This window comes from Sinohyriopsis cumingii, chromosome 1 (assembly GCF_028554795.1).
Source record: "Sinohyriopsis cumingii isolate HCF-2022 chromosome 1, ASM2855479v2, whole genome shotgun sequence".
NCBI lineage: Eukaryota > Metazoa > Mollusca > Bivalvia > Unionida > Unionidae > Sinohyriopsis > Sinohyriopsis cumingii.
In genome coordinates, this window is record NC_142961.1 from 37,709,692 (window position 1) to 37,853,870 (window position 144,179).

The window sequence follows — 144,179 nt, forward strand, 5'->3', positions numbered from 1 at the left end:
TGGAATGCATTTCGTTATGTAAACATTAATTTCTTGCAGATTACAAAAAAACTAGAGCCAATTTTGCAATTTGACTGTCATATTCGTGTTCAGCACATAAAAATTGATAAGAATTGACTAATTTTATTTCAGTAACATGACTTTTGTAAAAATTTGTTGTCCAGTGTTATTGTAGCAAATCTGTTCCATGCTGTCAACCACTGATTGATCGAGAGTGGGGACTTCTTGGCCACGGGGACTAGGTTCAATTCAGATATGTTTGGTGTGACATTTAACTGCAATCTATGTATTGTACGTGGATGTCGAAAGGAGAATTTGAAAATCCATGTATGTCCCAGCCCAAATCTACTGCTTAGTTTTATCAATTATAGGCAGTTAAATAGATTGATGTGCTTACAAAGTTGGATTGACTGTGTGTATCTAAAGTAGTAATATGTGTTAAGAAATCACTCTGAGTACCTATACCTGTATGAGAGAGTCCAGTTAAGGCTCAGGTAGCCTGTACAATGCTTCCCCCGACTGACTGTTCAACATTGTTTTATGTTTGGGCGCTGGAGGAGGCACATGGCCCTTGCTCCGTTTCCTGCGACAACATGGCAGGTTCTTGCGGACGAGTGGTCCCATGCAGCATCTCCAAGATGTGGTCCAGCTTTCTGTCCACTTGAGCGGTGACAACATGTATAATCTGCTGTACCACCTGCTGTGTTATCCGTTCAACGGTAGTTTGGTCAACTGTACCTGCATGTGCTGTTTCAGCTCCATACTGCTGTTTTTGGTGATCAACTGACCTAATCCGTTAACCGGTGGACTGAACCCTCTTTGCAGCCCGTTTAACCCCTGTGATACACTTCAACAGCGGTTATTTCAGTTGCATAAAGAAAAGTTTTCAGATCTACGTGTACTATTGTGTTATAGACCAACACGACGACAGAATATCGACGTTGATATACCAGGACAGACTGAGAATCAGAATCTCGTATTAAATGATGTTGTCGTAGTTGATGTCAGTGTTGTTGAGGATGCGCCGAGTGCGAACAAGACTTCATGGATACTGGGATATGCAATGACAATTCATTCATCTCAGGGGTTAACTATTTCTGATACAGTTGTTTGGATTGTCGATGATCGTATCGAGTGGTCGAACTTAGTTTATCTCGCAGTGTCTCGAGTCAGAAGAATATATTAGCTGCGGAGAATTGTTATAAACGTTACAGAAACCATTGATGATGTTTTTGACAGCGATGTAGTAAAAGAAAAAATAGTTGATTATAAACAATGTAATACCAAAAAAAAAACCCTGAGACTTTGATCTTGTCATGGCACTGAGACAGCAGCAAAATAATCATTGTGCGAGCTGTAACACAGTAATGTTGTGGCAATACTCGAGTAATAATCCAAGACAATTTACTGTGAATAGAAAAGATAGTAGTCTTGGTCATACACGCAAAATGTGATGCTGACCTGTCTTTTGTGTAATCGACGTAGGGGTGCTAGTTAAGTGATCGCGGTGGTAATTGTGTGTCTTGAGGAATTACTTGTAATTGTTCACGTGTAAATCCACGTTGAGGAGCAGTTGAATCTTTTTTGTAGATTGCTGGTCTACCCGTGGATCTTACCAAGCTAGACATTTTATGCGTTGTAATACTCCAACTAGGATCGGTCGCTCTTTTTTTACCGCCTTCAAGTTCACCTGGTTCATATACCCAATAACGGTTGTTTTGAAAAGTCATGTCGTTGTACAGTTATATGTTTTTTTGTGATCACGCTAATAGGTTTCATGCTAGCTGTTCGAGTAATTTCATTATTTAATGCAGCTATGACACTTGGTTATCTTGTAACCCATTCGCGAGATCTCGTAGCTTGAATTATTTCCTTTGCACATTGATATCCAAATAACCGCTCAGCAAGTGTTCGATTAAATCGTTCAACAATAGCCTGATCACGTTGAATTGCAGTATGTCCTCGTCGTATTTTGACGTTATGTTGCTTTATCAGCGATAATACTGCACCCTGAAATTCTTTGCCAGGATCAACCTGTAATAGTTATGGCCATCGTAAGGTTCCTTGTTGATAAATTCGCTCAAAAGCAGATGCAACTTCAGCAGCTACTTTAGTTGATAATGGCTCTGTTTCTTTATACCTACTTGCAACATCAACGACAGTCAACGCGTATTTGTATGTTAACTGACGTCTTCCAATTTTAATACAGTTGAACCCGGTTATGTCGCCGGCCTAGGGGTTTGCCAAAAAGCGTCGAGATAACCGATGATCGAGATAAACGAAAACCAATATGGCGGCAATATATTAACATGTGCTTGAAATTTCTTTATGTACATGATGTGCGTTAATAAATGAGAATGTACATGCACGTGTTTTTGGAGGTTTTTTTACACAACAGCGTTGCCGCGATTTGTTTGATGAAGCGATCGGCATGCTATAAAAATGTACATACATGTTTGCTAACAACAAAAGGCATATGTGCACCAACTAACAGCAGAGATTTACCAGTATACAATACAAACCACCATCGATTCTCGATACAAACCTTTATTATATTCTCCAACATTGCAAACACAAAGATCGCTCACAAAATCACCAAAAACGTGCGGGGTGTAGTTCGTTTTTACAAAAAGCTAACCAGTGTCAAAATTAAATTCGCGAGTCATTTCACTCTGACACAGCCCTGAAAAGTATCGTACACGCGGTTACTATCAAAAGACCGTGTTCTTGCAAAATAGGATCTCCATTCCCACGAAAGAAACTTACACGAGTCAACACCTGGCAATATTGGACCGTATGTATTACTGTAGCATAAGTTAACACCCAATATAGGGATTCTTTCACTCCTGTATTTTGAGAAATAAATAATTATTTTTAATTATGCAAAACTTGTTTATTTGTTGTTTGCTATTTCTTCTTGCGGAGTTTAAGTCTCTGTAACCGTAACTTTTATCTGTTCTATTCGCGTCTTCAGAAGTCGGCCAGTTGTAGGTATAGTACGGTAGCATGATTGACTGTCACAGCATACAGTACTCGGCCCAGATGTCAGCATAAGCAGATTATGATGTAACAATGCACTGCTAAGATGGGGTTGTCGATACAAACAAAGCGATTGGTCATGGGGATCGAGATAACCGACGTTAAGTGGCAAATTTGGCCTTCTTTTGTGCTCGAGATATTAGGGTTCGGCGACATAAAAGAATCGACATAACCGATGAGAAAATGCTAAGACAAAGAGAGAATTTGGCGGTTCCACTTCAAAAACGTCGACTTAATAGGGTTGGCGAGTTAACCGAGGTCGCGATAAGTGGGTTCGACTGTAGTATCATGTGGTAAAAATAGAATATCTGCTAGATGAACTTCATTTGGCACGCTGATATCAAAATGTGCATGTTGAATTTTTTTAGGCGATGGTAAATTAATTTGCCATATTGCCTGTCGTGCTAACCATTTTTCAGCAGCAACAGGTGTAACATTTGCTGCTTCAGCGAGCTTGCTAACCGCTGCTCTACCTTTCCTATATCTCCTTGGACTAAAATAAATCGATTCCATTATAATAATAATCGGTTGATTAATTACCGACTCCTAATGATAGTTTACCTTTCATTGCAGATCTTACCAACCAATTGGCTAATGATTCTTTGAAAGATTTTTTTATGGAATTTAACGCATGAATTAATTTCACATCTGCAGTATGTCGCTGTTGAAGATGTTTATTTTTATAAGCTACATCATGAGCGTGACACGCTTTATCAATAGCGTTTACTCACTGGATACTGGATACTCACCAGGCCTTGGCTGATCTTGGTTATCGAGTCTGATATCAAGTCTGGTACCAGGACCGCATTAGTTATATTCTGGAAGATGTCTTTTCTCCTGGATATTTTCCCCACGGAGTTCTTGGTAATTTTCCTAACGAAGCAGCAATATCACCTCCTTTTTAACTTTGCCTGTTGATTTGTCAGCGGAAATAAACTTAAATTCTTTTGTACCACATCGTTCACACTCGCCCGTAAGTACTTGTCGTTTATTTTTCGTAGTTGTAATCGTTAGTCCACTTGTGGGGGCACGCGCCCTGCATTTCACACAATATAAATCCATATTATAAGTATAACATTTTTCGGCAAGAAAAAAGCGAGAACCGGTTAAACATCATCCAGCATTACCAAATTCTGTCCGAATAATTATCATAGGCCCATCTAGAAGTGGTTAAACACAACTGTTACTTAATCTAATAATGAGGTGGATCAAACGGGATAACTTGTATTTAGTTGCCCCGTCAGTTGATGATCAACGATGTTACGAAGTACTTAAAGATTTTAATGAAAATGCAAAGTAGTTAAACGAAGACGTTATTGAATTTATTACTGATATTGGTGAAGCACCATTAGTAGATGACCTGGATGGGTTTATTAATAATTTAGTTGTATACGACGATGTAATGCTAGACAAACAGTCAAATCCAGCTCAGATATTCTCGCGCGGAAGACATAAAACACAGATGTGATTTATGTTACTCAGTGCTACACACAAATACCTAAAGTGGTCAGGGATAACTGTAATATTTTAGTTGTGTTTAACGGAGTTGATACGCATACGTTACGAAATATTCATCAGACCTGGTGTAGCAGTGATATGGAATATAATCTTTTTTAAAAAAAAAATTTCACCGACACAGTCAACCCCGCATGGATTTATAACAATAAACTTACATGACCCCCGATCACGATATCGTATAGGCCTTGATACAATTTTTGGATGAGAGACTGCAGCAGAGAAGGTGCGACCTCAATGAGGTATCAACGCAGTAAAACGCACGCGCATACTTTGAAAAAACACTAACGCGAAAAAAGTAACAAAAAAAGCTAACCCGGTAGAGAAACTCTTGGAAAGTTAGAAGCTTCGGTTTCACGTTATCGGTGTAATTTTTTTTTTCCTTTTTGTAAAAGCCTTAGTTTTCCAAAATGGACCTTCTAAAAAAAGTGGTTTGTTCACCCTCTCTACTTCTCGGAATTAGTACAAGAGCTAACCTACCCTAGTTATCGTTGAAAGTTTATGCGCTATGCGATATTTTATAACATGCATTGAGAAGAGCTCCCCGAAGTGACTTATAAAGGTGCCACTGTTCTTTAGGGGACAAATGAATGCCATCTGAGCGAAATTTCTCCCTGACCTGAGGCCTATCGAAGGCAAATTTGCTATTATGGTCCCAAAATGTTAAATAAGGATAAGCAGGCACTTCAGATCGCACAATATAATTGACCTCCTTTGCTAAGTGACAGTACATATCCTTATAGTTTTTATCGGCTGCTTCATTGTTATGGTTTAGTATTCCCGCGACCACAACTTGGTGTAATGTTGCCGCGAATCTAGGCAAAAGCTGACAGAGAGCGGTTTGTTTAACCTCATATTTCTTATGTAAAAGTGTAGCCAATGCAGTTACGTCTGGTGATGTATCGGCGTTTACATCGTTATCCCCAATCAAGAGAATTACAATATCGGGGCTTCTTAAGCGCACTTTGTTCATGTCATGGCACAAAATCTTGTCGATTGTGCGCCCTCCGATACCCTTCATGTTTACATTACAAACCTCCGTTACGTTAAAGACGGAACTAGTCTAAGATCCGTCCCAAACCTCAAATACTGATCTAACCATTCACAAATGGAATGACCCATAATAAGTACTTTTGTCATTGTTTTTCCAAAAAGTAGACTATGGCCATGTAAAAAAAGACAATTCTACTAACCTTCTCCTTTCCAGAGTGCGAGCAAGAAAATGATCCTTACAATTATGAGGAATAATAGTGCAAAGAAACAGGAACAATTAAAAGGATCGGAAGGAAAAAGAAGAAAAATGTTAAAATTATGCTCGCTAAATATATTACCTGTATCTGTAAGAATTCTTTTGCAAGTGCCGCTAAGAATGGTGACCCATATATTCGTACACCTTAAAACTATCTTCCATTGGCTGAACGAGTCACGTGACCCCAATCCTGGGTTTGGATGGCCCCCGATGGTCGATATTGCTTTGTTTCCAGTGCCCAACAAGACCCATTCACCCCTCATCACAAATATCCTTGCGCTAGTGCAAATAGTTTTTTCTTGTTGTTCACAATCACATTTGCAAATTGATAAGTTGATTGTTTTCTTTTTAAGTTTTTGTTTTTATTGACATTAAGTCAATATAAAACACACTTATGACATGAGCACGAAAGATTGTTTTTATGAAGAAAGTATAGCACTTCAAACACATTAACTTCTCGTACACACTGAAGGCTTTACTTTCACATAACGGCGTATGGAAATAGTTGTGGAATAGAAACTGAGCGAAATGACAAACCAGCAAGTAGGTAATTAAAATATTTTAATATATTTACATTTGATCCAAGTCATTATACTGCTGTAATTAACATTACTACTGGCCATCAATTCTCTCTCTCTCTCTCTCTCTCTCTCTCTCTCTCTCTCTCTCTCTCTCTCTCTCTATATATATATATATATATATATATATATATATATATATATATATATATATATATATATATATATAGATATATATCATTACTTTGGACGGCTTGATTTAACGTTACCATCATTCATAGGTCCATAATATCGCCGTAGGAAACTAGAGAAAAACCCCAACGCTCGTATTTTCATGGATTTTCGTCCGTTGTTTTTGTTTGTTGCTCAGATGGTCTAGAGAGATCATTATAATTGGTTTAAGAAATAACAACAACAACAACAATAAAGCATTAAATACCTTACAGTAGGTGTGCCTCGTAACCGAAAAATTTAACTTATGGTGTCGACAGGCTATTGCAAGAATGTATCATTGATATTACGAACACTGTAGATAAATCGCAAGGAAAGTGTAAACATACCGTTACGACTAACCATATTCTTGTAGGTTACAAGGTGCAAGTTTAGTTTTAGGTTTTTCTCTCTCACTCCATATTTCTGCGTATGTTGTCCCTTATGCATGATGGGGTAGAGGGGAACGGAAAAGGAAAGGATTGCGATGAAATTTTGTACCATGTTAAATTCATTTATAAAACGGGGACATATATATATATATATATATATATATATATATATATATATATATATATATGCATGTACATGTATATATGTGTGTGTGTGTTGCCCTTTCTTTCACCGGTTCAGATCACCATGAAGATGTATATACCATGTTGACTAACGTCGAGGTATCAACACTCGTTTCTGGGATGTTATTTAACCAGGAATATCTCATGCATGTCAAATCATAATCATGGGATATTACTAGAATCACAGACAAATCAATATGGACGAGAAGAATCTATGTGGAGAGGAGACGAAAAGCTGTCTGAAGAGGGTCTTGTGTATGGACCCCACCCCACCACCGCCGTGCGAAGACGTTTAATGACGAGAAACCCAACCGTTTGCTATTTGTGTTTGCTTTGTCTGTATGGGTTTGTTTCTTGCCTATGTCTGTGTTAATAAGAAGAAGCTAAAACCTCAAACCCCTTACAATTATCATTCCTGATTCATGCCATAAACACTTCTGACCCCAAAGTCACTTGTGATCCTATACCATTCCCACCATTCCCATGTTAAACCTATGGGCGCCTATATAATACGATATGAGACCCAATCGATACATTCCTGTAAATGTATGGACTCCTATTCAATTAAGATTTGACATCCAATCGCCCCATACAACTACTGCTGTTGCTGCTGCTTTTAAAAAGATGGTGCGGAAGAAAAAGTTTATAAAAGTAAATGGTGTGCGCAAACCAAATTTTGATGTTTAGTATTTTATTTCTAAAACAATAATAATGCTGTAAAGTTTTACAATAGTTCAGATCTCATCTTTACAACAAAAAATGCATACATTTAACAAGCAACCGAAAGAGTCATATGGCTTGAGTTTCAATTGATCCCGAGTATAATAACTATTAAATAATGGTTAATACTGTATGTATATTGCATGTGGATTATTGACTACATAAGTGGATATGCTATGACGTATTTAAAAAATGTCAACATTGAATTTATTCGTGGGTCTTTTCACGTATGCTTGTTCAGTAAAATTAATCTTGATGAAAACAAATCCAATTTCTGTTTCAATAACACAATATGAACGAAACAAATGGAACAATCATTAAAATACAGGCGCATGAAAACATATAAACATGTCCAAAAGGTATTGCCGGAGATAATTTAGAAGCACCTTCTGTGAACAATGATGGGGGGTCCTGATTCACCGTATTCCTGTTTGCTGATCCACATCTGCTGGAAGATGGAGAGAGTGGCCTAAATGGACCCACCTCTCCATACGGAGTACTTCCTCTCTGGTGGAGCGATGACTTTGATATTCATGGTTTGTGGCGCCAAGGAGACTATTGCTGTCTGCATACGGTCAGAAATGCCCGGGTACATAGTGGAACCTCCAAATAATACGGTGTTGCAATAGAGGTCTTTACGTATGTCTACGTCACACTTCATGATACAGTTGTAGGTTGTCACGTGGATATCCGCAGACTTCATGCTCAGGAAAGATGGCTGGACAACGGAACCTCTCGTTACTAATTTACCAATGGTAATGACCTGGCCTTTAGGAAGTTAGAACTCTTCTCCAGAGAACTAGATGAAGCAGCAGTAGCCATTTCCTGTTCAAAGTCAAGAGCTAAATAGCACACTATTTCCTTAATGTCTCTGACAATTTCTCTCTCGGCAGTTGTGGTGAAAGAGTAACCATGTTTTGTGAGGATTTTCATCAGATAGTCTGTCAGATCTCTTCCTGCCAAGTCAAGGCGCATGATGGTGTGGGGAAGGGCGCAACCTTCATAGAGCTTCTGTCAACAGAACAGAACAGTGTTTTCTTCTGGAGTTCATTGTAGAAGGTATGATGACAATTCCGTGTTCAACGGGATACTTGAGGGTGAGGATACCTCTCTTACTCTGGGCTTCGTCTCCGACATAGCTGTCTTTCTGCCCCATATAACAACCATCACATGCTAAAAGAATAAAACATAAATATACTTGATTTTATTTTGTTCTATAACGAAATTCCATTTCCCCGCCATCCATGTAAATCTCTGTCCGTTTCATTACACACACACACACACATATATATATATGTGTGTGTGTGTGTGTGTGTGTGTGTGTGTGTGTGTGGTGCTGTGCTAAATAAAGTGAGAGAATACAACTAAGAAGCGAGGCAACGCATGTTGCTCAGATGCGGGGGTGGGGGTGGGGCGATCGCCAAAAACGGGTGGGAGGTGAATGCCGTTGCCAGAACACTATCCCCCTGCCCACTAGTTATGCTGTTAACCATGTATAGTCTATATTGCGCTGAAAGTGGCGTTAAATCCATAATCACGGCAACATCTGAATAAACGAATTGCTATGTTATCTGTTTATTAATGGAAAATATGAACCATAAAGAAGCCCAGGTTTTATGTAAACAATGCTGAGTTGTCAGTAGTTCAGACAGGATCAATTTTTTTTTTACTAAGGGGAAGTAACTGCTACAACAAGCGGGCTGTTTGTAAACAATCGTCTGCAAAGCCAATCATTTCCAGAAAGCGGCCTTTTCCTTATTCTTACAAGAAAGAATTTGATTATGGTAATCAAGTTTATACGGTAATAGCTGGATGGATGGAACGTTTTCACCACCCTGTATGCTGACAAGGGTGTATGTGGTTCAAAACGGTCATAGCCTTCCGTACACAAGCTAAGAGTCACATGTCGAGAAGGAGATTCGAATTAGAAAGTGGTCCTGGGTGCCCTAGTGGTCTAAGGCGCTCACGTATACAGATCACTCACATCCCACCCATGTTCGCGTGGGTTTGCTACTTGTTAGGTCAACGTGGGTATGTCAGAAAGCTTGACAGTTGCTTCCAGTGGACCGGTGGTTGTTGCCAGTATTATTCGGGGAAAATCTCACTTGCAAGGCAAGGAATAAGAAAGATATTTTTAAAAAATGAGTTCGAAGAAGAATCAATAACAACTCGTTGGAAATTAACATACAGTTTCTCCTATCATCTAAACACTCACACTTGATACAAAGATCTTTAAGTAGCCCTGTCATTCCTCAATAGCAGAATTAAGTAGTTGTGAAACCCTGTGAACCAAGTGACGCAAGAATGCGAGTAGCAGGGAGGGCGAACAGACCAATAGTCGAAAAGCGTCGAAAAACTAAAAATAACACTTCCTACGAATAAAAAATAGCGTCGACACAAATTAAACCAAAAGCGTCGACACAAATTGAAGCAAAAATAAATCTTCCAAAGATTTTTCAAATTGGTGTTACTTTATTGTCATTTTTTATTTATTTATTCGTAAAATGGTTTATTTTACCACGTGGACACTTTATTGAGGTCGCGCCCTCCCTGCTGCTATCAATTAAAAAATTGTTATATTAAAAATAATGGTACATCCAGAATCTCATACTGCAAAAATAGCACGAGAACGATTAGAAGCAATTAAAAAATTTCTTCCTGTACGAGACTCATTCAGAAAAAATCTACAAGCGCATCAAGAAGCACAAATTGAATACGAAGAAGACACTAAAAAACTGTTTAAACCCGTCACTGCAGCTACTGAAAAGTTACAACTGTCATGAAAGAAGATCTTCGTCCGGTATCAAAACAAACAGCAGAACAAACTGAAAAAATAGCAAGAAGAACTAAGCAAACAAAGAAGATTCTACGAGATCTTCCAACTGATATAGCTGCGGCTCAACCTCCACCTGTTGATGAAGAAATACTTGAGGGTATTGGTAAAATTCGTGCTGAAATAGGTGATATAAAAGATCGTGCACTAGAAACAGAAACAGAACAAACCAGGGAAAGGGTTGATATAAACGATAAATTTACTGAAGACAGCATCATTGAAATAAAAAAATTAATGATATAAATAAATTAGCTGAATTTATCGAAATATTTTACAATCAGCGAGAAAAACTTTTAAAATCCGAGTATGTTAATGATGCTATAAGTCGTGATACCTGGCGAAAATGGATATTTCGTATACATTATAATACTGATCAGGCTAGAAACAATGATCTTAGATATATTGCTTTATTAGACGCAATAGATAGATTTTATATACTAATGCAACAACAACAAATACAACCTCCTCCACAACAGAAAAAACAACCTCCTCCACAACAACAAAAACAACAACCTCCTCGACCGCAATCTCCAGAAGAAGAATTTCACGATGGACCGGGTGCTACTGGTAGTGGTCTGGGAAATAATTTTGTTTGTCCTGATAATATTCTCAATGATGTATCACGGTTAGAAGTTCTCATAGGAGGAAAACGAGCTGGAAATAATTCACCAGAAATAATTAATGAAGCATCTGATATTTGTCGGCGATTATTTCAAGGTGGTATCATGGATATCGGCGTTTACCGAGAACTTATCGATGAACTTGCTGATGATTATAGTGACTAATTGTTAGATAAATAACAAATAAAATAAGATGATCATACGTAATAATCATCGTAAATCTGTGCAGGTCAGAGCGGTAAACTCACGATTACCAATCTACAGAGCTATTTACGGAGATGGACTTGGTGATGTTATTCAGGGATTATTCACAAGGATAGCCCCAAAAGTAACACCCGTTGCAAAACAATTATCGATGAAAGCTATTGATATTGTTCGTAATAAAATTCATGAAGCAATTGTCAATGTTGCTGGTAAATCGTTCTCGGCGATCAAAGATAGACTAGCACGATTAATGCGACGAAAACAACAACCAGTAAAATTGCCAAGTACTGAGGTGATGCCCGCAGACGTAAGTAAAATAATAAACCAGGCTGCAAAACGACAACCATCAGTGAAATTGACAAGTACTGAAGTGATGGCCGCAGACGTAAGTAAAATAATAAACCAGGCTGCAAATCAAAAACTGGCAGCGTTAGCAGATCAAGGACTCGGTGAACCAGGGGATAATATTTCAAGTTTGATATCAGGAAGTGGAACTTCCCGAGGTGGAATTTTCCGAACGCGGTAATCAACACGTTAAATGAAAATAATTATAATAAAATGTTCAAACGCGTATCTGATGAAGCATTTGATATGGAGGCACCTGTCCTTAAAGATGAATCGGTACGTGATTATCAGTTTTATTCTTATGAGGCACGAATACCAGATCAACGTGGAAGAATTGAACTGCAAGTTCATGACACAAGTAGATACTTTTTACCCGCTGAGGCTTTTATTGAGGTAGAAGGTACAATTATAAGAACAACTAATGCTAATTACGCAAATGAGGTAAAAGTTGGTTTTGTCAACAACGGGATCATGGCACTGTTTCATAGCGCCACTTATATGATCGATGGAAAAAATATCGAATCGATTCAGAAAGATGTAGACGTTGCTACAACAATAATAGGATTAGCAAAATATTCTGATGATTATACAAGATCAACAGGTCCCACAATGATGTTTGTTAAAGATAATTCTGGTCACCCTGAAAGCGATCCGTATAATATAAGACGACCAAGAAATTTTGCCGATAACGCTGATGCTGATGTGTGGCCGGTGGTTCGTGGTGTTAACGTAGATTTCAACTTGGGATTTGCAATACGTAAAAATATGTTGTAGGATGCTAATAGAAGTTTTTCATGTGCAATTCCACTATCGCATATTTTTGGATTTTGCAGAAATGTTCGAAAGGTTATTTTTGGAGCTAGACACACGGTTGTTCTTGTAAGAAAGGGTAATGATAACGATGCCCTGTGGAGACCCGCTGATGATGCTGGTAAAGTAGCATTATCGAAACTTTCACTGTGGATGCCGGTAATGATCCAACGATCGCAGAAGAACAAAAATTGATTTCTTTCATGGACACAGGTGGTAAATCCTTGTTGTCATGGTTAACAAAAAGCACAGATAGTATACAAACTAACGTTAACGGAAAGTTTACATGGCATATAGCATCACAACAGGATGTTTCTGCCCCGCCTCATATATTTATTGCGTTTCAGAACATCGATCGTTTAGGTAATCAAGAACATACTCATATGATATTTGATAAGCTAGGTATCACAGATATTTCCTTACGGATAAACGGACAACAAGAACCAACAGAAAATTTACAATTAAATTATGAACAGAAGCATATACGACGTGCATATCATCGTTTAATGTCATTCATGGGACGTGATCAAAATGTAGATACTGGGTTGCAAATATCACAATATGATTTCAGAACTTTGTATCCGATTTATTATTTTTCACTGGAGCATCTTGATCTATCAAAACAATCTGTCGTTGATATACATCTTAAAGCAACATTGGATACAGGTGGTGCTAATTATAGAGCAATCGCGGTCATACTCAGCGATAAAGCGATGTTACTTGAAGGTGGTAGTGGTCGAATGAGGGTCGTTGATGCACCAGTGGAAAACCTTTAATCGTGTTATTTAGAAAAATATTATTTATAATAAAAATGTCGTATGGTCATGTTAATGTTACTCTGACTCCTGGTCAGGTCAAAAAACTTCAATCAAAAACCGCCAGCAAATGCGGAACTAAAATATCACTAAAACGAGATCAGATTGGTGTTGGTCCAAACAAATTATCGTTGACAAATAATCAGATTAAACATTTCAATAAAGCCCTAGAATCAAAAACCGGAGTTCAATTCCATCTTTCTCCGAGCGCCATCAAGGACATGGTTAAAACAGGTGGTATATTTCCACTTCTCGCGGCTATTCCAGCATTAATAGCTGCTGCTGTTCCAGCCGTAGCAAAAGCAGCCGCGTTAGGTGCTGTTGGAACAGCTGCTGGAATGGCTCTAAAGAAAGCAGTAGGAAATGGATACAAAAAAAGGGACGCGGCCTAAGGTTACCGGGATCTCGTTGGGGAAAAGGTTTGAGGTTTCCACGTTACATATTCCAGCATCAAATTTTGATTTACTTGATGCTGCTAAACGATTAAAAATAAAAGCCTTTAGAGGTGTTTTTATGCGAGATCAATTACCAAAACAACCGAACAAACTCGAAACGGGTATTATTAATCTCGACTCGAATTCAGGACCTGATACTCATTGGGTATCATACGCGATTGATCCACGTGAAATGGTTTATTTTGATTCATACGGGTTAGCTCCACCTGTTGAATTTATCAAGTATGTTGCACCACTTCACGCAAGAACTTCTGGTTCCAGAGTTTGGTATTCAACGCTACCCACACAAACAATGACAGATCCGCCAATATGTGGCCGTGAAGTAATTAATGTACTTAACGCTATATCAAAATCATCCAAACCACCACATAACGTTATGCATGATTATACAAGCAACCGATTCGTTTTAAACAGATCTTAGATCTTAGATCTTAGATCTTATATAATGGTTGATATTTACGGAAGAAGATCTTCTTCACGCGTTGAGAATAAATCCGGCGACGTTGATTTGTCAAAGTACGCGACTAAAGATGAACTTGCTGATATCATAAGCCTGGCTGGAGTTGACCCAGATGAGGTTGTTATTTTTCAAGATCGATACGGAAAACTAAAAACGAGCAACATCAGATGGAATGATATAGTTCGACGAGTACTCGGCGCGGTCACGGATAATATTCCTGTGTTTACTGACGGTGGTAGAATCAAGGATTCAAATGTATCGCTTGCAACCGTCAGAAATGAAAATGCAAAAAGTGTTGCTAATCGTGTAAAAAATACCGGTGACACAATGACAGGTGAACTCAGCATGAACGGGAATAAGATAGTAGTGTTAAGAGATCCAACATCCGACGAAGACGCAGCAACAAAAAAATACGTCGACGTCAACTACAACACCGTAGATGATAAATTATCCACGTTGCAGGCCGAGTATGACGTTCACGTGGGCGCTTTTGGAAGATTTCGAAGAAATTTTCAAATAAACAATGAATCTATAGATAAATTCTTCGGCACTTCGCACTCTGTTGACATAAATCTCGTTGATATCAAAACTAACCTAGACACGATTAAACAAACACAGCAAGACATCGTAGCGGAGATTCCTGAGATCATTAATAAAACCAATTTGATTAAAATTTCAGCCGGAATAACTTCCGGGCATATTACCAACATCGTATGCACAGTACATCGGGATTCGCAACATGGTCGCAGCAAAAGAAAACTATCAAATATACGGCAACAGTCACTGGCGTGTACAGATTGTCTGTGTTTAGCGCTGCAAAATTTGAAATATTTACAACGTATCCATGGCGCCATTCAACTGATAAGTTTTCCGGTGTTGTATCTGTTATATTAAATAACGGAACCAAAGAAATTTTTATTCTGGAAGCAGCTGATAAGAAATTAACTGCAACATCTTTCTGGTGGTGTTTGGAATTTGTAGCTGAAACACCTCAGTTGGTTACTGCATGAAAAATATAATGAGTACCTCAATCAGCGATCCATCCCAATACAGGTACAATCAAGCGCGTGAATGGCAGGTAGCATTAAAAGATCGGGTCGAACAGTATACGACAAAAGTAAAGAAATATCGACGACGATTAGTTATCGTTGACGTAATCGTTTATTCAGTATCCGCTGTTGTTGCTGGAACGGGTGTTATATTATCAGCGGTGACAATGATGGCACCAGTAGCTGTGACTATTTGTATTTCATCCAGCAACAACTATTGCAGGTGTGCTCAATATCATCGCAAAAAAAAAATATGTACTTGAACGAATGAACAATTATCCCATTACATAATACAATTACACACAGCGACGGTAGCATACTCGAAATTGTCCTCGTTGCTGTCAGCGAGTCTCAGTGATGGAATTATATCTGAGTTCGAGTTTTCAATGATGACTAAAATATATGACGAAGGTATCGGTATTAAAGATACAAGTACTAATAATGACAGAATTACTGCAGCAGATCGTGACCAATACAACTCCACCAAAGATAACGATGATCTCGGTAAGTTCATCTAATCCTGAATTTAGTATTAACTTTCCTACTGCAATTCCAGTAAAGGAAATAGCACTAGCGCAATTACGAGTATATTACAGCTGGCCAAATATCAGATCAAAATCATTTAATGGTACACCAGCAAATAATTTACTTGTATTTGCTAACAAGAACAAACCAGATGGTACTCCTGACTGGATTGCTGTTGGAATACCCACTGGTAGTTATGAGATTGAACAAATTAATGAAAAATTTCAGCCTAGAATAAAATCAATAACCGGAAAAGAATCGAAAATATCAATTAACGTTCATGAGTCGACGCTATTCTCGACGATTGAGATACATTCTCCTGATTACGTCGTTGATATTTATCAATCCACGATAAGATCCGTACTAGGTTGGCCTGAAATAGCACCACCGATAACACCGATACCACCAGAACCAACTCGGGCTGATTTTACATCATCGAAAAGTTTTCATCATAATATTAAAATGAATTATACAAGTTTCTGGTGGAACATAGAAAAACGGGTATGGGATAAACGGGATCAATTTCGTGTCGATAAAACTGGAGAGTACTACTGGCTCTTATACAACGCTGATGGCGGTAATAACCTGTATAATTCATTTTACGATATAGATATCAATAATGTCATTAGTATCATAAATTCAGATCACGAAGAACACTAGCTAATTTACGTATTCTTTTTTTATGAATATTTGTCTGATTTGACATCTACGCGTGAAGAAATTATTAAACGAGTAGAAATTTTAAATCATATAGCTGATACTATTGAATATTTTCATAATAGAATCATAAACTTAGTTTTTGAATCATCGGGTAGTTATAGAAGGTTTTTCGCAACCAAGTACAAAATATCCGAAGCTGACATTGTAACGTTTAAGTTTCCTGATTATAATCCGGATAGATTAAGAAAATCTGTCAATGATCTCATCAACGAATATTTTCCTAAAATACTCGATGCATGGAGAAAAATAGCACCACATCCAACTGTTCTTGGACATAATAATGATCCACACGGCGGCGGCAGACACGTATCTCCGGGAATCGTTAATATAACCAGCACGATCGTGGTCAATCTGGTTTGTGATGTAATTGATGGTAGCTATCAAATAGATTTCGGAAGATCAAATCAGGCTTAACAAGGATATCTTTTATATACATTTACACCACAAGTGCCCCCTGGAAGTTTAATCGTGCAAGAAGCAACTAATCCTGTGTATCTGCGGTGTCACAATAATGTGCTAACACGAATAAATTTTAAGCTCACAGACCACCTTAATCGCTTAATTGACCTACGTGGAGAAGAGTTTGTAATAAATCTGTATGTGAAATCTTAATTAATCAGCTAAATATTATATAATGTACCACCACGTGAGGGTTTTTATACATGACAAAGAAATACTTGAAAACGCCATCAGAACAGCGTTTTCACAAAACACAGAACAATTTACCGTTAATTTAGTTATTGATGAACACGGAAACGAGGATTTCTTATTAACACAAGAACAGTTAGATGAACTCCGTCGAGAACATATTATCGAGATCATTTGTGACAGAGATCAGATTCTAAATTATGCACATTCCTGTATTAACCTCGATCAACTTAAAAAAAAATATTTCTGAATAAATAAATATTATTGATGGAGTGATTATCTTTGATTTCAATATTTTATCAGAAATATTTCAACATTTTAGTCAAATTTGTTATTTTTTTCAGCTATTTAAGTCGATTTTGTCAAGAAAAATTTGTCAAATTGCAGTTTTTCGTCAGGTCAAGCCTCAAGCGGTTCTTTAATCGATTTATCGATAAATCGTCAAAACTCCTCATTTTTTTAGAAAATTACCAGAAAAAATAACAAAAATCACACGAAAAATCTCATTTTTTGAGCTAATTTGACTGATTTTTGACGATTTATTTAATTATCAATTAGAGAACCGCTTGAGGTTTGACCCTGATGATGTTGGAAAATGCATCAATTTTCACTGACAAATGCTGAAAGATTTTTTTTTCTGAAAATTTGATCATTTTCCATAGTTCTGTGTACCAAATAACCCATCAGTTTTAAAAAAAAATATTTCAGAAGAAATAAAATATTTCAAAATAATATTTTCGATCAAAGATCTACCCAGTTACCGAAATTTTGATTTTCATCAGAATTACTAGAGGTTACCTGCTGATATAATTTTTCTTAAGTATCTTATGCGGGTACTGATTGTTCTTTTCGTTTCGTACTCGTTGGATAATCCCGATCTGACCTTTTCTACGGCAATAGAAAGAGGAATAAATTCATTTACTTGATCGTCGTTCACCATACCTAGCGACTGAAACATAGCTGCCTGAATCCGCTTTATGAACTTATACTCAGATGATAGAACATACTTATTTTCATTTTTAAGTTCTTCTAACGTTTCAAAATCAGATATTATTTTTTCAGGATTTAGTTCATCAGATATATTAATTCCGTTTTCTTCTAATTTTTTAATAGCAGAAATAATTTCTTTGATATTTTCATTGTTCATTATATAATATATAAATCTCTAAAATAAAAAAATTATCCCTATAGAACCCCTATCGAGTTCGGCGAGATGTTTTAAGGAGGGCACAAACATATATGAACTTCTCTTTGAGTGTTTTAGCAAGTTCAGTAAATATACAATTTAACTGCAGTTATTTTTACTGTTTGTAAGTTAGAAACCATAAATATCTTTCTACGAGTATTAATTACAACGTACATGGTTAAAAATACAACACAAGTTTGAAATAGATGTATTCCAAAATTTTTCCAGTTACAATCGTGAACACGGTCAAGGGGAAGTAAATCAATTACATGAGTTGCTCAACGGAGTTCTCCCCTTCATAGTATAAGAGTGGGAATTTCTGACAAAAAAAATAAATAAATATAATTCAATGTAGTGATGATAGTTAACAATACTGAAAGGTGATTTTTTGCTTTTTTTTTTTTGATAAATCGGTTTTATATATATTTTCTGCAACTTTTTGTACAGAATACGGGTGAATATCAAAGTATTTCGCAGCAGCACATATCGAACGAAATATTATTTCTTCACCAGTTTCAATGTTTGTAGAATTTACCGCCCTTCTAGAAACTGTTTTACATGTTCCAGTATTACCACGTGCAGAGTTCTCGCTCTGCGTAACAACTCGAAGGTTGCATAAGCTATTATTTTGAGGATCTCCATCAATATGATCAATAACAAAACCATCTTTGATCACTCCGAAGAAACACTCGTACGTAAATCGATGACAGAGAAATGATTTCTTCCCAACAGTAAATCTAAGATAACCAGCATTACTAACAACACCAACTGGTTTTTTTAACCTGCAATTTCTAATAACACCATTACGATCTGATTCGTAATTCTTGATGACAGGATGTGGGACAAATTTATTTTGCTCCAATATAATAATATTATTTGTTTAAATCATTGTTTGTCTGAAATCTTGATATATATAATCCTCCACGGATTTTATGGCGTTTTCACTATTATTATATTTTAGTCATGATATCTTTTAAGTTCTCTGAATCGTTTTGCGCCGCAATTTGCACATAATTCTGTTTTTCCTCGCACTCCAATACCACATCGCAAGCACGGTATTGGTCCTAGACTCCCCCGTGGTATACTTTGTAAGTGCATCCAACAAAATTCACCTCTACAGGATTTGTTGCATCGATTTACTGAGCCAATCATGAGCCACTTACACTGAAACATTGTATACATAATATTTTTATTTAAATATTTGTTTTAATTATATGAACGAGTTTGAGAGATTATCCCAAACTAGGTCTTCTAAATATAAATTGAATCTCGACAGATTATCTTCTGACTTACCGGTACGAGATCTGGTTGATCCGAAAAATAAAAGTTTGATCAGTAAAATTCACGACGCCAAGAAGGAATTTTACGCAGATGGTGCATCTCATACATGGTCAACGTTCAAGATTATTCGCATCACTGTCAAAGACGCTATAATGAATGACAAAAGAGCGGCAACTATCATTAACTACATCGCCGAGTACGAGGGCGATCAAAAATATTTCTTCAGAGTAAAATTTATTGTACTAACAGAAACAGGTAGTTGGATTATTCGTGATAAATATGATCCTGTCCTTGGTAATAATAAAATTGCCATATTAAGTACAATTTCCAGACCAGGTCTATTGACTGGTATTGACAAACCGTATTATGAGCAAGCGTACCCTGTAACAGCAGTTATTTATGGAATCTATGAGATAAATAAAAAAAAACCAGCGTTGATAAACTGGCACCAATGAAATTTTCAAAAATAAACTGTGTAGCCGAACGAGTAATAGAACACTTTACAAACGCGATGCGTGGAAACGGATTAACTGATTTAAGACGTGAAAAAATAAGCTCGTGGGCTGATTCAGTTAAGGATACTGATGCTACAATAAAAGATGTTGCTGAACTAGGAAAAATATTAAAATTTCCAATAATAGCATTAATGATAACGGGAGAAGTACTGTACGAATCAAAATATAAATCGAAAGGAGCTCCAATAAATATTATTGATCGTAACGCGCATGCATGGACCAGGGCAGTAACAATATTTCCACGCGATCGAACTGTTAAATTTTACCCTTCGGGGGGAGGCATGTTTGATTTTATTACCGAAATAAGTAAAAACGATCCTCCTGTATCGGTATGGTTATTTAAAAGTGATGAAGAAGGTGAATTTGATCAGTTTGTTAGACCGAACCCTGAAATATATCGAACAGAATCTCTCCACGACGAGATGAAAAATCTCGCGAAGAAGTTTTTCAAGTACAAACACGCGGAAAATACTGACAAGTTACTAATTGTTTTACCGTTCCATCTGTTGCGGCTCACTTTGCTAGAGAAAAAAAATTCATGGAAACCAACACGATTTGATTTACTCGAGGACGTACGCGCAAGTTGCGTCGAATATGGACACGGTGGATTATGGAATACCAAATATAATTGAAATGATGTTATTTCCGTTGATATGGTTGCATGTTATCCGGGAAGTTTTCTAGGGTACGGAGATTGTTCTGTGTACTTTAAAAGATTTGGTCACCCTACAAACGAGATGACGCGAGTGGCAATTAATGGACCATTACCTGATTTTGATCTGACTGGATTCGCCTGTGTTGAATCATTCGAGTTTAATGAAAATCTTCACAGGATTTGTTATGTTTGGTTTGGCAGACATTTTTGTGAAAAACGTTGGGCACCTATAGTTTCATTACGATGTATGCTAGATTGCGCTGTACTGACATCGCTGGTTGTCAGTGAGGCAATTATATCATATCACGCGCAGACCGAAGTTTGGTTGCCCATGCCAGATTCTATCAGTCTCGATGATGTTATTAAGGAATTTAAGGAAAAATGTCCTGGTGTTTCCGAAGATGATATTATCAAAGAAGCTCCTAAAATTCTCGAGATTAAACTTAAAAATAACGAAAAAACCACAAAAGATCTCGGTAGAAGAATTATAGGTAAATTTACTCAGGATGGTGCATATGATCATAAAAGACATTGCACACGATTAATTCTAGATGATGCCGAGTACGATTTTATAATTGCTGATACAGCAGCGAGAAATATACTTGTAAATCGAGAAAATGTTTATTTATCCGACGGAACAAAATTGGGTACGATCGTTATTTACATAAATGATGTCTCCCCACAGTATACTCATCTAAGATCTTCTATGCTAGCTTATGTTTCCATAAATTTATTATCGATGATTAATAGATTTCCTGAAAGCGCAGTCAGAGTCGCAACAGATTCGTTTTATATTTCGAGTAAATATTTGGAGTCTGTTATGAAATTTACAAATAATGATGAACGATGGAGTTCGTGGAGAATAAAAAAAGAAATATTACATAATTATACAGAATCAGCAGATGTTCCAATGAGAGATTTTTATCGTAAGTGTGATAAAATATCAGAAATGTCGAAAGCGCCGTCAGTGAGTGATCCAATAACTAGATATAAGACAGTATATCTCAATGGACCTGGTAGATCGGCAAGACGACTCGAGCAATTAATGTTTTTAGAAATTCAGACATCATCGTGCTGACACCCACACATAGACTTGCTCGAGAGATGAAACAACGGCAAGTACAGTCGTGCACGTATCATAGTTTCTTTCGGTGGCGCGGGGATACATGGACTCCTGAACGAATGGGAGAAAAATATATACCTAAAATAATTATTTGGGACGAGATATGTACGGTGTCATTGAATACATTAAAAACGTTTCTTGATTGATTGTTGACGAAATATACCGCTATAATAATGTGTGGTGATCATGGTCAGCCGCCGCCTTTTGTTGGACCATCTCCACATGATTGGTTAAAAAAATTTTCATTGATTATTACGAAGAAATAGATGACAATCATAGAGCTCTCGATGCAAATTTAAAGGAGTTTAAAAAATTAATCAGAATACAATCAAACAAAATTCAGTGTGAAATAAAACGTGGAGTGATCTCAGAGAGCTCAATGAGTGATTTTTTGAATTTATGGAGACCCAACGATTTGATAGTAGCAAGCAGAAAAATAATCAGGGACGCTTTACAAGAGCAGTTATTTCAACTACATAAAGAAAAATATTCAGAATTACCCGTACCGTTATGTTATAGACCATCAGATACACGAAAACAAAATATTAATGTTGATATTCCAGGGCAGACTGAGAAACAGAATCTCGTATTAAATGATATTGTCGCTGTTGATATTGGTGTTGTCGAAGATGCATTACATGCTGACAAATCTCCATGGGTGTTGGGATATGCTATGACGATCCACTCGTCTCAGGGATTAACTATTTCTGATACACAAGTTTGGATCGTAGACGATCGTATCGAGTGGTCAAATTTAGTTTATTTAGCGGTATCGAGGGTCAGAAAAATATCTCAATTACGGAGAATTATAATTCCTGAAATCGTTAATAAAACCAACATCATCGATGATGATATAATAAGAAAAAAATTAATCGGATACAAACAATCTGATAAAAAAAATAAACGCGACTTTGATCTTGATGTTGAATTTATTATTGAGTTAAAACATCAGCAGAATGATCATTGCGCAAGTTGTAATTGTATAATGCTGTGGAGGTATTCGAATTATGATTCAAAACAATTTACCGTAGACAGAAAAGATAATAGTCGAGGTCATACACGAGAAAATGTGATGTCGACCTGTCTCGAGTGCAATCGGCGTCCCGGCGCTAGTTAAGTGATCGCGGTGGTAGTTGTGTATCCTCAGGAATTACTTGTAATTGTTCACGTACAAATCCACGTTGAGGAGCAGCCGAATCTAATCTGTAGATTGCAGGTCTACCTGGGGATCTTGTCACGGTGGATATTTTGTGTGTGCTAACACTCCAAATAGGATCAGTCGCACTCGCTTTACCACCCGGTTCATACAAATATCTAACTGTAACATCACCCACTATTTTTTGTTTTTCAATATCTTTTCGTTGTATTGGTATACTTTTTTTGTAATTGCATTAATGGGTTTCATGTTGGTTGTTCGAGTGATCTCGTTATTTAATGCAGTTATCACACCTGGTAATCTTGCAACCCATTCGCAAGATCTTCTATCCTGAATAAATTCCTTCGCATATTGATATCCAAATAACCGCTGAGCAAGTGTTCCATTAAATCGTTCAACAATTGCCTGATCACGATGAATTGCAGTATGTCCTCGTCGTATTTTGGTATTATGTTGTTTCATCAGCGATGATACTGGACCAAGAAATTCCTTACCAGGATCAACCTGTAATACATTAGGCCATCGTAGAGCACCTTGTGGTCCAGGTCCTCGCTGTTAAATTCGTTTAAACGCATCAGCTACTTCAGATGATGTTTTCGCTGATAGGGGTTCTGCCTCTTTATATCTCCTTGCAACGTGAACGACAGTTAACGCGTACTTGTACGTTTTTCCACGTACAGTATTATGTGGTAAAAACAGAATATCAGCTTGATGAACTTCATTAGGAACACTAACATCGAAATACGCGTATTGAATTCGTTTCGGTGGTGGTAGATAAATTTGCCATATTGCCTGTTTGGATAACCACGTTTTAGCAGTAGAATGTTTAACCGCTGCTGCATCAGCAAGTTTACTAATTGCTGCTTTGCCTCTCCAGTATCCAACTGGTGAATAATAAATCGATTCCATTATATATTACCAGACCCAAACGCTAATTTACCTTTCATTGCAGATCTCACTAACCAATTAGCTAATTTTTCTTTGTTATTTTTATTTTTAATAGAATCTAGCGCGTGAATTAATTTCACATCTGCAATATGCCTGTCTTGTAGATTTTTACTATTATACGCAACATCAAGAACATGACAAGCTTTATCAATAGCGTTTACTGGTTCCTCGCCTGTTTTTGGTTGATCCTGATTGTCAAGTCTGATATCAAGTCTAGTACCGGGACCGCAATAATTATATCCTGGTAGATGCTTTTCTCCTGAGTATTTAGCCCATGGAGTACCTGGAAACTTTGACATCAAATTAGCAATATCAGCACCGCATTTATTAGGTAAAAACGAAAATTTCTTTCTACCGCATACAGCACATTTTCCACCATAGGCTATTTTTTTATTTTTTGTGGTAACCGTAGCTAAATCAGTAGTTGGAGTTTTAACTCTACAACGTAAACAATATAGATTCATGATATAAACTATATGGATATAATTGATTTCTCAGCAACTCCGCGACGAGAGCCAGTTAAACACCACCCTGTGTTACCAAATTCCATCAGAATGATTATCATAGGACCATCTGGATCGGGTAAGACGCAATTACTACTTAATATGATAATGAGATGGTTGAAATGGGACAGATTATATTTGGTAGCACCATCCGTTGATGATCAGAGGTGTATGACGTATTAAAAGATTTTAACGAAAATGCAAGATTAATAAATAACGGTGAAAATATTATTAATTTTATAACAGATATCGAAGAAGCACTGTCCATAGATGATCTTGATGGGTTTATTAATAATTTAGTTGTATACGACGATGTGATGTTAGACAAACAATCAAATCCAGCCAGGATATTTTCTCGTGGTAGGCATAAAAATACAGATGTCATTTATGTTACTCAGCGGTATACACAAATTCCGAAAGTTATTAGAGATAATTGCAATATTTTAGTTGTGTTTAATGGCGTAGACACACACACACTTAGAAATATTCATCAAACCTGGTATGGTGGTGACATGGATTATAATAAATTTAGAAATTTCTTTTCACGAGCTCAAGTTGCACACGGATTTATAACGATAAATTTACATGATATAAGAACAATATATCGTGTGGGTCTTGATAAAATATTTGGATAGCAGCAGGGAGGGCGCGACCTCAATAAAGTGTCCACGTGGTAAAATAAACCATTCTACGAATAAATAAAAAAAAACAATGACAATAAAGTAACACCAATTTGAGAAATCTTTGGAAGATTTATTTTTGCTTTAATTTGTGTCGACGCTTTTGGTTTAATTTGTGTCGACGCTTTTTTTATTTATTCGTAGGAAGGGTTATTTTTAGTTTCTCGACGCTTTTCGACTATTGGTCTGTTCGCCCTCCCTGCTGCTATGCGGAAGATAATATTTCCAGGATACGCATATTAGGCAATCCTTATCCATATAAGGAAATTGACACATTGTATCCGAGTCCAGTGATATATTAGTAGCTAATGGGGCTGTTTATGGAAATCTCAGTCAAAAAGGTCGTGGGCACGATTAGGGACAACGGGAATTTAACCTGGGAAATACAGGACCGGCACTTTGGGGACAACGGGACTTTTACATGGGAATATTGGGCCTGTATCGGGACAAAAAATATTGGATTTGTATAGGGACAATATGAATGGAACAAAGAGAAACACAAACAACAGACAACATACAAACACAACCAACTATACAACTGACTAAAAACATTTTAGGCAAGAAAACTAATCTTTTCGAGGCATATCTACAACAGACAACATACCAACATAAACAACTATACAACTAACCAAAATGAATGTGGGCAAGAAAGCAAATATTTTCGAGGCATATGAGTGGGCATGAAAAATACCTTTGGGTACTTCTATTGTCTCCAGTTCTTCCACGATTTCCTTACTTTGTCAATCATTCCCTTCTTATTCTTTTTCTCTTTCTCTGGAATCCAGTCAGATTGGCCCATCCATCTAAATGTTTCCTGTACCTTCATCCAGTTTTGATTTAGTCTGTCAAACTCCTCTTTTTCTTTCTGTTTTCTTTGTCCTTCCATTCTTTAGACCACCTGTCTTTTAACTTCTTCACTTCTTATTCCCACACTTTCCAATTAGTTCTTCTGCTTTCTTTAGCTTCTCCAGTCCCCACTTCACAAAGGACCACTCTGTCCAATGCAATATCTCTTCAAAAAAACACATTACTTTCATCACATTATCAAGGGCCTACTTGAAGGTGTCCACTCTCATGTATGTTGGTTGAATGAAGGCTCGTAACTTTTCGAGTTCCTCTTCGATCTTGCCTTGGACCAGATCCCTGGCTACTTTCAGGCTGGTCACTTGACTAGTCACAAAGCCTTTGTTAACTGGATAACTCCATTCCTGTTGTAGCTTTTGCACCACATAGGCGATATCCACCATCCAGTACCAATTGTCCTTTAACTGGTTTCAACAACTCAATGGTATTCTTCTTTTATTCTGTGTAGAATAGTGCTAACGGCTATCTATTTATGTTGGATTAAAGAGGTTTGCGCTCTTTCGAGCACGTAGTTTCGTTTTATGCCTACACGGTAGGCTATTTAATTGCTCCTAGGGGAAGGAATTTGAGCCACTTCCCCATGGCATTTATTTGCTCAGGGAGCACTTTTTTTAATCAAAGCCGCCAGGCAGTGAACCTTGCAAGAGGTCCTAACTGTCTGAATGGAGGGCTTGAAGGCAAGTGGGAATAGACCCAGCACACACTCAACCTATTCAGTCGTCACTACTAAGATGTATTTAGGAATGTATGAGTGGGAATGGAACCATCACACACTGGTATGTTTGGTACTGGATTTTCAGTATTAGGGACACTCTGTTTCTTTTTATGTCTGGCCGTGGCAAGGAAGGAGAGGGTGGAAAGGCAGCTTCAAGGTCACAGGTCGGTGCTTCTAGACTTCAGGGTATCGGTTCTAAATTGTCGTCCTACACAATTTTGAAAAAACTGTGCTGTTTTGAGTTTGGAATTAGCCTAGGAGAGTTATCTTAGGTGACAGTTTTTAATAAAGTTTGCCACCTTGTGTGGCTGGTCCTGATGGTCTTGGAATTTTGAGAACACCTTATATTAACGATTGTGTTTTTAGGGTCTTAATTGTCTAATTTATCGTTGTTGTGTTTGCAGCCTTGTGCTGCTGGGCTTGATGGTCGTTGGTGTTTAGACCACCTTATAGATGTTAATTTGGGGTCCTTCTTTCCTAGAGTTGTATATAGATTTGCTACTTTGTGTAGCGGGCCCTGATGGTCTTGGGTGTTTGACCACCTTATATACTCTAATTTTGGGGACCTAGAATTTCTCGTGGTATAAATATTATTGTCACCTTCGGCTAGAGTGTTCTCAGAGGTATAAGTGGTGTTATGGGCATGCTAGAAAGTGGAAAGGATTGGTTAGATTGAAAAGGAGGAATAATAAAGAATATTAAAATTTAATTTACAATTTTTTTACAATAAAATAATCCCCTTCCTATTTCTGTGTCCTAGTTGCCTTATTTGTATTTTATCTGTTTGAATTTGTCTGGTGTTATTTTCATTTTCATGCTCAGTCTATTTAAGACAGATATCTTTGCCGAATTACTCTGGTTGCTAGGACGGGTCAAATACAGCTGATCTCCGCCCCCCCCCCCCCCCCCCAGAAAAGATTTGAATTTCTTAGCCTGAATACTAGTTATGTGATGTTTATTACCAGGCTATGACTATTTGAATAATACAGATATTCTTTGCCGATCAATCGGGTCGCTAAGACGAGTCAAGGACATCGGATCTTATTTGTTCACTATGGTTTGGGTTTGTTAGCCTGTACTAGTTGTGTGATGTTATTTTCTGGCTAAAATTATTTGGATAAGATATATTTCTTTGCCGAAGAACTCGGGTCACTTAAGGCAGGTCAAAGGCATCTGATCTTATTGGTCCTAACGTTTGGTTTATTAGCCAGTCTCCTAGTTGATAAATTTATTATATTTATTTATGTGAGATTGAGGTTAGGGTTGTTATTCATTAAAAAAATACTGGGTATGTTTCCGAGGATCCAATCTTATTTTGCTCCATTTTTTGTTTAGTTCTTTCTTTTATTTAGTTTGTGGCAGGTGTTGAATATATGTGATAGGTCTTCTGGAACCCGGCAGTGGTAGCAATTTGGATTGTGGGGTTGAGGTCCTATGTATTGCCTAAAGCTGCTGGCCAATTTGGTTTTTCCGGTATAGATCCTAGTTATGGGTTTTTGATAATTGTTGTTGATTTTAGGTGGTTTCTTATTCCTATTGATATCCCTTACACTCACTCCACATATTATCTACTATCCATACACACGGGAAGGAGAAAAACAAATCCTTATTGTACTATCCACAAACCACAAATATACTATCTACACACGGGAAGGAGAAAAAACAAAACCAAAATATACTATCCACACACGAGAAAGAGATAAACAAACCATTACTATAATATCCACATTACCATAATATGATATCCATACACACAGGAAGGAGAAAAAAACTAACCCCAAATTATACTATCAAAAACCCCAATATTACTATCCACGCACGGGAAGGAGAAAAAACAAACCCAAAATATACTATCAATAACCACAATATTACTATCCACACACGGAAAGGAGGTAAAACAAACCCAAATATACTACCCACATAAAAGGGAAGGGAAAAAACTACACACTTTACTATTCACAAACTCAACAAATCTACTATCCACACAAGGTTATACTCACTTATGCAAACACACACTCTACTATCCACACAATCGGACGTAAGCTTATACAAACACACATACACACACACAGACACAAAATCACATCAGTAAAGGAGTTAGTATTTATAATCTGATTACTCCTCACTCTCTCCAATTGGCAATTTGAATAGTCTCTTTTCTAGAATATTGGGGTAGCTGTGAGAAGGGCTGTTTTTCATAACTCCTAATGCACCTGGCAAATGGTTACATCTTCCGGGTCTGGCACCACAGACACATCTCCGGGTCCAATCCTGCTCCGTGTGGTTGGGAGCGCTGAGGGAGGTTGACTGGCTTCACTCTCCCAGTCTTCACTTTGAGGAATAGTGAAGACTTCCTTCTCTCTTCTCATATGCTACACGCGCGGATGATGTGGCCTACTTATTTCCTCTTCCCAGTCTGGTGAACCACTGGTTTTCTTACTGGTGAGAGAGGTTGTGGCTGTGGTTGAAGCGCTTATGGCACTGATACTGTCTGCGGACGCGTCAACGTCTCATGCTTCACCTCATCACACACAGGGCTCATGATAAGGTGCAGCAAAATTGTTTTCTTTTCCTCTACTTCTTTCTTCTTCTTTTCCTTTTACTCCTCTTCTATTCTGGCTTTATCCTCCATCGCCTTCATGGCCAGCTCATCTAATAAAGTCTGGCATACTCCAAGTTGATTTGGAGCTCCAGTACCTTTGCTGTTTTGTTATTAATCTTCAGTCTTGATCAATCAACGACGGGTAGCAAGACTGACGAGCGTTCCATTTACATGCGTCAAGCACGGACGTGAAGGAAAACATCCCCTGTTACCAAAACGTTCAATACCCATATCATTACCCAAACAAAACATGGATCGCGCGGACATAAAAGGAACAATCACTCACTTTTTACTTACAAACCCTAACTACTATTCAAAACTCACTCAGTATTTGACAAGCTACGGAAACGAAGTGCCTATAGACCCACTTCTAACAAAGTTAAAGAAACGAAGTGCTTATAGACACTTCTTTTTTTCTAACATCCTAACCATTGGCAATAGAATTTATATCTCTTTTCTAGAGTATTGGGTAGCCCTGAAAAGCGTTGTTTTTTTTTTGTGGACGAGGAGCTATGGCAATCTTTTATTGTGTAAGATTGTGTCACTGTCTGGCATCTTTTAATAAACAATCAAATAAACGAACAAACATTTTTCATTTAACAAACTATTTTGAACAAGGTTGACAATGTTGTGAAGTGAAGCTAGACTTCCACTTTTGGAAGTCATTGGGCCATTGATTTACACTACGTTTCCTAGCTAAAGACTTAAGATAACCATAATGGTCACCAAACCATCGATCTACTTTGTCATTATTTCTAGATGAGTGACGATCAAAATAAGTCACTAAATGTTCTAAAGAATATCCAGGACTAAACATTCAATAATTGCAAGAACAGTGCTGTAAAAAAAGGATAAACTCTACGTTAAACATTCAATACCATGATATATCATTATTGATTTTCAAACTTCCATTAATCAGCTTGTCGGCTTCCAATATGCAGATTTGATAAGTTTATAAACACTTTGTCAGCTGCTGACAAGATGCATCTACTTCTCTTTTTATATGTAGCATTAGAAAATGTACACACATCTTTACACTGCTTTGGTGTTTTGGTTTGCCTTGACGCTTAAGGATTCCAAACAGTATATATTCTTTCATGTTAAATACGTATTGGTTATTGACTTAGTATTGAAACATATTGGTCCGAGTCCATGTGGCGGAGGATGCCCGAGCTTACGAGGGCATCCTACGCCACATGAACGAGAGCCCAATAGTTTGGAATATTCAGTCAATAACCTTTTTATTTTATACTTAAAAACAACCATATTTTTTGTTCTGTTATATTAAAGAAGTAATGCAACTGAAACAACACAATTATTTTGTTTTACTTCATATTTTACATGTTCTTCAATTTATGACTGAAACCTTAGCACCGCGCAATAATGTACACTATTTTACTACCGTGAAGTGAATCGGCAGTGAACAAAAACCTTAGCTTCCTAAAGAGAATGGAAAATTTACGTTGCCAGGCCCGGCCCTAGGCTGTACGGGGCCCAAGACAGCATACTTGGCCGAAGGCAGCAAGCGATGAGCGCGGGGCCCCAAGCAAAACACTGCATTGCTTGAAAGCGCGTGGCCCAAGGCGGTTGCCTCGTTCGCTTTGCCCTAGGACCGGGCCTGTATGTGGCCTAAGAAAAACACCAAAACAACTTAATATTAATACGAGATAAAATGTTTTGCTGTCGTGTGATGTACACGATTTTAATGGGTGGAACCCCGGCTTTTGAGAATGTGGTAACCAGCAAGCTTCATCGTCACCAGTGTCCTATGTCCCATCGGTCTTGAGAAGAACTTTAAAACAAGGATCAAATTCATTTCAAGTCGCTGTGTTTCACGTGATTCCATGTACGGTATACAAAAGTGTTATACAGAGTGAATAAAAGTGCATCATTTACGTGAAACATAATATTATCATGCATCAGACGCTCTAACCACCTAGGCCACTTGAGCGGTCTCGACGTAGACAACATTAATTCTTCGAACGCGTTATAACCGTTTAAGGAAGCGGCCATATTTTTCTGAACTCCTTGTCCATACCGTTATTGACCCATAGCAACAATATTAAAGTAGTTGGGCTATTTATGAAGCATATAATAAACCAATATTGCAGCATCACTCATCTTTATATCAATTTTAATCACTGGATCTTGTTTATCAAATGTACTTTGCATGTTTTCTGGTAAATCTGATAATCAGGCGTATTTAGTTTATTCCGTTTGACTTGAATAATATAGTCAGTTTTTGTTTTGTGTTAATTCATCATATGCAATTCTGTGTGTTGTATGCAAAAGGTATTTGGCAAAAGAGGGGTAACTGTGTTTTTCATTTTTTAGTGCTAAGCCATACTTATTTTAGCAAATTTGCTTTCGATAGTGTTTGTAGATCAAATATGCGTTATAAGAATTACAGGCCATGTTTACCTTTATTATGCATACAACCATTCTGATCTCAGAAATGAAAATTTACTTCAAATGTCCTAAAATTAATTTTATAACAGCATTGAATGGGGGGGGGGGGAACCACTAATTAATAACTGAGCAGGCTGCCAGTCTCAAAAGAGGGTGGTTTTTGGGGAATTCGATACTGTACTTAATACTTCAAGATCAAGGTATTTACAGTAGAATCAACGTGAAATTTTCTTTTTTAATCTTCCAGGATTTTTAACAGTTATTCTAACTTGAAAATAGATCTGTTTGTATGCTAATACGATTTCAGAGATCTGACACTTGTAATTAAATTGTACTTTATTTGTCCTAAAATGAATTATTATAATAACGTTGATGGGGGGGGGGGTAGGACCACCAATTATTTATTGAGCAGGCTGCCAGTCTCAAAAGAGAGTGGGAATTGGGGAATTTGATACTCTGTCTGTGCGATAACAGGATTTCAATTTGTTTTGGCAGGTCAATATTATCCTTTGCCTATCTGACATAAGAATTTTGATTAATGTAGCTTTTACAGGTACATTTTGGAATATTTATCTCAGAAAGGTGCGATGAAGCTTCCCATTTTGATTGCTCAGGAAGTTGGCACTTGCTTCAGTCAGCCAGTACACATGTTGTGTCTTGTGCCAACTACGTAAGCAACACTATTTCATTTCATTAGACATGAACATTAATGTCAGTGGAAAATGAATTAGTGGTCTGAGCCCTTTAACAAGATGTACCAATATGTCATAACATATTTTGGCAGTTCTTTTTTTTCATGAAAAAGTTTCAATGACACTTTAATTATCAACATAACCTTTTTTAATATTGAATTGGCATAGTTATTTCAAAGCCCTGGCCAACTAATTTGATTGAGACTTCAGTTTTTTTCCCTTTAGTTGTATTTCTCAACACAATGGACCTTTCTGAAGATTTGCTTAATCATAGTGTACATATATATGTAATGTTATTTATACAAACTTTGCATATGAAGGAAAGAACGACACGTTGACACATAGTATCAACGTGAATAAATATAATTATTTTAGAGGTGTTATATTTTTCATAGGTTACTAGAAGCTTATTGCTTGGCTGCTATTGCATCATCATCAGTCAGGGAACTTGATTCATCATAAAGGTTGTACTGCTAAAATTGAAACGAGGAAACAGTAAAACCAATTTAGCTCCAGAAATATCAGATGTTTCTAATTAAACTCCATTGGACAGATATGATTGAGGATTTATGCCATATCGTGTTGTCACTTAGATTATACCCCCACATGACAAGTGCCAAAAAAGTGCCAAAAAAAGGGGCAGCATAGACATACATGTTGTAACTGAGGTATACAATTTATGCTATAAAGCAAAAGAATAATATTGCTGCCTTAGTGTATGTTGGTTTTTGTGAGTTGGTGTTTTGTTACTTTGATCTGTTATCACCTTCCTGTTGACATCCACACTGGATATTATCCAGTGCCGCCATAGTTTTTTTTTTTTTTAAATTTAATATTTGGATGTGATAAACAACATTTGAAAATATCTCAAAATAATAAAACAAAACAACGATTCAAATAAAATGGTAATGTCTACTAGAATCGGTTTCCCTCCTTATTCTGGCTTATGACATATACACATGACAGCTGTTTTACATGCATAGTGCATGTCAACAGGAAGGTGAAAATGTGCCAAAGCAACAAGTAGAAGTGTGCCAATGCGTTGTTGTTGTCAAAAAAAATATCTTTGAAGTTTTATTTTACTGATTTGTTTCTTGCATTTTATGGCACTATTTTCACTTTGATGATGTTAAAACACAGCGTGGCACAAATCAGCCACCATACACTTGCACCTTTGGTGAAAATATTTTAATCCCGCTGGTCAGATGCATGCAGTGTCGTCCAAATTTTTTATATAATAATTGGTCATAGTGACATCATTGAACGTTTTTTTGACAACGTATATATTATTTCCCTTAGCTCAGTGTCATTGTACCATGCAAAATTTCCAAGTATCTATTTTCTCGTTTAATTTTACACGACTATGATATCAGCTGAGGATGATTTTTAAGCAGGACTACACAGGGCCCTACATAGGACGTCACCTGTTTTGATGTCCATTTGAGAAGCATAAGCATGTGGTTCCATTGTATGAAACTGATATCTACTGGATTTGTTTATCATTAGGAATATTATCCACTTCCGTTCAAAGTAATGGTAATGTGAAAGACACGGACAGCTACTGAACAGCACATAGGCAGACAGATCACAACTCGTACCGTCTGACAACATTAGGTAGCACACAGTCGACAAAGAACGGACTTAGTCGCACAGTCTTTATCGAAAAGTTCACAAGAGTAATTTGCCGCAATTCCCTGAAAATAGCATCGTCTTATTTATTTCGGACCATAATAATATTTGTAAACTTTCGTGGCTCAATGTGCGATAGTTTGGATGCTGTGGTGCAAATGGTTTGGGTGTGACGTAAAAGCATAACTTATTCCACAAATCTATCACGATCAATTAAGATAACGACATGTAATTTTAGTTGACATATTATCTCAGTCCGCTCGAAGGAGAGACGACATGAAGCTATTTTATATATAGTCCCAGCACAAAATGAAATAACTTCAATATTTTATTTATATGGGGACTTTCAAAATATCAGGGTCGAAATTAAACGTAAACAGTATCACGAGGACCAAGGGAAGATCTAAAAAATATCAAATTTGCTTTAAGGAGGACTACCATTGGATTTCCGATAAAAGTGTGTGAGAGAGAGAGAGAGAGAGAACGATGATTCACAATAAAATTGTAAAGTTGTACGGGAGTATCTAATCGTGTAAGAAGATAATTTTGCTACAAAGGAAGAAAAAAACTTTTATGTTTGGTAATTTATTTCTAAAATAAAAATATATAGTTATACAAAAACTGAAATCTTATCTTTACAAAAAGACTATATATAATTATATAAATAACAAACAACCGTATACGTTTTATGGCTGGGGTTTATAATCGAGTCCGAGCTCCAAAAACAATTTAGAAGCACTTTCTGTGAACAATGCCAGGTCCTGATTCGTCGTATTCCTGTTTGCTGATCCACATCTGCTTGAAGGTGGAGAGAGAAGCCAAAATGGAACCACCGATCCATACGGAGTACTTCCTATCTGGTGGAGCTATGACTTTGACATTCGTTGTGTGTGGCGCCAAGGCGACTATTTCTTTCTGCATACGGTCAGCAATGCCCGGGTACATAGTGGAACCTCCAGATAATACCATATTGCCATAGAGGTCTTTATGTATTTTCTCGTCACACTTCATGATGCAGTTGTAGGTTGTCTCGTGGATACCCGCATAATCCATACCCAGTACAGATGGTTGGAAGAGAGCCTCTGGACAACGGAACCTCTCGTTACCAATGGTAACGACCTGTCCATCAGGAAGTTCATAGCTCTTCTCCAAAGAACTAGATGTAGCAGCAGTAGCCATTTCCTGTTCAAAGTCTAGAGCAACATAACACAATTTTTCCTTAATGTCTCTGACAATTTCTTTCTCGGCAGTTGTGGTGAAAGAATAACCACGTTCTGTGAGGATTCTCATCAGATAGTCTGTCAGATCTCTTCCTGCCATGTCAAGACGCATGATGGCGTGGGAAACTGCGTAACCTTCATAGACGGGGCCAGTGTGGATCACACCATCACCTGCATCCAACACAATTCCGGTGGTACGACCAGACGCATACAGAGATAATACAGCCTGGATGGCAGCATACATTGCTGGTGTTTTGAAGGTCTCAAACATGATCTGTGTCATCTTTTCTCTGTTGGCTTTTGGGTTGAGGGGAGCTTCTGTCAACAGAACGGGGTGCTCTTCTGGGGCTACACGGAGTTCATTGTAGAAGGTGTGATGCCAGATCTTCTCCATATCATCCCAGTTTGTTACAATTCCATGTTCAATAGGATACTTCAGGGTGAGGATACCTCTCTTGCTCTGGGCTTCGTCTCCGACATAGCTGTCCTTCTGTCCCATACCAACCATCACACCCTAAAACAATAAAACATAATACTCCCTTTGAGCATGTTCACGGATACCGATTTACGAATGGAAAATCTCGTGATATATATAAGAGTCATATAGAGGATGGAAAAATCTAGCAGTTAGATGATCTGGACAGGATGTTCTATCATAGATGGCGTGATTATGTGCGGTATGGTAAATAAGAAATTCCTTAATCCAGCTTTATAAATCTAACTTGTTTGGTGAAAACGTATTTCTTGAATTCAGAATTATATTTTGAGCAAAGATATTTGAAATTAGTTCCTTTTCAATGATTATTAGCTATATATTAACTTCCGAAACATATATTTGTAACAAGATTCGATAGCTCAATCGGTATCGTATTGGACTGTGACCCTCGCGGTCCAGGATCGAATCCCCATGGCTGACAACTGGTCGGTGGTGTACGCATAATTGCGATTTTTATAATAATTGGGGGGCAACAGCATAAAGCCCCTCCACTCAGCAAAACTGAACCACATATCAATCGGTGGTTGATGTATATTTTCGTATCACCCACGGGTTTGATTATTGTGGGTGGGGGTCTGCTGAGCGTATATGCTTGTACTGTCCTTTATTTATTATATATATTCATTTCATTCATTCATCGTATCTATCCATAATCTGAGCTCGCTAAGACACTCGATAGGGGCTCGTCATTCATCGTATATATCCATAATCTGAGCTCGCTAAGACACTCGATAGGGGCTCATTGTATATGTTGTGCTGTCCTTGAAATATCCCGACGAACTCGCTAAACTCTCGATAGGGGTTCTATAGGGATAATATTTTTTTATTTTAAAGATTTATATATTATATAATGAACCATGAAAATATCAAAGACATTATTTCTGCTATCAAAAAACTAGAAGAAAACGGAATTCATATATCTGATGAACTAAATCCTGAAAAAATAATATCTGATTTTGAAACGTTAGAAGAACATAAAAATGAAAATAAGTATGTTCTATATTCTATCATCTCAATATAAGTTCATAAAGCGGATTCAGGCAGCTATGTTTCAGTCACTGGCTATGGTGAACGATGATCAAGTAAATGAATTTATTCCTCTTTCTGTCGCAGTAGAAAAGATCAGATCGGGATTATCCAGCGAGTACGAAACGAAAAAAAACAATCAGTACCCGCATAAGATACTTAAGAAAAATTATTGCAGAGGGTAACGACCAAAGCAACCCTGAGTAGTAATATAAATTCTGATTAAGTTCCCTCACTGTATATCACATCAGAATTAATTTACATAAAAAATAAAATATTTCAGAATAATAATGAAATAGTGTTTTGGAAAACTGATTGATTTGTATACTTTTCAGTAGCAATGACCCCATCAGAATTAATAAATTAATTGATTTGCATAGCATAAATAATAAAATATTTCAGAATAATAATAAAATATTTTTTGTAGTATTTTTTGGAAAACTAATTGATTTGCATACTTTAAGTAGCAATCACCCCATCAGAATTAATAAACTGATTGATTTGTATACTTTTAAGTACCAGCCACCCCATCAGAATTAATAAACTGATTGATTTGTATACTTTTGAGTAGCAACCACCCCATCAGAATTAATAAACTGATTGATTTACATAATTTTCAGTACCAACCACTCCATCAGATTGATTGATAAAAAAATAAAATATTTCAGAATAATAATAAAAATATTTCAGAAGAATAATAAAATATTTTTTTGGGTAGTATTTTTTGGAAAACTGATTGATTTGTATAATTTTTAGTACCAACCACCCCACCAGAATTAATTAATTAATTAATTTGTATACTTTTAAGTACCAACCACCCCATCAGAATTAATAAACTGATTGATTTGTATAATTTTTAGTACCAACCACCCCATCAGAATTAATAAACTGATTGATTTGTATAATTTTTAGTACCAACAACCCCACCAGAATTAATAAATTAATTAATTTGTATACTTTTGAGTAGCAATCACCCCATCAGATTGATTCATAAAAAAAAAATATTTCAGAATAATGATAAATTATTTCAGAATAATAATAAAATATTATTTTTTGTGGTATTTTTTGGAAACTGATTGATTTATATAATTTTAAGTACCAATTACCCCATCAGAATTATCAAACTGATTGATTTGTATACTTTTAAGTACCAACCACCCCATCAGATTGATTCATAAAAAAACCAAAATATTTCAGAATAAAAATAAATTATTTTAGATTGTACAAAATTGATTAATTTGTGTAATTTATCCCATCAGTGATTATATTTATTTATTTATTCTGAAATATTATTTTTTTAAGTTGATCGAGTTTCATACAGGAGTGTGTATAATTTAGAATCTGATCTCTGTTACAAATGATCTCGATAATATGTTCTCGACGGAGTTCATCTAACTGTTCTTGTGTTAATAAGAAATCCTCGTTTCCGTATTCATCAATAACTAAACTAACGTTAAATTGCTCTGTGTTTTGTGAAAACGCTGTTCTGATGGCGTTTTCAAGTGCTTCTTTGTCATGTATAAAAACCATCACGTGCTGGTACATTATATAATATTTACTGGATTAATTAAGATTTCACATACAGATTTATTACAAGCTCTTCTCCACGTATGTCAATTAAGCGATTAAGGTGGTCTGTGAGCTTAAAATTTATTCGTGTTAACATATTATTGTGACACCGCAGATACACAGGATTAGTTGGTTCCTGCACGATTAAACTTCCAGGGGGAACTTGTGGTGTAAATGTATATAAAAGATATCCCTGTTGAGCCTGATTTGATCTTCCGAGATCTATTTGATAGCTGCCATAGACTACGTCACAAACCAGATTGACCACGATCGTACTGGTTACATTAACGATTCCCGGAGATACGTGCCTACCGCCTCCGTGTGGATCATTATCATGTCTGAGAACGGTTGGATGTGGTGCTAGTTTTCTCCATGCGTCCAGTATTTTAGGATAAAACTCATCAATGACATCATTGACAGATTTTCTTAATCCATCTGGATTATAATCAGGAAACTTAAACGTTACAATGTCAGCTTCGGGTATTTTGTATTTGGTTGCAATAAACCTTCTATGATCGCCCGATGATTCAAAAACCAGGTTTATGATTCTATTATGAAAATATTCAATAGTATCAGTTATATGATTTAAAATTTCTACTCGTTTAATAATTTCTTCACGCGTGGATGTCAAATGAGACAAATATTCCCGAAAACTATCACGTAAATTGTCTAGTTGTTCTTTATGGTCTGAATTTATGATACTAATGACATTTTTGATATTTATATCGTAAAATGAATTATACAGGTTATTACCACCATCAGCGTTGTGTAAGAGCCAGTAGTACTCACCAATATTATTGACACGAAATTGATCCCGTTTATCCCATACCCATTTTTCTATGTTCCACCAGAAACTTGTATAATTCATTTAATATTATGATGAAAACTTTTCGATGATGTAAAATCATCCCGAGTTGGTTCTGGTGGTCCTTCATACACTGGAGGAACATCCGGCCAACCTAGTACGGATCTTATCGTGGACTGGTAAATATCAACGGCATAATCAGGAGAATGTATCTCAACCGTCGAGGACAGCGTCGGCTCATAAACATTAATTAATATTTTTGCTTCTATTCCTGTTATTGATTTTATTCTACGTTGAAATTCCTCATTGATTTGTTCGATCTCATAACTACCAGTGGGTATTCCAACATCTATCCAGTCAGGAGTACTATCTGGTTTGTTCTTGTTAGCAAATACAAGCAAATTATTTGCTGGTGTACCATGAAATGATTTTGATCTGATATTTGGCCAGCTGTAATATACCCGTAATTGCGCTAGTGCTATTTCTTTTACTGGAATTGCAGTAGGAAAGTTAATACTAAATTCAGGATCAGATGAACTTACCGAGATCATCGTTATCTTTGGCGGAGTTGTATTAGTCACGATCTGCTGGAGTAATTATGTCATTATTAGTATTTATGTCTTTAATACCGATACCTTCGTCGTATATTTTAGTCATCATTGAAAACTCAAAATCAGATATAATTCCGTCACTGAGACTCGCTGATAACAACGAAGATAACTTCGAGTATGCGACCGTCGCTGTATGTAATCTTATCATGTAATCGGATAATTTTTCATTCGTGCAGGTGCATATTTTTTTTGCGATGATATTAAGCACACCTGCAATAGTTGTTGCTGCTGAAATACAAATAGTTACAGCTGCTGGTGCAATCATTGTCACCGCTGATAATATAACACCAGTTTCAGCAACAACAGCGGATACTGAATAAACAATCACATCAACGATAACTAATCGTCGTCGATATTTCTTTACTTTTACTGTATATTGTTCGACTCGATCTTTTAATGCTGCCTGCCATTCACGCGCTTGATTGTACCTGTATTGTGCACCATCCATATATTTTTATGCAGTAAATAATTGAGGTGTTTCAGCTACAAATTCCAAGCACCACCAGTAAGATGTTGCGTTTATCTTATCAGCTGCTTCCAGTATAAATTCCTCTTCGGTTCCGCTATTTAATATAACAGATACAACCCCAGAAAACTTATCAGTTGAATGACGCCAGGGATATTTTGTGAAAATCTCAAATTTTGCAGCACTGAACACAGACAGCCTGTACACGCCAGTGGCTGTTGCGGTGTATTTGATAGTTTTATTTTGCAGCGACCATGTTGCAAATCCAGATGATACCGTGTATACTATATTTTTAATCTGCTCAGGAGTAACTCCAGGTGGGAATTTAATCAAACTGGTTTTGATAACGATATCAGGAATCCCCGCTACGATGTCTTGCTGTGTTTGTTTGATCGTGTCGATGTTCGTCTTGATATCAGAAAGATTTATGTTAACGGTGAGCGGAGTACCGAAGAATTCTTCTATGATTCTTTGATGAATTCTAAAATTTCTACGAAAACTTGAAAACGCGTTTACGTGAACGTCGTATTCAGCCCGTAACGTGGATAATTTATTATCTACGGTACCATAGCTAATGTCAACATAATTTTTCGTTGCAGCATCTTCACCGGAGGTTGGATCTCTTAAAACTACTATTTTATTTCCGTTCATGCTGAGTTCACCCGTCATTGTGTCGCCGGTGTTTTTCACGCGATTAGCAACACTTTTTGTAATTTCATCTCTGATGGTTTTAAATGATATACTTGAATCCCTGATTTTGCCGCTGTCAGTAAATATAGGAATATTATCCGTAACTGCACCGAGTACTCGTCGAACTATATCATTCCATCTGATGTTGCTCGTTTTTAGTTATCCGTATCGATCCTGAAAAATAACAGCCTCATCTGGGTCAACTCCAGCCAGGCTCATAATATCAGCGAGTTCATCTTTAGTTGCGTACTTCGACAGATCAACGTCGCCGGACTTTTTCTTAACGCGTGAAGAAGATCTTCCGTAAATATCAACCATTATATTTTAAGATCTGTTTGAAACGAATCGGTTACTTGTATAATCATGCACGACTTTATGTGACGGTTTGGATGATTTTGATATAGCGTTAAGTATATTATATACTTCACGGCCACATATTGGTGGATCTGTCATTGTTTGTGTGGGTAGCGTTGAATACCAAACTTTGGAACCAGAGGTTCTTGCGTGGAGTGGTGCAACATACTTGATAAATTCAACGGGTGGAGCTAACCCGTATGAATCAAAATAAACAATTCCACGTGGATCAACCGCGTATGATACCCAATGAATACCGGGTCCTGAATTTGAGTCTAGATTAATAATACCTGTTTCGAGTTTGTTTGGTTGTTTTGGTAATTGATCTCGCATAAAAACACCTCTAAAGTTTTTTATTTTTAATTTTTTAGCAGCATTAAGTAAATCAAAATTTGATGCTGGAATATCTAACGTGGAAGCCTCAGACCTCTTCCCCAGCGAGATCCCGGTAATCTTAGGCCGCGTCCCTTTTTTGTATCCATTTCCTGTTGCTTTCTTTAGAGCCATTGCAGCGGCTGTTCCAGCAGCACCTAACGCGGCTGCTTTTGCTACGGCTGGAGCGGCAGCAGCTATTAACGCTGGAATAGCCGCAAGAAGTGGAAACATACCACCCGTTTTAACCATGTCTTTGATGGCGCTCGGAGAAAGATGGAGTTGAACTCCGGTTTTTGATTCTAGGGCTTTATTGAAATGTTTAATCTGATTATTTGTCAACGATAATTTGTTTGGACCACCACCCATCTCATCTCGTTTTAGTGATATTTTAGTTCCGCATTTGCTGGTGGTTTTTGATTGAAGCTTTTTGACCTGACCAGGAGTCAGAGTAACATTAACATGACTATACGACATTTTTATATAAATAATATTTTTCTGAATAATTAAAGATTTTCCACTGGTGCATCAACGACTCTCATTCGACCACTACCACCTTCAAGTAACATGGCTTTATCGCTGAGTATGACCGCGATTGCTCTGTAATTAGCACCACCTGTATCTAATGTTGCTTTAAGATGTATATCAACGACAGATTGTTTTGACAGATCAAGATGTTCCAGTGAAAAATAATAAATCGAATATAGTTTTGAAAAATCTAATTGTGATATTTGCAACCCAGTATCCACGTTTTGATCACGTCCCATGAATGACATTAAACGATGATATACACGTCCTATACGATTCTGTTCATAATTTAGTTGTATATTCTCTGTTGGTTCTGGTTGTCCGTTTATCCGTAAAGAAATATATGTGATACCTAGTTTGTCAAATATCATATGAGAGTGGTTTTGTGAGCCTAATCGATTGATGTTCTGAAACGCAATAAAAATATGCCGCGGTGCAGAAACACCTTGTTGTGATGCTATATGCCATGTAAACTGACCGTTAACGTCAGTTTGCATACTATCTGTACTTGTTGTTAACCATGACAACAAGGATTTAGCACCAGTGTCCATGAAAGAAATTAATTTTTGTTCTACTGCGATCGTTGGAGTCATTACCGGCATCCATAGTGAAAGTTTTGATAGTACTACTTTACCAGCATCACCAACAGGTCTCCACAGAGCATCGTTATCATCACCCTTTCTTACAAGAACAACCGTGTGTCTAGCTCCAAAAAAAACCTTTCTAAAATTTCTGCAAAATCCAAAAATATGCGATAGTGGAATTGCACATGAGAATTTTCTATTGTCTCTTATCAACATATTTCTACGCGCTGCAAATCCCAAGTTGAAATTTTCGCTATAACCATGAACCACTGGCCACACATCAGCATTAGCATCATTGGCAAAATTTCTTGGTCGTCTTATATTATACGGATCGCTTTCAGGGTGATTGGAATTATCTTTCACAAACATCATTGTAGGACCTGCTGATCTTGTATAATCATCATAATATCTTGCTAATCCTATTATTGTTGTAGCAACGTCTACATCTTTCTGAATCGATTCGATATTTTTTCCATCGATCATGTAAGTAGCGCTATCAAACAGTGCCATGATCCCGTTGTTGACAAAACCAACTTTTACTTCATCTCCGTAATCAGTATTATCCGTTTTCACAATTGTACCTTCTACCTCAAGAAAAGCCTTAGCGGGTAAAAAGTATCTACTTGTGTCATGAACTTGTAGTTCAATTCTTCCACGTTGATCTGGTATTCGTGCTTCATAAGAATAAAACTGATAATCACGTACCGATTCATCTTTAAGGACAGGTGCCTCCATATCAAATGCTTCGTCGGATACGCGCTTGAACATTTTATTAAAATTATTTCCTTTTAACACGTTGATTACCGCGTTCGGGAAGTTCCACTCCCTGATATCAAACTTGAAATATTATTTCCCGATTCACCGAGTCCTTGATCTACTAACGCCGCTAGTTTTTGATTTGCAGCCTGATTTATTATTCTACTGACATCTGCTGGCATAATTTCAGTACTTGGTAATTTTACTGGTGATTGTTGTTTTCGTCGCATTAATCGTGCTAGTCTATCTTTGATCGCCGAGAACGCCTTACCAGCAACATTGACAATTTCTCCAGGAACTTTATCACGAACAATATCAATAGCTTTCATCGATAATTGTTTTGCAACAGGTGCTACTTTTGGAGCTATCCTTGTAAATAATCCCTGTACAACATCACCAAGTCCATCTCCGTAAATAGCTCTGTAGATTGGTAATCGTGAGTTTACCGCTCTGACCTGCACGGGTTTACGATGATTATTATGTATGATCATCTTATTTTATTTGCTATTTATCTAACAACTAGTCACTGTAATCATCAGCAAGTTCATCGATAAGTTCTTACTTTTTCATGACGGGGTTTTAAAATACTAGATTTATTAAATATACTATTTAATATTACTTCGGGTAATTGTTCTTTTTTAGTATTTCTAATTTCTTCAACAAACCCTATCCTAAATTTTGCAATCAATTCTATGTTTTTTTCTACTAGTTCGGGTTCAGGTGTAAGTTCTATTTTCACGTCGGCGACTTCAGTACGAAGTTTTCCAATATCTTCAAGTATTTCCTCACCAAAAGTTGGAGGTTGAACCCCAGCTATATCAGCTGGAAGATCTCGTAAAATCTTCTTTCTTTGTTTAGTTCTTCTTGCTATTTTTTCGGTTTGTTCTGCTGTTTGTTTTGATACCGGAAGAAGATCTTCTTTTATGACTGTTGTAACTTTCTCAGTAGCTGCAGTGAGGGGTTTAAACAGTTTTTTAGTGTCTTCTTCGTACTCAACTTGTGCTTCTTGCTGCGCTTGTAGATTTTTTCTAAATGAATCTCGCACGGGAAGAAATTTTTTAATTGCTTCTAGTCTCTCTCGTGCTATTCTTGCAGTATGAGATTCTGGATGTACCATTATTTTTTAATATAACAATTTTTTAATTAATAGCAGCAGAGAGGGCTCGTCTACAATTCTGTTTGGGACAAACAATAATCGTAGACGTGGTATTGACCTCTATGAAGGGTCACTATTTTTTTTGTCTAAAAAACGTACGTGACGCGTTAAATGGTCTGAACGCCCTCTCTGCTGCTGTGTTTGAAATCCGGTGAAAGATTTATTTAAAAAGAAACGTATCTTCGTAATGTAATGTATTATCACAGTTGTTTATGTAATTGATCAAATTGTTGGTTTTCTTGTACGGGGGCTCGTGTCATTCTGTTCTAGATATCTGCTCAGGTCTTTACTTATTCCACCTATAAGTTTCACACTTTATATCAATATTTGCTCGATCCGGGCAATAACACCGAGATAACGAGAACCGAATAAAGCGGACACTTTATAAGAAGGTACAATTCACCAATCAACCCCACTACCCACGGCACACCGCTACAACAAGTTACACAGATTGAACATTATAAAATCATGATTACAATGTTGCAGCAAACACGTTGCAAGTTAGCATCACTGCAGTTAGCATAAAATAATGTTTCACTATGAGAACAGCTGGAGCTACACGTCAATTTCTTACAAATACGGCTACTCCCCTGACCCTTGCAACAAGATGTTTTATCACTTTACGGCATGTTTGAGCGTCTTTTTTAACATATAATTCGAATTATATTAAAACATTACAGTCAGCTGATTTCTCAAAGTATTATCATTCGGAAGAGAGGTGGCCTGCAAGAAGCCCAAAACAAACTGATTATACCAAAGAGTATACAATAGTATACATTGTTATATTTCCGCTGACCCTTCCACCCCATTTTTATTTGGACAGTGTGTGGGTGTAATTTACCGCTACCGTACGTTGACAGAATGCAAGCAAGGTTTAAGGTCCTAATTTGTTTATATATTCTCATTGACAATGTTATCAAATTAGAGCATGTTTATTATTTTAGAGTTCAGTGCAAATTCTTCTGTTTGTATGAGTAAAGATCTCATAGGGTTTGAGCAAATTGTACATCAAGGCCATACTTTCTCTTTCTTATTTATTCACGAGAGAGAGAGAGAGAGAGAGAGAGAGAGAGAGAGAGAGAGAGTAGATAACAGAAATGAAGATGAGAGAGTCGATTACAGATAATAGATTACAGAGATGAAGATTCTGTTTATTTTCCCATTCCTGTGAAATTAATTTGACCATTAACCTGCCTATATAAATCTTATATATATATATATGGCATTGATGAGTATGCAATAACCAGCAAGTCCTGTCACTAGTTGTCTGTGACATGTATATCATGTATCCAATTTCATTTTAAATTTACAATTCCAATATAATAGCAGGAGGCAATTGCCTTTGAAACAAGGACATCACATACAAAGCATAGCTATATGCTACAAAAATAACTTATAACAGTATGAAATATATTTTCTATATCTAAACATAAAGAACATTTTTTTAATGCAGTTAAGAGAGGCTTTAATTCCACATATATCAAACTGGAAATTACATTATTTATTATTTCAAATAGTATTCATCCATATATGAAGTGATATTTAAAGTACAGAAAAGATGATTGATTGTAAGGTACTTCACTGATAAAACATCAGATTCATTTGGTGGTAACTATACACATATAATATATTAAATAAAATAATGTTGATACCGCTACCAGTAACCATCTCAATTTGTTTTTACTACAGGTATTACCGCTACAGTACAGTACCAAACGTGCTTGATACATCTGGATATGCAATTAATGTAGTAGTTAAAAAGATTAATTCAAGTTTTTACGTGTATCTTTTACAGATGCGATTGTTTTCTATTAGAAGACTAAGACCCTTCCCCCACATACATTTTTAAAAAAACGTTTAAAGTTTGTAAGGCTACTCACATCTCCGGCTGTTGTTGCGTCCTTCACCCCCTCCTTTTCATTTGTCTGTGAGTTTTTCATTATTTTTTCCTGTTCAAAATATAACTTAATACTGTCATAATGCAAATAATATCAGTACAATACAACTATGCAATAAAGTATATACAAAAAATTAAAATAACTATATACAGACCTGTGTTTAACTTTTCACATGAAATATTAGAGAAAAAATAAATATTAAATGTAAACCGGCATTCATAAAAACAATATTGTTAGATGAATTAGTCTAACACAAACAATATCATACAGGAAAGCATTTATAAGGAAAAGGTACTGGAATGTCTTGTTACATTGTTCTTATAGATTTATTAGTCAATTTTCACTTTCACATGAATAAAACATGAATGAAGTCAAGCGTTTCAAACAGTTTGGATTTTGAATTGGACATTCACTCATAAATTTTAAATTCTGAGGAATTAAAACTATAGATTCTGGTTTGGCCGAGACATATTTCCTTTTGTATATCACATGTCTTTGTAAATTATGCCACAATAACAGTCAGGTTATATTCCATAGTGAACATTTTAAGAATTAATCCCAAATAACGTTCCATTACTGAATTTGCATTCAATACATACACTGTACAAAAATACTCACATTTTGGAGAATTTGTATTTTTGTGGGTAATAAAATAAGTTGCTTTGCACTTGCTATGAGCAAAGCACCATTAAAAGGGTTATATTATATTTGCTCATTTGTTATTTTGGATACTTTGACCTTGACAATACTATTATATTTATGAACCTGAGATGACATTTTGCCTGTTATTCCTAAGCAGCAGGGAGGGCGAACAGACCAAAGGGAATTTTCCACAAAAGGTCTCCACGAAAATATCGTTCGAGCAAGGGCTGATTTAACCAAATAAACGCTTCCACGATGATTAAAAAACACCAAATATTCTGAAATAACCTTTAAACGCGCCCTCCCTGCTGCTGTAATTGACATCGTTTTTATCCAAATATTTTGTCAGTTAATCTTGATAAAATAATTTATCATTATAAATTAAAATCATTGATATATCAATAACATGAATGTTGGAAAAGCATATACAACTAGATTAGCACGAGAACGATTAGAAGCAATAAAAAAAGTATATTCCAGCGAGAGAATCAGTCAAACAAAAAATACAAGCGGTTGAAGACGCAAAAGAAGGTTTCGCTGAGTCAACTGAGTTATTGTTTAAACCAATAACTAAAGCCACTGAAAAAGCTGCAGAAACAACTGAAAAAAATCCTGCTGGGAGATATTAAAGATCCAGAAGAAAGAAAAGAAGGTATTCTTCCTTGTTAAAAAAAAACCCGCATTACGGGCTAAAAAAATAAAGAAAATTTTACGAGATCTCCCAACTGAAATAGCTGCAGCTCAGGCTCAACTTGAATTTGAACCTCAGGATCAACCTGAATTTGAACTCAGGATCAAGATCAATTTGAGAATGTATTCGAGAGTGATATAAAAGATGATGATGATATAGAACCAAAACGATTTACAACTAGATTTGATATAACCGATAAATTTAAACCCATCGCTGTTAATCATATAAAATCAATTAAGGGTGTAAATAATTTAGTTGGATTTGCATACAGAAGTTATTGTGATCGAGATGAATACTTAAAACCAGCATATGCTGATAAATTTGTCGATCCTGATAATTGGAACAAATGGGTATTTCGTATTTATCATGGTAAAAGTCAGGCTAAAAGACATGAATATGAGTTATTTAAGACCGCAATGAATGAGTTTGTTAATTCATTACAGGAACGATATGAAAAAATTACTTTACAGCCTTCTCCGTTATCTTCTCCACGAACTCCTTCACAGCTTGCTTCATTATTATATACTCCACGACCTTATCCACAACCTCCTCCACAGCCTCCTCAAATATTTTCATCTCCAAGGCTTTATCCACGACAACCTCTTCAACAACAATTAAAGGAAGAATTTACCGATGATGAACCTGGTGCTACTGGTAGCGGTTATAATTATGTCTGTCCTGATAATGTTGTTAATGATGTATCGTGATTAGAGGTTCTTATTGGAGGACAACGAGCCGGAAATAATTCATCGGAAATAATAAATGAAGCAACTGATATCTGTCGAAGACTGTTTCAGGGTGGTATTGTGGATATAAGCATGTACCAAAATCTTATCAATGAACTCGTTGACGATTACAGCAACTAGTTGGTAAATACAAAATTAATTCAATAAAATGATCATACATAAAAATCATCGCAAGTACATACCTGTCAGGGTGGTAAATGCACGGTTACCCATGTATAAAGCCATCTACGGTAAAGGATTAGGTGATACTGTTAAAGGTTTCCTCACAAGAATAGCTCCTAAGGCTGGACCTATCGTTAAACAACTATCAATGAAAGCGATGGATTTTGTTCGTGATAAAGCCGCCGCTGCTATTGGTAGCGCTGCCAGTAAAGCATTTAATGCCATCAAAGACAGAATTCTAAATTTAATACGCCGAAAACAACCTGTCGCAAAATTACCAAGCACCATGGTGATGCCCAGCGACGTCAGTAAAATAATAAATGACGCAGCAAATCAAAAACTAACTAAGCTAATGAATCAAGGAACAGAACAAATAAATACAAGTATGATATCAGGAAGCGGTCTTGGTTTTAAAAGGTAACATTTTATAATAAAAATGTTCTCGCGAATATCTAATGCTGCTGTCGATATAAATGAACAAATAAGCAAAGACGAGTCTGTTCGCGATTATCAGTATTATTCATATGACGCGAAAACACAAGATCAAACTGGTCGAATCGAACTTCAGGTTCATGATACAAGCAGATACTTATAACAACTGACGTTAATAACGTAACATACGGAGCAAATGTTAAAGTCGGTTTTGTTAATAATGGCATTATGGCATTATTTAAGAGCGCCATATACATGCTTGATGGAAAAGAAATCGAGTCTATTCACGATAACGTCGATATTGCTACGATGATTATAGGCTTGGCAAGATACTCAGATGATTATACTAGATCAGCTGGGCCAAGTATGATGTTTGCCAAGGATAATTTTGATGACGCTGATCATGAACAGTTTCTTAAAGTACAATTAGCTCAAAACGATGGGTCTCCTCAAGTACCTGGAACGATAGCTCAACCAGGTGCTGCGTTTTCTGTGCTACAAAGCGCTAATCCTCATTTTAATATAGGATTTGCTACACGTAAAAATATGTTAAAAGGTGATCGCAGAAATGTTTCGTGTACAATTCCGTTATTTCATATATTTCGATTCTGTAGAGATTTCAGAAAAGTAATTTTTTGGGCAAAACACACGGCTGTACTTTATCGAAAAGGTGATAGCAACGATGCTATCTGGAGAAAAGATGATGCTGGTGTTGTTGATGGTAAAGTAGTATTATCTAAACTTATACTGTGGATGCCAGTCATTACTCCATCACTCGATGAAGGACGAAAACTACTTTCCTTTATGAATCAAGGTGGTAAATCAGTAATTTCATGGTTGACAACGGTCACAGATAATTCTAATTCCACCGTAAATAATCTTTTTACTTGGCATATATCATCACAACAAGGTGTTTCTGCACCAAGACATATCTTTATTGCTCTTGAAAGAAGTGATAGATCAGCAAATGGTAATCAAACGCGAAGTCATATGGTATTTTATAATTATGAGGCTAGTGAAGTATCATTGTGAATAAATGGACATCAGGAACCATCTGAGGAAATATCGTTAGATTTTGAAACTAATTCAGTAGCACGTGTATATCATCAGTTATTAAGTTTTATGGGACGAGATCAAAATATTGATACTGGTTTACAAATATCACAATTAGATTTTACAAATTTGTATCCGATCTATTATTTTTCACTAGAACATATCGATTTAGTGAAACAGTCCGTGGTTGATATACATTTCAAAGCTAAAATACGTAATCCTGGTGCTGCTAATTTTAAAGCAGTTGCTATTATACTCAGCGACAGAACTATGATTCTGGAAGGTATTGGTGGCCGAATGAGAATCATTGATGCTCCTGTAGAAAAAAATGTGATCTAAATTTAGATCAATCGAGTTATTATAAATAATGCCATACGAACATGTTAGAGTGACTCTGACTCCGGCTCAGATGAAAAAACTTCGATCAAATACAACAAAAACCTGTGGGGTTTAAATAACACTAAAAAATAATCAAATTCACGGTGGTCCAAATAAATTGTCGCTAACTAAAACACACACACAAAAAAAAATTTTTAGTAAAGCTAAATCAGCGAGTGCTGGTGTTCAAATTGATCTTTCTCCGAGCGCCATCAAGGACATGGTTAAGGTAGGTGGTTTCTTTCCGTTTCTTGCTGCGTTGTCAGCGCTATTAGCGGCAGCTGCTCCTATCGCGGCAAAAGCAGCCGCACTAGGTGCTGCTAGTTACGCCGGTAGCAAATTAGCAACAAAAAATAACAGGAGGAAAATACGGCAAAAAGAAAGGACGCGGCCTGAGATTACCAGGAACAATTCCATCATGGTACGGGCGAAGCTTCCGACTGCCAGGAACACCTCCACAATGGTATCCAAAAATCAAATACCGCCGATGTCAAATTTTGATTTAATCAACGCCGCTAAAAAAACTAAAAATAAAGTTTTTCTGTGGTGTATTTATGCGAGATCAGTTACCGGAGCATCCAAATAGCACCGAGACAGGAATTATAGATCTTGATGACAGCGTTGGTGCTGGCACACACTGGGTTGCTTACGCGATTAATCCACGTGAAATTATTTACTTTGATTCGTACGGGTTAGCACCGCCACGAGAATTTCTAAATTATGTGAAACAATTAAACATCCTAACTGGTATTCGACGTTACCGACGCAAATGCTAGCTGATCCCCCATATGCGGCTATGAAACAATTAATGTTCTTGCAGCGATATCTATATCAGCTAAACCTTCTCATAAAGTCGTTCACGAGTACACTTCTGATAAATTAAATCAATTATTATTATAATGGTTGACATATACGGACGATCTCTTTCATCGCGAATAAAACAAAGACCCGACGTGGATTTGTCGAAATACGCAACAAAAGACGACGTTAATAATCTTTTAGCGATATCAGGAATAGATCCTGACGATTTGTTATTTTTCAGGATCAACACGGAAAATTAAAAACAAGTAATATTAAGTTAAACGATATAATTCGACGAACCGAATACGACACTCACGTAAATAATTTTACTATCCTTCAAGAAAATATCAGAAAAACTAATGAAAACGCCGTTGAAACAACTGTGAAAATGAATGAAATTAACAAAAAAAATCGCTGATATTAAAACAGTCGTTGATACATTTGAAGGAACTAATTTATTACTTCCTGGAATTATCAGAAAACTAGCTTCGTTAAGATTCCACCGACGGTAACCTCATCGCAGGTCAACAATATGATATTTATCACGTCAACGGGATCATCAACGTGGACACCAGAAAATGACTCTCTAAAATACACCGCGACAGTTACTGGCGTGTATCGATTATACGTTTTTTTTAAAGTAAGGTTTAGAATAATAACTAAAGAATACGAATGGAGACATCCCAGTGATAGATTTCTTGGTTTCCTGATTGTTTTATTAAATAAAGGCATCGAAGAAACATTTACGTTAGAAACAGATAAAACAAACACGCCAACATCATATTGGTGGTGCATGGAGTTCATAACTGAATCACCTCAATTATTCACCAAGTAAAACTATAATGAGTGCATCCAAGTACAAGTACAATCAGGCGCGTGCGTGGCAGTCATCGCTGAAAACCATCATATATACGTACTCGGCAAAGATAAAGGAATATCAGCGACGATTAGTTATCATCGACGTGATTGTTTATTCGGTATCCGCGGCTGTTGCTGGTGCTGGAATAATATTATCCGCGGTAACGATGATGGCATCGGTAACTGTAACTATTTGCGTTTCCGCGGCAACGACGATCGCGGGTGTCCTTAACATGATTGTGAAAAAATTGTCTTCGTGTACCAGTGAGAAATTATCCGAGTACGTGATTAAATTACATACAGCAACGACAGCGTACTCGAAATTATATTCTTTGCTGTCGAAGAGTCTCAATGACGGTATTATATCCGATGCTGAGTTTGTCACAATGATAAATATGTATAATCAAACGATTAAAGCTACGGATATAAATAATGGCGGAATTACTTCAGCAGATCGTGACAAACACAATCCAGCGAAAAACCACGATGATCTCGATGAATTAGACTAACCCAGAATTTAATGTTAATTTTCCAACCGCTATTTCCATCGACGAAATCGCGCTAGCACAGTTGCGAGTCTACCACAGTTGGCCTAATATCAGATCCAAATCATTTGGTGGATTACTTTCAAATAATTCTTTTGTTTTTGCAAATAAAAATAAAACCGACGCAACACCTGACTGGACCGTAGTTGGAATATCAACTGGAAGTTACCAGATCGAAGAGATCAATGATGAATTAACACGAAGAATAAAAAATGTAACCGGAGAAGATCCTGGAATAAAGATATCTGCGCACGAACCTACGTTAACTTCGGTCATCGAGGTGAGCTCGAATTACGCCGTTGATATTTATGCGAGTTCACTTAGAACCGTGCTAGGATGGCCTGTGATTCAGCCACCGCAACCACCAGCGCCGCCAGAACCTAGAAGATCTGATTATACTACGGGCATTCGATCATATCATGAATCTCGACCAAGTTATGCGGATAATTTTTTAAAATTAATTGCCAATGACGACCTCTTAGCTTCTGATTTTATAATCAGAAACAAAGATGATATGTCATGGATTTTTCTTGATCATGAAAGTTTTTATTATTCCAAACCACCAGGAAAGAGAGTTAATATATTTTTTGAGCTAAGTGAATTTACTGAATGGATCAGAGAAATTAATCGAGAATATAAGGAACAACTGCAACTACTACGACAGTATTTTCAGGAGTGTATTTTTAACACGTCAAGTTCATGTGATAAAATTATTAAACATGTGGAAATAATGAATCGGCTCGCGTCCGACATGAAAGATACTCACGCGCGATTAATTTGGATAATAAGAAATGAAAAATCAGATAATAAACAAAAACTTTTTACCGAGTACTCGCTGACGGAGGAATCGCTGGTGAATTTTAAATTACCTGGATATAACGCTGACGAATTAGAAAAATCCGTCAGTGATACCATCTATGACTTACTTTCTAAATTACTAGCCGCGTGGAGAAAATCATTACCTGTAACAAATATACTTAGACGCGATAACGATCCATCTGGGGTGGCAGGCATATTTCACCAGAGGTCGTAAATATAACAAATGTGGTTGCAGTTAATCTTGGTTGCGACGTCGTCGAAAACAGCTACAGCGCAGATACATCAGTGTCAAATCAAGCCCAGCAAGGATTTGTTCTTTATACGTTTTCACCGAAACAACCACCAGGATACTTAATTGTGCAGGAACCAATCAATCCCTTTTATCTGAGATGTCATAAGTTTCCGCATGACATATCAATCTGGAAATTTGCTTGATTTACGCGGCGAAACATTAAGTATAAATTTACTTGTACGATCGTAAGTATATTTTAAACCTCTACATGAAAAACCAACAAAAAGCAACAAAAAAACATTTTTTAAAATTTTGAGAGGTAATTACTAGTCAAATTCATGAAACTGTTAAATAAATAATTTCAGATGGGGTAATTACTAGTCAAATTCATTTAACTATTAAATAAATTATTTCAGATGGGTTAATTACTAGTCATATTTATAGATTTATTGATTATTGTTAATTTTGAGTGATAATTTACCTGAAATAAGTAAACAAATAAATAATTCAGTAAATAAATAAATAATTCAGTAAATGAAATAATGCAGTAAATAAATAAATGAATAATTTCAGATGGGGTAATTACTAGTCAAATGTATAGACTTGTTGATTTTTGTTAATTTTGAGTAGTAATTTACCTGAAATCAGTAAAAAAATAATTCAGTAAATAAATAAATAATCAGCAAATGAAATAATCAGTAAATAAATAAATAATCAATGAATAAATAGATAGTTTCAAATGGGGTAATTACTGGTAAAATCTGTAAAATTACTGAATAAATAATTTCAGATGTGTTAATTACTACTCAAATTTTTAAATTTGTTGATTTTTCTTAATTTTGAGTAGTAATTACCTAAAATCAGTAAATAAATAAAGTAATTTCAGAAAATAAATACATGATTACAAGAAAATAAAGTAATTCAGATGAAAAAAGTAATGCAGATAATTAAAGTAGTTCACATAAATAAAGTAATTTCAGTAAATAATTAAATAAAGTAATTTCAGCTGGGTTAATTACTACTCAAATCTGTGAAACTACTAAATAAATAGTTTCAGATGGGGTAATTACTGGTCAAATTTATAGATCTGTTGATTTTATAGTTTCAGATGGGGTAATTAACTACTCAAATTTATAGATTTGTTGATTTTTGTTGATTTTGAGTAGTAATTACCTGAAATCAGTAAATAAATAAATAATTCAGTGAATGAAATAATTTCAGTAAATAAATAAATAAATAATTTCAGATGGGGTAAATTTATAGATTTGTTGATTTTATAGTTTCAGATGGGGTAATTACTACTCAAATTTGTGAAATTATTAATTCTTGTTAATTTTGAGTAGTAATTACCTAAAATCAGTAAATAAATAATTCAGTAAATAAATAATTCAGTAAATAAAACATTCAGTAAATAAATAATTTCAGATGGGTTAATTACTACTCAAATTTGTGAAATTATTGATTTTATAGTTTCAGATGGGATAATGAACTAATCAGATTTATAGATTTGCTGATTTTTGTTAATTTTGAGTAGTAACTACCTGAAATCAGTAAATAAATAAAGTAATGTAGTGAAAAAATAGATAAAAAAAGTAATTTCAGTAAATAAATAAATAAAGTAATTTCAGTAAATAAATAATTTCAGACGGGATAATTGTTACTTAAATCTGTGAAATTATTGATTTTTGTAAATTTTGAGTAGTAATTGACTGAAATCAGTAAATAAATAAATAATTCAGTGAAGAAATGAATATTTCAGGAAATAAAGTAATTTCAGTAAATAAATAAAAAATTTAATAAATAAATAAATAATTCAGTAAATAAAGTAATTTCAGTAAATAAATAATTTCAGATGGGGTAATTACTAGTCAAATTTATAAATTTGTTGTTTTTGCTAATTTCAGATGGGTAATTACTTGTCAAATTTGTGAAATTATTGATTTTTGTTAATTTTGAGTAGCAATTTACCTGAAATCAGTAAATAAATAAAGTAATTCCAGTAAATAAATAAATAAATAAATAATTCAGTAAATAAATAATTCAGTAAATAAAGTAATTTCAGCTGGATTAATTACTAGTCAAATTTGCGAAACTGTTAAATAAATATTATCAGATGGGGTAATTACTAGTCAAATTTATAAAATTGTTGATTTTGAGTGATAATTTACCTGAAATTACTTAAAAAAACAAAATATTTTAGTGAATAACTAAATAATCAGTGAATAAATAAATAATTCCAACAAAATAAAATAATTCAGTAAATAAATTTATTTATTGCTTTTCGTTATTATCCAGCATTTTCCTTAGTTGTCGCACACGAGTGCTAATTATTTTTATTTTGCTTAGTATTCGTTAGATAACTCTGATCTTATTTTCTCAACTGCATTAGCTAAATTAGCGAACTCCTTTATCTGTATTTCGTCGATGCCAGGCAGCGACTGATACATCTCCGACTGAATTGTCTTTATAAATCTGTATTCGGCAGACAGAATTAGTGTTTCAAAATCAGCAATGATCCTGTCGGTGTTTAGTTCATCTGATATACTTATTTCTTTAATTTTAACGCCTCAATAGCGTCAAGTATACGGTTGATGTTTTCTTCGTTCGTTATTAGGTGTATATAATATACTGAAATTATATTTCTAAAAGTAAAAAAAAATATAATTACTGAAATAAGATTAATTTCTAAAATAATATTTTTTTAATCATCTAATATCAGAGGAATATAAGAAAATGAAATCCAGTCTCCAAATTTATATGAAAATGTTGATCTTATAATTTTGTTCTGCAACACGTCGTACTGAGACTGAGTGAATATCAAAATATTTACCAGCCGAATACATCGATTGAAATATAATTTCTTCGCTGGTTTATAAATTGATCGATTTAACTGCTTTAGATTCTCTATATCCTCTGCCGCTTTTTCCTAATTTACAGTTTTCACTCTGAGTAACCGCTCGTAAATTAAATAAATTATTATTAATTTTATTTCCGTTGATGTGATCAATTACAAAACCGTCTTTGATTGGTCCGTGAAAACACTCGTATATGAAATCGTGATTAAGATAACTTTTCTTTCTGGAATTAAATCTGAAATAACCAGTATTTATAATATGTCCAACTGTTTTTTTATTTGCAGTTTCTAACTGTGCCGCTGCAGGATGCTTCGTAGTTTTTGATGGTTGGATGCTTCGTGAATATCTCATCCATATAGTAATTATTATCTGTCTAAATCAGAATTTGTCTGAAAACCTATTTAGGTAATCTTCGCACTTTATAATTCTATCATCGATTTTTTTTATCGTAGTGTCTTTTAAGTTCTCGGTAGCGTTTTCCACCGCATCGCACACATATTCGTGTTTTTCCGCGTATTCCGATGCTACATCTTATACATCTAGTTGGTCCTGAACAACCTCGACGAATACACGCTAAATGTTTTCCGCAGAATTCACTTTTGCATGATTTTTCACAGCAAGTTAACGAACCACCCATTAACCATTTGCATTAATTCATTATTATTTAGGTATTTGTCTAAAATATAACATGAGTTTATTTGACCTCGATGATGCCGAATACGATTTAACTGAAGTAAATCAAGCAAGAAAGAATTTTTCGATGATGGAGCTCATGTATGGTCGACGTGGAAAACTAACGGCATCGATAATACTATGAACGACGCACGAGCAAAAAAAGTAATTAGCGCTATCGGTGATGATAAATTTATATTTAGGATAAAAATGTATCGTTTATAACGATAATGATGTATGGATTATTCGTGATAAACGTGATTCTGTAATTGGTGGAAAAAGATATGTTACTGTAAGTGGAAATCCAAACCAGGATTGTTAACCGGCATCGATAAACCATTTTATATACGAGCGTACCCGGTTACAGCGGTTGTTTATGGAATTTATCGACTAAATAAACCTGATGTGGGAAATCTTACTCTGATGAAATTTTCTTCGAGGATAAACTGTGTAGCTGAGCGAGTAATAGAGCACTTTACAAATGCAAAACATGGATTAGGTTTAACAGATTTTCGACGATAAAAAATAACCACATGGGCGGAATCAGTTGCTGCTGGTGCACCAGTGAATGATGTTGCTGCGTTATCGACTAAACTAAAATTTCCCATGACGGTAAAGACGATATCAGGGGAAATTTTATATTCATCCGCGTATAAATCTAAGGGAGCACCACTCGTAATTGTTGATCATAATTTGCATGCGTGGACGTCCGCGGTAACAATATTTCCTCGAGATCGTGTTAGATTTTATTCATAGAAATTTTCTGAAAATATGTTTGATTTTATTTATAAAATAAGTAAATCCGATCCTGTATCAGTGTGGTTGTTTTCCAGCGATGAACGATATGATCAATTTGTACGACCTAACGGAACATATACAGAAATGAATCATTACACGACACGATGAAAGAATTAGCAGAAAAATATTCAATAAATCCTGAATAATTATTAATTAATTGTTTTACTGTTCCATCGGTTGTTGCTCACGCTGTCAGGGAAAAAACTCGTGGAGGCCGACGCGGCGAGAATTTCTCAAGGATGTCCAGGCGAGTTGTATCGAGTACGGACACGGTGGATTATGGAATACCGAATATAATTGCATCGATATAATATCATTTGACATGATTCCATGTTACCCTGGAAGTTTCTTAGGGTTAGGTGAGTGTGCAAAATACTTTTCACAATTTGGACATCCCTGCGACGAGATGACTCGTGTAGCAGTTAATGGTCCATTACCGGATTTCCCCATGACGGATTAGCTCGTGTGGTATCATTTGAGTTTGCTGCGGGTCTACATAAAATTTGTTATATTTGGTTTGGTCGGTATTTTTCAGAACAACGATGCGTACCAATAGTGTTATTGAGATACATGCTTGATTGTGCCATGTTAACGTCGTTGATGATTAGTGAAGCAATTATATCATATCGAAAACAAAACACGATTTGGTTGCCAACGGAACGCGATAACGCAAAAGATCTAGGTAGAAAAATAATAGGTAAATTCACCAAGGGTGGCGCATACAATCATCAACGACATCATTGTAGATTAATCATGGACGACGCTGAATTAGATTTTATAATTGCTGATACCGCGTCAAGGGGTGTATTTTGTAGTCGGGAAAGTATATGTTTGTCCGACGGAACAAAATTTCTTCGATGGAGAGTCGCCGCAGTATACTCATTTAAGATCTTCTATGCTCGCGTACGTAAGTATAAATTTACTTTCGATGATAAACAGATTTCCAGCGACGCAGTTAGAGTAGCTACTAATTCATTTTACATCGACGCTGACAAATTTAACCGGAGATGGTTCATGGGGCACGTGGTGAATCAAAGACGAAAACTTAATTATTGTGCGCCAGCTGATGTTGCTGCTGAAGATAAATATTACCGTGATACAACGGTATGGCGATATAAAACCGTTTACGTGAACGGGCCAGATAGATCCGGTAAAACGACACGAATTATAGAATTATTTAGAAATTCTGACGTAATCGTGTTAACGCCAACACAAAAATTAGCGCGAGAAATGAAACATGTACGTATCATAGTTATTTTAAATACAGCGGTGGTACATGGACTTCTTTGCGAATGGATGATAAATATATAAATAAAGTTATTATTTGGGATGAAATTTGTACTGTTTCGTTGGAGATATTAAAAATATTCATAGATTGTTATCAACGAAAAATACAGCGGTAGTAATGTGCGGTGATCACGGTCAACCGAGCCCAATTGATGTAGAATCCCCTCATGAATGGCTGAAGAATTTTGTTGATTATTATGAAGAAGTTAATACCAATTACAGATAACTTGATGAAAAATTAAGTGAATTTAAAAAATTAATTCGATTACAATCAAATAAAACTCAGTGTAGCAAAATGAGAGGAATAATTTCAGAAACATCAATGAAAGATTTTTTAAATCTACGGACACCAAATGACTTAATAGTTGCAAGTAGAAAAATAGTTCGTGATACGCTTCAACGAGAATTATTTCAACTACAACGAGAGAAATTTTCAATGATGCCGGTAGCGTTATGTTATCGACCAGCAGATACTCGACGACAAAATATTGATGTTGATATACCTGGACAAAAGAAGAAAAAACCTGGTGCTGAATGATATTGTCACTGTTGATATTAATTTCGTCGAAGAAACATTAAACGCAGAAAAATCTCCATGGACGCTAGGATACGCGATGACAATTCATTCGTCGCAGGGATTAACTATTACTGATACACGGGTTTGGATTGTTGATGATCGCATAGAAAGGTCAAATTTAGTTTATTTAGCTGTATGTAGAGTTAGAAAAATATCCTAACTGAAACGTATAGTTTGAGATAAATCAGTAATTAATGATGAAACCGACGATCACGTAATAAAGAAAAGACTATTTAGTTACAAACAGTTTGATAAAAAAAACGAATTTGACTTAGATGCGGAATTTGTAATATCGCTGAAACAACAACAAAATAATCACTGTTCAGGTTGTAACTGAATAATGACATGGCAGTATCAGAAATACGATTCAAGACAGTTTACCGTTGACAGGAAAAATAATAATTTCAGTCATACGCGAGAGAACGTCGCTTTGGCGTGTTTGGAGTGTAATCGACGTGGAATCGATTATTTAAGTGATTGAGGTGGTAATTGAGTGTCTGCGGGAATTACAAGTAATTCTTCACGAGTAAATCCACGCTGAGGAGCAAGTGAATCAAGTACATAAATTGCTGGTCTACCTGACGATCTTGTCACGGTTATTTTATGTGTTGTTGTACTCCAGACAGAATCTGTTGCTCTTTTTCTGCCACCCTCAGCCTCGCCTGGTTTATATAAATATCGCACAATAATGTTACCTAGAACTGGCCGTGTTGAAAAATCACGTCGCTGAATTGGTATAATTGTTTTTGTAATCGCGATCGCCGGTTTCATGTTTATTACTCGTGTTAATTCATTGTTTATCGCTAATATTACACCTGGTAATCTTTCCACCCATTCGTGAGATCTCTTGTCCTGAATAAATTCTCTTGCATACTGATATCCAAATAATCGCTCAGAAAGGGTTTTATTGAATCGTTCAACAATAGCTTGATCGCGATGAATTCCGGTATGTCCGCGTCGTATTTTAACATTATTTTGATTCATCAGCGATGATACTGCATCAAACAATTCTCTACCAGGATCAACTTGAAGTAGTATTGGCCATTTTAATTGTCCTCGTTGATAATTTTTTTCTAAATGCATTTGCAACCTCAGTTGCGGTTTTCGTCGATAACGGTTCCGCTTCTTGTATCTGCTTGCGATGTCAACTATCGTTAACACGTACTTGTATGCTTTATCATCAACGGTATCATGCGGTAAAAACATAATATCGGCCTGATGAACTTAATTAGGAACACTAACATCAAAATGCGCGTATTCGATTCGTTTAGGCGGCGGTAAATAAATTTACCAAACAGCCTGCTTGGATAACCATGCTGCGGTAGTAGCAGGTTTTACTCGAGCAGCCGTGGCAAGTCTTTTAATTGCTGTGTTTCCTCTCCAAAATCCAACCGGAGAATAATAAATCGATTCCATGATATTAATTACCAGCACCTAACGCTAATTTGCCTTTCATTGCAGTGTTAATTAACTAGCTAGCTAATCTTTCTTTGATTGATTTATTTTTTAGCGTATGAATTAATTTTACGTCCGCGAGATGTCTTTGTTGTAGATCATTACTTCGATAGGCAATATCATGAGGGAGACATGCTTGATCAATTAAATTTATCGGATTTTCTCCTAATTTTGGCATATCTTGATTATCAAGTCTGAGATCGAGTCCGGTTCCAGAAAGATGTTTTTCTCCGCTGTATTTGGATCAAAATAATCATGGCAGCGATGCTAAGCTTGCTGTGATGTCATCGCCGTATTTCTTTTTTTTAATTATAACATGGATGTAATTGATTTTCCCCCCACAAAAAAACATGAACCAGTTAAACATCACGCGGCATTACCAAATTCTGTTAGAATGATAATAATAGGTCCATCCGGTAGTGGATAAACACAGTTGTTACTTAATTTGATAATGAGATGGTTAAAATGGGACAAATTATATTTAATTGCACCATCAGTTGATGATCAGCGATGTTATCAGGCACTAAAAGATTTTAACGAAAACGCATCATTGCTAAATGAAAACCATGATGATATTATTGAATTTCTTACCGATATTGATGAAGCACCATCGATAGATTCTATTGATGGATCTATTAATAATTTAGTTGTATATGATGATGCAATGCTGGATAAACAAGCAAACCCGGCCAGGATATTTTTCCGAGGAAGGCATATAAATACTGATATTATTTATGTAACTCAGCGATATACACAAATACCAAAAGTTATCTGGGACAATTGTAACATTTTAGCTCTTTTTAACGGCGTAGATATGCACACGCTAAGAAATATTCATCAAACTTGGTGCAGCGGGGACATGGATATAATTAAATTAAAAAACTTTTTTAGTCGCGCTCAATCATCACCGTATGGATTTGTAACGATAAACCTGCATGATCCTTGAACACGATATCGAATCGGACTTGACAAACCATTTGGATAAAAAAAACGATATCAACTACAGCAGCGGGGAGGGGGCGTTCAAAGGTTATTTCAGATTATTTGGTGTTTTTTAATCATCGTGGAAGCGTTTATTTGTTTAAATCAGCCCTTGCTCGAACGATATTTTCGTGGAGACTTTTTTGTGGAATATTCCCTTTGGTCTGTTCGCCATCCCTGCTGCTATTCCTATTATATGTGAGTAGTATATAGGGACGATTCAGGGACTATGGGAGTTATCATTAAAAACACCCCTGGGACGACATAGGGACTATGTAAATTTAACATGGAGAAAACCCCTGGGACGATATAGGGACTATGTAAATTTAACATGGAGAAAACCCCTGGGACGATATAGGGACAAGGGGGAATTAACATTAGGGAATAGTTCGTGGGACTGTCTAGGGACAAGGTTAATTAACATGGGAAAAAATCGTGGGACGATATAGGGACAAGGGAAATTGAACATGGGAAAAAAAGTCTTGGGTTACTCTATTTTTAAAAAAAAAATAAAAAAATAAAAAAAAATGGGGTAGGCAATTGAAAGTCAATCTCTTTTCGAGAGATGTGGGTGGCCCTGAAAAGGGCCTTTGGGTTTATGTTAATGCATCCATTAACATAAAGGGCAGCGCATTGGTCTTCTTCTTGTCCTTAGGCTGCGTCTCACTGTAGGACCGTAAATCGGGACTCTTTTGAGGCATCCTTGTCTTTCTACGTAGAACTTACGTATTCACAGACTGGTGTTTGTCGTGTGGACAACTGTCCACTTGGATCGGACATACATGGGTATGTCCATCCGGAACATCATCGAAGACACAAGGGTAGAAGATTGCACATCGGTCCACATCTTGAGGCGCCGAGAACAGGTGAATCAATGCAGTGAACTGCACTTATTTATAGGTAGAGGAAGGATTGAAACGGATTGAGTTCATTGACCAATCCAAACACGCATTAGAAAATTCAGTCAGCCCACGTCCAATCGGAAGAGAGCAGTCTGTGACGTCACGTGGTCTATATAGATTCGCTAGCGCCTGTGTGTAGTCAATCCATGCGACAGTTTTTTCAACATGACGGAAACTCAGAAAACGATCAACTGGGGTGTACCAGTCGTTGAGACTACACAAGGGAACCCGGACTTACTTTCAGAAGAGGTGAACTGGAATTTTGTGGATTTTCTTACCTCGCAAGAATTTGTTCCGGAACCTTCGTCACCTTCATTACCGCAAGTGGAGAATTTTAGACAGAGACAGAAAGAAGAATTGGAGAAATTTATACAGCGGCAAAAGGAAGCAGAACAAGCTTTTCTTTTACAGCAACAACAAGAAGAAGAGGTAAGAAAAAAACAAGAAGAAGAAGAAGAAGAAGAAGAAGAAGAAGAAGCAAAGAAACAAGAGGGTGAAAGTCAAACCGTCACGGTACTGTTGGACATTGTAGCGGAGTTAAGAAGTCTGAAACAGATGTATCAGACTTCTTTATCACGACCGAAGAGAATACGACCTTCCCGAGCTAAACACGCCAACCCTGTGACTAAGCCTACCGTACCACCCTTAGTGATTTCAACCAAATCATCATCAGAAGTAGGCATCGGCCGTGGCAAAGGCTTAAGACAGTTAAAGTTGATTGCTTAAACTCACCCCTACACCAAAAAAGGCCCTTTTCAGGGCCACCCACGTCTCTCGAAAAGAGATACACTTTCAATTGACAATAACTCAAAAAAAAACAAAAAACATTTTACCCCTATAGTACGTGTCTGTGTATGAGTGCGTGAGTGTACATTCTTATTTTAAAATCAAAACCCAAAGACACTTACCTTATATAGTTAATTTATTCTTTTATCAATAGTTACAATCCAATTCACAATTGACAACAGAGCACCTTAAAAAAGTTCATACACTTCTTCTGTCTCATTCTTTAGTCTCTCTGTTTTTTAAATTTCTTCACCGTCACAGTCTTTTCCTCCTCCTCCTCACTTTCGTCCCTTCTTCTTTTCTTCTCCTGTTTCTTTTTCTTCACCTGGCTGCTTTTTTCCTCTGAAGAATCCCTCTCTTCTTCTGAAGAATCCCTCTTTTCTTCTGACTCCTCTTGTTTCTTTTTTGGGCAATCTGGAGACCAATGTCCTTTTTCTTTACAATAATAACAGGTATCATGACTTTTGTCTTTTCTAGACCCTGTTTTTTTTTCTTTTATGACGGTCTGGACACTCAGAAGACCAATGCCCTTTCTTTTGACAGATATAGCAAGTATCTTCACTTTTATCTCGAAAGGAAGGAAAGTAGTCCGAAGGCTGGTCTGAAGAAAATTTCCTAATCACCCCTCGCAAAGCTTTGATGAAACGTTCGATTTGGCTAGTCTCTTCCATCGTTGTGCTTGGGTTGAGAGTGAAATCAATAGTGAAAGGACAAGACACACACCCTTTTATATACGCTGGTCTGCCATGACTATAAATTAGTCTATGGTGTTTAAACTTGAGTCATTTGACGTTTTGCGCTCAAGATGAAACGATCCTATTCATTTGAGAAGAAAGAAGAAGAAAGTAAGAGGCAGAAACGTGATCTATCGCCTCGTACCAGGGCTGAAATCTTGGCACAAATTCATGCCAGTGATTTTGAAGAGGACATGAGTGAACCAGAATCCAAACCCTCTAAACAAAGTTCGCCACCCTTAGTCAACCCTGATAAATACTATTCCATTCGAGAGACCGAAAAGCGCTCATCTAGAAAATTTAGAAACACAGCTTACAAATACACGGTGAAGTTTAAAGATTTCAAGTCCGAAGTACCGTTAGAGAAAGCAGAAGGGTTCATCACTGGGGTGTGGGATTCTTTGCTCACCACACTCAAGCGACAATGTCAACCCAAAGAAGACGATCGCTTGAGACTTTCCATACAACACGACGGTTTGAAATCCCCTGTTTGGATCGAGTTTAGCAGCCATGCAGAATTGACCGCTTCCAAAGTCATGGACAAGATTCAACACGTGCAACAATCCAATGACCAGTTTGACATCACCGATGGAAAAGCCACACTGGACATGACCCACGTCTCTCCTCCTCAAGGGACAGGACAACGCAATAAGGTGTTATTGGTGAACGATCTTCGCAGCACCAAAAAGAGTCTCGTCCAAATTCACAATTCTCAAGACCAGATGTGTTTAGCCCGAGCCATCGTGGTGGGACGAACCTATGCCAACAAGAACGACACCGTAGAATGGAAAAGAGACTGGGAGAACATTCGAAAATCGAACCGAGCCAAACAACGAAGTGAAGCAGAACTCCTGTTGCAAAAAGCCGGACTGTCCAAAGACACACCCTGCGGCATTCCTGAAATGCAAACATTGCAAGATGTCCTAGCTCCATTCTACACCTTGAAAGTGCACCATCAAGAAGTGCGCGGACCTCTGTTGCTTCGAGGGAAATATTTAAGGATGGAAAATACATTCATGTCTATTATCACGATGACTATTTCGATACCATTACCAGTATCACTGCATTCCTGGGATACGGTTATTACTGTGAGAAACGTGACCATGGTTATAATAATCGAGAGCAACACAAACATTGTGGATCGAAATGCTCAGGATGTTTGGCCTCTCCACCCTGTCTGAACGAAGGACAAGGACGAGTGCAATGTCCAGCTTGTCTGCGCACGTTTGTCAGCCCTGCCTGTTACCAACAACATCTGAAGGTTCACAGCAGAAATGTGCTTGTCAACTCCTGAGATTGTGCCCTATGTGTGGACAAGGCATATGTACCAATACTCTCAAGAAACACGTATGTCGAGGAAAGAAAAAATGTCACATTTGTCATCACATCGTGGACTTGGAACACCAATGTTACGTGCAAAAATACCAAACCCCACCAGAGAAAGAGGATGGTCACAAGAAGAAAGGCAATTTCATCTTTTTCGATTTCGAATGCATGCAAGAGACCGGCATTCACATTCCTAATTTCTGCGTGGCTCATCGAGCGTGCGAGAAGTAAATTCAAGAACCTATCTTCAGTCATTGCCCTCACTGCAGCAAGATTCCTGGAGGACGGGAAAAAATCTTTCGGGGACCAAAGACGCTAGCCGATTTCGCCCGATGGGTCTTAGACCCCATAGACAAGACGTGGAGCCAAGAGGACATCGAACGTTACGGAGATTGTCATCGTCATGCCACGGTGATGGTTCACAATTTCTCCGGATACGATGGACAGTTTGTTTTGAGGTACTATACGGAACAAGGCACCGAACGTCCTAAAGTGATTTTGAACGGAGCCAAAATCATTTCCATGCAAGTGGGACAAGTACAGTTTAAAGATTGCATGAGCTATTTGGCCATGCCTTTGAGTCGAATGCCTAAAACATTTGGAATGACAGAAATGGCTAAAGGGTACTTTCCACACTTTTTCAATACGGAAGCCAATCAACACGCTGTTCTACCCCATTTGCCTGAGGCTCACTATTACGACCACGACAACATGCGTACCGAACAACGAGAAGCTTTCTACGCTTGGTACCAGGCTCACGCCTCGGACCCTTTCGACTTTCAGGAAGAAATGCTAAAGTATTGTCGTTCCGACGTGGACATTTTACGACGTTGTTGTGGAAAATTTCGAGAACTGTTCATGGAACACGGAGGGGTCGATCCATTGAAAGAAGCTTGCACCATTGCCAAAGCGTGTTCCTTAGTGTACAGGCAACGTTTCATGCCTGAAAACACCGTGGCTGTCATCAGTCCTCAAACGACCAACTATGTCAAACGTCATCACTCGGTCAAAGCCCTACGCTGGTTACATTACTTGTGCGACAAGGAAGACAAGTGGATTCAGCATGCCCGCAACGGAGGAGGCGAAAAGACCATGGGAACGCATTCGGTCGATGGTTGGGACTTAGAAAACCGCAAGATCGTGTACGAGTTTAACGGTTGCTTACTTCACGGATGTCCCGTCTGTTATCCTGGCCGTGGCACTAAAAATCAGTTTTTACAACGAACCATGGAAGACTTGTACCAGGACACTTGTCAGCGACGCCTAAAGTTAGAACAGGAAGGATACCAAGTGGTGGAAATGTGGGAACACGAATACGATCACCGTTTGAAAACCGATCCCGAGTTTAAACGCCTCGTGGAAAGTTACCAGTTCATGGACCCCCTGAACCCGAGGGATAGTTTGTACGGAGGAAGGACCAATGCCACCTGTTTGCTGTACCAAGCCGACGAAGAAAAAGGAGAAGAAATGAAATACTTGGACGTGTGTTCGCTGTATCCCTACGTGTGCAAATATTGTCGCTTTCCTGCAGGGCACCCGCAATTGTTGACGGAACACATCGACCTGAAAAACATTCGACAATACGAAGGCTTGATCAAGTGTAAAGTTTTGCCTCCCATGAACATGTACCATCCCGTGTTACCTCACCATTGTCAAGGCAAACTGATGTTTCCTTTGTGCCGTACATGTGCCGAAACGTGCAACCAAGACCAACCTTGTCATCACACCCAGGAAGAACGGGCCTTGACGGGGACGTGGGTCAGCGTGGAATTGTTCAAAGCTCTGGACATGGGATACCAACTGTTAGAAGTGTACGAAATTTGTCACTTTCCCAAGACAGAACAATACCACAAAGGTGACCCAACTCAGAAAGGCATTTTTGCCGACTACGTGGATGCCTTTTTGAAACTGAAGCAAGAAGCCAGCGGCTATCCTTCCTGGTGTCACACTCCCGAAGACCAAATAAAATTCAAAGAGAAATACTATGAACAAGAAGGCATCTCTTTAGACCACATCGAGAAAAACGAAGGCAGGCGATCGTTTGCCAAAGTGATGTTAAATTGCTTGTGGGGTAAAATGGCACAACGACCGTGTTTACCCAAGACGGAATATTTGACAGAACCTTCCCGCTACTTTCAGATGATTCACGACAAAACCAAATACATGAAACACGTGGACGTCGTTCGCGAGGATTTGATCTTGGTCAATTACGAAGAAGATCTGGACTTTGTACAAGATGACCCCTTTGGAAATGTCATCATTGCGGCTTACGTGATAGCCCATGTTCGCCTAAAATTGTACGAAGCTTTAGAACTGTTAGGGGAACGCGTCCTGTACTTTGACACGGAGCCTGGACAGACGAGCATCCCGACGACAAGATTTTAAGTTTCGTCAGTGGCGGTTCAAAAAATTACGGCTACGAATACCGGGACAAACAAGGAGAAGTGCACACGAAGTGTAAAGTGAAAGGATTGACTCTGAATTATCGTACCAGTCGTGTGGTCAACTTTGGCGTATTGAAAGAAGCTTTGCAGTCTAAAGAAGATGAACACTTTAAAGTGACCACCTATCAACCCAACAAGATTGTACGTTTACCCACTCACCACATCGTCAGTCGAGCCTTTGAAAAAGTCTATCAAATCGTGTACCAGAAGCGAGTGCGACTGCCCAACCACTTTACTTTGCCGTATGGACATGTTGGTATAAAACATTGGTTGTAAGCGGATAGCCACCCACCAGAAGGATGACTTCGCCACAGCAAGAATCGAGTGAGAAACCCGATGAGAACTCCAAGTTCAAACCCTACACTTTTCCAGTCTTCTTACCTGACTATTGTGATTGTGCCCGTCGATTGGACACGTTTCAGAAATGGCCTACGGATAGGGAAGGATTACCTTCTTCGCATGTTTTAGCTAGAATTTGATTTGTCTACTTGGGACCTGAGTCAGAATTGGGATACGAAGTACAGTGTTTCGCTTGTGGTCTGAAGTTACGAATGGATCTATGTATCTATAAAGATTCAGCTATTCTGGAACATACTCGATGGTCTTAGCACTGCCCTTACCTTTCTATGGCCTTTCCACCCATGACACTACGGTACAATGATGACGGCACCTTAGAGACGGTACCTTCCAAAACAAGACGTAAAAAACATAAAAAAGGAACGATGTACAAGCTTGAGACTGCATTGCGACTAGTATAAAAACGGGCTATGGTCAAGATCGATAGTTCATTGGGACTACCAAGACCGAGCGAACAAGATGAATACTTTCAGAGAAACACAAAACAAGTTTAGACAGGCACACTTCAAGTGTGGGGCTTCGGAAGTGGAATGCGATTGTGAGCCTTGCGATGAGTACGATGCTGTACGTTGTGACCTTAGCGATGCCAAAAAGCATCATGGGAACTTTGTTCTCACTACCCCTACCATGGAAAGTGATGCTGTGCGTGTCAAATCTGAGGGATGCGAAAGCGATGCCCCTCGTCCTCTTGGACATTTTACTGGGTTTCGTTTTAAAGGGGGATGTTCACCTTCAGGTCTACCTCCCCACGGATGTCATCCAGCTCTGAGCAAACTCCTGTCCATGTCACCCAACCCTCATCGAAACGAACCTGTGAAAGACGAATATTCGTTTCCTGTGCGTTTGTCGGAATACTGCGACTTTGAAAATCGTCTTCAATCGTTCAAAGGAAAATGGCCTAAGTATCTGGGAGGACCGACCCCCGAAGAATTAGCCAGAGCCGGATTGTTCTACTTGGGCGAAGGAGATAAAGTCAAGTGCTTCAGTTGCGGTGTGTCACTTCACCACTGGGAACCGCAAGATTCGGCCTACGTAGAACATGCTCGATGGTCACCGAATTGTCATTACTTACCCTTAGTGGGACCGAGACATTGAAGTAACTTACTATGTCGTTGACGAAGAAGAAGAAACCAGACTGGTTAGGAGTCAAATGTTGCACATCACCGAGACCAGTATTTAAACTTCATTTCAAAAACGATATTGAATCATTACCTAAAGAACTGCAAGAGAAGATTTACAAAGAAGTTTGGCAGGGGTTTGCCAGAGTGAAATCTCAATGGGTCACTGTAGAACTTTTGTGTCGAGAAATTCATAAGAGGAAAGTGAAAAAAGTCAACCAGTGTGTTAGATTTCTTTGGGTCAAGGGTGCATTCATCCTATTATATCGCTTTAGACCGTTTACATCAAAAGAGTTCAGTGACATTCTTGGACGTTACCCCGAATGGCAGTGGTCAGAAATTACTCACTATGTGGATTACTTTTGCTCTAGGAGAAGATTGTGAATTGTACGGACTGACCTATTCATGGATACTTTACAAGAGAACATTCGTGCTTTGCCTGTGGAGTTGAGAGAAAGGATTTACCGAGAGCTGGTGAAAATACAAGTGAAACGTAAAGAACAGTTGCATCCGTTACGTCACCGGTGTTTGAACCACTGGTACCTGAATCCTATACAAGGACTGATTGAGTTGAAAGTGTTCGATTGGACAGACATTGATCAACGACCCCCTGGTTTTCAAAAGGAATGGTTTGGTATGGATAATTCTATCTACTACATTGTAAACGTACTGGATCCAATTCCAGAGGAAGAGTTAACGAATTACCAACATCTTGTACGCAATGTCGACTTAGTGAAAGAGGAAACTTCTGAACGAATTGTAACGTGTAAATTACTGTTGAAACGATTTAGATTTGACAATGAATTAAAACCATGTCTGTGCAAACAGTATATGTCTTGTGTCAGACAAAAGAGGATTTAGCATGACCTATTCATGGATACTTTACAAGAGAACATTCGTGCTTTGCCTGTGGAGTTGAGAGAAAGGATTTACCGAGAGCTGGTCAAAATACAAGTGAAACGTAAAGAACAATTGCATCCGTTACGTCACCAGATCTTTAACCACTGGTACCTGAATGGTATAAAAGAACTGATTCGTCAGAAACTGTTTCAGTGGTCAGACCTTGTTCAATACTTCCAGGGCCCCGATGATCCACGTGTTGATCATTTTGGTTACTTCAAAGATTCACCTAGTGCAACGCATTGAGGAAGACAAGTTAAAGGATTACCAACATATTTTACGTGGAATCTACTTAGCGGAAGAGGAAACTCCTAAACAAACTTTGAAGTTTAGGTTACAGTATGGAAGAGTTAGATTCCCCACTGGAGAACGAAGATCTCTGGCTAGAAAGTACGTGTATTGTTTCCAAAACACAGAGACTATAAAAACAGGCTGCCATGCCGCGACTTATGTCGTATGTAATTCAACAGATTCCGTGGAAGGAACTCAATGACCATATTCAAACCGTGGATCATTACCATCGATTATTACAAGAACTGTATCCATTCAATTTGGGACGACGCATAGTGTGTGTCTTAGTGACTTGTTTTCTGGGATTTCGTTTACCAGCCGATTCTTTGTGCACTCTTTACGAACAGTACTTACCACCCCATTCAACATGAAGGTGGTACCTTTAAATGTTCACGAGAGACTCGTTTTGCTTAAAGCCTTACGTTTTCATCTGGATACTTCTCGACCTCTACGAGAAAAAAAGATTCGTCAACTTTTAGCTACCCAAGACGTGTATGACGATGTGTGTGTAGCTTGTGACTTACACCCCCACTGGACAGATGTCCGTGACTGGAAAAAATGGGATTTTTAGGCTTGGACCCAAGAAGTGGCCCAGTATGCTCGAGAGTTGTGATCCTTCCTTTCAACTTCCAAAGAAAAAAGTTACTTTTCAACCTGTGTTAGTGACGGTGCCAGAAGAACCCGTCACCCAGGACAGGACTGTCGTGGACAGGCCTGAAAGACCCTTTCGGGAGGACACTTGTGTGACCTTACCCCCTATAGAACTGGTCAGAACATTACCCAAAACATTTTGTACAGACACTTGTTTTTATTCCACGTTGATGGTTATCATGTGCCTCTTATCGTTGTACTTAAGCCTTTGGCTTTTATGTATTTTTGTCTTTCGTGTTCATGTTTAAAACATTCAATAAACGTGTCCTGAAAAAAGTATATAAACTCTTGTCTTCTCTGTTTTCGTGTCACAAGTGACATTCCTCACACTATGGCTACCTCTGCTGTCTCTGCTCCCTCTTCCTCCACTGTCAAAGTCATCGACGAACACTTAGATCGTGCCAGTTGGGAGGCTTTGTATCTTCGCCATCCCTTTAACATGCTCATTGCTGGACCTAGCGGTTCAGGCAAAACCGAATTCGTCAAACGTTTGATCGAACATAAACATCATTTGATCGATCGGCCACCTCAGTGGATCGTTTGGTGTTACAAAGAGTGGCAATCGGCGTACAGCCTCTTGCGAGAAAGTCAAGGCGATTCCATCGTGTTTGTGGAAGGCATTCCTAAAGAAGACGACGGCATCGTCTCTGACTCCCGTCAAACCCATTTGGTCATTTTCGACGACATGTTAGGATAAGACGAAGAAGAAATTAAACTGTGGTTCACGCGCAAAGGACATCACCGTAATGCCAGTGTCGTTTACATCACCCAAAATTTGTTTCAACAAAGTAAAGCCCATCGCACCATCAGTCTTAATGCGCATTACGTGGTCTTGTTTCAAAGCCCTCGAGATAAATCGCAAGTGCAAGTCTTAGCCAAACAGTTAGGAACGCCTTGGCTGACTCAGGCGTACAACGATGCCACTCAAACTCCACACGCCTATTTACTCGTCGATTTGAAACCTACGACCCCCGAGGATTTGCGATTTCGTACCCACTTGTTTCACCACTGGTACCAAGACGGAGGACCTGTCCTGTAAACGTCTCCGTCCTCGACTTAATTTCACTCCACAAAAAAAATCGATAAAAACCTCAGACCCTTTTCGTCTGTCTCACACACATTTTGAACATGACGTCGCATCTTCCCGTCAAATTGATTCGTGCCTTGTATGGCATCAGTCTAGAAAAAAATCCACAAACACGAGCTCGTGCCTTAGAAGCTAGTCTCAAAGAAGTCTTACGATGGTTCACGGTGACTGCACGTCAATTACTCCAAGGGATCATTCAGATTCCTCATCAAACCAAACGCTTTTTTGATCGAAACAAAGTCGCTTTGACCCAACTGGCTGATCCCCGCATCGACACTCAAACCATAAAACAAATCATTTTGAAACCTGGAGGGAGCGGTACTCTAGGATGGGTCATCATTCGCTCTCTCTTAAGATGGGATCCTAATGCCCCCAAAGTTCTCCCCAAGAAAAAAGTCAAACGAAGCTGCAAAAAGAAGAAAAAGACCAGGTCCCCAACGAGAATTTCTCCAGTGGCGGGACCCTCCTCTTATCAGACACCACCCCGGAAAAAGAAAAGAAGCCCCCAGAAAAAGAAACAGAGAAAAAGTCCCCAGAAAAAGAAACGCCCACAGTTGAAAACTAGACGCAAGAGAGGCACTTCTGCCAGGACGCAACCTTACACTCGCAAACCACGACCTGCCACGGCGGTGACTGTGTCTCCGGCAGCCTCACGTTCATCCACTTCTCCGTTGATGACACCAAGAACTAAAGAGTACTTGGAGACGTTGATCACACCAAGAACTTCTCCGTTGATGACCCTAAGAACTTCCCCAGTGGCAGGACCCTCCAATTTAGTGGCAGTGGCTGCTGCTCACAAAGTACCTTCTCCCAAAATCAAAGTCTAAGAAAGATCGGGCATGTTACAAAGTTTACTGGATTTGTCCAAGCAAGAACTGGCTCGATTTAGTCCGTTGCGTACCCCTGCACGACGTGTCAAGCCTGTCCTGAAGTTGATACGACGTAAAGACAATCAGTGGCGACGCGTTCCAGTATAAAAAAGGTCTGTGACCATGTCGGGGTATCAGTGTTTTGGTGCTCCTGAAGATGTCACCCTCCAGAAAACATCCCTCTTCTAAACAACCCCAAGGAAAGAAAAGAAAAGGACTGCCTCCTCGTTTAGTCAAACATGGGGACATGTTATCTGTCCTGTCCAAAGTTTCTCCACCCCTACGAAAAAAAACTCATTCAATCAGCCTCCAAAGAGGTCATCAATACCGTGTGCGAATGTTGTTTGAATGTGTTGAAAGGTACGATCCCTTTGTCCAAACACCAGAAACAATGCTTAGGCAAACATCGTCACGTTCTGCGCCAAATGGTTCAAAAGAAAATTCCCATTCGTCAAAAGAAGAAGATGTTGGTCCAACGTGGAGGCATTTTACCCCTCTTGTTAGGTCCATTGCTGAAAGGAATCTTCGGAACCATGTTCGGAGGACTGGTGGGAGCAAGATTAAAAGACCTCTGAAGTCCCAAGATCTCAGAATCGACCCCTGACAACCCCATGGAAGGACGAAAACTAGCTTTAGTGCCTTACAAACGATGGATGGAATACCATCGTTGGCAAGAACAACGCACCCCGCATTTACCTCCCAATCCCCATTTGAGCGAGATGTCCCAGTTACAACACGAATTGCAGTCCTTGATGGATCGCCAAGATTTGTCCGAAACAGAAAAATCGCAAACGTACGGTCAACTCTTGCAACGACTACAACTCTTTCACCAGAAAGCTTTAGACGAAACAGCTCTACCCACTGTGAAAGATTTTAAGACCTTGATGAAAAGTCCAGCACCATCACCAGTACCGCCAACACTACCAGTGACCAAGACAGAAAAAGAAGAAGAAGGGTTTCAAACTCCAGCAGAAAAAGTACGCAAGTTAACAACACCACCTACCTCCAGAATTGGATGGATTAAAAAGATGATGACCACCCCTTCTTCATCACAAGAGAAAAAGAAAGTGAAGACAGAAGTGAAGACAGAAGTGAAACAAGAACCGGTATCCCCCGCTCAGGCATCCTCCTCGTCGTCGACACCTATTGCCGGTCGCACACGCAAAGCATTGCAATCCAAGAAAGTACCCCAAGAGAAAAAGAGTAGCATCCTCCAAGAGTGGGTGCCTTATTAACACACCAACCAACACATGGAAAACGTCTTAGCCAGCATTTACTACGATCCCTCCCATCCTGCAGGTTACGCAGGAGTTCAAAAATTGTATCGTGCTGCCAAAACTCGACTGAAAAGTCTCCGTTTACCTCAAGTGCAACCATGGTTACAAGAACAAGCTACCTACACTTTACACAAACCCATTCGACGCAAGTTTTCCAGAAGTCGCACCCAAGTGGAAGGCATCGATCATCAATGGCAAGCCGATTTAGCCGATGTCTCTCATTTGGCCAGCTACAATCGCGGCTACAAATATTTGTTTTGTGTCATCGACGTCTTTTCCAAATTTGCTTGGGTCGTGCTCTTGACTTCCAAATTGAGCAGCGAGTTAGTGCGGGCCCTGCAACGGGTGATGAAACAAAGTAGTCGTCACCCTCTTCGATGGCAAACGGACAAAGGTACCGAATTTCTGAACCAAGCTTTCCAAAAAGAATTAAAGAAACGTGACATTCATTTTTTTACCACCGAGAATCCCGAAACCAAAGCCAGCATCGTGGAACGTTTTCAACGTACTTTGAAAGAACGCATGTGGAAATATTTTACGCATCACCACACTCTGAAGTACATCGACATCTTACCGCACCTGGTGCAAGCGTACAACCAATCTTACCATCGAAGCATCGGACGTGCCCCGTAAGAAGTGACTCCCGACAACGAAGTGTTGGTGTTTGAGCGCCTGTTTGGTACGTCCCCGACAAGGGCTGTCCCCAAGAAAAGTGGAGAGTTGACCGTAGGAGATTGGGTGCGCACTGGCAAAACCAAACGCACTTTCGACAAAGGTTACTTACCTAACTGGGCGACCGAACTGTTTCGTGTCACTGGACGAGTGCATGGCCGTCATCCTACCGTCTATAAATTGGAAGACATGAACGTAGAAGTGCTCAAAGGAACGTTTTATTTGCCCGAGTTACAACGTGTCACCAAAAAAGAAGATGACGTGTACGACATCGAAAGCATTCTCGAACGCAGAACCCGTAAAGTGGGCAAATGACGTGTCAAAGAAGTCAAAGTACGTTGGAAAGCATATCCACCCAGTTTTGATTCTTGGATCGACGCTTCGCAAGTCATCGACTATAAAAAGAAGTGACCATCATGCCCTTTCACACAGACGCAGCTACGTCGACCACTCCTTCACCCAGTTCTTCTCTGCAAGATTTACAAAAACAACCTTTGTGGGTGTGGTGCGGAGAACGTGTGCCTAAAACGCAAATCGTTTTTTTCTGCCAAATCTTCGTGGTGTATTGTGTCATCGGGGCAGCCATCGCCAATTTGAGTTTGCAACAAGGAGACAAACAATTGTGGACCATTTTATTGAGCAGTTGCATCGGTTACCTGCTTCCTAATCCCTCCCTGAAATTCTCTTCCAACGGGAACCAGGGGAACCTTGTGTCCAGTGCCAGTGTCAGTCACCACTCCAATCACTACAACAACCCTATTTTGGGCGGAGACGCGCCTCTGACGTACAGTAACCCCTCGGACAGCCACAGAACTCTGGAATTATGAGTCACCAAAACCAATTTTACTTAACCTTACCTAGTGAGAGTTCTATGGAGGTGTTTCCCAACAACATGTTGTGCTGTTACACGGCCAAATTACCTCAGGCCATCCCATTAGATCATGAAGCCCATTGGGAGTTGGCTTTAGTGGAAATCATTCACCCGACCCAAGTCCTCAATGTCCTTCCCAATCAAAACTTTTTTGATGTGGAAGTTTATGACGGGCAAATGCAACAGTACTTGGATACCCATGGCAAATATGACAAGAAAACCCCTGGCACAAAAAATCAAAAGTACACCACCTATCACTTGTTCGTTCCCCCAGGCTATTATTTTAGTGGTCAGCATTTGGTGAGCACCATTGCCTCCAGGTTTAATGCCGTGTTTCTGAAAGCTTTGGAAAGTGTCAAAAAAAGTGTCACTATGGAATACCACAAATCAGCTCGTGGCTTCTTGATAAAATTTGACGGGAGTAAAATCGTGTCCATTTTATTTTGTCCTGAATTGTTTGACATGTTGGGCGGAGACATGGAACTGAGGAAGAAAGTAGAACAACAAAAAGGCGAATCAGCAGTTATTTACGACAACGATTCTTTCAGCAAGTTTTTTCGTGCCCCGGTAGAACTGAACCAAGGACTGAATTTGATGTTTGTGTACTCCGATGTGGTGGAGTATAACGTGGTGGGACACAACTTCGTACCGTTACGGTGTGTCATTCCTTTCAAAGTGGATTCTGCCACGGTCGCTGACGAGGAAGGTGGAAACACTTACCACATCCACCGCGAATTTGTACATTCTCACTATTTGCCGGTCAGCAAGTCGTATTTGGACACGGTCAACATTGCTATAAAAGGAGATTTGGGACAAAATATTCCATTCACCAAAGGAAAAGTCACGGTGAAACTCCATTTTCGAAAACGGTTCTCTCACGATTCGTAAGTCATGTATCCAGTGTACCGAGGGGTTGCTTGACAGCGAGGACACGGTTTAGGAGATATGCTGAAATCGGCCTTTCGTTCGGTGGCCCCCGTGTTGAAACCGATGGTGACACGCGGATTGCACGCCTTGAAAGATGCGGCACTGACGCAAGGCAAAGAATTTCTCCAAAATGTCATCATCGACAAACAAAACCCTAAAGAAGCCTTCATGAGGGCAGACAAAAATATCTTGCTTCAAACGGATAAAGACCTTTTGGGCCGACGAGACACACCTATAAATGCCCTGCACGCTACCGAGTCAGGCATTCAGCAAGGACAAGGCAGAAGGAGACGACGAAGAAAACACCCTTTCACCAGACTTCACACTTCTAGAAAGACAAAGAAAAGAAGACCGTTCGAGACTTAGACGTTTTCGATTATTGAGAAAGAACAAAATGATGCACCGAGAATCTTGCGTTTGTTCCAAGTCGGAAATGGATCTGTTTGCCATGCCCCCCACCATGATGACCATGCAAGAATCCCAGTGGGTGGAATTTCACCCCGTCTCCTCTTTGACAGCCTCAGCTCCCATCGAGTTTGAAATCAAAGGACAGCCCGAAGATTACATCGATCTGAATAGCAGTTACTTGTATCTGAAAGTCAAAGTTGTCGATGAGGATAATACGCCCCTAGATGGTGATGAGGTAATAGCTCCCGTCAACAATTTCATGCATTCCTTGTTCAGTGGAGTGGACTTGCACTTGAATAACAAACTAGTTACTAGCAGCATGGATACTTACCTTTATCGAGCGTACCTGGAAAATCTCTTGACGTACGGAATAGACGCCAAGAACACTCATCTCAATGCCTGTGTGGTATGGGAAGCTGACGATGCAGGCCAGTTTGAAGAATTCGAAATTAATACAACCAAAGAACACAATGCGGGATTTGTAGAACGAAGAGACAGAATCAAAAGTAGAGATAGTTTAGAACTGATGGATCGTTTGCATTTGGACATATGGTTGCAAGAAAAGTATTTGCTGAACGGAGTGAATCTCCTCCTGAGACTGAATCGTAGTAGTACCGCTTTCCATTTGATAGGTACTAGTGCTTGAAAAACTGTCATCGAGGAAGCCAGGCTCTACGTACGACGTGTGGAAGTGCTACCTAAAGTGGGTAACAACATCAGTCAGACGTTGAGCAGAACGACCGCCAAGTATCACATACGACGCGTGGAAGTGAAAACCTTCACCATTCCTACGGGGCTGCGATCCATGATCGAAGATCATCTGTTCCAAGGACAGTTACCCAAACGTTTGATCCTTGGTATCGTCGAGAATGCAGCCTTCAACGGAGCTTTGGCTAAAAATCCTTTCCGCTTTAAACACTTTGACGTGTCCAAGATCGAAGTCAGTCGCGATGGCAAGACTTTGTGTACCCGACCTTTCGAACCTAACTTTGACAAGAAGAATTACTTGAGGTCGTACATGTCCCTGTACGAAGCCACCGGTCAGTTAGGAACCAACACCAGTCACGGCATTACGTACGAGGATTACGCAGGAGGCTACGCTTTGTGGGCTTTCGATTTCACTCCAGACCAAGGCAGCGACAAGGAACATTTCCACCCTATAAAATCTGGTCAGATTCGTGTGGAAATTCAGTTTACTACAAATCTAACAGAGACGGTGAACGTCCTCCTGTATGCCGAATTCGATAATACCATTGAAATCAACAGTTTGAGAGAAGTCATTCTAGACTATTAGAAGCCATGGAAGACTGTTATCCATCTTTGCCTAGTGGAGAAACTTTGGAGATGGAATGTGAGGAGAACGTGGAAGGAGAATCCCAAGACAAAGACGATGAAGTTATGATGAAGTCAAGATGGCCAGAACAAGAAGCCCATTTAATCTCCTGTTTTGTCAAAGACTTGGCCGAAAAGATGACGGAATTGATCAAGAAAGATTGCTATGGATGTCAAAACGATCATCCCAGTCAAATTCAATACGATAAATGCCTGATGCTGAGTCAAGAAGAAAAATTGGACGAGTATCTGGACGAAGCTTGGAGTCTCATCTCGGACGAAGTCGTGTGGCATCAGTAGTATAAAGACTTGCGTGAACATTCTTGTCCACCATTTAACCACGCAAGAGATTCATCGTATCGAAGCTGTCCTGAATCAGAGTGGGGAGACGAAACGAAGAAACGGTTATTTGTCAGACATTTTCAAGCAAAAAGTCAGGATCGAATTGATGACTTATTATTACCTGTGAAGAAGAAAAAAAACCACACAAAACATGGATACCTGGGAACTTTATTACCTTTTGAACCACAGTTCGTACACGGCTTCTTGGAATCCTGTCGTCTGTGCTAAAGATGAACTCCCTCATCGCAAACCTCAAGATCATCAAGCTTATGTGATCAACACGGACGACAGTCATCTCCCAGGAACCCACTGGGTAGCCGTCTACTTTCCTCAAGAAGGATGTGTGGAATATTTCGATTCGTATGGATTGCCTCCTTTGGAAGACGATATCATTGACTTTATGAGAAGAAATGCTCAGACCATCCGATTCAATAATGTGAAATTACAAGGCACAGATTCCTTGGTGTGTGGACAATATTGTGTGTATTTTCTGCATCATCGCAGCCTGGGCTATTCCTTAGAACATTTAGTGACTCATTTTGATCCTCGTTCTTCTTCTAGAAACGATGTGAAAGTAGATCGATGGTTCTGTGACTATTATGCTTATCTTTTGTCTCAAGCTAGGAAACGTAGTGTCCATCAATGGCCTAATGACTTCCAACAGTGGAAATCACAATTTCATTCACAACGTTGTCAGCCCTGTTTAAAGTAGAGTGTGAATTGAAAAAATGTTTGATGTTATATTGTTGAATTATTGTTAAAAATGTTAGAGTTGTTGGTTAGTGTTAAGTGATTTTGAATAAAAATGTTGTGTTTTGAAGACAAAATGGCTTTGTCTTTTGTTTGGCTATAAGAATGTTGATTCATGCTCTTTGACTTCTTACTATCCCTCTCATGACACTCATTGAACGTTGCGGCTCGAAAACCGTGGAGGTATGTTTTCCTTCACGTCCGCGCTTTGACTTTAAAAACCGTGGCAGTTTCCAGTCTAACCATCCAATGTCGACTCATCCTCCTACGAAGATGTGCTCCAAACTAGCTAAGCTAAACGAAGCCTACGTGAATTTGCATAGGGTCAGACACAGCCTGATACCGAAGCCAGAAGAGATAGAGAATGTGAGAATGCTAAAAGTCACTGAAAACCTGATAGAAGAGCTTTTCAGAGAAGAAGTGAACAAGGAGAAAGAAGAATGGACAGAGAAGTACAGACTTCAGAGACAGCAGCAGCAACAACAGCAGCAGCAGCAGCAGGAACCTGAACCTGACAGAGGCTTTGTCGATTGTCGTATCGACACCAAAGAGTTCTTCTTCTCTTTCCGAAGAAGCAGACCTATCGTCAGAAAGTCTATCCTCAGAGGACGTCGCATTCTTAGAAACTAAAAGATTGCCATAGCAAACAAAAAAAACAGCCCTTTTCAGGGCTACCCAATACTCTAGAAAAGAAATAACAATCACTTTGCTAATGTGTGTAGGTAGAGTAGTGTGAATATAAACACTGACTCTTTTTTTATAGTGTGAGAGTATGTGTTTGTGTATAGGATTGTGTGTTTGTAAGTGCTCACGTACGTTGGTGTGGATAGTAGATTAAGATGATTTTTTTTTTTTTTTTGCTGTTTGACGTGTGGGGAGAGTAGATTTGGGGTTTGATTGGATTGCTTTGCGTATGTGGATAGTATATTGAAGTGATTAATGAAAATTTTTAAATTAGTAATGGGTAGTATAAAAAAGTGAGTGTTTCTTTTAGGCTTGCGCGTTGTTTGGTCCTGATTTAGGTAAGATCAATTTTGTTTTAAGGGATGTTTTCCATCACGTCCGCGCTTTCACTATAAATTGAAAATCGCTTGGCAGTCTAGCTACCCTGTTCATTCGTTAACAAGACAATGAATACCAGAATTGTAAAGCTTCTAGAACTCCAGATGCACCTGGAATATGCCAGGCGCCTGTTAAATGAACTGGCCGCGGAGGCCATTGTCGAAGAGGGAAGGCTGAAAGAGGAGGAGGAAAGAAGAAAAAAAGAAGAGGAGGAAAAGGAGAGAGGAAATTTCAGAATCCCAGAAACAGAAAATTGGGATTTTGAAGCCACTTATCCCGCCTCTGCACTCCCAAGATAAAAGGTAAAAGGAGACTGGGGAAGAAGATGTATGTGTGGTGCCAGGCCTGGAAGGTGCCATCATTAACCAGGTGTCACTGGAGTTCAAAAAAAAGAAAACAGCCCTTTTCAGGGCTACCCAATACTCTAGAAAAGAAATAACAATCCATTTGCCAATGTGTGTATGTAGAGTAGTGTGAATATAAACACTGACTCTTTTTTCTAATTGCGAGTGTATGTATTAGTGTTTGTAAGTGATCAAGTAGGTTTGTGTGAATGGTAGATTATGGGGTTGTGTAAGCGCTCACGTACGTTTGTGTGAATAGCAGATTATAGATTTATTTTTAATGATTTGCGTGTGTAAATAGTAGATTTGGGGTTGGTTTATTGCTGGTTCACGTATGTGGATAGTAGATCATATGAAATGAGAAAAGTAGGGGATGTTTTCCTTCACGTCCGCGCGTTGTTTGGTCATGATCTAGGTAAGATCAATTTTGTTTTAGGGGGATGTTTGCCATCACGTCCACGCTTTAACTATAAAAATTAAAAGTGTTTGCCATTGGAGCCCATTCCACGGAATAAGCAAACAAGAAGATGCCAACAGCTTCAGCTTTGTATAACAACCTTATGGGAAGTTGGTATTGGATGGTGGATGGATTGAATGTAGCAGAAAGGCTTGAACAGGAATGGAGGCATGCAGTGACAAAAGACTTCGTCTCAAGACAAGTAACCAGCCTCCACTTAGCCATCGATATTGTGAAAGAAATGATAGAGGATGAGGAGAAGAGAATCAGAGGTTTCATTAACCCACCGTATGTGAAAGTGGGCAAGTTGAAAGAAGCCATAGTTTATGTGACGAGTGTAAGGTGTTTTTTAGAAGACATTGTAGAATGGACAGATTGGTCTTTTGTGAAGTGGGGTTTAGACAAGCTTAAGAAAGCGGAAGAAGTAATGTGCTGACCGAAGAGGTCAAGAAGATCAAAGAAAAGTGGTCAAAGGAAAGAAAAGAAGAAGAAAATAGAAAGAAAAAGAAGAACTAGAGAAACTAAACGCTAACTGGATGAAAATCCAACAGAAGTTCCGAGCCATGGGTCACCCGGACTGGATACCGGAAACAGAAAAGAAGAAGAAGAAAGGAATGATGGAAAAAATAAGAGGATGGATAAAGAAGTTAAGGAGTTAGAAGAAGAAGAAGAAACCCAAAGGCACTTTTCAGGGCCACTCATAGGCCTCGAAAAGAGATTGACTTTCAATTGCCTACCCCATTTTTATTTTTTTTTAATTTTTTTATTATTTTTTTTTAAAAAAAAAATCCCATGTTAAATTTCCCTTGTCCCTATATCGTCCCACGATTTTTTCCCATGTTAATTAACCTTGTCCCTAGACAGTCCCACGAACTATTCCCTAATGTTAATTCCCCCTTGTCCCTATATCGTCCCAGGGGTTTTCTCCATGTTAAATTTACATAGTCCCTATATCGTCCCAGGGGTGTTTTTAATGATAACTCCCATAGTCCCTGAATCGTCCCTATATACTACTTATGTGCCTAGGAACAATGGATAAGGTAAATTCCATAATTTAAATGACTTAATCACCCAGGAGAGAGAGAGAGAGAGAGAGAGAGAGAGAGAGAGAGAGAGAGATTAATAAGTAACTTAGTTTCTTTTCAGAATAATATAAACCAATAGCCAGTTTCTGACTGCAGTTGTAAGATAGATGAGCAGAAAGTAATATATACTTTATAAGCATGCAAGACATTTTAATGTGAGTTCTAGGCTCTCAAGTACTATTCCACAGAGATCACACAACACTGGATTGAAAAATGTGATGCCACACAAGCACCAGTTTGTTACGTTGCGAGAAATGGGGTCATTATGAGAAAATGGAGACCACCTGATGTATGAATGGTCAGTGAACAATCAAATTGTTGTCCCTAAGTCGTAAAGACAAAAAAATTCATAGTCTAGCCCATACAATTCCTTAAGCTGGTCATTTTGGTGTCAGTAAGACTTATCACAAGTTCCCGAGTCATTTTTATTTGCCGAAAATTAAAAGTGATTTATAAGTATCATAGATCTTGTCACACTTGTCGCACAGTAGGAAATCCCAATTAGAAGATATGTAAGGCATATCTGCAACCTATTCATGCATTCATTTGACAAGCCAATTAGCAGAAAAATGGTAGACTGTCGGTTCCTTACCTAATACCAAGTCAAGCAAGCAATACTTGTTGACCATAATGTGTGCGTCCTCAAGATTTCCATAGTCTATTCCTTTGAAACTATTAAAGCGAAAACTGCTCTAAAAGTTTAGGCAATGTTTATTAACACTTGTTTGCCTCCTCAAATGTGTCCAGCAATTTTATGTCTGATTATTTCCAACAACTTATGCATGATATAGACATACAACAGTGTAAAGTCATGGGGCTAGCACAAGACTGTCCAAAAACACTCTCACCTACCCAGGATTCATGTATACAATTACACTGAATCAAACCTTAAAATAGACAGTGATCAGTATAATCCTGCATTTTATAATTATCGAGTAAGATGAGAGTTTTATCCACATGTTGTTAATTATCACCGAATGAAAGACACCGTGACTACCCTAAAACAACAAAATGTTGATTGAAACACCCTCAGCTACCATGGATACATGTAGGTAATTAAATAAAATCAAACCAAATAAAAATATCAGTGAAATTCTACCATATATATATATATATATATATATATATATATATATATATATATATATATATATATATATATATATATATATATATATACTGAGTCTGATCAGTAGATGTTTTTCTCTTGTTGATACTTGCTGAAGGAAATACCCTAAGACTGTCCCAAAAACAGTAGCCCCTCTCTCTCTCTCTCTCTCTCTCTCTCTCTATATATATATATATATATATATATATATATATATATATATATATATATATATATATATATAACAAGAAGGTGAATTTATGACCGATACCGAATTCCTTTATATGTATGGTGGCCAGAATGATTATGCAATAACCAGCAAGTATTGACTTTAGTTGTCTGTGACTAGAGTCTCATATCTCCAATTTCATTTTAAATCTCCAACACAATAGTAGGAGACAAATGACTTGAACCAAGGACATCACATACAAAGCATATACTTTAGCATAGCTATATGCTACAAAAATAACTTATAACAGTAAAATATATTTTCTATATCTAAACATAAAGAACATTTTCATACAATTAGGACTTGCTTTATTTCCTCATATGTCAAACTGGAAATTATATTTTTTTTAAAATTTAAAATCGTATTCATCCATATATGAAGTGATATTTATAGTACAGATAAGATGATTGATTGTAAGGTACTTTACTGAAAAAACATCAGACTGCTTTTGTGGCATTTATGAAAATATAATATATTGAACGGAATACTGTTGATACCGCTACCAGTAACCACCTCAATTTGTTTTCATTACAGGTATTACCGCTACAATACAGTACCAAACTTGCTTGATACATGTGGATATGAAATGAATGTAGTAGTTAAAAAGATTAATACAAGTTTTTATGTGTATCTTCTACAGATGTGATTGTTTTCTGTTAGAAGACTAAGAGTAAGACACCCCCACCCCAAATAATTTTTTTAAAAACGTTTAAAGTTTTTTAAGGCTACTCACATCTCCGGCTGTTGTTGCGTCCTTCACCCCCTCATTTTCATTTGCCTGTAAGTTTTTCTTTATTGTTTCCTGTTCAAAATATAACTTAATATTGTCATAATGCAAATAATATCAGTACAATAAAACTATGTAATAAAGTAAAATAAATAAATAAAAACTAAATACAGTCCTGTGTCTAACTTTTCATAGTAAATATTAGAGAAAAATAAATATAAAATGTAAACCGGCATTCATAAAAACAATAATGTTAGATAAATTAGTCTAAAAGAAAAATTACCATACAGATAGGCAATTATGAGGAACACATACCTGTATTGTCTTGTTGCACTTTTCTTATAGATTTATTTGCCAATTCCTTTTGTTTTTCACTTTCAAAAGAATAAAACATGAATAAGATAAGCTTTTCATACAATTTGGATTTTGGATTGGACATAAACTCATAAATTGTAACCGTTCCGGTGTCCTAGTGGTGAGAGCGTCCGCCTCGGATGCGGGAGGTCGTGGGTTTGATCCTCGGCCGAGTCATATGAAAGACTTACAAAAGTGGTACTAACAGCTGCCTCACTTATCGTTCAGCATTAAGAGGTTAGTGTTAGGACTGGTCGGCCTGGTGTCAGGATAATGTGACTAGGTGGGACATCATGCTACCTATCTGCGGTATGATACCCCAGTACTAGACATCACTACAAACTGCCACAGTGCAGACATCGTAGCGATATGACTGAAACATTGTTAAAAATTGTTAAAGCTACGTTAAAAATCAAAATCACATCATATCACATACATTGTAAATTCTGAGGAATTCAAACTATAAATTCTGGCTTGGCCGAGACATATTTCCTTTTGCATACTACACGTCTTTGTAAATTATGCCTCAAGAACAGTCAGGTTATATTCGATAGTGAAGGTTTTAAGAATTAATCCCAAAGAACATTCCATTACTGAATCTGTATTCAATACATACACTGTACACAAATGCTCACATTTTGGAGAATTTGTTTTTTGCGGGTAATAAAATAAGTTGCTTTTACCTTCACAAAACTATTATATTTATGAACCTGCGATGAAATTTTAAATTGGCCTGTTATTTCTTGCATAAAAGCAGTGGAACAATGGATAAAGTAGATTCCATTATTTAAATGACTTAATCACTGAGAGAGAGAGAGAGAGAGAGAGAGAGAGAGAGATTCATAAGTTAGTTTCTTTTCAGAATAATAGAAACTACTAGCCAATTTCTGTCTGAAGTTGTATCTGAACAGAAAGTAACAGCTACTTTATAAGCAGGCCATATATTTTAATGTGAGTTCTAGGCTCTCAAGTACTATTCCACAGAGATCACACAACACTGGATTGCTGACATTGAAGCCACACAAGTACCAGCTTGTTACTTTGTAAAAAATAGGGTCATTATGAGAAAATGGAGACACCTGATGTACCTGTTGGTGATGAATGGTCAGTGAGCAATCAAATTGTTGTTGCTAAGTCAAATAGACAGGACATGCATAGTCTAGCCCATACAACTTCTTAAGCTGGTCATTTTGGTGTCAGTAAGACTTATCACAAGATCCTGAATCATTTTGTGTTGCCGAAAATTAAAAGTGATGTTTATAAGTATCATAGATCTTGTCACACTTGTCAAATGGTAGGAACTCCCAATCCGAAGATATCTAAGGCTTATCTGCAACATATTCCTCCATTTGACAAGCCATTTAACAGAAAAATGGTAGACTGTCGGTTCTTTACCTAATACCAACTCAAGCAATCATTTCTTGTTGACCATAATGTGTGCGTGCTCAAGATTTCAATGGGCTATTCCTTAAAATCTATTAAAGAAAAAACTGTTCTAAAAGTTTAGGCAATGTCTGTTAACACTTGTTTGCCACCCCATATCTGTCAAGCAATTTTATGTTTGATTATATCCAGCAACTTACGCATGAATCAGACATCCAACAGTGTAAAGTCATGGGGTTAGCACAAGTCAATCCGAAAACTCTCTCACATACCCATGATACATGTATACAATTATATTGAATCAAGTGATCAGTAATCCTGCATTGTATAATTATCGAGTAAGATGAGGAGATTTGTATCCCCATGTTGGTAATAATCACCAAATGAGAGATCCCTTGACTTCCCTAAAACGGCAAAAGACTGTCTCGAATGACCCTCAACTTACCCAGGAAACATGTAGGCAATTAAATTCAATCAAACCGAATAAAAAGACAGTGATCAGTAAAATTCATCGACTTAGGATACATTTGTACAAATTTAATGATTATGCCGTTTCGGTGCATTCTCTCTCTCTCTTTCTCTCTCTGACCATAGGTAATTCACTAAACTACTTTTATATTGCGAAGAGCAGCACGCATAATAAGTCGGAACCTCCTCACTACATTCATATTTCAAAAATTATTTCAGAGCTTTTTTAAAAAAAAAGGAACACAGAGCAGCTGAATAACTACAACCTAAGACTGTTAGATTTATATTTTTTAAATTCTTGAACTAATTTTTTTTAAAATTGACTTGATAATGCTCCGAATTACAATAAATACAAGTAAAATCTCCTATAGCATCGTCTTTTGTTTCTGATTATTTCCAGTTTTGGAGACAAAAGTTTTAAAGGATGCAAACCAGTTTCAACGCTGGTTTTTTTTTTTTTGCTGTTTTATTTTAAATTTTTTAAATACATTCAAAAGTTGAGGTTCTGTACATTAAAAATGCAAATTAAGTATTGTGAAACAATCATACACTAACTCTAATACTTCTTGTCGCAAGTAAACATTTTATCATGATACGATGATTATTTTCCACGAGTTGATTATTTCGGCTTTTGCGACAAAATATGTTACAATATGTTACAAACTGGAGATTGTGATAAGAATAAGAAAACCTCCAGAAATGCTTGACTTTTTAAAATGTTATTTGATCTATAAACTTTGTTTATGTGCTACTGATGTTGCCCTGAAATATTATTTTCGCGGGAGCTTATGTACAATAGTATCACAGGAAAAGATAGACGTCTGTGAGGTGGGGCCCCGAGTGGTCGAGTGGTCTGAAGCGCTCTCAGTTACGGACCACTGCCATCTCGCCTCTGTCTGCGTGGGTTCGAGTCTCGGATTCGGCCAATGTGGGTATGTGAGAAAGCTTGCCAGTAGCTTTTCGTGGGCCGGTGGTTCTTTCCGGGGTTTTCCCGGGTTCTTCCTCCATCATTAATACTGGCCGCCATGTATAGCCTATCGTGTGCTGAAAAATGGCGTTAAACCCTAGAACAACAACAATCAGAGTGGGAAGTTTGAAGGAAGCGCTGGATCATGTCATCCAAGTCCGGTGCTTCCTAGAAAACCTATTGTACTGAACGCAATGGATGAAGGTAAAATTGGACAAGTTGAAGAAAGGGGAAGATCTCATGAGAATGGTAATGGAGGAAGAAGTCAAGAACATCAAAGAGAAATGGAGTAAAAAAGAAAAGAAAAAGAAAACAAAAAGGAAAAGAAAGAGTTTGAGCGGCTTAACAATAATTGGATAAAGATACAGACCAAGTTCAGAGCGCTCGGTCATCCTGACTGGATGCCGGAAAATGATCAGAAGGAGAAGAAGAAGAAGAAAGGAATAGTGGAAAAAAGTCAGGGACTGGATAAAGAACTGGAGAAAATAAAAGAAGAACAAGAAGAAGAAGAAACCCAAAGGCCCTTTTCAGGGCCCCTTCAATGCCTTGAAAAGACCTTGACTTTCATTGCCTTTCAAAAAAAAAATTTAAAAAAAATGTTGTATATATGTTTATAATCCCACCATCTATTCCCATGTTCAACTTCCCTTGTCGCTATAAGGCATTCAAAATTTTCCCATGTTAAATTTCCATTGTCGCTATAAGGCAAACCTCCCTATTTTAACACTAAAATCCCCTTGTTGTTATAATGCATATCATGTGCTCCCCATGTTAAATTCCCCTTGTTGCTATAATGTCAGTCCTGTATTCCCCATGTTAAATTCCCCTTGTCGCTATAACGCCTATCCTGTGCTCCCCATGTTAAATTCCCATTGTCGCCAAAGGGCAAACTCACTATTTTACCATTAAAGTCCCCTTGTCGCTGAAGCGTCCCCATTCACTACTGACGATTGATAAATATCTACAACGTAATCTGGAGACTTTATCTCTATCGTAGAAGATAACGTCGGTTCGTGAACTGAAATAGTTATTTTCGATTCTCTTCCAGTTAATGATTTGATTCTCCGTTGAATTTCATCATTGATTTGTTCAATTTGATAATTACCTGTATGAACAGAAACAGCTTGCCAATCGGGGGTTCCGTCATCTTTATTTCTGTTTGCAAGTACATGTGAATTATTCGCGTGTAATCCACCAAATGATTTAGATCTGATATTTGGCCAGCTGTTATATGCTCGTAAATGTGCTAGTGCTAGTTTTCCCGGGTTCTTCCTCCATCATTAATACTGGCCGCCATGTATAGCCTATCGTGTGCTGAAAAATGGCGTTAAACCCCACAACAACAACAACAATAACAACGTCTGTGAGGTGCATCAAAATGGGTGACTTACAATACGATCCTTACAACTAGGGGTCGTCTCAGGCCCGGCCCTAGAGAAAGGTGAACGAGGCAACCGCCTTGGGCACGGCGTTTTCAGGAAATCACTTCCGCAATGCAATATGTTTGCGTGGGGCCACGCTCATGCCTTGGGCCCCACATACTGCCTTCGGCACTGTTTGCTGTCTTGGGCTCCGCACATCCTAGGGCCGGGCCTTGGCCGTCTGATGAAAGCTTGTTAAGAAAAGTACGAAAGAATAAATATGTGCGTCAAAACTAGGTTGAAGAAGATGGACCACCCTGCTGTAATTTTTGCTTTTTCGTTTTCGCGAGGTGCTATAAATCAATTAGATCTTCGAGAAAGCATATAGTTTTAGAGAACGATTCAAACTTCGTTGCTAACGTACACCTTAAAAAAGGGGACTGAACGAGTTGCAATGTTTATCGACACAAAATGAATGCCATAAAGCTCTGTTGAGAGCATTAACAGAAAAACTTTAGAAATGTAAAGCGCTGTCTGGTGTCATAATGCCATGATAATCTCAAGTATGTCATTATGTCAACAGATGGCTACACGAGTTCGACAACAAAGACCATTCTGATTAACTTAGTATTTACATTGTTGCAATGCCAAATCTGTATGAAAATAGCAGCTGGAATGATGTCATTGTAATATAGCAAATTTATAGACAGAATTGACAAAACTTGTAATAAATGACATAGCATTTTCATACGGCAAACTACAGAAGTCAGTAGCTGGCAAACTGCAAGATACAATGACGCAGAAGGCAAGTAGATCTTAACACTTGCAAGCATCCATTTACAGCTTGCATCAATTAAGAATAGAAAATTTATAACTAGAATTATGAATGTAGCACTTGCAAGTAGCCATTTACAATAACGTAGAAGGAAAGTAGCACTTGCAAACTGTCACGTACAATTTGCATCAGTGAAGAATACAATATACATGGATAGAATTATGAAAGTAGCAGTTGCAAGTAGATATTTACAATAATGCATCAAGGAAAATTAGAAAATAAACGCATAGAATTATGGTATAGTGGTAATCCCCCTCCATAGCCATGGGGCCCCTAACATTGTTATCTTATTGTCGTTTCAAACCAAACATAACCTCTCAACAGAAAGAAGCAAACAGACTGACCCCTGTCCTTTTCTGGTTTCTATAATAGTTTATTTCAGTAAAACTTGTCTGCGGCATGTTTGCAATGTCTAGGTTTAATATTTCTAAAACAAACTGAATAGACAGGAGGAACTCTTGTATAAATGTATCACACATATTGCTTGATAATATACCACATTTATTCTATTATAAACCCCCATCTAATAAAAGCCTCTGACCTTTTCCCAACAAAACGTTCATATCTTGACCATACTTATAGTTCCGTATATATCCATTATGGCAGTGCTGTCCAACTCGCCACCCGCATGCGGCCTGCAAGCTTATTTTAAATGGACCGCCAGAGCTCGAACAGTTATAGAGTCGTTGCTTTTTAGTTTTCTGCTGCATCCCTAAGCTTCAAGAAAAACATTTTTCACTGGCCCATGGTGTCAAAAAGGTTGAACAGGACTGCATTATGGTATGTCACAATAATTAAAAGATTATGCGAGCAATCGAACGACTGTTAGAAAAATCACAACAATTTACAAATGTTTCTAGTCAAACGGTGATTTTACGGATTTCAACTACTTCCCTTGGAAATTAGACTGCTGCCGGGAAGTCCATTAGAATAACTACGGTTGACTCGGCCCCGTTACTAAAGAAACTAACTTTTGATTCGAAACGCCAACAAGTTGACAATGTTTGGGATCAGAAGTTATAAATGTTAAATGAAATTAGTAAGTTATTTTTTCATTCTTTATATCTTTGACGCCTTTTTAAAAAAATCCATGCATGGATACGAACAAACAAGAAGATGTGCGAATACTATTACATCTCTCATCAGTCTGAGTGGGTTCTGATCTTTACTGGGTCAACCTGGGTATGCGATAAAGCTTGCCAGGAGCTGCCCGTGGATCAGAGGCGTAGCTGGGGTGGGGGGGGGGCAGGGGGGTACATATGTCCCCGGGCGCCAAGGTACAGGGGCGCCAAAATGAGGCTTACAACGTTACATTATAATAAGTAAACAAGGGTAATATTCAAAAATGTGATTAAACGGGGAGGGGGCTGGGGCGCCAATTTTATAGTTCGTCCCCGGGCGCAAAATATCATAGCTACGCCTCTGCCGTGGATCGACAATTCTCCGCTGAGTTTTCGTAGGAAAATCACTTTATAAGAAAGACATAAAAATATGTCAGCTTGCAGAAAACATTAACAACTACTCTATGAAAAATATACATCCTCTCCTATAATCCTAGCACTGACACTACATGAAGTAGTACAAGTAATCGTCCATTTACAAATAGCAGACATACATTATTAGACCCTGTCGATCACGTGACCCAAACACTGCAGAAGAGAATTTACGGAATACGCCCCTATTGTTTGCTGGCAAGCCCTCCTACAATGAAGTTGCAGCGTTCATATTTGTCGAATAAGTTTCATTTAAAGCCAATTTCTTATCGTTGCATCATTAAGGATTCTTGATCATATTTTGTTAACTATATTTAATCGTTCACTACTTTTGACACGGCTAATAATCTCTCAGTCTCATCTAATCTCGAAAAGGAATTTTAAAAGGTCAAGTTTAGCATGGCTTTCAAATAAAAGAGCAATAATAAGTTGCAATATAAACCCCAAATCAAGAACAACAAAATCCAACAATTCTGATTAGATATAAAGATGCCAAAACAAAAGTAGTGTGATGTATCTATAAATCCGACAACGCATATACATAGATGTATATTTACAGTACCGATAAGGTTATTTCGTGTTGTCACATTTTTGTCTTGTGTGCCAAAACAGACACTTTCATGCAGTATTTCCTTCATTCCTTTCATTCTTTTTCTCATTAAACTAATTTAGGTCTTTGAAAACTATTTGGAAGATCACGAAGCAAAAAGGTACGTAAATCTGAAGAAACTCTACAGCGATAAATTCATTTACAAAATCTTGCCTGATATCTGGGTCTTCCCACAATGGAGGGAAATACTGCTCTTGGCGCATCATCAGCAGCAAAACCGGCCTTGCACATGCCGGATCCATTGTCAACAACTAAAGCGGCTACGTCTTCATCACCCATTACGGAATTTAGATTCGAGTTCGGAGCGTAAGAATATGTAAAGCGCCCGAGTTTGAAGTGGCCGAGATCATGATAATCGGCCCGTCTTTTATACCCGCTTGATGCATGACAAGATAGTGACCGTCCGTATCAGAGTCATAAAATTTCGATTACATATTAGGCATTTCCTTTCCATATAAGGAAATGACACAACTTATGTAGGTCGAGTGATTTTTCTTTGAACAGTAATGTGGTATCTCCTGCCATCGCCAATGAACGGAATAACTCACAGATAACGCCACTTATTTAATGTGTCTGTATATACATCACTGTTACATGATAAACACTGGTTATGTTATATTTCAATCGAATTTATGCATTAAGTTCAGTGTGTAATTGGGAATTTCGCATGATATTGCCGGTTTTTTGTTTCTCCATGTGTGTACCAGTTGTTTACATTAGAGAACCAACCAGAGAAGTTGGATACAAAGAAAATCACCTGTTTATTCAGGTATATATTCATATTTGTTTGTTGTAAGACCATCGTAGCAATGACTGTACGGTACTATATATAAATGTCAACATCCGTGCATTCATAGACGATCTTTGGGTTTTCTAAATCCGAGCCATCCACATAAAACATCTAGTTTTCTTTTTTTCCCCTTTTCGAGCATGTTGGAGAGATTTATCTTCACTTTCACAAAATGAATGGAACCAATGCAAAGTTTTGGCGGTGTATCGAAGGCTAACCGAAAGGAAACTTTGACGGGGTATTCCGTTCTCGGGCATCAGTTTCTTTCGGTACACTAATCCACACGTTTAAGTTCTGGTAGAAGCTTCCTGCAAAGGATTGATACCTCCGTGATTCAGAACTAACTGGCGAAATTTTCGACAGCAACGGCGTAAAATGTCCCTCATCGGATCGGCAAAATGTTAACATTTCGTCCTGAAAGTCAAACGGGTTTGATGAGTGTGATTAGTTCCAAGCGTATAATATTTCTCGTTGTTCTGTGTGCCAAATGCAGGGGCATATCGACTTGATTAGCTTCGGTACTTAAAAAGTGCGGAAAAATAACCTTTAGCTATTTCTGTTATTCCAAACGTTTTAAACCAAATATCTCATTTAATCTTTAAACTGTACTTGTCCTATTTTCATGTAGATGAGTTTGGTCACAATCATGGTAATCGTGGGACATTCAACGCTTTCTTCTGAAAAATATATAAGAATAAATTGTCCGTCGTATCGCAAGAACTCCCGGGACATCACTGTAGCATATCCATCCGGCTTGTTTAGATATGCTTGCCTATTGTAACGAGAGTTCTGCGTCTCTTAGTTATTTGTCTTTGTCCGATCGTTGACTGCTTTCCCATGCTATTTTCCATTCAGCGTTTGGTTCTTTTTGACATAGTTCGGGCTAAGAACATCTGGTCTTGGGAGTTGTCAATTTGGACGAGATTGAGTTTGGTACTGCGAATGTCGTTCACCAATAACATTCGTCTGCATGTTCCACTACCTTTACGAGGTGAAAAATCGGTCATATGAATTGTAGATTTTCTATCGGTCATGTTAAACTCGTTACTGATTTGTTGGATGTGCTTTTGTTGGGTGGCACTTCGGATTTAATTATCCTTTTGATACAAAAATTTATACAACGAGTTGTATATCATTGATACGGTGTACATACGATGCATATATTTTATTTATATCACATACGCACCCTTTTTATGCTCCAGGAAACTGTATTGACTGAGTGAATGAACTCCTCACATCCCTACGAGTGTGTCCCATATAAAATGTAGTTCTACGCCTTTTCTTGTTGTTCACAATCACATTTGCAAATTGATAAGCTGATTGTTTTCTTTTTAAGTTTCTATTTGTATTCACATTGATTAAATCAACATAAAACATGAAAGGTTGTTTTTATAAAGAAAGTAGAGCACTACAAACACATTAGCTTCTCGTACACACTGAACGTTTTGCATTCAATAAACTGCGTATGGAAATTGGCGTTGAATATAAACTAAGCGAAACGACGAACCAGCAAGAAGTTATTAAAATATTTTAATATATTTGCATTTGATCCAAGTAATTATTCGGCTGTAATTAACATTACTACTGACCATCAATTCTCTCTCTCTCTCTCTCTCTCTCTCTCTCTCTCTCTCTCTCTCTCTCTCTCTCTCTCTCACCTTTGGACGGTTTGATTTAACTTTACCATCATTCATAGGTCCAGAAATATCGTCGTAGGACACAAGCAAAAATCCCCAACGCCCGTATTTTCATGGATTTTCGCCCGTTTTTATTTAGCTAAGATGGTCAGAGAGATGGTGGGTGTGCGCCGTTTGTAAATTTTCATATTTAGTTAATAATAATCGAATTTTAGAACATTATAATAGGTTTAAGAAACAACAACAACAACAACAATAAAGCATTACATACCTTACAGTAGGTGTGCCTCGTAACCGACAAATTTAACTTAAGGTGTCGACAGACTATTGATGTTACGAACACTGTTTAGGTTTAGGTTTTCATCCAACCCAAATTGTTTTTCTCTCTCACTCCATATTTCTGCGTATGTAGCCCCTTACGCATGATGGGGTTGAGGGTAACATAAAAAGGAAAGGATTGCGATGAAATTGTGTAAGACGTTAAACTCATTTAAAAAAGGGGACTATTAATACTTTGTTTGTATCGTTATTTTCATGCGTCAATAATGATTAATTAGGGAAAATTCATCATTTATCTATAGGCCTGAGGCATTAGCGCATCACAGCTTGATATAACACTAAAACTGGTATATCCATTTGCTTCATACCAAAACTTTAAATGCTATGTTATTTTTAATGTATTATATATATATATATATATATATATATATATATATATATATATATATATATATATATATATATATATATATATATATATATATATATTTGTGTGTGTGTGTGTTGCCCTTTCTTTCACCAGTTCAGATCACCATGAAGATGCGTATACCATGTTGACTAACATCGTGGTATTAACACTCGTTTCCATGATGCTATTTAACCCAGAACATCTGATGCCTATCAAATCATCATCGTGGGATATTACTAGAATCACAGACACATCAATATGGACGAGAAGATTCTATGTCGAGAGGAGAGGAAAAGCTGTCTGAAGAGGGTCTTACTGTATGGAACCCACCCCCCACCCCCGTCGTGCGAAGACGTTTAATGACGAGAAGCCGGTGAGATGCTAACTATGTTAACTCACTTTGGTTAACAAACCCAACCGTTTGCTATTTGTGTTTGTCTATTTTTTCTGAATGGGTTTATTTCTTGCCTATGTCTGTGTTAATAAGAACAAGCTAAACTTCTAACCCCTTACCATTATCATTCCCGATTCATGCTATATACACTTCTGAAGTCACTTGTGATCCTATACCATTTCCATGTTATACCTATGGGCGCCTATATAATACGATATGAGACCCAATCGATACATTCATGCACATTTATGGACTCGTTATCAATTAAGATTTGACACCCAATCTCCCCATTCATCTACTGCTGTTGCTGCTGCTTTTAAAAAGATGGTGCGGGAGAAAAAGATTATAAAAGTAAATGGTGTGCGCAAACGAAACTTTGATGTTCAGTATTTTCTGCCATAAAGTGTTACAATAGTTCAGATCTCATTTTTACAACAAAAAATTCATACATTTAACCAGGAACCGAAAGAGTCCTATGGCTTGAGGTTCAATTGAGCCCGATTATAATAAGACAACTATTAAATAATGGTTAATACTGCGTGTATATTTTAAGTGGAGTATTTACTACGTAAGTGGATGTGCTATAACGTATTTTAGAAAATGTCAACATTGAATTTATTCGTGGGTCTTTGTTCGGTTAAATTATTCTTGATGAAGACAAACCAGTTTTTGTTTCAATAACGCAATATAAACGAAACAAATGGAACAATCGTTAAAATACAGGCGCATGAAAACATATAAACATGTCCAAAAGGTATTGCCGGAGATAATTTAGAAGCACCTGCTGTGAACAATGCTGGAGGTCCTGATTCATCGTAATCCTGTTTGCTGATCCACATCTACTGGAAGATGGAGAGAGAAGCCAAAATGGAACCACCGATCCATACGGAGTACTTTCTTTCTTGTGGAGCGATGACTTTGATATTCATGGTCTGTGGCGCCAAGGCGACTATTTCGTTCTGCATACGGTCAGCAATGCATGGGTACATAGTGGAAGTTCCAGATAATACGGTGTTGTAATAGAGGTCTTTACGTATGTCTACGTCACACTTCATGACACATCTGTAGGTTCTCTCGTGGATACCCGTAGACTCCATACCCAGGAAAGATGGCTGGAAGAGAGCCTCTGGACAACGGAACCTCTCGTTACCAATGGTAATGACCTGACCATAGCTGTTCATAGCTTCTCTCCAGAGAACTAGATGAAGCAGCAGTAGTCATTTCATGTTCAAAGTCCGGAGCTACATAGCACAATTTTTCCTTAATGTCTCTGACATATTCTCTCCCTGCAGTTGTGGTGAAAGAATAACCTTCTGTAAGGATTTTCATCAGATAGTGTGTCAGACATCTTTCTGCCAAGTCAAGACGCACGATGGCGCGGGGAAGGACGTGACCTTTATAGATGAGAACAGTGTGGGTAACACCATCACCTGAATCCAACACAATACCAGCGTACGACTAGAAGCATACAGAGACAATAGCGCCTTGATGGTAGCATAAATTGCTGGTGTGTTGAAAATCTCAAACATGATCTGTGTCGTCTTTTTTCTGTTGGCTTTTGGGTCGAGGAGAGCTTCTGTCAACATAACGGGGTGCTCTTCTGGAGTTCGTTATAGAAGGTATGATGCCAGATCTTCTCCATATCGTCCCAGTTTGTGACAATTCCGTGTTCAGTGGTGTACTTGAGGGTTAGGATACCTCTCTCGCTCTGGGCTTCGTGTCCTACATAGCTATCTTCCTGTCCCATACCAAATGTCACACCCTAAAAGAATAAAACATAAATATACTTGATTTTATTTTGTTGTATAACAAAATTCCATTTCCCCGCCATCCTGAAGGCAAGTGGGAATAGACCCAACACACACTCAACCTATTCAATCGTCACTACTAAGCTGCATTTAGGAATGTATGAGTGGGAATGGACCCATCACACACTTGAATGTTTGGTACTGGATTTTCAGTATTAGGGGCGTGCATTGCACGCTGTTTGTTTTTATACGTGGCCGTGGCATGGGAGGAGAGGATGGAAAGGCGGCTCCAAGGTCACAGGTTGGTGCTTCTAGACTTCAGGGTATCGGGTCTAAATTGTCGTCCAACACAATTTTGAAACAAATTTGCTGTTTTGAGTTAAGAATTTAGCTTAAGAGAGTTATCTCAGGTGACAGTTTTTAACAAAGTTGGCCACCTTGTGTGGCTGGGCCTGATGGTCTTGTACTTTTGAGACCACCTTATATGAGGATTATTTGTTTAGGGTCTTACTTGACTAATTTATCGTTGTTTTGTTAGCAGCCTTGTGCTGCTGGGCTTGATGGTCGTTTGTGTTTAGACCACCTTATAGATGCTAATATGGGGGCCTTTCTTTCATATAGTTGTTTATAGTTTTGGTACTTTGTGTAGCGGGCCCTGATGTTCTTGGGTGTTTGACCACCTCAGATACTCTAAATTTGGGGGTTATGTGCCTGCTAGAATGTGGTGCTATGTGCATACTAGAAAGTGGAAAGCATTGGTTAGATTGTAAAGGAGGTATAATAAAGATAATAAAAATAAAAAAATTCTTTAAATAAAAATAATTCCTCCCCCATCTTCATATTTCTGTTTATTAGTTGCCTTATTTATATGTTATCTGTCTGGATTTGTTTGGTGTTATTTTCATTTTCAGGCTAAGTATTTAATTAAGACAGATATTCTTTGTCGAATTACTCGGATCGCTAGGACGGGTCAAATACATCTAATCTTGTTTTCCCCCTAAATTTGAGTTTCTTAGCCTAAATACTAGCTATGTGATGTTCATTACCGGGCTATGTCTATTTCGATAAGACAGATATCTTTGCCGATCAATCGGGTCGCTAAGACGAGTCAAAGACATCTGATCTTATTTGTTCCCTATGCTTTAGGTTTTTTAACCTGTACTAGTTGTGTGATATTATTTGCTGGATAAAATTATTTGGATAAGATATATTTTTTGCCGAAGAACGATGGTCACTTAAGACAGGTCAAAGACATCTGATCTTGTTGGTCCTTACGTTTGATTTATTAACCAGTTACCAAGTTGATAACAACTGAAATATGTAATTTCGATTTTATATTTTGTTTCGTAACCCAGATTCATGTATAAAGTTTATTATATTTATATAGGTGAGATTGAGGTTAGGGTTGTTATTCATTAAAAATACTGGGTATGTTTCCGAGGATCCAATCTTATTTTGCTCCATTTTTAGTTTAGTTCTTTCTTTTTTTAGTTTGTGGCAGGTGTTGAATATATGTGATAGGTCTTCTGGAACTCGGCAGTGGTAGTAATTTGGGTTGTGGGTTGGTGCCCTATGTATTGCCCAAAGCTGCTGGCCAATTTGGTTTTTCCGGTATAGATAATAGTTATGATTTTTTGATTATTGTTGTTGATTTTAGGTGGTTTCTCATTCCTATTGATATCTTTTAGAAGAGCGCTGACTTTATATTTGTCAAGCACGGACGTGACGGAAAACATCCCTTACGCTAACTCCACAAACTGTACTATCCACAAACCACAAATATACTATCTACACACTGGAAGGAGAAAAAACAAGACCAAAATATACTATCTACACACGAGAAGGAGAAACCCTTCCTATACTATCTACATAGCCATAATATACTATTGATACACAGGGGAAGGAGAAAAATAAACGAACCCCAAATTATACCATCAAAACCTCCAATATTACTATCCACACACGGAAGGAGAGAAAAAACAGAAATAAAATATGCTATCCAAACAGGGGAAGGAGAAGAAGAAAACAAACAAAAGATACTATCAATAACCACAATATAGCTATCCATACACGGGAAGGAGAAAAAACAAACCCAAATATATCATCCACACAGAAGGGAAGGGAAAAAACCGCACACGCTATTATTCACACAAACGTACACGAACGCTTACAAACCTAACAAATCTACTATCCACACAAGCTTATGATCACTTATGAAAACACACACTCTATTATCCACACAATCGTAAGTGAGCTCATACAAACACACACACACACACACACACACACACACACAATCACACCAGCAAAGGAATTGTAATTATAATTACACTACTCCTCACTCTCTCAAATTGTCAATTTGAATTGTCTCTTTTCTAGAGTATTGGGGTCGCCCTGAGAAGGTCTGTTTTTTATAACTCCAAATGCACCTGGCTAATGGTTTCATCTTCTGGGTCTGGTACCACAGACACATCTCCGGGTCCAATCCTGCTCCCAACTGATTCATGATGGATGTTGACTGGCTTCAATCTCACAGTCTTCACTTTGAGGGATAGCGAAGACTTCCCTCTCTCTTCTCATATGCCACACGCGTGGATGCTGTGGCCTCCTTATTTCCTATTCCCAGTTTTCAGTCTGGTGAACAACTGGTCTTTGAGCTGGTGGGAGAGGTTGTGGCGCTGATACTGTCTGCGGAGGCGTCCTCGCCTCGGGCTTCACATCACACACAGGTCTCACGATAAGGTGAGGTAAAACTGGTCTTTTCTTTTCATCTTTTTCTTTCTTCTTTTTTCCTTTCCTCCTCTCCTATTCTATGTTCCTCCTCTATCGCCTCCATGGCCAGCTCATGTAATAAACGCTAGGCATATTCCAGGTGCATTTGGAGTTCCAGTAACTTTGCTGTTCTGCTACTCACCTTCAATGTTGATCAATCAACGACGGGTAGCAAGACTGACGAGCGTTTCCTTTATATCTGTGAAGCAAGGACGTGAAAGAAAACATTCCCTGTTACCAAAACGTTCAAGACCCATATTATGAACCCAAAAAACATGGATCGCGGGGACTTAAAGGAAACAATCACTTTTTACTTACAGACCCTAACTGGTATTCAAAAACTCACTCACTATTTGAAAAGCTACTTCTAACAAAGTTAAAGAAACGAAGTGCTTATTGACAAATTTCTTTTTTTCTAACATCTTAACATACCATTGGCAAATGAATTTGTATCTCTTTTTTCGAGTATTGGGTAGCCCTGAAAAGGGCTATTTTGTGTGGAGGAGGAGCTATGGCCATCTTTTATTGTCTAAGATTACCTCCCCGTCTGGCGGCAGGCTTTCCCACAGGATAGGGCCTGCTTCTTCGGAAAGAGAAGGGAACTCTTTGGTGTCTACACGACAGTCGACAAAACCTGTCTCTGGTTCCTGCTACTGCTGTTGCTGCTCTCTCTGCTGTTACTGAAGTCTGTACTTCTCCGTCCATTCTTCTTTCTCCTTCTTGATTTCCTCTCTGAAGAGCTCTTCTATCAGGTCTTCAGTCACTTTCAACTCTCTGACATTCTCTATCTTTGCAGGCTTCGGAATCAGGTTTTGCCTGACACGATGTAAATTCACGTATGCTTCGTTCAACTTGGCTAGTCTTGAGCAAATCTTCATAGGAGGATGAGTCAACAATGGATGGTAAGAAGGGAGACGACACACTTTATATGGTTCAGGCGTGGACGTGATAGCAAAATCCCATCACTGTTTAGAGTCGGAGCACTAGAATAGTTTGATTTGAGGGATAGAGAGAAGTAAAAGAGCATGGTTCACCACAAAAAGTAAAATAAACGACAGATCCTTTTTCAAAACACAACATTTTTTATTCAAATAACTAATATCCAACAAGTAACAATTAACACATTTTTAAATAAACAATCAAATAAACTAACAAACATTTTTCATTTAACAAACTATTTTGGACAAGGCTGACAACGTTGTGAAGTGAAGCTAGACTTCCACTGATGGAAGTCATTGTGCCATTGATTTACACTACGTTTCCTAACTAAAGACAAAAGATAACCATAATGGTCGCCAAACCATTGATCTGCTTTTTCATTGTTTCTAGACGAGTGACGATCAAAACAAGTCACTAAATGTTCTAAAGAATATCCAAGACTGCGTTGATGAAAAAAAATAAACACAATATTGTCCACACACCATGGAATATGTGTCTTGTAATTTCACATTATTGAATCGTGTTGTATTGGCATTTTTTCTCATAAAGTCGATGATATCGTCTTCCAAAGGGCGCAACCCATACGAATCAAAATACTTTACACAACCTTCTTTAGCAAAGTAGACGGCTACCCAGTGGGTTCCTGGGAGATGACTGTCGTCCGTGTTGATGACATAAGCTTGATGATCTTGAGGTTTGCGATCAGGCAGTTTATCTTTACCACACACTACATGATTCCAAGAAGCAGTGAAGGAACTGTGGTTTAAAAGGTAATAAAGTTCCCAGGTATCCATGTTGTTGTGTTGCTTTGTTCTTGATGTTTTTCTTCACAGGTAATGATAATTGATCAATTCAATCCTTACTTTGTGCTTGAAAATGTCTGTGAAGCAACCGTTTCTTCGCTTCATCTCTCCACTCTGAGAAAAGACAGTTTCGATGTGATGGATCTCTAGAGTCATCAATGCAGGAGAAGAATGATCACGCAAGTGTTTATACCACTGATGTAACACGGCTTCTTCCGAGATGACACTCCAAGCTTCGTCCATATACTCGTCCAACTTTTCATTTTGACTCAGCATCATACATTTATCGTGTTGAGTTTGACTGGGATGATCGTTGTGACATCCATAGCAATCGTTCTTGATTAAGTACCTATTTATTTCTGCCAGGTGTTTGGCAAAACAGGAGACTAAATGTTTTTCTTGTTCTGGCAATCTGGACTTCATGATTATCTTCTTTTCATCTTTGTCTTGGGGTTCTGCTTCCACGGCCTCCTCCCATTCCAAAGATTATCCACTATTCAAAGAGGAGTAGCAGTCTTCTATAGCTTCTAATAGTCTAGAATGACTTCTCTCAAACTGTTGATTTCTATGGTATCATCGAATTCGGCATACAGGATGACGTTCACCGTCTCAAGTACAGTTTTAGCAAACTGAAGTTCCACACGAATCTGTCCTGATTTTATAGGGTGACAATGTCCCTCGTCGTTGCCGTCGTCGGGGGTGAAATCAAAAGCCCACAAAGCGTAGCCTCCTGGATAATCCTCAGATGTAATGCCATGGCTGCTGTTGGTCCCTAACTGTCCTGAGGATTCGTACAGGGACAAGTACGACCTCAAGTAATTCATCTTGACACTAAGTCAGGTTCGAAGGGTCTGCTACACAATGTCTAGCCATCGCGACTGGCGTCAATCTTGGACACTTTGTAGTGCTGAAACTCGAACAGATTTTGATTGTGGGATCCGTTGAAGGCTGCATTGCTCACGATGACAACTATTAATCGCTTCGGTAACTGTCCTTGGAACAGATGATCTTCGATCTTGGATCGGAGTCCAGTGCAATGGTGAAAGTTTTCACTTCCACGCGTCGCATCGGATAATTGGCGGTCGTTCTGCTCAAAGCAATACTTCCACAAGTCGCACGTAGAATCTAGCTTCCTCGATGTAGGTTATATAATCGGCAGCAACAGCCATCAAATGGAAAGTGGTACTGCTGAGATTCAGTCTCAGGCGAACATCCACGCCATTCAGCAAATAGTTCTCTTGTAATCACATGTCCAAATGTAAGCGGCCCATCAGTTCCAAACTTTGGCTTTTATCAATTTTCTTTTAACTGCGTCAAATCCATTATTGATGCAATCTTTATCTGCCACCTCATCGAACTTGCCCGCTGTGTCAGGTTTCCATACCACACAAGCGACCATATGAGTGTTTTTGGCTTCTTTTCCGTACGTCAAGAGATTTTCCAGCTACGATTGACAAGGGTAAGTATCCATGATGCTGCTGAACAATTTTTTATTCAAGAACAAGTCCACTTCGTTGAACAAGGTGAAGTAGAGAGAGTGAACTCACCTTTTTGTAGGATGTCCCAATTTGAAAAACTAAGGCTTCCTACAAAAATAAAAACATAAGTTTAATAACGTGACACCAAAGCTTCTAACTTTCCAAGAGTTTCTCCATAGTAAAGCTCCAATGGTTCCTTTTTGGGCGTTGTCGTTTTCGAGTTAATATACGTGCGCGTTTTCTGCGCTTACGCCTCATTGAGGTCTCACCCGCTGCTGCTATAATTAAATCATTGTTATATCAATAATAGCGTTAGCGTTGGAGTCTCATACAGCTAGATTAGCTCGAGAACGACTAGAAGCAATCCATAAATATATTCCAGTCCTTGATTCTGTTAAAGAAAAGCTACAAGCGACAAGAATGTCAAGTTGAATTTTCAGGAAGCGCAGAACATTTATTTAAACCCGTTCTTCCCTCGTCAGAGCAAACCGCTAAAGCAAATGGAAAAATAAAGAAACGAACTAAGAAAACAGAAGAGATTCTACAAAAACTTCCGGCTGAAATAACCTCAGCCCGTCGATGAAGAAACACTTGAAGGTGTTGTTGGTGAAGAAATTCGTTTTATGGAGAAATTTACTGAAGGCGGTATACAAGAAATAAGAAATATTTTACTAAAAAACCCTAGTGATATAATTGAGTTTGGTGCTATTGCTGCTCTTGGTTGTATTTCCAAAAATGAATTTTTAAAACCTGAACATGCTAAAGGTGTAAGTCGTGACACATGGATCGTTTGAGTGTTTAAAATGAATCAAAATGTTGATCAAATAAATAAACAAGACTTGTTTTATAAAAAGTATTTAAGCGGAGTAAGCCGTTATGATGAAATGCAACAAGAAGAACGAGAACAGAAACAAAAAGAAAAAGAACAGCAACAAAAACAGAAACAAACATATGAGAACAGAAACAAAACAACAACAAAAAAAAAAAACAAAAAAAAACAAAAAACAAACAAGAAGGGAAAAAACAAAACAAAATTTCAGCGACAACCGTATCAACTTTTCTACCTCTGCAACAAGAAGAAGAGTTTCACGATGTACCCTGATACCAATGCTACTGGAAGCGGTATTACTACACGAGAAAGTGGTCTTGTTACTTTTGCTAACAATATGATTGATGACGTACAACTAGTAGAAGTTCTCATAGGAGAGAAACGTGCTGGAAATAATTCTCCGGAAATTTTTAATGGAGCAGCTGATATTCGTCAACGATTGTTTACAGGCGGTATCATGGATATTACTATTTACAAGGGGTTCATTGATGAACTCGCTGATGACTATCACATTCATTATGATTAGATAAATGAATAATAAAAAAGATGATCATACACACTTCTCAGCGTAGACCCGTAATGGTCACAGTAGTAAATTCACGGTTACCCGTTTATAAAGCGTTTTACGGAGATGGACTCGGTAATGTTATTCAAGGGTTATTCAAAAGTATGACCCCAAAAGCAGCACCGATCGCAAAACAACTATTAATGAAAGCTATTGACATTATTCGTTAAAAAGCTCTTGGTGCAATCGGCAAAGTTGCTGGCAAGCATTCTCGGCAATCAAAGAAAGACTATCGCGATTAATACATAGACCTCAGGCTGTCCGACCACAGAAACCGGTAAAATTACCAAGCACCGAAGTTATGCCCGCGTATGTCAGTAAAATAATAAATCAAGCCGCAAATCAAAAACTATCAGCCTTAATAAATCAAGGAGAAACTTTACCTAAAGAGGAAAATATAAACACAAGTTTTATTTCAGGGAGTGGACTTCGTGTCCTTGGTAGGTCAAAGTGATAACCATCTGGAAAAATGGGCAATATAATAAGATGTTCAAACGTATATCCGACACAGCATTTGATATGGATGAACAAGTTCATAAAGATGAATCCATACACATTTATCAGTATTATTCTTCCGACGTACGTATACCCAATGCACGAGGGAGAATTGAGTTGCAAGTCCATGATACAAGTAGATATTTTCTACCCGCCGAGACATTTATTGAAGTAGAAGGTGAACTTGTAACAGATGTTCCTCTCAATACAGCATAAGGGGATGAGGCTATAGTTGGTTTTGTTAATAATGGTATTATGGCGTTATTTGACAGCGCCACATATATGATTGATGGAAAAACATCGAGACAATTCAAAAGGACGTTGACGTTGGCACAACAAGAGTAGGGCTAGCAAGATACTCCAAAGCTAATACAAAATCAATTGGCCCGTCGATGATGTTTACCAAAGATAACACTAATCATCATGATCACAGGCAATTTCTTCAAGTACAATTACCACGAAATACTGCGACTGACCCACAACCAGCTGGAGCGATAGACAGACCCGACGCTGAATTTTTTATGTCAAGAGCACCACCAACAATAACATTTATGGATTTGCTGCACGTAAATTAATGTTGAAAGATGGCCGTAGAAGCTTTTCATGCGGGATTCCACTGTCACATATCTTTGGATTTTGCAGAAATGTCAGAAACGTTATCTTTGAACCAGAGCACACAGTTGTGTTTGTGAAAAAGGGTAGTGATAATGATACTATTTGGCGATCAGTCGCTAATGCTGCTGGTAAAGTAATAATGTATAAACTCTCACTGTGGATGCCAGTGATGACTCCATCGATTGCTGAAGAACAGCGATTATTTTCTTTTACGAACACAGGTGGAAAGTCGTTATTGTCATGGTTTACAATGCCCTAAGAATTCATTCAGAGCAATGTTGCCGGGTTATTTACATGGTAAATAGCGACCTAGTAGGGTGTTTCTGCACCGAGACATATTTTTATTGCGCTTCAAAATGTTAATCAGTGGGATAATCAAGAACAGAGTCACATGATATTTGATAATCTTGGATTCAGTGAGGTTTCTTAACGAATAAATCGACACCAAGAACCATCTGAAGATATAATCTTAAATTTTTAACACAATCGTGTTGCTCGCTCGTATCATCGATTGTTGTCGTAGATGGAAACGTGATAATAATGTAGACACTGGGTTGCAGATATCTCACCCGGATTTTAAAACTGTATCCGATCTACTATTTTTCATTTCATTGGAACATTTAGATTTATTTAGGCAATCTGTCATTGATATACACTTCACAGCTAACGTGAATCCAGCTAGTGTTAATTACAAAGCAATTGCAGTTATGCTCAGCGACAAAGCAATGTTGTTTGAAGGTGCTGGTGGCCGAATGAGAGTTATTGATGTACCAGTAGAAAATATGTAATCGCGCGGTGATTTAAAAATACGAGATAATCATAATTGTCATCATAGCATCATGTTAGCATCAGTCTGACCCATGGTCAGATTGAAAAACTACAGCAGCATCAGTAACAAAATCCGGAACCACAATAAAGCTAAAAACAGATTACAGGTGGTCAAAATAAGTTGTGTTGACAGAACGTCAGCCTAAGCATCTTAATAAAAACAAACAATCCAAAACTGGAATACGACTTGAACTTTCCGCCGGAGCCATCAAAGATACTGCTAAGACCCGCGGTATATTTCTACTTCTCGCGGCGATATAGCTGCCGCAGCTCCAGCCGTTGCAAAAGCGGAAAGGTTAGGTGCAGTTGCGACCGCTGCTGAAATGGAATTTAAAAAAAGCAACAGGAAAAGGTCTGAGACTTCCAGAAACTCCCTATCGATACGGAAAGGATCTGTGACTTCCAGAAACACTTCTTTAACACCTATGTCAAATTTTGATTTACTTGATGCTGCTAAAAATTAAATATAAATATTTTTAGAGGTGTTTTTTATGCGCGATCACTTACCGCATAAACCAAACAGCACCGAGACGGGTATTGTAAATCTTGATAATAGTACCATTGCAGGAACTCATTGGGCTGCATATGCGATTGATCATGTGGAATTATTTATTTCGATTCGTATGGGTTGGCTCCATTGCAGGAATTTATCAACATGCACACCACACAACATCCCGGTTTGGTATTCAACATTACCAACTCAAACACTAACCGATCCATCAATATGTGGCCGTGAAGCAATTGCTGTACTCGATGTTATTTAAAAATCAAAGTTAACACCTCACAAAGTCGTGCACAATTATACAAGTGGATGTTATAAAGAATAATGGCAGATATCTACGCAAGATTCCGTGGCGATACTACTAAGACTTTAAAAAAAATCGACGAAATAGAATTGTCAAATTACGCTACAAAATATGAACATGCTGATATTATGAACCTCTCTGGAGCTAACCGATATGAAGTTGTTGGTTTTCAGGATAAATACGGTGTTTTAATGACGAGTAATATCAAATGGAATGACATAGTTCGTAGAGTTCTTCCTGCTACTACGGATAATATTCCAGTATTTTCCAATGAGGTTAAAGCAGAGACTCAAGTATATCATTCGCAACTCTTAGAGATGAAATCACAACAAAAACGTTGCTAATCGTTTACGATCTACCGATAATATAATGACAGGTGAACTCAGCATGAATGGAAATAAGATAGTTGTTTTGAGGGATCCAACATATGATAAGGATGCTGCAACAAAAAAAATACGTGGACAACGCAGACACTAAATTATCCATGCTGCGGGCTGAGTAGGACGTTCAAGTAAATACGTTCACAAATCTTCGTACAAATTTTAGAAAAATTAATGAAAACGCAGAGGAATTCTTTGGAAACCCATTGACTGCTGACGTAAAGCTCGTTGATATTAACAACAAAATTGGCGATATTACGGCAGTTATGTCGGATATTGAAACGATTAGAAAAAGACTAGAAGATGTTATAATTGGAATTCCTGATATCGTTAAAATATTGAACTGATTAAAATTCCCCTCAAACAGATTACCAATGTAATATATACAGTAGCGTCTGACCAAGCATTATGGTCACCAATTAATACAAATATTAAACATCGCGCTGAGGTTACCGGTGTATACAGACTCTCAGCACTTGGTGTTGTAGGATCTATAATATCTACCACGATTTCACGGTGCTGTCCACTAAGTGTACCTTCTGGATGTATGTTAGTGATGTTTGATCAGAACGACGAGGCAACATATACTGTGGAACCCGAGGAAAATAAACTCGGCTTGATTTATTACTGGTGTCTTGAATTAGTAGCTAAATTCCCACCTAATTAAAATATAATGAGTATTCCAAACAACGTTCAACGTGATGTTTCAGCACAACATTATAGATACAATGAAGCACGTGAAAGGCAAAAAAATTAAAGAATATCGTTGATGAGTATACGGTAAAAGTAAAGAAATATCGAAGACGTGTACATGTCGTTGACATATTTCTTTATTCAGCGTCTACTGTTATTCCTGGAGCCGGCGTATTATTGTCAACAATAACAATGATGGCACCATTAGTTGTAACAATTTGTGTTTCAGCTGTGACAACGATTGCCGGGATTTTTAATATCATTACCAAAAAAATATGCACTTTACAAACACATAATTACATGATTATATAATAATATTACATACAGCGATGTCAGCATACTCTAAATTACCCTCGTTATTACAAACAAGTCCTAGTGATGAAATAATATCAGATTTTGAGTTCACGGAGACGATTGAAAATTTAAATGAAGCAATGAATGTGATTAATTTAGAAAATCAGGATTTAAATAATAATGTCAACTCCACTGACTTCGTCAGGTGAGCTACATCAACAGATTGTAAATAATACAACTCCAAAGTAAAATTTGTTGTATTAACAGAAATAGAGAATTGGATTATCCGTGACAAATATGACCATGTCCATCGTAATGAAAAAATTGCCATACTGAGTAAAAATTCCAAACCAGGAATGTTGACTGGTATCGACAAATCATATTATGAAAGAGCGTATCCTGTAACAGCAGTTGTTTTTGGAATTTATCCAATAAATGATAAACCCGTTGTTAATAATCTGAAACGAACGAAATTTTCACAAATCAATTGTGTAGCCGAACGAGTAACGGAGCATTTTACCATCTCGACTCGTGGAAACGGTCTAACAGATAAGAGACGTAAAATAATTTATGAGTGGGGAGAAATTCTTAAAGATACCGGAGCATCTATTAACGATGTTGCTAAGTTAAAAAAAAAAATTACTAAAATTTCCAATAACATTAAAAACATTAACGTGATACATTTTTACACGATTCGAAACATTATGTAAAAGGAGAAGCTCCGATTGAAATTATTGATCATATTGCACATGTGTGGACGTCTGCGGTTACAATATTTCCACGGAATCTATCTGTTAAATTTTACCACGGTGATATGTTTGATTTTATTAACGAAGTAAGTAAAAACGATCCTGTATCCGTGTGGTTGTTTCAAAGTTCCCATGATGGAAATTATGATCAATTTGTAAGACCTAATGGCAGTTATTTATCGCACAGAATCTCTCCACGAAGAAATGAAAAATCTTGTGTTAAAATATACCGATGATGCTGAACAATTACTTGGTAATTCTTTTACTGTTTCGACTGTTGCGGCTCATTTTGCTAGAGAGAGAAATTTATGGAAACCATCTCGGTTTGATTTTCTTAATGATATAATATCATGTTGTGTCGAATATAGGTACGGTTGATTATGGAATACTAAATACAGTCATAAAGATGTTATCTCGATTGATATGGTTGCATGTTATTCCGGAAGTTTTCTTTGTATGGGAGAGTGTTCTGTATATTTTAAACGATTTGGTCATTCCACACACGAAATGACCAGGGTATCGATAAATGGACCATTGGCAGATTTTGACTTCGCTGGATTAACTTGTATCGAGGCATTGGAGTTTGCTAAAGATCTCCATCCAATTTGTTATGTCTGCTTTGGCAAACGTTTTTCAACGAAGATGTGGGTACCAATAGCATTTTTACGGTATATGCTTGATGTAAAAATACTGATATTTCTGACAATAAGTGAAGCAATTATATCATATTGAAAACAGACCGAAGTTTGGTTGCCACAACAAAAGAAATATTCCGATGATGAAAATCCTGATATAACCTATTACGAAAATAAAATCACTAAAGATCTTGGCAGAAAAATAATCGGTGAATTTACCCAAGGAGAATGATATGATTATAAACGGCATTGTACAAGATTAATTGTAGACGATGCTGAACTAGATTTTATAATTAATGACACAATGAATAAAAATACTTTTATAAGTCGAGAAATAGCTTTCTTCCAGAATTAATGGAATTTAAGAATTAATCAGATTACAATCGAATAAAATTCAGTGTGAAATAATGCGTAAAATAATTTCTGAAACTTTTATTAATGATTTTTGGAATTTGTGGAGACCAAATGAGTTTACAGTTGCAAGTAGAAAGATAGTTCGTGATGCACATCAAAAACATTTATTTCAGTTGCACCGAGAGAAGTTTCCAGAATTGCCTGTACCAATGTGTTATAGACCAGCTGATACGCAACGGCAAAATATCGACGTTGATATACCAGGACCGACCGAGAAACAAAATCTTGTGTTAAATCATATTCTTTTAGCTGATGTCGAATGCTGTTGAAGATTCGTTAAAAATGAACAAATCTCCATGGACGTTAGCATACGCGATGACAATTCATTTGTCACAAGGATTGACTATTTCTGCTACAGTTGTTTGGATCGTCTATGATCGTATCGAGTGGTCAAACTTAGATTATCTCGCAGTGTCTAGAGTTAGAAAAATATCTCAGTTGCGGAGAGTTATCATAGACTCTACAGAAACAACTGGCTATGTTATTGACAATTATATAAGTAGGAAAAAAGTTAGTAGGCTATAAACAGTGTGACAAAAATTAAAAAGGGCGACTTTGACCTTGATGCTGAATTTATGGTGAGACTGAAACAACAGCATAAAACAATCATTGTGCGAGATGTAATGTTTTGACGTTGTGGCGATACTCGAGTAATGACCCAAAACAATTTACCGTGGATAGAAAAGATAGTAGTCTTGGTCATACACGCGAAGATATAATGCGGACCTATCTTGAATGTAATATGCGTAGAGGTGCTAGTTACGTCATCGCGGTGGTAATTGTATGTCCTCGGGAATTACTTGTAATTGTTCACGTGTAAATCAACGTTGAGAGCAGTTGAATCTAATCCGAAGATTACGGGTCTACCCGTAGATCTTACCACGCTGAAAATTGTATGCGTTGTAATACTCCAAATAGGATCAGTTGCTATTTTCGTACCACCTTCAAGTTCACCGAGTTCTTATAAATATCTTACAGTAACATTACCCAGCACTGATTGTTTTGAAATTTCGTGTCGTTGTATAGGTATATGTTTTCCTGTGGTCGCGCTAATAGATTTCAACGCAGTTCGAGTTATTTCATTATTTAATGCAGTTATCACACTTTGTAATCTTGCAACCCATTCACGAGATCTTATATTCTTTTGAATTATTTCCTTCGCATTATGATATCCAAATTACCGCTTAGCAAGCGTTCGATTAAATCGTTCAACAATTGCCTGGTCACGATGAATTGCAGTATTTCCTCGTCGTATTTTGACGTTATGGTTTTTCATCAGCGATGATACTACACCCTGAAATTCCTTGCCAGGATCAACCTGCAGCAACTGTGGCCATCGTAGACCACCACGTTGATAAATTCGTTCAAATGTAGAAGCTACCTCAGTTGCTGTCTTTGTTGATATCGGCTCTGCTTCCTTGAATCTACTTGCAACGTCAACGACTTTCGCGCGTATTTATATGATAATCGACGTATTCCAATTTTAATAGTATCGTGTGGTAAAAATAATAGATCCGCTTGACGAACTTTATTTGTCACGCTGACATCAAAATGTTTAGGCATTGGTAGATAAATATTTCATATTCCTTGTCGTGCCAGCCATTTTTGTCAGCAGCAACACGTGTAACATCTGCTGCTTCAGCGAGTTTACTAATCGCTGTTCTACCCCTCCAGTATCCTCTTGGGCTATAGTAAATCGATTCCATTATTTTAATAATTAGTTGATTAATACCAGCTCCGAATGCAAGTTTACTTTTCATCGCAGATCTTACCAACCAATTAGCTAATGATTCTTTGAAAGATTTTTTTATGGAATTAGCGCATGAATTAATTTCGCATTCGCAATATGTCTATATTGTAGGTTTTTACTCTCATAAGCTACATCGTAAGCATGACACTCTCGAACAATCGCGTTTACTGGATACTCTCTTGGTTTTGGCTGATCTTGATTATCAAGCCTGATAACAAGTTTGGTTCCAGGAAAACAATAATTATATCCTGGGAGATGTTTTTCTCCTGTGTATTTAGCCCACGGCGTTTCTGGGAACTTTGTTAGCGAAACAGTAATATCGACTCCTTTTTTATAACTCTCACTGTTGATTTATCCGTTGGTTTATCAGCGGAAACAAACTTAATTTTGTTTGTACCACGTCGTTCACACTTGCCCGTAAGTGCTTCTCGTTTGTTGTTTGTAGTTGTAGTTGTTAGTTCACTTGTGTGGGAACGCGCCCCACATTTCAAACAATATAAATCTATATTATAAGTATACGGATGTAATTGATTTTTCGGCAACAAAAGAACGAGAACCGGCAAAACATCATCCAGTGCTACCAAGTTCTGTCCGAATGATAATAATAGGGCCGTCCGGGTCTGGTAAGACACAACTGTTACTTGATCTGATAATGAGGTGGTTGAAATAGGATAAGGTAAATTGTATTTAGTTTCATCATCAGTTGATGACCAGCGATGTTATGAAGTGCTTAAAAATTTTAACGAAAATGCAAAATTGTTAAATGAAGAGGTCATTGAACTTATTACTGATATCGGTGAAGCGCCGTCCGTAGATGACTTCGATGGGTTTATTAACAATTTAGTCGTATACGATGAAGTGATGCTGGATAAACAGTCGAATCCAGCTAGAATATTCTCGCGCGGAAAACCAAAATAATGATGTAATTTATGTTAATCAGCGGTATACACAAATAGCAAAAGTGATCAGAGACAACTGTAATATTTTAGTTGTATTTAACGGAGTTGATACAAATACGTTACGAAATGTTCACGAGGTGTCGCGGTGATATGGATATAATTAAATGTTAAAACATTCTTTTCAGGGCATAGCCAACCCCGCATGGATTTATAACAATAAACTTACATGACCGGCGGTCGAGATCCTGAGTCGGACTTGACAAAATGTTTGGATAACAGCAGCGGCTGAGACTGCAATGAGGCGTCAGCGCAGAAAACGCGCGCGTATATTCCTTCAAAAACGACAATGCGAATAAAAGTATCTACCGGATCTAGACTCTGGAGAAACTCTTTGAAATTTAGAAGGTTTGGTTTCACGTTATTAATCTTGTTTTCCTTTTTGTAGGAAACCTTAGTTTTCAAAATGGGACGTCCTACAAGAAAGTGGGTTCACCCTCTCAGCTACTCAAGGAATGCATGAAATTGTTGACGGGAGCTACTGCATCATAGACATCTAGATCACTGCCATCCGAATAGTTCACTTTGACTTTCTACTATTCAGATCAATGTAATCTTCAGGCTGTCCTTTTATTTCAAACTCGATGGGAGTTGAGGCCGTCAAAGAGGAGATGGGATGAAATTGGACCCATTGGGATCCTTGCATCGTCATCATAGAAGGTGGCATGGCACACAGATCTAGTTCATACTTGGAACAGGCGCAAGGCTCTCGATGCATTATTTTGTGTCCCTATGATTCAATAATCAAAAACGTATAAGTCTCGAGCAGTTATTGTTTTCTTAGTCTTTTTAGCTTTATGAGTGTAAAGTCTTCTGAAGGGGTGATTTCGTCGTCTCTTTCTGCCTTGTCCTTGTTTAGGAGTCAGGGAATTGGTAATTCCTGACTCAATAGCGTTCATGGTATTTGTAGGAGTTTCTCGTCGGCCCAAAATGTCTTTGCCAGTTTGAAGCAAGATATTTTTGACTGCTCTCAAGAAAGCGTCCTTGGGGTTTTGTTTGTCAATGATGACATTTTGGAGAAATTCTTTACCATGCGTCAATGCGGCATCTTACAGGCGTGCAATTCTCGTGTCACCATCGGTTTCTACAAGAGAGACACTGAACGAAAGGCTGATTTCAACATATCTCCTAAACCATATCCTCGCTGTCGAGCGACTCCTCTGTACACGGGATATGTGACCTACAACTCGTTAGATAATCGTTAACGAAAATAGAGTTTCACCGTGACTTTTCCTTTGGAGAATGGAATATTTTGTCCCAGATCTCCTTTCATAGTAATGTTGACAGTGTCTAAATACGACTTACTGACGGGTAAATAGTGAGGATGTACAAATTCGCTTTGAAAGTGATAGGTATTTCCACCTTCCTGGTCATTGGCCGTGGTACTATCCACTTTGTAAGGAATGACATCCAGTAACGGTACAGAGGTGTGTCCCACCACATTGTACTCTACCACATCGGTATACACAAAGATCAAATTGAATCCTCCGTTCAGTTCTACCTGGTATCCAAACGCCCTGTAAAAATCCATTTTACTGTAGATATTGAGGCTAAAATTGTGTTAAACCATCTGTGTATGTCCACCCAAACTTTCATGCAAACTACAATTAAACTTTAGGGACTATGTGTCGGTATCCTAAAATTTTATCAGTAGGCGACGAGCCACTTTATCATACTCAGTCTTAACACTTCTTTTCGCTCTGTTCAGGGATTTGCCAAAGGCTAACTCGAACGTGTCAGCAATGGTGTCCACCACAAATTCCACACTAAATTAATTCACTTCTGTCTTCAGCTTCCTTTTCTCCTCTGATGAAAAAGGGGCGGTCATCATCTTTTTAATCCATCCAATTATGGATGTAGGTGGTGTTGTTAACTTTTGTACTTTCTCTGGTGGTGGTGTTAACTTGCGTACTTTCTCTGGTGGTGTTGTTAACTTGCGTACTTTTTCTGACGGAGTTTGAAACTCTTCTACTTTTCTGTCTTGGTCACAAGGGGGCAGTGGTGGTGGTAGATTTTTCACCAGGGTCTTAAAATCTTTTAGAGTGGGCAGAGCTGTTTCGTCTACAGCCTTCTGGTGAAAGAGTTGTAGTCGCTGCAAGAGTTGACCGTACTTTTGCGATTTTTCTATTTCGGACAAATCATTGCAATCCATCAATGATTGCAATTCGTGTTGTAACAGGGACATCTCAGTCAAATGAAGGTTGAGAGGCAAATGTGGGGTCGGTTGTTCATGCCAACGATGGTAATCCATCCATCGTTTGTAAAGCACTAAAGCCAGTTTTCGTCCTTCCATTCGATTTCAAGGGTCACATCTGAGATTTTCGGTCTCCAGAGGTCCGTTATATCTTCTTGGTATATTTCGTCTTGTTCCCACGATTCCTTTTAGCATGGTTCCAATACTCTATTTAGCAAGGGTAATAACAACAGAGGCAAAATTCCTCGGTGTTGTACCAACATCGTCTTCTTTTGACGAATTGCTATTTTCTTTTTAACCATTTGCCGAAGAACGTGACGATGTTTGGCAAAGCATTTTCTGGTGTTTAGACAAAGGTATTGTGCCTTTCAATACGTTCAAACAACATTCGCACACGGAATCGATGACATCTTTGGAGGCAGTTTGAATGAGAATTTTTTTGCATGGGTGGAGAAGCTTTGGACAAGACGGACAACATATCCCCATGTTTGAACCAGGAGGAAGTCCTTTCCTTTATTTTCCTTTGGGTGTAGAAGAGGGATATTTTCTGCGAAGGTAACATCTTCGGGTCTTCAGGAGCACAAAAACACTTATTTCCTCGTGTATTTTTATACAGAAGCGCGTCGCCACTGATTCTCTTTATGTCGTATCAACTTGATGACAGGCACCACACATCGTGGAGGGGTTCGCAAACGACTACATCGGGACAGTTCTTGCTTGGACAAATTCAGTAAACTCTGTAACATGCCCAATCTCTCTTGGACTTTGATTTTTGGAGCAGGTACTTTGCGAGCAGCTGTCACTGCAGCTAAAGAGGAGCAGGGTGTCAGAGTTGGGGGAGAAGCTTCTGGAGATGTGGGTTTCCATTGTTTCATCAACTGAGGAAGAACGGGTGTCAAATTGGGTTTGGCAGGCATCCCTAATAACGGAGAAGCGGAAGAACGTGAGGCTACTGGCAACGTGGTCACTGTCGCTGCAGGTCGTGGTTTGCAAATGTAAGGTTGCGTCCTGGTTGATGTACCTCTCTTGTGGGTAGAAGCTGTTTTCTGTGGGATGTTCATTTTTGGGGGACTTTTCTTCTATGGGTTTTGTTTGCCTTTCTCGAGACTTTTTTTCTTGGGAAGGATTTTAGGGGCATTAGGATCCCATATTAAGAGGGAACAAATGATGACACCTCCTAGAGAACCGCTCCCTCCAGGTTTCAAAATGATTTGATTTTTGGTTTGAGTGTCGATGCGGCGGTCAGCCAGTTGCGTCAAGGATACTTTGTTTCTTTCAAAAAAGCGTTTGGTTTGATGAGGAATATGAATGATGACTTGCAGTAATTGAAGTGCTGTCACAGTAAACCATCGTAAGACTTCTTTGAGACTGGCTTCTAAGGCACGAGCACGTATCTGTGGATTTGTTCATGATGCCGTACATGGCACGAATCAATTTGACGGGAAGAGGAAACTAAATGGACGTTATGTTGACGTTGTGTGAGACAGACCCAAAGGATCCGAGGTTTTTACAGATTTTTTTGTTTATTAACTCGACGACGGGGACGTGTACAGGACAGGCACTCCGTCTTGACACCAGTGGTGAAATAGATGGTTTCGAAATCGCAAGTAATCGGGGATCGTTGGTTATAAATCCAAGAGTAAATAGGCGTGTTGTGTATGAGTGGCATCGTCGTACGCTTGAGTTAGGCAAGGCGTTGCAAACTGTTTGGCTAGGACCTGCACTTGCGATTTATCTCTAGGGCTTTTAAACAAGACAATGTTCTGTGCATTGAGACTGATGGTGCGATGGCCTTTAATTTGTTAAAACAAATTTTGAGTAATGTAAATGACACTGGCATTACGATGATGCCCATTGCACGTAAACCACAGTTTAATTTCTTGTTCATCTTCTCCTAACATGTCATCGAAAATGACTAGATGGGATTGAATGGGGTCAGACACGATTCCGTCGTCTTCGCTAGGAATGCTTTCCATAAACACGATGGAATCGCCTTGGCTTTCTTGCAAGAGGCTGTATGCCGATTGCCACTCTTTGTAACACCACACGATTCGTTGAGGTGGACGATCGATCAAATGATGTTTATTTCGATCAAACGTTTGGCAAATTATGTTTTGCCTAAACCACTAGGCCCGGCAATGAGTATGTCATAGCGATGGCGAAAATACAAGGACTCCCAAACGGCACGATCTAAGTGTTCATCGATGACTTTGAAAGTGTAGGAAGAGGGAGTGGAAACAGCATATGTAGCCATAGTGCAAGGAATGACACTTTGACACGAAAACAGACAAGACAAGAGTTTTTATACTTTTTTGAGGACACGTTAATTGCAAGTTAAAATGTAACAACAAGAAAGACAAAAAATACATAAAAGCAACACGGTTAAGTACAGCAATAAAAAACACATCAAAACGATCAAAATGGAATATAAACAAGCTACTGTGCACCACGTTTGTGATAAACAGCTTTTCCTAGGTAATGTGTGTAATTTTCTTACAGTCTCTATATGGGGTACATCACACAGGTGTCCTCTCGGAATGGTCTTTCGGGAATGTCCATGACAGTCCTTTCCTGAAGGGAGTGGTTATCCTCGGTGACGGGTTCTTCTACCATTGTTGCTAACACAGGTTTAAAAGTTATTTTTTCCTTGGATGTTTGAATTGAGGATCATAACTCTTGAGTATAATTGGCCACTTCCTTCGTCCAAGATTCAAAATCCCAATTTTTCCAATCACGTACAATGAGGGTGTAAGTCACAAGCTCCACACCCATTATCATACACATCTTCGGTACCTGAAAGTTGACGAATCTTTTTATCCTGCAGAGGTCGAGAAGTATCCAGATAAAAACGCATGGTTTTGAACAAAATAAGTTTTTCGTGCTTATTTAAAAGGATGACTTTCATGTTTTATTGGTAAGTACTGTTCGTAAAGAGTCCACGAGGAATCGGCTGTTACACGAAATCCCAGAAAGGAAGTCACTAAGACACACACCACACGACAACCCCAATTCAATAGATACAGTTCTTGTAATAAGTGTTGGTAATCCTCCACCGTCTGAATAGTGTCATTGATTTCCATCGACGGAATCTGATGTATCACATCTGATAAAAGCTGTGGCATGGTAGCCTGTTTTTATACCTCTTTTTGTCGGAGGCAATAAGTGTACTTTCTGCACAGAGATGATCGTACCCCAGTGGCGAATCTAAATGGTTTAGTCACTAGCTTGCACATCATAAGACACCGTTCAGAGTTTCCTCTTCAACTAAGTTTACGTTGTGCAAAAGATTTGGTAACTCTCTAACTCTTCCGCTAGAATTCGTTTCAGTAAATCTTCATTGTAGTGAGTAAAACTAGTCACAACAAACCAATCCTTCTCGCCCACGTCCAGTTTAACAATGTCTGACCACTGGAACACTTTCACCTGAATCAGTCCTCTTATAGCATTCAGGTACCAGTGGTGTAAAGATCGGTGACGTAACGGATGCAATTGTTCTTTGCGTTTCACTTCTATTTTGACCAGCTCTCTGTAAATGCGTTCTCTCAACTCGACAGGCAAGCCACGAATGTGTGCTTGTAAAATTACCCATGTCATGTCAGTCAGTATTATTTTATTTGAAATATTCTACTAGAGCGAAAGTAATGGACATAGAGAGTAATTTCTGACCACTGCAATTTTGGGTAACAGTCAAGAATGTCAATAAAATCTTCTGATATAAACGGTCTAAAGCAGAATAATAAAATGAACTCACACTTAATCCAGAGACATCTGACCCGTTTCTGTTTACTTCTTTCACTTTTCTCTTGTGAATTTCTCGACACAAAAGTTCTACAGTCACCAATTGAGATTTTGCTCTGGCAAGTCCTTGAGAAACTTTCTTGTAGATCTTATCTTGCAGTTCGTTTGGTAATCCTTGAATACTATTTTTTAATGGGGTTTAAATACTTGTCTAGGTGCTGTCGAACGTTTTACACCTAGCCAAGCTGGTTTCGTACACGACATGGTATGCCACTTTAATGACTCGGTCCCACTAAAGGTATATAGTGACAATCCGGAGACCATCGAGCGTGTTCCGCGTAAGCTGAATCTTTCTGCTACCACTGGTGTAGTGACACACCACAAATGAAGCACTTCACTTTATCCCCTTCTCCCAAGTAGTAAAATCCGGCTGTGGCTAATTCTTCGTGGGCAGGTCCTCCTAGATATTTAGGCCATCTTGCTTGAAAGGTTTGGAATCGACTTTCAAAGTTGCAGTATCCAGGCAAACGCACAGGGAACGAATATTCGTCTTTCACACTTCATTTCGATAAGGGTAGGGTGAAATCCGCAGGAGTTTGCTCAGTTTTGGATGACATCCATAGGGCGGTAGCTGCATGGTGTCCCGTGACGGTTCACATCCACAATGAAGACCAGTAAAGAGTTCACGATTACGAGTATCATCGCTTTCGCATCTGTCTGGTTAGACACTCACATCATCCCTTTCCATGGTAGGTGTAGTGGTAGTAGTGTAGTTATAACAAAGGTCCCATGATGCTTCACTGCCTCGCTGAGGTCACAGCGTACGACCTCGCTCACATCGCAAGGCACGGCATCGCACTCCACTTGAAAATCACCGAACTTGAATGATGTCTGTTTAAAAGGATTCATCTCTTTCGCTTGGTCTTGGTAGTTACAATGAACTATCGGTCTTGGAAGTTGTCCCGTTTTATATGCTAACTAATATCGACGTGACCGTACGGTAAAGTGAAGAGACTGGGAAGCCGCACTCGCTTCTTGTATACAAAGTTGTTTCAAAGGCTAACTGTTGATTTGGTGAGAGGATAAATGTGCAATCTTGTACGATTCGTAGATGGTCACTATACATTTTCCCTCCTGTCCGGACTGTAAGGCTTCTTTCTTTACCCCCAAGTTCACCACTTGACTGATGCGATACTTTTTTTGTTTGGCCCGGTATTCGTAGCGTAACTTTTAGGACTGCCACTAGAACAACCTATAATCTTGTGGTCGGTGTGTTCGTCTGTCCAGGCTCCTAAATGGTCTCCTTCGATAACGGTTCTAAAGCTTCGTACAATTTTAAGCAAGCATGGGTTGTCACGTAAGCCACAATGATGACATTTCCAAATTCGTCGGCTGCTACAAAGTCCAGTTCTTCTTCGTAACTTACTAAGATCAAGTCCTCACGAACGACGTCCATGTGTTTCATGTTTTAGGTTTTGTCGTGAATCATCTGAAAGTACCGGTAAGGTTCTGTCAAATAATATGTCTTGGTTAAACACAGTGGTTGTGCTATTTTGCCGCACAAGCAATTTAACATCTCTTTGGCAAACGATCGCCTTCCTTCGTTTTTCTCAATGTGGTCTAAAGTGATGCCGTCCTGCTCCCAGTATTTCTCTTTAAATTTCATTTGGTCTTCGGGAGTGTGGCACTAGGAAGGATAATCGCTGGCTTCTTGTTTCAGTGTCGAAAAGGCATCCAAGTAGTCGGCTAAAATGCCTTTCTGAGTCTCATCGTCCTTATGGTACTGTTCTGTCATGGGAAATTGGTAAATTTCGTACACTTCTAACAGTTGATGTCCCATGTCCAGAGCTCTGAACAATTGCACGCTGACCCACGTTCTCGTTAAAGCGCGTTATTCCTGGGTGTGGTGACAAGGTTTGTCTTGATTATAAGTTTCGGCACAAGTACGACACAAGGGAAACATCAACTTTCCTTGCCAATGGTGAGGTAACACGGGATAGTACAAGTCGGTGGGAGGCAAGACTTTGCACTTGATCAATCCTTCGTATTGTCAAATGTTTTTCAGGTCGATGTGTTGGGTCAGTAATTGCAGGTGCCCTGCAGTAAAGCGATAATATTTGCACATGTAAGGATACAGCGAACACACGTCCAAGTATTTAATTTCTTCTCCGTTTTCCTCATCGGCCTTGTACAGCAAACAGGTTGCATTCGTCCGTCCTCCGTACAAACTGTCTCGCGCGTTCAGTGGATCCACCAGTTTGTAACGTTCCACGGTGCCTTTAAAACCAGGATCGGTTTTCAAACGGTGATCGTACTCGTGTTCCCACATTTCCACCACTTGGTATCCTTGCTGTTCTAACTTCGAACCCAGCTGACAAGTGACCTGGCCTGGTACAAGTCTTCCATGGTCCGGTGAAACCACTGATTTGTAGTGTCACGTTCAGGGTAGCAGAGAAGAAATCCATGAAATAAGCAAACGTTAAACTCGTACACGATCTTGGGGGTTTTTCAGTCACAACCATCCTCTGAATATGTTCCGATAGTCTTTTCGCCTACTCCGTTTCGGGCTTGCTGGATCCATTTGTCTTCCTTGTCGCACAAGTAATGTAGCCAGCTTAGGGTTTTGACCGAGTATTGACGTTTGACAAAGTTGGTCGTTTGAGGGATGCTGACAGCAAAGGTGTTTTTGGGCATGAATAGTTGGATCGTTGGCGGTACACTAAGAACACTCTTTGGCAATGATGCGGGGTTCTTTCAAAAGATCGATTCCTCGGTGTTCCATGAATAATTCTCGAAATTCTCCACAGCAACGCCGTACAATGTCCACGTCGGAACGACAATACCTTAACATTTCTTCCTGAAAGTCGAAGGGGTCCGAGGCGTGAGCCTGCTAAAAAGCGTCGAAAGGTTCTCGTTGTTTGGTACGCATGTTGTTCGGGTCGTATTCGTGATGCCCATGTAAATGGGGTAGAACGGCATGTTGATTGGCTTCGGTATAAAAAAAGTGCGGAAAATAACCTTTGACCATTTCTGTCATTCAAAACGTTTTAGGCATCCGGCTCTAAGGCATGGCCAAGTAGTTCATCGAATATTTAAACTGTATTTGTCCAAATTGCAAAGAAATGATTCAGGCTCCGTTCAAAGTCACTTTAGGACGTTCGGTACTTTGTTCCGTATATATCTCAAAAGAAACTGACCATCGTATCTTGAGAAATTGTTAGCCATTATCATGCATGTCGAATACAATCTCCGTAACGTTCGATGTCCTCTTGGCTCCATGACTCGTCGATGGGGTCTAAGATATAATGGGCGAAATTGGCTAGCGTGTTCGGTCCCGGAAAGATTTTTTCAAGTCCTCCGGGAATCTTGCTACAGTGAGGCCAATGACTAAAGATAGGCTCTTGGATGCACTTCTCGCACGCTCGGTGAGCCTTGCAGAAATTAGGAATGCGAATGCCGGTCTCTTGTATGCATTCGAAATCGAAAAAGATGAAATGCCCTTTCCTCTGGTCATCTCCCTCCTCTTGTTTGGAATGATATTATTGAATGTAGCATTCGTGCTCCAAGTCCACGATTTGGTGACAAATGTGACATCGTGTCTTTCCTCGACATACTTGGGCCTTGGCACTATTGGGTACGTATGCCTTGTCCACAAGTGGCGCACAGTGACAGTAGTTGACAAGCACTTTCTGCTGTAAACCTTGCGTCTTTAGATGTTGTTGGTAGCAGGCTGGACTGACAAATGTGCGCTGACGATCAGGGCAATGCACACGTTCTTGTCCTTCGTCCAGACAGGGTTGGGAGGCCAAACATCCCTCACATTTCGATCCAAAATACTTGTGTTGCTCTCGATTCTAATGGCCATAGTCACATTTCTCACGGTAATAACTGTACCCCAGGAATGGGACCATACTGGTAATGACATCGAAACGTTCATCGTGATGATAGACGTGAGTGTATTTTTAGTCTTTGAAATATTTGCCTCGAAACAACAAAGGTTCACGCACTTCTTGAGGGTGCACTTTCAAGGTGTAGCGTGGAGCTAGGGCATTTTGCAACTGTTGCATTTCAGGAATGCCACAGGGAGTGTCTTTGGATAGTTCTGCTTCTCTTTGTTGTTTGGCTCGGTTCGATTGTCGAATGTTCTCCCAGGCTCTTTTTCATTCTACCGTGTCTTTCTTGTCGGCATACGTTCGTCCCACCACGATGGCCCTGGCTAAACACATCTGGTCCTGAGGGTCGTTAATGTGGACGATACTCTATTTGGTGCTACAAAGATCGTAGACCAATAACACTTTATTGCGTCCGGTCCCTTGGGAAAGAGACACATAGGTCATAAACAGTGTCGCTTTACCATCCGTGATGTGATACTTGTCATTGGATTGTTGCACGTGTTGACTCTTGTCGATGATATTGGAAGGTGTTAATAGGCTGCTAAACTCGGTCCGAACGGGGACTTTAAACTCTCATGATAAATGGAAAGTCTCAAGCGATCGTATTCTTTGGCTTCACATTTTCGATTCAGTGTGGTTAACAAAGAATCCCATAGCTCAGTGATGAAACCCTCTGCTTTCTCCAGTGGTGCGTTGGACTTGAAATCTTTAAACTTCACCTCGTACGTGTAAGCCGTGGTTCTAAATTGTATAGAGCACTTTTCCGGCTCTCGAATGTGATAGTAGTTTTCAGGGCTTACTAATGGTGGTGAACTTTGTTTGCGTGTATAATCTCTGGGTCTGGATTCTGGCTCACTAATGTCACTGGCATGAATCTGAGCCAAGACTTTTATTTTCATCTCCATTCTCCATGACATGATGCGATCGTTTCATCGTGACTGAAAAAAAGTCAAATGACTACATTTTACACGCCAAGGGTCACTTTATATCCATGTCAAATCAGCGTATATGTAAATGGTGCGTGTTTTCCCGTCCAATATTCATTTCACTCTCAAACCAAGAAGAACGATGGAAGAGCCAACACGGATCAAACTTCTGTTCATAGCTTTGCGAGATGTCATAAGAAAATTTTCTTCAGACATGCCGAAGGACTACTCCACCTGTTTTCGATATAAAAGTCAAGATACTTGCTATATCTGTAAGAAGAAAGGACATTGGTCTTCCGAGTGTCCAGACTGTCAAAAAAAAAAAAAACAGGACAGATGCCAGAAGAGACAAAAGTCAAGATACCTGTTATCATTGTCAATAGAAGGGTCTTCAGAATGCCCTAAGGAACAACATGAGCAAGAAGAAGAGAGCGGTTCCGAACAGGAAGAGGAGGTACCATCCCCAAAGGAAGAACCCAAACACACGCAGAAAGAGAAACAAGAAAAGAAAAGAAGACGATGAGAAAGTGAGAAGGAAGAGGAGGAAAATCCTGTGACAGTAAAAAAATGAAAAAACAGCGAGAGTGAACAAAGACACAGAAGAGGTCTATGAACTTTTTAAAGTGTTGTGTTGTGTTGCGAATTGGATTGTAAAATTTGTACCAGAATAGACCAGGCAGACAACGTAAGTGTCTCTTGGTTTTGATAGTTTAGAATAAGGACCTACAGTCACGCACTCACTCACTCACAATTTTGGCAATATAAATGCTATCTCTTTTCCAAAGAAGTGGGTGGCCCTGAAAAGGACCGTTGGGTATTTGTTTAAAAAAACAAACACAGGAACGGGACGTAGTCATCTTTAACTGCCTTATGTCTTTGCCACGGCCAAGGCCTATTTCTGGACTGGCTCCTGTTGATGAGGATTTGGTAGAAATCACTCGTGGTGGTATCGCAGGCGTAGTAACAGGGCTGGGTTGTTTAGCTCGGGATGGTCTTTTTCTCTTGGGTCGTAATTAAGAAGTCTGATACATTTGTTTTAGACTCCTTGACTCTATCAAAATGACTAAGATTACCCTCACCGTTCGAATTTCACTGTCCTCCTTCTTTTTCATAGCTTGTTTCTTCTCTGCTGCTTCTTCCTGTCGTTTCCTTCTTGCGTCTTCTTCTTCTCGCTGTTGCTGTTGAAGTAGAAACGCTTGTTCTGCTTCTTTCTGCTGTTGTAAACATTTCTCAAGTTCTTATTTCTCTCTCTGTTTAAAATTTTCGACGTGTGGTAAAGAAGGAGAAGGTGACGAAGGTACTGTTACCGGAAGAAATTCTTGCGAAGAAGAAAGAAAATCGTCTATATCCTGATTAAAATCGACCTCTTCTGGAAGTATGTCTATTTTGACTTTGGTAGCCGCTGCTATAGCATCGCTTCTCGTCCCCACGGCCGGTGCACCCAAATTCATTGTTTTCTTGGTTTCCGTCATGACTGAAAACTGTGTTGCATGAATTGACTGCTCACAGACGCTAGCGGATCTATATATAACCGTCACATTTGCAAATAGAAACTATAGAAACTACAGGTTCACTAAGATAGTCATTCAACAGAACCGGGTGGATGTTTTCTATTAACCTAAGCTCTCTCTTCACATTCCATAACCGTAGCAAAACATTTTTTTCCCCATCTCGTTGAGTCGCCGAGTTATGGTTTTGTGATTTTTCTGATTTTATATAAAATTTTCCAAGTCAATTGGATTTATTTGTAGATATCTTACCTCAATCTCTTCATCAAACAGTTGACGGGGTCAGTGTTCATTGCCACGTTTATTTCAACATAGACGTGTGTGTGTGTGTGTGTGTGTGTGTGTGATTTGGAGTTTTAACGTAGCTTTAACAATTTTTCAGTCATATCGCTACGATGTCTGCAGTACGGCAGTTTATAGTGATTTCTAGCACTGGGGCATCATTTCACACCAGGTCACATTATCCAGACACTAGTCCGGCCAGTCCTAACACTAACCTATTGATGCTGAGTGCCAAAATGGCAGCTGCATGTACCATTTTTATAAGTCATTGGTATTACTCAACCGTGGTTCAAACCCGCGACCTCCGACATGTGATGCGGACGCTGTAACCACGTATGCCACCGGAGCGGTCTCGACGTAGACAAAATTAGTTCTTCGAACGTGTTATGATCATTCAAGGATGTGGCCATATTTTTCTTAACTCCGGACAATACCTGTATTGACCCGTAGCAGCAATGGTAAATTAAGGGGGGAGGGCTATTTATGAAGTATATAATAAACCAATCTTACAGCATCACTCCTCTTTATATCAATGTTAATTATTGAATCTTGTTTATCAAATTTATCAAATCTGATAATCAGGCGTCTTTAGTTTATACCATTTGACTTGAATAATATAGTCAGTTTTTGTTTCGTATTAATTCATCATATGCAATTCTGTGTGTTGTATGCAAAAGGTATTTGGCAAAAGAGGGGCAAATGGGTTTTTCATTTTGTAGTGAAAAGCCATACTTATTTTAGCATATTTGCTTTCGATAGGGTTTGTAGATCAAATATGCGTTATATGAATTACAGGCCATGTTTACCTTTATTATACATACGACCGTTCTGATCTCAGAAATGAACATTTACTTCACATGTCCTAAAATTAATTATTATAACAACATTGAAATTTGGGGGGTTGGGACCACTAATTAATAACTCAGCGGGCTGCCAGTCTCAAAAAAGGTTTTTTTTTTTGGGGGGGGGGGAATTCGACACTGTACTTAATACTTCAAGATAAAGGTATTTACAGTAGAATCCACGTGAAATTTTCTTTTTTTAATTTTCCAGGATTTTTTACAGTTATTCTAACTTAAGAATAGATTCTGTTTGTGTCCTAATACGATTTCAGGTTTCTGACAGTTGTAATTAAACTGTACTTTAATTGTCCTAAAATGAATTATTATAATGACATTGATTGGGGGGGGGGGTAGGACCACTAATTATAAACTGAGCAGGCTAACTGTCTCAATAGAGGGTTGGGAATTGGGGAATTTGATACTGTACTTAATACTTCAAGGTAGGGATACTGGCAGTAGTATCAACGTGAAACCGCTCCGGTGGCCTGGTGGTTAGAGAGTCCGCCTCGGATGCGGGAGGTCGTGAGTTCGATCCCCGGCCGAGTCATACCAAAGACTTACAAAAACGGTACTAACAGCTGCCTCGCTTGGCGCTCAGCATTAAGAGGTTAGTGTTAGGACTGGTCGGCCAGGTGTCAGGATAATGTGACTGGGTGGGACATCATGCTACATGTCTGCGGCATGATGTCCCATTGCTAGACATCACTATAAACTGCCACATTGCAGACATCGTAGCGATATGACTGAAAAATTGTTAAAGCTACGTTAAAAATCCAAATCACATCACAACACATCAACGTGAACGTTTTTATATAGCTTTTCTAAGTTATAAATAGATTCTCTCTTTGCGATAATACGATTTCAAATTTTTCTGGCACGTTAATATTATCCTGTGCCTATCTGACGCAAGAATTTTGATTAATGTAGCTTTTACTGGTACATTTAGGAATATTTATCTCAGAAAGGTGCGATGAAGCATCCCATTTTGATTGCTCAGGAAGTTGTCACTCTCATCCGTTAGTCAGTACACATGTTGTGTCTTGTGCCAACTTGTGCGCAACACAATTTCATTTCCTTTGATTGATGTCAGTGGAAAATGAATTAGTGGTATGAGCCCTTTAAGAAGATGTGCCAATATATCATAACATAATTTGGCAGTATTTTTTAATCAAAAAGTAGCAATTAAACTTTATCCATTAACATAAGTATATTATTATTGAATTGGCATATTTAATTCAAAGCCTTGGCCAACTAATTTAATTGAGATTTGAGTTATTGTTTTTTCCTTTACCTCTCAACAAAATGAAATTTTTGGCTTGCCTTTTTGTAGATTTGTTTAATCATAATGTATAATGTACAAAACGTTGGCATATAGTATCAACGTGAATAAATATAATTATTTCCAGGTGTTATATTTTTCATGGGTTACTGGCAGCTTATTGCTTGGCTGTTATTGCATCATCATCATTCAGGTAACTTGATTCATCATAAAGGCTGTACTGCTAAAATTGAAACGAGGAAACAGTAAAACCAATTTAACTCCAGAAATATCACATATTTTGAATTAAACTCCATTTGACAGTCAATGACAGGTACGATATATGATTTATTCCATGTCGTGTTGTCACGATTAAGCCCCCACATGACAAAGTGCCAAAACGATGGGCAACATAGCCATAAATGTTGTAAAAGAGGTACACAATTTAGGCCATGAAGCAAGAGAACAATTTTGCTGCCTAGGTGTATGTTGGTTTTTGTGAGTTGGTTCTTTTGGTACTTTGACCTGTTGTTACTTTCCTGTTGACATCCGCATTGAGTATAATCCAGTACCGCCATAGTTGTGTTTTTTTTTTTAAATTTGATATTTGAAAGTGATAAACAACATTTGAAAAGGTCTCAAGATAATAAAACAAATCAATGACTCAAATAAAAAGGCAATGTCTACTAGATCAGGTTTCCCGCATTATTCTGGTTTATGATATATACACATGACAGCCAGTTTACATACATAGTGCATGTCAACAGGAAGGTGAAAATGTTCCAAAGCGAGTAGAAGTGTGTCAGTGCAATAAAAAGCAAACACAACAAAGCTATAACATCAAAGGCGTTATTGTTGTCTAAATATTTAAATATCTTTTGGGGTGTTATTTTATTGATCTGTTTCTTGCATTTTCTGGCACTATTTTCACTTCGATTTATTTACAACACAACATAGCACAAAGCAGCCACCATACACTGGTACTTCTGGTGAACAAATATGAGCCCAGCAAAACAGAGGCATCTGGGGCAGTCAACTCTTTTTTTCATACAATAATTTGTCATAGTGACCTCATCGCAAGTTTTTTGACAATGTATATATTATTTCCATTAGCTCGGTTTCATTGTACGATGCAAAATTTCCAAGCATCTATTTTCTCGTTTAATTTTACACGACTATGATATCAGCTGAGGATGATTTATATAGCAGTACTACGCAGGTCCCTACATAGGACGTCACCTGTTTTGATGCCCATTTGACAAACATAAGCACATTTTTCCATTGTATGAAATTGACATCTACTGGATGTGTTTATCATTAGGAATATTATCCACTTCCATTCAAAGTAATGGTAATGTGAAAGACACGGACAGTTACTGAACAGCACATAGGCAGCCTGACCAACACTCGTACCATCTGACAACATTATGTAGCACACAGTCGACAAAGAACGGGCTTAGTCGCACAGTCTTTATCGAACAGTTCACAAGAGTAATTTGCCGCAATTCCCTGAAAATAGCATCGGCTTATTTATTTCGGACCATAGTAATATTTGTAAAATGTCTTGGCTCAACGTGCGGTAGTTTGGATGCTATGGTGCAAATGGTTTGGGTGTGACGTAAAAGCATAACTTATTCCACGAATCTATCACCATATATTAAGATAACGGCATGTAATTTTGGTTGACGTATTATCTCAATCCGCTTGAAGGAGAGAAGAGGGGAAGCTATTGTATGTATAGTTGCTGCACAAAATGAAATAACTTCAGCATTTAATTTATATGGGGACTTTCAAAACATCACAGTCGAAATTAAACGTAAACAGTATCACGAGGACAAAAGGGGAAAATCGAAAAAATATTAAATCTGCTTTAAGGAGGATTACGATATGCTACCGGATTTCGAAGAGAGAGAGAGAGAGAGAGAGGATGATTCTCAAAAAAAATAGTGCGGAAGAAAATAACCGCGAAAGAATATATTTTTTCAACAAAGGAAAGAAACTTTTATGTTTGGCAATTTATTTCTAAAATAAAAATATAAAGTTGTACAAAAGATTGTATATAATTATATAATTAACAAACAACCGTACGAGTGTTATGACTTGAGCTTGAATCGTTTATACTGCACTGAAACCCGAAACTCTTTTCCAGTCAAACCATTAGGAAACCGTCAATAGCACAATAATTGCTTATTGGTTCAATATGTTTAGCCTGTATCACGTGGTATAACAAGAAATGACGAATTGCACATTACACCGTGGGTATTATATATATATATATATATATATATATATATATATATATATATATATATATATATATATATATATATATATATATATATATATATATATATATCTTTCGATGAACATATCTACGTAATATGTAAGAGAATGTGTTAAGACTTATTTCAAGAAATGTCAGCAAAGAATTTGTTCGTGGGTCTTTCACGTCTGCTTGTTCAGTGAAATTATCTTGACGGAGATTTAACCAAATTACGTTATGGAAGACAAGGTGAACGAAACAGCTGGATAAATCGTTATAATACTGGCGTATGCAAAGTAAATTTTTATAAACAAGTCTCCAAAAATAATTTAGAAGCACTTTCGGTGAACAATGCCAGGTCCTGATTCGTCATATTCCTGCTTGCTGATCCACATTTGCTGGAAGGTTGAGAGGGAAGCCAAAATAGAACCACCGATCCATACGGAGTACTTCCTCTCTGGTGGCGCGATAACTTTGATCTTCATGGTCTGTGGAGCCAAAGAGGTTATTTCCTTCTGCATGCGGTCAGCAATGCCCGGATACATAGTGGTACCTCCAGATAATACAGTGTTGCTATATAGGTCTTTACGTATGTCTACATCACACTTCATGATACTGTTGTAGGTTGTCTCGTGGATACCCGCAGACTCCATACCCAGGAAAGATGGCTGGAAGAGAGCCTCCGGACAACGGAACCTCTCATTTCCAATGGTGATGACCTGGCCATCAGGAAGTTCGTAGCTCTTTTCCAGAGAACTAGATGAAGCAGCAGTAGCCATTTCCTGCTCAAAGTCAAGAGCAACATAACACAGTTTCTCTTTAATGTCTCTGACAATTTCTCTCTCTGCAGTTGTGGTGAATGAATAACCACGTTCTGTTAGGATTTTCATCAAATAATCTGTCAGATCTCTTCCTGCCAAGTCAAGACGCATGATGGCGTGGGGAAGGGCGTAACCTTCATAGATGGGAACAGTGTGGGTCACACCATCACCTGAATCCAACACAATACCAGTGGTACGACCAGAGGCATACAGTGACAACACAGCCTGGATGGCAACATACATTGCTGGTGTGTTGAAGGTCTCAAACATGATTTGTGTCATCTTTTCTCTGTTAGCCTTTGGGTTGAGGGGAGCTTCTGTCAACAGAACGGGGTGCTCTTCGGGAGCCACACGGAGTTCATTGTAGAAGGTGTGATGCCAGATTTTCTCCATATCGTCCCAGTTGGTGACAATTCCGTGTTCAATGGGGTACTTGAGGGTGAGGATACCTCTCTTGCTCTGGGCTTCGTCTCCGACATAGCTATCTTTCTGCCCCATACCAACCATCACACCCTAAAGGAATAAAATGATACGTTTGATTATTTGGGTTCTATGACGAAATTACATTTATTTTATCGACCACATTTTATTGTATTGTCTTCTCTCTCTCTCTCTCTCTCTCTCTCTCTCTCTCTGCGTGGCAGAGAGGTGTAAAGTGATCGCAATTGCCGATTTATGTCATCTCAGCTCTGTATGCGTGAGTTCGAGTCTCGTGGTGCGTGGCCATTGTGGGCATAGGAGTGTGTGTGTGTGTGTGTGTGTGTGTGTGTGTGTGTGTGTGTAAACAATGTACTGTGTGGACAATTTAATAATGGAAAATATCCACCAAAAGAAGGCTGTGTTTTATTTAAGCAATACTGATTTATCTGTTGTTGTTCGGACAGGATTCATTTTTACTGAATGGAAGTAACTGCTACAGATAGCGGGCTGTTTGTAAACAGTCGCCTGCGTAGCTAATAAAGATCGGAAAGCGGTTGACCTGTCTTCTCCTTTCAACAAACAAGCAAGCTGATGTAAGGTAATAAAAGAGTTTATAGGGTAATAAATCCCTTTACGCAGATGTTATTACCGTCCTGAACTCTAAATACCTATAACGGTGCATTTGGTTCAAAACGGTCGTAGCATTACACCAAGCTAAACTAACATGTAGCTAATATTAAGATGGTCAACGTTTCTGGCATGAAGTTGGCAAAGATAGTGCAATTAAAAATGGTCCCGGGTGGTCCATGGGTCTAAGGTGCTCACCTTTATGGATCGCTTTAGTATTCACATACCATCCCATTTGTTTCTACCCCATACCAATCTTTAGAACTGATAGCATAAATGATATTTTTAAAAATGCACAAACCGTAATTATTCAGATTGTTGCCATGGGTCTCCTAACACTGTCAACTTATTGTCATTTCAAACCAAACAGAACCTCTCGACGCAGAGAAGCAAACAGACTGCTCGCTGTCCTTTTGTGGTTTCTAGAATAGTCCATTTCAGTAAAACATGCCTGTGTGCAATATTTGCAATGTCTAGTTTTAATATTTCTATTTTTTAAAAACTGAATAGACAGAAGAAGTCTTGTATAAATGTATTCCAATATTTATTGAGAAAATCAAAGACGGCGAAATACAGTATATGCTGCTTGAAAATATACCGTAGTTATTTTGATAGAAACTCACGTGTAATAAACTCCCCTTCCCCTTTTCCCCACGAAAAAGAAGTTCCTACCTAATCGAGGCTTATAAATCGGAATAAATCCATTATGGAATGTCCCAATAATTAAAACAGTACACGAGTAATCCAACGACTGTTTAGCAAAACAAAACAATTGACCAATAATTACCGTCAAATGGTGATGTACAGTATTCAACGTAACCTCGTTCCCTTGGAAATTGCACTGCCCCCCGGGAACTCCATTAGAATAACTACTGTAGATTCGGTCGCCCATACAAATATGACCGATCACTTTACTAAAGAAAGTGGCGTTTAATTTGAAACGCCAACAAGCGGACAGTGTTTATGATGAGAAATTATAAAATGTTGAATGAAATTACTAAGTTTTTCATTCTTTGTATCTGTTAGTCCTATTTTTAAAATCTGTGCAGGTATGCAAACAAACAAGTGGGTGTATTAATACGATAACATTTCTCATCTGTCTGCGTGAGTTTAAGTTTTTGCTAGGTTAACCGAGGTATGTGAGAACACTTGCCTGTAGCTTCCCGTGGATTGGAGGTTTTCCTTGGAATTTTCGTGGGCAAATCATTTTTTGCAACGCAAGCAATCAGAAAGATATCAAAAGATGAATGTTTGTAGAACATAAATCAATAACTACTACATTAAAAATATATATCCTCTCCTACAACCCTAGCACTGACACTTTATATAAAGTAGTGTAAGTGGCCGTAATTTCACAAATTGCAGACCTACATAGTTAGACGATGTCGATCACGTGACCCAAAGAATGCGGAAGAGATATTTCCGTGATACGCCCCCTATTGTCTACCGGCAAGCCCTAATACAATGAAGTTGCAATGATCTCTTTGTCGAATAAGTTTCAATTAAAGCCAATTTCTTTTCGTTGCATCATTAAGAATTATTGATCAATATTTGTTAACTATTTTTACTTGTTCGCTGCTTTTGACGGCGAGTAATCTCGAAGTATCATCTAATCTCGAAAAAGGATTTTAAAATGTCAAGTTTAGCATGGCTTTCAAATAAATTAAAAAAACAATAATAAGTTGCAATATAAACCCCAAAATCAAGAACAACAAAATGCAACGATTCTGATTAGATATAAAGATGCCAAAACAAAAGTAGTGTGATGTATCTGTACAATCACACATTTTCGTTGTATTTTATTGATATAATACCTGACTTGTGTGCATAAACATACCCTTGCTTGCAGTATTTCCTTTATTTCTTTCAATCATTTTCTCATTAAACTAATTTAGGTCGTTTAAACTATTTTTAAGATCAAAAAGCAAAAATGTATGTAAATCTAAAGAAACTCTACAGAGATAAATTCATTTTAAAAATCTTACCTGATGTCTGGGTCGCCCCACGATGGAGGGGAATACGGCTCTTGGTGCATCATCACCAGCAAAACCGGCCTTGCACATACCAGACCCATTGTCCACAACTAAAGCGGCTACGTCTTCATCACCCATTGCGGATTTTAGATTTGAGTTCGGAACGTAAGAATCTGTATAGCGCCCGAGTTTGAAGTGGCCGAGATCAGGACAATCGGTCGTCTTTTATACCCGCTTGATGTATGACTAGATAGTGACCGTCCGTTTCAGAGTAGTTAAATCTCGATTCCATATTAGGCAATCCCTTTCCATATAAGGAAATGACACGACGTATGCACGTCGAGTGATTTATCTTTGAACTGTTATTTGGTATCTCGCGCCATCGCCATTGAACGAAATAACTCATCGATAACCCACTTATCAAATGTATCTTTATATACATCAATGTCACATGATAAGCACTGGGTATGTTATATTTCAATCGAATTTATATATTAAGCTCAGTGTGGTAATTGGGAATTTCGCATGATATTACCCTTTTTTTTTCATGAGTGTACTGGTCTTTTACGTTAGAGAACCAATCAGGGAAGTTAGAGACTTTTTACAGAATATTATCATATTATTCGGCTGCATTGTAATCTGTTTTGTATACACTGAGTAAATCTCCTATCCATTGCGGTATATATTTAAATCTGTCTTGTATGCACTAAGTAAATCACTTGTTTATTGAGGTATATATTTATATTTATTTGTTGTAAGCCTATCGTAGAAATGACTTTAAGATACTGTGTATATATATATATATATATATATATATATATATATATATATATATATATATATATATATATATATATATATATATATATATATATATATATATATCTGTGTGTGTGTGTGGAGAGAGGGGGGGGGGCTTCCTAACGACTTTTACTGAAATGTAACCAGGTTTTTATAGCCATTCTTCTCCCATGGAATTACCTGAATAAAAATCATGGATCAAGGTAAGTACACAACATCACTTTGAGCAGTACACCAATGTTTAATCACATGACTTAAAAGAAGAATAAAAAAAACTACATGTACGTAGCAATATATGTTCCAACAGATGGCAGTACCCAGGCTACAGTACATAATTAGAAATAGGCAACACTGTTTAATACATTCTATCTTGAACAAACAATCTAAGTTTCACCACCAAATTGATCAAGTCCGCAGCATTCCGGTATTATTTATAAACAACTGGTACAAATGTAAAAGAGAGAAAATAAAAGCAGAAATGTGGCCATGCATTAAGCCAAAGGGTCCCCGCAGATTTTTATGGGATGGGACAAACATGTAGTGGTCAGCTATTAATCAGGATTGATCGGGGGGTGGAGGAAGTGCCCCTCCAACCCTCACCCTGTTTCCCGTATGTAGGGGTGCCGATGATTAATGTGGTTACTGATATTTTAGGTAACTAATCTTAACTTTACAGCCACATGTTCGAAGGATTAATTAAACAGTGCGTGTAAATATTGTATTTTCTGTCAATATTTATTGAAGTTTTAAGAACTAAAAAATATTTTCATTTTTTGTTCTAATAGGAGTTTATTTAATTTTTTTAAATACATATTTGTAATTTCCATAATGTAATCCAGGTTTAATTAGCAGTTAGAGTTCATTATAATGTACAGTTTTTAATTATAATGTACAGTTTTTACGGTGTACACGTGAAGTCATTCAGCAAATATAGATGAAGTAATGACCATTGTGGTATGACGAACGTTAAACGATCGCCTGCTTTTCGCGGTCAATGGCCAGCTGTTTCCTGACCAAACAATTGTAATGCATTAAGTGATCACTCGAGCATATCGGTCGTGTACACGAAGCGTTTGTTTTCTCAAGAAAGGCATTGCTTAGACACACGCCTTGTCAAATAATCTGGCGTATGACACGTCATATCTTGCTTATTCACATATACACGTCAATTTGTCCGCGTAACTTTAAGCTGGCGAATTTCCCAAATATGTCGTTTTTAAAATTGAAGGTGTTGTAATTTAAACACACACACACACACACACACACACACACACACACCAAATCAAAGCATTATAATAGGATGGAATGGTTTATACAAATCTGTATACACGAAATGAGTTGTCTCCACGAAAAACAACGAGAAAGTCATAAAGCGCAGACGAGACTATATCAGTATTTGAGATAAAAATGTCAACAGACATTTTATCATTAGGTTACACTTTTTAAACCAAGAATATGTAATGGAGTAACGATACAGGCAATGTTTCATCATTTGAAATTTGTATTCCTACTTAAATGTATTTAATTCATACCCACCCCCACCCTCCATCTCCATGCGCATGTTGGGCATGAAAGTGAACATAAATGCATAATTTCCAGCATTTGGTGGTTTGACCGTTTGTAAAATAGTATGATACAGTTCCTTGATTCACCAACCTCGTAGTAATCTATTTGATTTTGTTTCTAGAAACCTTTAGCTTAAATAGGTGAGTGCGATAGGATTAATCTTAATTTTAGAAGGAGACAACACTAATCTTCTTCCTGGTTATTTGTTTGTGTTGCTGCATTTTTAAAGAATATTGTTATTTGAACAAAGTCTTTGAAATAGTCGTTTACGAGATACTTTGAGTATTAGACTGAGATTTGATTTTGGTGAATTTTTAAAATGCAAAGTTAAGTATTTTTTAAATGTAGGATGCATGATTGGACAGTGACGTTATTGATCTTTTCAAACCAAGTTGATTTAGTTCAGCAAAAATGACATTATCATAGATGAATTCATCTTCGTTGTCATTATCATCTTGTTCGTTGCAAGGGTAACTTTAATGGATACTCCAATGACAAATGCATGTGGAGCAAAACTAATAATTTGAATGAACCTTACAGAAAGAGATCCACTGGGAGTAAAACTGAAACTTTATTCTTTTTTTAAAGAAAGGAATATGTTTACTGATCCTGAATTTACCACCACAGTGTCCGTAAAAATTTCCTAGACACAAAATTAAACCGGACAGACGAGGGTAGAGGCAAGAGACGGGTGCACAAGGGTAACACTTTGTACACGTGTCATACGAGTAGTGAGATATATGGCTTGGTCTCACTAGAGCGCATCCCATTTGAGCGCCTCTCAGTGAGGCGCTGAATTTTTTTTTTCTTCTTCTCATTAGGGCTAATCCCATTAGGGCGCAAAAAAATCTCACTAGAGCGCATTCACAATATGGCGCGGAGAAAAAAATTAAGTTCAACAAGATTGAATTGCCATCACGTTTGATGTTATATATATATATATATATATATATATATATATATATATATATATATATATATATATATATATATATATATATATATATATATATATATATATATATATATATATATATATATATATAATAACATGTACAAATAATTACTACACAGAAACCAGAGAACCATCAATACACATAATTTTATACAACTATTATACCTTACACCTGTTTATTCTTTTTTGTATGCAAATAAACAAGTAGATAAAAATGTAATGCAAATTAAAATATATAAAGTGGTCATTCCTAGCACAAACACGATATTACATGAATACAACAATATACATATATTACCTAAGACAATGTCTCCAAAGTATACATTCTTTCTACATTGATTTATCAGTGTTTTTAAGTGAAACGTATTTCACCAGCCTGTGTGGTACGTCTTTGTGTAATAATAAATGATAGGCACCAAAGAAATCAATGTTGTTAGTACCAGAGAACAGATTCAAATTACATGTAACGCGCATGGTATGTATGTAGTGTTGTTAGTACCAGAGAGCGGATTCAAAGTACATGTAACGTGCATGGTATGCATGTAATGTTACTAAAATACTTGTTGGATATTATCACTATGTGCCGAAGGGCATCTGTCGTAATGGGTGAAATTGAAGGTTTTCAATGTCACGTTTACAGATGACCACAGTCGTCCTTAATTGGAATCAATACGAAATTGTGTTCATCTCTCTCTCTCTCTCTCTCTCTCTCTCTCTCTCTCTCTCTATATATATATATATATATATATATATATATATATATATATATATATATATATATATATATATATATATATAATGTAAGTTTGCACAAAAATAAATTAAAAATGATAACAATGTTTGGTCTAAAGAAACAAGAAGACAAAAGAAAAATCGCGAACAATTTTGTTACAAAATGCCATTTTATATTCGATGATTTATAATGCCTTCGTAACCTCACTGGATTTTCTGCCCATAGCCCCTGGGAATTTGCACTGAAGTGTTTAATGAATCGAAATCAAATTACGTGTCCAGACTGCAAACAAACCCAGTATGGGTGGAAAAAAATTGTCTGTTGTCGTTAGAAATAAACTGTCAGCTGTTGTTTGATCAGTATAAAATATACCGACATGTACTCACTTAAAAGACGAATCCAGCTGCAAACAACAGCAATCATTATCAGCAGCCGCAGAATGCACCATCAGATCAGGTCCTGTGTCGTTAGTTCTACTGACTACTCATAACAAAAAGCAAACTTTCAGATCCGCTGCCAAATTATGCAACGGCAACTATGGGTTTATAGAGTTGCAGTTAGGCTAGACATGTAAGCGAGTACATACGGTAACCCACTTTAAAGATTTGAGATCAGTAAAACTTGTTGTCAAATACAGCACAAAGTTTACTTTAGTTATTATAGCCACTAGGTCGGTAAAGATTGATTTAATGCACTCTGTCCAGAGAATAATAATAAAATAAACTTTAATAGATCACAAAATTCATTTTGAAACATTATCATTCTTCACTTAAGGAAACTAACAAGTTTGTCAGATTCCAGACAAAGAATTTGCACAAAATATGCGCCGGAGGCAAAGTTTGACAGAGCAGTCTAAGTTGAAAAATAGGAATCCGAAGGAAAATATTATGGCATAGCAAATTACACGAGACCAATATTATGGTTCTTTTAAAGCATTAAGTACAGACTGTTTTTATCACAGTGACAATATTGACGATAATAATGCCTACAAGATGTTAGATGAGAACGAAGATTATACTAAACCTGGTATTTCCTCATTTAGATGCTGTAATAACTTATCATGAAAGAGTATATATATATATATATATATATATATATATATATATATATATATATATATATATATATATATATATTATAATAATAATAATAATGACTTTGTATAGCGCCTAATCTTTAAAGCTCTAAGCGCTTTACAACATTAGACAACACTTATAAGATAATTTAAAAAAAACATGTATAATGGTATGATTACAAAAACAAACACCATGAAATTAGAAAACATAAAACACATGCTGAGAATATTTAAGGTAGGAAACATTATTAGGTCTTTAAGTTTGTTCTTGCAGTCGAAAAAAGTGAGTTTTGAGAGCACTCTTGAATCGGATCACTGTGTCTTTTTGTCTAAGTTCAGTGGACAATTCATTCCACGTTGCTGGGCCTGGTATGCAAAAGAACGCTATCCATATAACTTTGTTTTCATAGTGGGAATAATGAATATACGATTGTCAGAAGAGGAGCGTAAGTATCTTGCTGGTGTGTACACATGGGTGAAGTCGGATATGTATACTGGACTAGAGTCCGACAGTAAAACGTAGCACAGAGAACACATTTTGTGTTTGATTCTGGATCGAATAGATAGCCAGTGTAGGGTACAGAGCAGTGGGGAGGTCTCTGATCGTGTTACTCTAAGTATGATCCGAGCAGCTGTGTTTGAACTTGTTGAAGTTTCTGGAGTAGATATTGAGATGAACCAGACATAATTGAGTTATAATAGTCCAGTCATGAAAGTGCTAATGAACATACAAGTGTTTTAGTGGCATCAACTGAAAGATATATGAGAATGGAGCTGATGCGTCTCAGCTCAACATGTACAGCCTTGCATATGTTCATGACATGTTGGTGCAATGTGAGAGTATTGTCCAGAGTAACACCTAGGTTTCGTACTGATTGTGTGAATTTAATGTTGGTGTTGCTGATATTTATTGTTTGAGGTAAAGGATGTGAATGAGAAAGTCTTTGTGTTGTGATCAGAATGGCCTCAGTTTTATCATCATTCATCTGCAGCTTGTATATACAGGCATGTAATTGAATTAATCAGATATCGCCTAATGCATATATTAGATACCGAACATAATTACTTGTAATTTGAGTCCCGGAATACAAGTGCGGGTCTATAAATTTGTCAGGAGTAATTAGCAAAAGAGACAACAGAAACCCTGATCAGCTTCCTCATTATGCGAAGATATATTAGGGTCTATCTTTGTTTGTAGTCGGATTGGTTGCTTTTGTATTAATTCACGAGTTAAGAACAATGAAATCTGAGTAAAGTTGAACTTTATAGAGTTATTAACATATGAAGAAAAAAAACTGGATCGATAAATATCTAAGGATTTGTGTATTTTGTAACCAACATGAAATTGAGGATGAATACCACTTCGTGATTAGCTACCCATTGTATGATAACTGTTGAAGAAACAAACACGGCTCATTTGATATTACTGGAAGCAACCATCCATATTGATCTCTCTCAATCTCTTTATTCGGGTTGAAACGATACACCTGTGCAGCTTATCGATACGATACGATACACAGCCTGCGATACGATTCACATCGATACACATATGAACTTGATAGTCTTTCCATCTTTGCAGGTGGTGTCCCCAGGGTCGTAGAGAACGATCATGGGCCCTGGGGTAAGAAACACCCGGGCCTCTCCTAGTTCTTGTTCAGCCAAAATTGATCGTGTATAAAATTAGGAATTATTGTTTGGCCCGGTTGCCCCCCCCCCCTCCACTTGTCGGCCCTAGGTGCCCCTTTATGCGTGTTGATATACTGGTTGTATTTCCAGAATGCGGATTATAGATAGTTATCATATATTTATATGCAATTCTCATCGATGACAAGAAAACAAAAATACTTTCAAACAGACTACTTGGTGGTTGTGAGTTGTTTACGTTTTAGGCCATTTAATAGTGGTTCCATTTAGCTCACTTTAGCCACAAGGCTTTTGTTTTGCACGGCAAGAATGCTTGGAAACATCTTATTACCAATTTCATGTCTCACTTAAACTCGGAAGACATTACTGTGTTATCTTCAAAACTGAAGAAATAAAGCAATTTCCTCATGCAGAGAAAATCTCATCTAGAAAAAATCTGGGTATTTCAATGAGGATAGATACCAACAAAATCTATCCCATAATTCTGCCTGCATATGCAAAAGACTGCTGCAGCCAGAGGTACTTGTATTTGTCAGTGAAGAAGGAAAAATACTGACAACACCCAGTCCTATTCTATATATTTTTTTTACATAGATGATAAAGTTAAGCAGTTGAAAATCTGTGCTAATTTTATTTATTCCACCAGCACCTTCATTCACTGGTTAAATATCTGTGCAAAAAAAGAGAAATTCCAAAATTGTTCCCCATGTACAATTTAAGGAGGGATGCTGTCAGAATTTTATTGTGAGGGGTACTTCATCATTTGTCACCGAAAGAAGGGGAGGGTAGATTAGAAGGAGGAGGAAGAGGAGGAAACGGTCATAGTTCAATATTTACCCAGCACTTCAATATCTGTCTCTCTTTCTTCATGCTCCACTATTTTAGAGCTCTAATGAAATCAAAATCTTTAAAAGATGTCACCTCAAGTCGTATAAATATTAATTTTGTTAATTATTTCTGAGCATGCTCTGTTCCTTTTCTGTGTATGAATAGTTGTATGTGCTTCCTTCTGAAGGGCATATGCATAGCTAGCTTTGTTAGCTTGAAAATGTTGGGAAACTGATCTTTGTGACTGTTATGTACAATTTCCAGAGCTTACAAATATTATCTTTTGATACATCTGCTCCAAAATAGGATTTTTTTTACTAACATAAACTCTCGTGGGTCGGTGGTTCTTTCCTGGGTAATCCAGTGTTCTTCCTCCACCAGTTATACTGGCCGCTATGTATAGCCTATCTTGTGCTGAAAAATGGCGTTAAACCCTAGAACAACAACAACAACAACTAACATAAACTTACATTCTTGAATCTGTATTTTACTGATTACCATGGCGGATTTCTTATCTGTTTTATAATGCTATATTAGGAGTTTTAATCCCTTAATGGCATAGTCTGCTTGTGCACACAGAAGTATTCTTTACTTCTTAATTTCATTTTTGTCATCATTATTTATTCAGTTTGTCTTAACCCTGATATGGATATATGGTTTTGTACTGTATTTTCCGCAGGGATAAATTGATTGATAAAAAAATGAAAATTGCATTCTACATTTAAATTGTCTGTATTTTCAATATTCCCATTATTCTGCTCTAAATAAATTTACTTTCCAAATACCGCTGTAAGGGAGATCGACCGCCATGCTGTTAAGTTTTGTCTATCGAACATGTACCGCTGATTCGATTCAAAATCAATCACCGATACCTCCATCAATAATTTCCCAGATCCAGAAATCCAATATACTTCATAACTTTAGAAACTGTTGGCATCATCACTATCACCAGCCAGTATTTGTCGAACGAAAACATAATGAGCCACGCCGAGAATCAGACAGTTTGGGTTTACTGGATAGCCCGTATTCAAAACATGTATTTGTAAAGCACCCTTCATGGAAGGTTAAAACTATGCCATAATGGTTATTCCAGGGCAAAATGTCCCAGTAAATTAAGTTTAACAACTAGTCATGTCATGCTTGAAGGACCCAGATGTAAAAACAGTAGCATACCCGAAAAACAGATGTCATGACAAGAACGGTTATATAAAACTTGTATACTTCGCCGAGCACATTTTCATATACGGGACTTTCAACAAATTTG

At 38.0% G+C, this 144,179-nt stretch overlaps 3 protein-coding genes and 1 pseudogene across 3 annotated transcripts; all 4 read right to left on the reverse strand.

Annotated features, from left to right (window-relative positions):
• Positions 1–8,202: 8,202 nt before the first annotated feature.
• Positions 8,203–8,828, reverse strand: LOC149806726 (actin CyI, cytoplasmic-like). The gene is given in 2 exon segments (XM_089977907.1): positions 8,203–8,606; positions 8,609–8,828. Coding segments are annotated over 2 exon segments (597 nt in total). The 5' UTR covers positions 8,802–8,828.
• Positions 8,829–34,919: 26,091 nt separating this feature from the next.
• Positions 34,920–93,658, reverse strand: LOC149806727 (actin-2-like). The gene is made up of 4 exons (XM_089956938.1): positions 93,464–93,658; positions 85,846–85,914; positions 46,782–46,850; positions 34,920–36,002 (listed from the first exon to the last, which is right to left on the reverse strand). Exons 1-4 carry the CDS (start codon positions 93,587–93,589, stop codon positions 34,998–35,000), a joined length of 1,269 nt encoding a protein of 422 aa, XP_089813064.1. The 5' UTR covers positions 93,590–93,658; the 3' UTR covers positions 34,920–34,997.
• A 3,932-nt stretch (positions 93,659–97,590) lies between these two features.
• On the reverse strand, positions 97,591–98,575 carry LOC149806728 (actin, cytoplasmic 1 pseudogene; annotated as a pseudogene).
• A 32,634-nt stretch (positions 98,576–131,209) lies between these two features.
• LOC149806729 (actin-2-like) lies at positions 131,210–135,520 on the reverse strand. Its single transcript, XM_089956947.1, has 2 exons — positions 135,326–135,520; positions 131,210–132,806 (listed from the first exon to the last, which is right to left on the reverse strand). Exons 1-2 carry the CDS (start codon positions 135,449–135,451, stop codon positions 131,802–131,804), a joined length of 1,131 nt encoding a protein of 376 aa, XP_089813073.1. The 5' UTR covers positions 135,452–135,520; the 3' UTR covers positions 131,210–131,801.
• Positions 135,521–144,179: the final 8,659 nt, after the last annotated feature.

What these genes read in the sequence shown, in the direction of transcription:
- LOC149806729 (XM_089956947.1), bottom strand. Translation starts at nt 135,451, where the DNA reads ATGGGTGATGAAGACGTAGCCGCTTTAGTTGTGGACAATGGGTCTGGT. An exon ending in TGGGGCGACCCAGACATCAG is followed by an intron (nt 132,807 to 135,325) that starts GTAAGATTTTTA and finishes TTATTCCTTTAG; the next exon opens with GGTGTGATGGTTGGTATGGG.
- LOC149806727 (XM_089956938.1), bottom strand. Translation starts at nt 93,589, where the DNA reads ATGGGTGATGAAGACGTAGCCGCTTTAGTTGTTGACAATGGATCCGGC. An exon ending in TGGGAAGACCCAGATATCAG is followed by an intron (nt 85,915 to 93,463) that starts GCAAGATTTTGT and finishes TATTTTGAACAG; the next exon opens with GAAACAATAAAGAAAAACTT. An exon ending in ACGCAACAACAGCCGGAGAT is followed by an intron (nt 36,003 to 46,781) that starts GTGAGTAGCCTT and finishes TTATTGTTTTAG; the next exon opens with GGTGTGATGGTTGGTATGGG.